The sequence below is a fragment of the Phyllostomus hastatus genome, unplaced genomic scaffold, assembly GCF_019186645.2.
Source record: "Phyllostomus hastatus isolate PE091 unplaced genomic scaffold, TTU_PhHast_1.1 phas_contig_198, whole genome shotgun sequence".
NCBI lineage: Eukaryota > Metazoa > Chordata > Mammalia > Chiroptera > Phyllostomidae > Phyllostomus > Phyllostomus hastatus.
Window position 1 is genome coordinate 508,299 of NW_025333715.1, and position 129,394 is coordinate 637,692.

The 129,394-nt window shown below is 65.0% G+C and overlaps 5 protein-coding genes and 1 non-coding gene across 11 annotated transcripts; 4 read left to right on the top strand and 2 right to left on the bottom strand.

Annotated features, from left to right (window-relative positions):
• Positions 1-849: 849 nt before the first annotated feature.
• On the bottom strand, positions 850-38,353 carry MOV10L1 (Mov10 like RISC complex RNA helicase 1). Its single transcript, XM_045834752.1, has 27 exons — positions 38,257-38,353; positions 37,236-37,420; positions 32,232-32,394; positions 25,568-25,680; positions 24,985-25,172; positions 23,645-23,788; positions 23,276-23,508; positions 22,946-23,078; positions 21,898-22,098; positions 19,405-19,519; positions 17,135-17,312; positions 16,854-16,924; positions 16,015-16,106; positions 12,477-12,535; positions 11,134-11,241; positions 10,535-10,725; positions 8,878-8,986; positions 8,462-8,640; positions 7,802-7,948; positions 7,015-7,136; positions 5,841-5,940; positions 5,529-5,693; positions 4,809-4,982; positions 2,111-2,260; positions 1,691-1,798; positions 1,042-1,179; positions 850-945 (listed from the first exon to the last, which is right to left on the bottom strand). The coding sequence occupies exons 1-27, from the start codon at positions 38,351-38,353 to the stop codon at positions 850-852; spliced, it is 3,759 nt and encodes a 1,252-aa protein (XP_045690708.1).
• Positions 38,354-40,514: 2,161 nt separating this feature from the next.
• Positions 40,515-55,156, top strand: MLC1 (modulator of VRAC current 1). 4 transcript variants are annotated; one of them, XM_045834989.1, is made up of 12 exons: positions 40,515-40,686; positions 40,801-41,129; positions 42,190-42,279; positions 43,708-43,761; positions 44,211-44,312; positions 47,997-48,095; positions 48,376-48,447; positions 49,554-49,670; positions 50,594-50,650; positions 51,058-51,180; positions 52,824-52,949; positions 54,079-55,156. In XM_045834989.1, exons 2-12 carry the CDS (start codon positions 40,953-40,955, stop codon positions 54,151-54,153), a joined length of 1,092 nt encoding a protein of 363 aa, XP_045690945.1. In that variant the 5' UTR covers positions 40,515-40,686; positions 40,801-40,952; the 3' UTR covers positions 54,154-55,156. The 4 variants fall into 4 exon arrangements, with proteins under 4 accessions (XP_045690945.1, XP_045690947.1, XP_045690949.1 ...); XM_045834991.1 differs by having other exon boundaries at positions 51,058-51,150; XM_045834990.1 differs by having other exon boundaries at positions 40,547-40,646.
• On the top strand, positions 44,621-44,728 carry LOC123816283. The gene has a single exon (XR_006785249.1). It is a non-coding gene; the product is annotated as a U6 spliceosomal RNA (small nuclear RNA).
• Positions 55,157-56,935: 1,779 nt separating the features above from the next.
• On the top strand, positions 56,936-82,412 carry TTLL8 (tubulin tyrosine ligase like 8). The gene is made up of 14 exons (XM_045834753.1): positions 56,936-57,293; positions 57,625-57,735; positions 62,056-62,147; positions 65,068-65,176; positions 65,659-65,756; positions 68,672-68,800; positions 69,842-69,956; positions 71,321-71,467; positions 72,295-72,481; positions 72,967-73,115; positions 73,441-73,684; positions 74,652-75,087; positions 75,509-75,733; positions 82,362-82,412. Exons 1-14 carry the CDS (start codon positions 56,936-56,938, stop codon positions 82,392-82,394), a joined length of 2,433 nt encoding a protein of 810 aa, XP_045690709.1. The 3' UTR covers positions 82,395-82,412.
• Positions 82,413-84,386: 1,974 nt separating this feature from the next.
• On the top strand, positions 84,387-105,357 carry IL17REL (interleukin 17 receptor E like). 3 transcript variants are annotated; one of them, XM_045835172.1, is made up of 17 exons: positions 84,387-84,634; positions 87,568-87,595; positions 97,726-97,875; positions 98,026-98,135; positions 98,312-98,501; positions 98,754-98,798; positions 99,043-99,182; positions 99,427-99,498; positions 99,578-99,632; positions 100,144-100,307; positions 100,376-100,420; positions 100,671-100,728; positions 100,877-101,040; positions 101,267-101,341; positions 101,531-101,588; positions 101,741-101,799; positions 102,377-105,357. In XM_045835172.1, the coding sequence occupies exons 1-17, from the start codon at positions 84,533-84,535 to the stop codon at positions 102,491-102,493; spliced, it is 1,632 nt and encodes a 543-aa protein (XP_045691128.1). In that variant the 5' UTR covers positions 84,387-84,532; the 3' UTR covers positions 102,494-105,357. The 3 variants fall into 3 exon arrangements, with proteins under 3 accessions (XP_045691128.1, XP_045691129.1, XP_045691130.1); XM_045835173.1 differs by having other exon boundaries at positions 98,387-98,501; XM_045835174.1 differs by lacking the exon at positions 97,726-97,875.
• Positions 105,358-116,979: 11,622 nt separating this feature from the next.
• PIM3 (Pim-3 proto-oncogene, serine/threonine kinase) lies at positions 116,980-120,198 on the bottom strand. Its single transcript, XM_045834866.1, has 6 exons — positions 119,833-120,198; positions 119,610-119,719; positions 119,470-119,520; positions 119,014-119,383; positions 118,163-118,339; positions 116,980-118,075 (listed from the first exon to the last, which is right to left on the bottom strand). Exons 1-6 carry the CDS (start codon positions 119,915-119,917, stop codon positions 117,888-117,890), a joined length of 981 nt encoding a protein of 326 aa, XP_045690822.1. The 5' UTR covers positions 119,918-120,198; the 3' UTR covers positions 116,980-117,887.
• Between the last annotated feature and the right edge of the window lie 9,196 nt (positions 120,199-129,394).

The window sequence follows — 129,394 nt, forward strand, 5'->3', positions numbered from 1 at the left end:
TCCTGCCCCATGGCCCAGCCTGGGGTAAATGGCCAGGTGCCCCACTGGGGCTCTCAGGCGCCCCCACCCGTGGCCTTGGACAGCGTCGTCAGGGCCAGACAGGTCCTCCTCGTGCCCTCAGGGCCCAGAGTACTGAGAGGGGCCCAGCCCCAGGAGGGAAGCGATGGGGGGCCTGTCCCCCCGGGGACAGTGGGCAGCGCCCAGGCCAGGCCCCCAGGACACTGCAGCTGCGACGGGTTGAGGGTCCCCAGCCTCACTGTCCCTGGTCGGTGTCCCCTCGTGTGCCTGTAGACGGTGGAGTCTGGGGCCCCCCAGGCCAGGCTCAGCCTGCCTCCCACAGACTGCCCAGCGGCCACTCGCTGCCTCGGGGGCAGGACCAGATGTGCGTTTAAGACAAACTGACTGAGCAGGGGGGGGGGGGTGCACGCCCCCCCAGCCAGGTGCTGTTCACAGGGGACACACCCCGCGTGCACGCACTTCCAGGCTTCCCCAGGAACGGCCCCTGAGGGTCTGCACAAGGGGCCAGGTCTTGGCCAGAGGGGACTGGCAGGGGCTGCGACTCAGGCCAACCCCACCGCTGCCCCGAAAGCCTGGCCCCGGGGCAGGACCGAGGCCCAGGCGGGAGGGGAGGCGGGAGGTTCACTGTATTTGTTTATTTATGCATCATCGTCATCCGAGGACAATTTTTCCATGCTTTTAGAGAGAGAGGAGGAGACAGGGAGAGAGAAGCATTGATGTGAGAGAGAAACACGGACTGGTGGCCTCGTGTGCCCGGACTGGGGACCAAACCGCCACCTCCTGGTGTACAGGACGGCGCTCCACCTGAGCCACGCCGGCCGGGCGGGGGGCTCACTTCTGCAGGGACCGCAGCTCGGGCGGCAGGTCGCAGCCCGTGTACACGCCGTTCGTGATGCTGTACTCCAGCAGCGCGCCGAAGCAGGGGTCCTGCGGGGACGCAGGGGGCGGGGCCTCAGGGCGGGTGAAGCGGCCCAGGTCCCGCCCCTCCCCACCCAGGCCCCGCCCCCCCCCGCGCACGCTCACTCTGACTAGAACGTAAGGGTTTCCCAGCACGATCAGCAGGGCTTTGGGTCGGGTGACGGCAACATTGAATCTCTTGGAGTTGGACAGGAAACCCAGAAAATATCTGTCGTCTTCAAATTCATCTTCATTCGATCGTACCTGAAAAACACAAAGGAGAAGAAAAACGACGTTTCAAGATTTTTTGTCGTGGACAGAAACTCTCGACATAGAAAAGCATTTAGAAACATTAAACATTGGTGAGCCCCATTTCCAGTTTAAAAACAAAAACTGGGGGGAGGTGGAGCCTGAGCAGCGGGCCCGGCTGCTCCACCTCGCCTGCGGGTGGCACTGCTGGGCAGGGCCCTTTACGGGGGCAGGACAGAGGTCGGGGAGGGGACTCGGCTTCCCTGGGGGCCGCTGGCCCCTGACCTCGCCCACGTGGCACCTCCGCCCGCCCGCTGTCCGCCCCCCACCGCATCCCTGCCCGCCCGCCCAGGGGGTCTCCACCCAGTCCTGCCCCCTCCCTGCGGTGGGCTGACCCCCTGGTGGCTGTGAGGGCGCCTCCCTGCAGGCCCCGAGCCCGCGCCCTTTCTACCAGCGTGGGCCGCGGGCCCGCCAACGTGCAGGCGACCCCACACGCCGCTGCCCCACGAGGGGCGGGGCCACCTACGGTGGAGATGATGATGACCAAGTGCTCCTGTCCCTGGAACTCCTCCACCGACCCGACCTTGATGTCCGTCAGGTCCACGTTTCTCAGAAGGATCTTGATCTTCTCCACCTTCGAAGCAGATAACAACGTGGACGACGACGCAGCTTTACAGCCCGACTCTCCAGGACGTGCGGGAGGGCGACCCAGTGAGCGGTGCCGCCTCTCAATTCCACCAACATGGGCAGAACCGAACCGGACCTCGGGCGGAGTGTGCGGGCGGGGGGCCTCCCAGCCCCAGGACGCGGGGGTGCGGCCGGCCCAGGGACAGGCTGGGGATGGGGGTGAGGGACCTGGCGCCACGGGGCCCAGTCTGTGCTTCCCTGCCCTGCCGGCCCCTGGGGACAAGGACGCACCGAGGACCGCCCGGGAGCAGGGCCCCACCTGCTTGCGGTAGGGCGTGATCACGCCGATGTCCTGTGCGGACACCCGGCCGGAGAGGCTCCTGGCGAGGAGGCAGCAGTAGCGCAGCACCTGGACGGCCTCGGCCGGGTTGAACCAGGACGGGCTCCGCCCCTCTCGCGCCTCGCTGCCCTGCGGCCGTCGGGGACAGGAGAGAGGCAGGTCGGCACAGGTCTCTCTGGTCACAAAACGCCCGTCCGGGGCCGTGAACGGGCGCAGAGCAGGGACTGGGAACGGTCACTGCTGCACCAGTGCTACGAGGACGAGGACGGGGGCTTGTCCTACGGGGCCGGGACAGGGACACAGCAGGGGGCGTGCACGCTGGGAAGGAACAGAGGCCTGGGAGCCACGAGGGGGGGGCCCGAGAGCACGGCCGAGGAGGCAGAGGCCAGCGGGGGGCCAGTGCGGCAGGTGGGGGCCCGGGCCGCCCCCAGGCGTGTGAGCGTGTGGCCCCCCTGCGTCCGAACTGCGGGCCCGCCGCCATCCTGGGCCCCACCGCTCGACCGCGCGACGGGGAGGCGCAAGCCCAGCCCTGGGGGCTCGGCTGACACCACCAGGACGGCTCCAGTCACCGGTGCCGAAGCCCCCAGCTGGTGAGGATGTGGGGGGGGGGGGGGAGCCACGCCCTGTGCAGGGCTGACGGGAGGGTGAGACGGCGCAGGAGCCGCGGAGAACGGACCGCGTGCGGCTCCCTCGCGGCTCCCTCGGGACGCTGGAGCAGGAAGACCGTGGGACCCGGCGCTTCCTGCCGGGTGTTTGCCCAAAGGACCTGCGTGCGGGGCCCACACAGACCGGGACCGTCACCACAGCGACCGCGTCCGTCGCCACAGCGACCGCGTAGTGGCAGGAGCCTGTCCATGCAGCGGGCACTGCTCACCCCGAAGAGGAAGGCAGCCGGACCCGCAGACCGGGTGTGCTCAGTGGTGCGGGCGCCGAGCGCAGGCACTGTGGGGCCTAACCCTAACCCTAACCCGCGGGAGTCAGAGCCGAGCAGACAGAGGCGGCCGGTGGTGCCGGGGGCTGGGCTGGGGGAGGGTGTGCTGGGACAGTTGGTTTGGGGGGGCGGGGTTCTGAAACCCACGGCAGACCGCTGAGCTCTGCACCGGAAAGGGCCCATGCAGCCCGCCTCACGCTGTGGGCGTCTCACCGCAGCCGCGAGCGTGTCCCGGGCAGAGCGGTGGGAGCGCGCTGGCCCCGGGGAGGTGGGCTCTCGAGGTGCCTCAGCCCCGGGCTCTGAGGGACGGGACGGGGCCAGACAGCCGTGGGGGCGGGCGTGCCGGAAGCCCGGAGCGGCAGCGGCTCCCCGAGGAGGGAGCGGCGCACACCCTCCAGCGGAACCACGCAGACAACAGACGTGGGGCAGGAGGAGACAGCCAACGAAGCGGAAGATGAAGGTGGAGGCGGAACCTGGAGGTCCGAGGGGCTGAGCTCATTACAGACAGACTCTTAAATGGGAACAAACAGAAAAACTAGCTGCTTTGCCCCGGCTGGTGTGGCTCAGTGGCCTGAGCACCGGCCTGTGAACCGAGGGGTCCCTGGTTCCATTCCCAGTCAGGGCACGTGCCTGGGTTGTGGGCCAGGTCCCCAGGTGGGGGCATGAGAGAGAGACCCACACACTGATGTTCGTCTTCCTCTTTTTCTCCCTCCCTTTCCCTCTCTCTAAAAATAAATAAATGTTAAAAAACCCTAGCTGCTTAAAATAACTGCATCCAAAGTAAAACGATACAGAATAAAAGAGAGAGGACAGAGAGATACCAGACAGTGAGAAAGAGGAAGGGGAGCATTAGTATCTCACCAGGTGGGACTTGCTATTCTAACGAACTTGATCCTCACCTGGGATCAGTTTACTGGCTTCGGAGGGAGGGGAAGGGAAGGTGAGAGGGAGAGAAACATCGGTCGGCTGCGCCCCAACGAGCACCGAACCCACAACCCGGGCACGTGCCCTGACCGGGGAGGGAACCTGCGACCTTCCGTGGGGCAGGAGGACACCCCACCGCCGAGCCCCGCGGCCAGGGCGTGTCGGCGTGGAGTCTAAACCGACTCCTGACGCAGCGCAGGGCGCCCAGCACCGAGGGAGGTGAGCAGCCGCCAGCGGCACGCGCCCCACGGCACAGCGGCCGCATGGGGGGGGGGGGGCAAGGCCGTCGGACCCTCGAGGAGGGAGTGCTGGTGAGGGAAACGCTGACCGGACACCGCGCCCAGGCCCCCACGGCGGGCGGGGGCACCGTGTGGACGCAGCTGCGGTCAGGGGCGGAGGAGCTGAACAGCAGACCCCCCCACGGGCCCGTTCCAAAGACACTCGGGGGTCCCGCGTCCTCTGGTTTGTCCTCGCACGTTTACCCAGACGGACCCGTCTGGCTGCGGGGTTTTACTGCTCCAAAGGTTTATCTTCCCTTCCCTCCAGAGACGAGGGAAGGGCGAGAATCGCGGATTGGCAGCCTCCTGCTCCCTGACGGGGGCCGAACCAGGGACCTCTGGGCTTCTGGGACGACTGAGCCACAGCAGCCTAGCCTGGCCATGGGTTTCTGACAGCACCCGCAAGTGCTCCCACGGGGGGACGAGCCGCAGCCGCTCTGCCCCGCTGCGCCCCTCCAGCGCCGAGGCCACTGGCCCAGGCGGTGCACCCCCCACCCCCCCGGCTTGCAGCCGGCGTCCCGGCCGCGGTGGGGCCCCGGCTCACCCTGACGCCGTGGAAGACCAGGGGGAAGCCCTTCCTGGGCAGCTTCTCCCAGCCCCGCAGGGAGGCCGCCACCTCGGGGTCCGCGCAGACCTCCAGCTCCTTGTGGTAGAACAGCCGGGAGGGCAGGGCCAGCAGGGCGGCGTGTGACCGGTAGTTCTTCACCAGCTTCGTCACCTGCGGGGCGGGGGCGGGGTGGGGCAGCGGGCCGGGCCCTGGTCAGCAGTCTGCACCCCGGGCCCTGCGAGGGGACAGAGGACGAGACCCCGCCACCCAGGCACCCCCCCCCAGGCCTCTCGTCTCCCACCCAAGGAGAAAGCGACCTCGGCACCTTAGGCCACTTTCCGAACAGGCCGCGTTGTAACAGAAAGAGGGACTGTCAGGGAAACAGGGAGCCAGGCCTGGCCGTGTGGCCGGCAGGCACCGGGGGCCCATGCTGCCCCCCCCCGAGCCCGGCCTGAGGCTCAGGGGCACACGGGGCAGGCACGCCTCTCCCAAGTCAGGAGGCGGCAGTGCACAGCCGGCCCCGAGCCCCGCCTCCCACGCCCTCCCTCCTGTCCAGGGGGGTGACCTGCCCCTGACGTCGTCTCCTGCTCGGTGGCCAAGCTCAGCCGTGCTGCACGGCAGGGGCCCTGGGCCGGCTGGGAACACAGGACACACTGGGCCCGCCTCAGCCGTCCCCTCAGGGACCCGCACCCCGTGGGAGCTGGGGGCCGAGCTCACCAGCAAGGGGTTGTAGGCGCCGCAGGCACCGAAGGCGTCTTCGTCCCTCAGGTACACCGGCCGGGACATCAGTCTCTCCAGCAGGGACACGTTCAGCCCGTAGGCCATGGCCAGCCGGGACTTGATGACGGGCCCGAGCTGCATGGGGTCCCCAGCGAGGACGATCTGTGACACAGGACGGGCACTCGCCGGTCAGCCACACTCAGCACCGGCCGCGGTGCGGGAGGGGTGCGGGTGGCCGGGACGTGGCCCCCCCGAAAGGCTGCATCCCTGCGGGGGTGGGGGTGGGGGACGGGCAGGCCGGCGCCTCACCTGGCCACCGACGTCCGACACCAGCCCCAGGGGGATGAGGCACTCGGGCTCGCTGGCCTGTCCGGCCTCGTCCACGAACACGTGCGTGAAGTGTCCGACTCTGGAGCCAAAGACCTCAGAGGTCGCCGCTGTCTGAGTCCCTGGGGGCCGGCTGGGCCAGCCCGGGAGGCCCCACCGGACCCTGTGCCCGACTCGGAGGGAAAGAGGTGAGTGGACCACACGGTGCGGTGCGGCTGGGACTGCCTGCCCGCCCGTCTGCCCGCCACGGACACAGGCCTGGGCTGCAGTCCCGGCCTCGCTGCCCAGCAGCTGGGTGGCGTGGGCATCCTATCCCCTCTCTGGGCCGTGGTTTCCACCGCGGCAGGCAGAATGCGACAGAGCTGGCCACGGCGGGGCTCTGAACGACCCCCCCACACTGGTGATGCCACCTCCACCCGCTGCCGCCTCGGACTCACGCTCTCCACCCCGGGGGCAGCCACGGAGACTGGCCGCTGGGCACGACACCCAGAGCCACAGCTGCCAGGACAACCTTGGTCCGAGCTGGGGCTCCAGGCCCCCCAGCCCATGAGTCGGGGGCCCCAGTGTGGGGTCCCGGCTCCTGGGAGCCCGGGGGGCAGCGCTGGCCGTCAGTCCGCTCAGACGCGGAGCCTGAATTGGGGCGTCTCGGGCTGCCCCTGCACAGAGGCCCCCACAGGCCCCGCCTGTCCCACGCGGACGAGGGCAGCATGCTTTCGTTTTCCGCCGTGTCCGGCGCCTGCTGCAGGGGCCGGCCTCACGTGCCTTCCTCTGAGCACGACACGGGGGCTTCAGAACGGGGGTCCCACGTCCTGCGGCCCAGGACGAAGTCGTAAATTTACTTAAAACACAGGGAGGTTTTCTGTGATTCCATGTCGCAATGCATCTCACGTGTGGCACGAAACAGCGCTTCTTCCAGCGCGGGGCAGGGACGCCGGAAGGCCGGCCACCCCGCCTCGGCCCAGAGGCCTTCTGTGGGGCAGCACCGTCCTCACCCACGGCCGCTGGGCTTCCTGCGGCTGCGGCCCCGCCCCCGTGCGGCCTCCTCGGCCCCTCCTGCGCCCCCCCCCTCAACCGGGTCGGTCCTGCCTCTTGTCTGGGCCTCCTCTGCCACCGCCCTCCCACCCCGGGGTGCCGCCCTGCCCGCCCGGGTGCTCACCGAACCCCGATCTGGTAGAAGAGCCCGGCGCTGCTGCAGGTGCTGATGATGACCCGGAAGCGGGAGGCCTTCCAGATGTCCTCCCCGTCCTTGCAGTACGCCTTGATGGCCTCGATCACCGTCTGGGGGGCAGTCTGCTGTCAGGCTACTGCGTGTCTTTCAACTGGACACAGTCACAAAGCTGGAAGGAGTTCTAAGATAATTCTGTTCTACGTCTTAGTTATGGCTCAGCAATGATTTGAGATTGTTTTCCTAAATCAAAATCTCTTTCCAGCCCAACTGGTGGGGCTCAGTGGATTGAGCACCGGCCTGCGGACCAAAGGGTCGCCAGTTCCATTCCCAGTCAGGGCACAGGCCTGGGTTGTGGGCCAGGTCCCCAGTAGGGGGCGCTCAAGAGGCAACCACACACTGATGTTTTTCTCCCTCTCTTTCTTTCTCTAAAAACAAACAAACAAAGTCTTCAAAGAATATTTATCTCTTCACACCAGCGTAGCCCCCATCTGTGGGTTCCAGAGCTCTGAACGTAACAAGTGACCTTGCAGCGCCCTCTGACCCCCACAGAGCAATGCCCCTCACTCCTTGGCCCGGTCACTTTGGCTGAAAGGACTCCAACCTGCAAGCAAGGCACCCGAGCCAGCAGAACGGGGCCGGAGAGGGCGACTCTGGCAGGGAGTGGGCAAGGAGGCGGCCGCGGGGAGCGGAGCCGCGACGCCCCGGCCAGGACAGCTGCTCAGGAGCAGGTCGGGCACGGGGGCTGGGACGGCCGGGCGGCTGCGGCGGCGCTCACCTCCTCCAGCCGGCAGGTGGCGTTCACACGGACCATGGTGCCCGGCTGCAGCAGCTGGCTCTCGTGCAGCCGCAGACACACGAGGTCGGCGGCGCTGTTGGAGGGCGCACACACCAGGATCCGGCTGTCCGGCAGGGCGTGGTACACCTTGGTCAGGGCAGGCGAGACAGTCAGCCGTGGGCTGGGCTCGGGGCGGGGACGCCCACAGGCCTGAGGGCGGGGCGAGAGCTCCGCACCCCAGGGCCCGAACCACCCCCCGCCCGCGGGAGGGCTGCTGGGGCGCCGCAGACGCGAGGCCCGAGCGGCGCAGACGCACGAGGCGCACCGCGTGTCCGCGCACTCAGCCGTGACGCAGGCGGGGACGGCGGACGTCGTCTGCGGACCACACGGCAGCCACTGTGCCGGGACCCCCTTCTGCAGGGCCCCGCGGTGGGCCAGCCGGCCCGCTCCCCCCAGGACAAACGCCCCCCCCTCCCCTTGGGACAGGCTTCCGCACCCGCACAGGCCCAGCGGCAACACACGGCCGACCGGCTGCACCCGAGGGACCCGGGGTTCCCAGCTCTTCCTGCTGCGGCGGCGTAAGCCACACGGGTCCCCGACACGCGCACTGTGGAGTGCGTGTGCATGCCGCCCGCCAGCCGCGTGGCCTCCTGCCGTCACCTGCAGCACGGCCTCGATGATGGTCACCGTCTTCCCGGTGCCCGGAGGCCCGAAGAGGATGTAGGGCAGGGGGCGGCAGTCCCCGCTCAGGATCCTCCGCACGGCCAGCCTCTGGTTCTCGTTGAGCAGCGGGTTGAAGAACTCCTCCTCCCTGGCCTCCGGGGCCCGCGCCTCGCCGCCTGGTCGGAGCAGAGGAGCGAGGGCGGTGGGCGTCCCGTGTTCGCTCCTGTGGTGGCGGTGACGGCGCTTCTGTCCACGCCTGCGCCACCCCGGACGGAGCGGACATGGGACGCCCACCGCCCTCCCCCTTCCTGCCTGCCCAACCGCGGCCCTGAGTGCCCCCAGCCGAGCCGGCACGTGCAGCCCGCCCGCCCCCGTCACCCGCTGCCCAGCCCCTCCGGCAGGACCACACGCACCCAGGCGGCTCATCCCCGCGGCGAAGGCCGCCGGCCCCAGCGTGGCCTGGGCACCCGCTGGCCCTGGCTTGGCGGTGGGCTTTGGCTGGTCCGTCATGGCTTTCCTGTTCTAGAAACAACCACCCAAAAAAGAGTGTGAGAGCGAGCTGTGTTCACACAGGCCCGGTTCACAGAGAGAACGTGGGCGCTGTCCCCGGCGGCTGGGTGGCCCCCGGCGGGTCACGGGGCGCACGCCTCGCCCGACACGAGGAAACTACAGGTGTCTGATGAGAAGCTACCGAAAAGTATTTTTCCTTTTTTAAGAACTTTTTACTGATTATGCTATTACAGTTTTCTCCATTTTCCCCCCTTTACACCCCCCACCATACTCCCCTAACCCTCTAGCATTCCCCCCACTTGGTTCATGTCCATGGATTGTACATGTAAGTTCTTTGAATCCTGTTTCCTGTACCATTTGTTACCTCTCCCCGTCTATTTTATGTCTACTAATTATGCTGCTGCTTCTCTGTACCTTTCCCCCCAGTCCTCCCTCCCCACTGATAACCCTCCATGTGATCTCCATTTCTGTGATTCTGTTCCTGTTCTAGTTGTTCGCTTAGTTTTTGTTTTCATTGTTTTTCTCTTGTTTTTTAGGTTCATTTGTTAATAGTTGCGAGCTTATTGTCACTTTATCGTTCATATTTTTTATCTTCTTTTTCTTAGGTAAGTCCCTTTAATGTTTCATATAATAAGGGCTTGGTAACGATGAAATCCTTGAAGTTGACCTTATCTGAGAAGCACTTTATCCGCCCTTCCATTCTAAATGAGAGCTTTGCTGGATAGAGTAATCTTGGATGTAGGTCCTTGCCTTTCATGACTTGGAATACTTCTTTCCAGCCCCTTCTTGCCTGCAAGGTCTCTCTTGAGAAATCAGCTGACAGTCTGATGGAAACTCCTTTGTAGGTAACTGTCTCCTTATCTCTTGCTGCCTCTAAGTTTCTCTCCTTGTCTTTAATCTTGGCTAATGTAATGATGATGTGCCTTGGTATGTGTTTCCTTGGGTCCAGCTTCTTTGGGACTCTCTGAGCTTCCTGGACTTCCTGGAAGTCTGTTTCCTTTGCCAGATTGGGGAAGATCTCCTCCATTATTCAAATATGTTTTCAACTTCTTGCTATTGCTCTTCTCCTTCTGGCACCCCCGTGATTCAGATGTTGGGATGTTCCAGGTTGCCCCAGAGAGTCCTCAGCCTCTCTGCATTTTTTCTGGATTCCTGTTTCTTTGTTCTGATCCAGTTGGATGTTTATTTCTTCCTTTTGTTCCCAATTGTTGCTTTGAATCCCGCTTTCCTTCTTGTCACTGTTGGTTCCCTGAATAATTTGCTTTATTTCATTTTGGGTATCTTCCATTTGTTCTTTCATTTTTCAACCAAGCTCTATCAGTTCTGTGAGCATTTTCATTACTAGGGCTTTACATTCTCCATCAGATGGGTTGGCTGTCTCCTCATTGCTCAGTTCCGAGGTTCTGCCGTGTCCTTTCATTTGGACCATACTGCATTTCTCTGTCTTAGCGCATCCGCTAAGCTGTAAGGGGCGGGCCTTGGGCATGCACCGGGGCGGGGCAACCCTCTCTGCTGCGCCGCCGGTGGGGGAGCGGCCGCAGAGGGACAGGTGCAGCCCACCTGCTGGGCTCTCTCCAGCAGACTCTCGCTCAGACTGGAAGTGTCTGTCGCTGTGGCAGCCCCAGCCGAGCCCACAGGCAGCGCCGAGTCTCGGTTTCCCCCGAAGTCAGTCCCCGTCGAGCAGCTCTGCCCCGCCGGGCGGTCAGCCCTGCCCCCAGCCGCCTGGCTGAGGTTTTTCTGAGTCCGCCGCCCTGTGGGGTCCACCGTACCGGTCTGGTTGTTCTGGTTGACTTTTTCTTTAATTCCTTGGTTGTTGGAGTTCCATGCAGTTTGATTTTCTGGTGTTTTTGGTTGTTTGTCGACTTTAGACGGGTTGTGTGAGGAAGTGAAGGGTTCCCATACTACGCTCCCATATTGGCCGGAACTCCTCCCGAAAAGCCTGTTTGTGTTTGAACTATCTTTTACAAATAAACATAAGCGTGACAAGGACTCCAAAACAACAGCTTTCTCTCTGACTTGGTGTGTGTGTGCCTCCTGCTGAACCCCCCCAACCCCCACGAGGGAGAGCCGCAGAGGGGAGGGCACCTCCAGCCCCCGAGAGGGCCGGGGGCCCAGCAGGAGCCCCCTCGGCAGAGGCACCGGAGCTGCAGGTGACCCACAGCTCCTGCATGGCGGCCCTGCCAGGCCGGGCGGCGGCTGCTCCCGCGGCCCTGTGTGCGGGAGGCTGAGGACCCGCCAGCTGGGTGAGGAGCCGGCACTGCTGAGTCCTTAGCGGAAAACAAGGAGGGGGGTGCTCTGTGGACCCCAGAAGTGCTTGCTGCCCTGTGACCTCAGCCCACCTCTCCTGGGGCCCCTCTGAGGGCTGTGACTGGGCCCAGCACAGGCACTCTCGTTTGCTCCCTCCCTCGGGCGGCGCTGCCCCACGGTCCCAGGGGTTTGGTGTCTGAGGCTCCGGGTCCCCCCGTAGCCCGGCCAGTCCGCGGACACCCACTGCTCTGCACTTCAGAGTGTGAAGACTCGGCCCATGGGGACGCATCCCCCAGAACAGCCATGGGGTAGGGGTAGGGCCAGGGCAACGCCCTGCGGCGTCCAGCCAACACGCCGAGCGCGGCAGGTACTGTGGGTGGAGGCCCCCGGGCGGCGTCTGCATCTGTGAACAGGGGCTAGGGAACGGCAGAAGGGTTCCCAAGTGCTAGACACAACTTCAACACCTGTGTTGAAGGTGAAACAAGACCACTCCTGTTCTGCGTGTGGGACTACATGCAGAGCCTCCGACCGTGCCTGGCACAGAGCAGGCGCCACGTGACTGCTCATGGCGACCGGGCTGCACGCGTGAAAACCGGAACACCCTCAGACGCTCGCGGGGACGACGCATGCGGGCCCTGTGACGGGCGTGTGCCCCCCCCCGCACCCATCCTCAGCACAGCGGCCGGGCAGGTGGCCCGTCGGGACGCACAGGCACCACGCCGGACTCCCTCTGGCAGGCACCCCCGTCTCGCTCTCACTGTGACTCGGGGTGTCCGGGACCCCCGCCCCCGCCCCAGCCCCGTGCCCGTTGCTCGGAGTCCCAGACGTGCGTCGCGCAGCCGTACCTGGTGGGCGGGTGGCCCGGCATCTCCGGGGTCCTGGGCGTGGTTCCAACCGCCTGTCACTTGGGGAGACTGCAAGATGACCTCTTCTGGAAACAACACTTTAAAACAGGGGAAGAGGGAACCAGGCAGATGTTACTGAAAACCTTTAAAAGGATGGACAGAAGCAGCCTGAACGCTCACGTCGCCCCGAACCACTCACAGCCCCCCCCACAACCCCCCAGCCCAGCGGGCACGGCCCTGCACGGGCTGTGCAGGGGGTGCCGCGCTGGTCTCCGCGTCAGCACCGTCAGCACCGAGGGGCCCGCGGGGAGGGGACGAGCCGCGTGCGGCGGCTCCACCTTCAGCACGTGGGACGCGCACACGGAGCGTCTGAGAACCCGGGCGCGGCCCTCCCCGCCCGCGCGGCGTACCTTTCACCCCCAGGTGGACGACCTGCTCGAGCGCGAAGTGGCACCGGCGGCTCGTGGTCCTGCGGAGGCAGACAGCAGGGCGACTGGCTTCAGGTCCAGACGTGCCGGGCCACCTCGGGCCACGGACATCCGGGTCCACGTCCCGGCCAGCACGGCCGCTGCACGGTACTTGCAGAGGCCCCGCGAGAGCCAGCGCTCCCCGGCTCTCCCCGGCTCTCCCAGGAGCGGGGCCTGGCGGGCAGAAGGGGGGCACCATGGCCTTTTCATGCAGCACATGTCGCCATCGGGCGTCCGGGAGAGAAGGCCCGGCGTCACGCGTCGGGACAGCAGGGACCCCTCCTCTCCCGGAACATTCCTGTTTTAGCAGAGGGAGGGGACGGGCGGGGACCGGCACGCACGAAGGGTCAGGGCCGCGCACGGACCGCTGCGGGGCGTGAAAGGTCTCAGGAGCCCACCTGAGCAAGAGGGGACGCGCACCGGGCAGTGTCCAGTGCGGTGGGCGGGCAGGGGGTCGGGTCTGCGCAGAAAGGCACTGCCACAGGCAGAGGGAGGGAGCGGGAGGTCGTCCCGGGGGAAGCTGGCACGGTGAGGCCCCTCCTCTGGGGGCATGGCACTGCCGGGGTCCCTGACGGACCGGGGGCTCCCTCCCCAGAGGGGCTGACGCTACAAGTAGGTCAGGTCTCGGTCTGGTGACGAGGGCTCGGCACAGGGCGCCAGTGGGGGCCTGCCGGTGCACTTTCTAACACAAGGGAAAGGGTGGGAATGAAGAGATAAAGCCCCCTCCGAGGAGACTGGGTGACCGACACCCCAGAGCACGAGGGAGGGAGGACGGCCAGAGAGGGCGGAGCCACAGCGTCGCTGAGCCCGGGCCACACCCACACTTCCGCCAAGTTCAGGCCCGGGCACCTGAGGACCACCCAGCCCCTCTCCCCTGGGAGACAACGGGGTGCAGGGCGAGGCTCCCAGGGAGGAGGGGCCTGTGGGGACCCCTCACAGCACACAGTCCTGAGAGGGGCGTGTGCAGGGCTGGAGGAGTGGGTGTGTGGCCCACACCCTGAGGCCCGGGCAGCCCTGCCCTGTCCCTCCGACGAGGTCGTCCACACGCTGCCTGGGACGCACCCGACTCCAAGATGAGACCCGCCGGAGAGGGGCGGCGCTCCGAGGACCCACTCTGAGACAGACAGACAGACACCTGACGCAGACGGAGCGATGCGGAAGGAGCAGGGAGCGGGCTCAGCCCGGCCCTCCTGGGGAGGACTGCTCGCGTCTGTGCGAGGGGGAGACGCCAGAGGCCGCGCCGAGAGAGCCGGGCAACCCACCGGCTGCAGCCAGCCCCTCCCCTCCAGCGGCCAGAGACACACTAGAGGAAGGGTTCCCTAAAATAGAAATACAATCGAGCTTTTCATTCTGGGAACACGAGGAGGATTGGATACGATGTTTGTTAGCCAGCTGAAGTGCTTCCACTCGTCAACAGGCTGAAAAGACATAGCTCAGCCCCGGCCGGTGCGGCTCACTGGTTCGATTCCCAGTCACGGCATACGCCTGGGCTGCAGGCCAGGTCCCCAGTGGGGGGCGCATGAGAGGCACCCCCGCACTGACGTTTCTCTCCCTCTCTCTCCTTCCCTTCCCCTCTCTCTGAAGATAAATAAATGAGATCTCTAGAAGAAGAAAAAAGAGCAGAAGTCGGCGCGGCAGGGACGCGCCGGAGAAGACCGGCCTCCAGCCAGACTAACGGGGGGAGGAGGAGGACCAAACGCCAGTGTCAGACCCGAGGGGGACCCAGCTCAGACCCCCCCCACACGGAAAGGAATAAAGAAATAGCAGGAAGGACCTCGTGCCAGCGGATTAGACGGGGCGGGGGGTGGGTAGGGGGAGGGGGAGGAACACGGCTCCTTTGACCAGCACCCCAGAGCGCCCCCTGCAGGACACTGCTGGCCGAGCGGCTGGCACCCACGGGAGAGACTGCAGGGAGAGGCGGGGAGCTTCCCCGAGGAAACCCCAGACCCTGCGCCTCCCGGGCCAGCCGGCCCGTCCCCACAGACTGCCCCGGAGACGGACAGGAGGTGGCGCTGTCCGACTCACGGCGAGGCCAGAGTTGTTGCCTGGGTACCCAGATCAGAAAAGGGCAGTCCAGGAAGCTGCAACCAACACCCCTCAACAGCACAGATGCGAACGTCAGTAGAATTCTGGCAAACCAGGCACAGCACCATGGGACAGGCAGGCGCGCCATGGGAAGGGGGCTTGTTCCAGTCGTGCGACTGACCGTCTCGCTAGACTAAGGAGCAAGATCCCCACGGCGTCTTGAAGGGCACGGAGGGCACAACCCCCCACGCCCACCGGTGCCTAACGCTGTCCGCAGACCGGGGCTCCAGCTCCTCCCCCGACGGGGCCTCGGCTGCCCCTGCTGCCCCACCGCGAACAGACACCTCGGCTCCCGCGGCTCCCCAGGCCCGGGCCTCGCAGGAGGCAGAGCAGAGCAGACGCACGCGGGGAAGAGAGGGGAAGGTGGCATCCCCGCGAGCACCGGCGGGCGCGCGCGGGGTCCTCTGCGGTCCGCAGAGCGCTTCCCGAAACACCTCACTCGGCAAGTGCGGAGAACACATGATCGCCACACACGAGTCAGCTGCTGGAGCAGCCAGCATTTCAGTTAGAGTCACTGTTCGCAGGAGCAGCAAGGACTCCTTGGAGAGTCAGGACAAGCCGAATGGGACACACACCAGGAGGCGTGGGGAGCGGCCGCGGCAGATGGACGGGGCTCTTGGGCCTCGAGATGGCAGTTCCCCGGCGTCTCCGGGACCGGGAGACTCCACGCGGCCCGGCCACGCCCCTGCAGACAGGCCGCCCGCCCTCGGGAGGCACAGGCTGCTCCCGAGCCGGCCCACCCAGGACGGCGATCTGGAGCAGCCGCACAGCGCCGCAAACCGGCCTGGGGGGCCCTCAGCTACCTGATCCCAGACGGACGAGGAGCCGGGGGCAGGCAGACCCGCGGCTGCAGGGCTTCCAGAGAGCCGCGAGGATCTGCGCTCAGAGGGAGGGAGACGCCAACCACTGGTGCCCGGACGGGGCAGCCACGCACCCCCCCCCCCCCGTTAGTAGCCCTCCGCCGTCGCAGCATTTGCGAAAGTTAACTCAAAATAGGTCGCAACCCTAAACGTAAAACTTAAACCTGCAGAATTTTAGGAGAAAATACGGAAGAAAGCCTTGGTGATATTGCACGAGGCGGATTTCTTAAGCACGTCACCAAAAGTGTGACTCGTGAAAGGAAAAGCTGTTCAACTGAAGAACTGCTCCTCAAAAGGCAGCATCACAAACGATAAGACCACGCGCCCCACCCTGAGGAAACATCTGCGAGAAGCACAGCGATGAAGGACTAGTCTGAGGACGCCGCGCTCTGCAAGCTCCACAAGCACGCGACTGAAACACGGACCCCCCCCCCACGGGCACTTCCCCGACAAGCGCGCCACCTCCTGGCACGGACCCCCACGGTGTCCTCCCCCGCACCGCCGGCGTCCGGGCCCCGCCGCGGGGGAGGCCCCACCTGTTGTACGTGAACTCCACGTCCATGGGCTCGAAGTTGTACGCTTGCTCGAACTCCGGGTTCAGCTTGAGGGTCACGTCCTCTTCGTGAATCTGAAGGAGAAGCAGACGGTCTGATTTCCGCCGCTCGCACACGGTTCCTTGGGACGGTCTTGTGTGTCTGTGGTACGTCCTGACACGCTCGTCCCACAGATCTGAGCGGCATGTGGTGTAAGGACAAAGGATGAGGCCGCCCACCCCAGGCCCACAGGCCCCGTGCCCGGGTGTCCCAGGCCGCCCCTCCCAGACGCCAGGGGCCAGCTCCGTTCCGGGGCTAGGGGGACCCTCCGGCCACAGGGAGGTCCCGCAGGCAGCGGTTCAGACCATCAGGGAGGACGGCACTCGTGCGGCAGCGTGCAGTGGGGGGGGGCCCTCCTGGGGGGGCCCTCCCACGGCCGGGCTCCAGGCTGGGGGCACCGGGCGCTGCGTGGCAGGGTCCAGGGGCTGGGACCACCCCGCGGCAGGAGCCCCGGTCTCCCCAGACTGAGAAGGGACCAAGACGGCCGAGACGTGGGAGCGCGTCCCCGGGTGGGGAGAACCCAGCTGGCCTCGGACTCTGGCCCTGAGGACGCCACACACGGGCACTGACACTCACAGAAACGCCCAGAACCGGGGTGGAGTCCCAAGTACTGGAAGGCGCAAGTGAGCGAGCCTCAAGTCACACGGCGACGACGAGGCGGCCTCCTTGGCGCAGACGACCCTCAGGAGCGGCCCCCCTGCCCTCCCCCGACTCCCAGAGACGCACCCTCACCCCAGCCCTGAGGCCTGGCCCGTCTCCAGCGCCCGCCCAGCAGCCCTCACCTTCACCACGTAGCCCACATACTCCACGACGTGGCCGTGGTACTCCTGCGTTTTCAAGACCAGCTTGTCGCCTGGGGGAAGCACAGGGCGGGGCGTGAGCCACGGCAGTGCAGCAGGGGGCCGGCCCCATAACAGACAGGGAGGTCCGCGTGGCGGGGGCAGACGCTGGGGACAGACGCTGGGGGCAGCCTGAGTGCTGAGCGACCTTCTGGCCCAGACCAGGAGAACGAGGGACTGGGACCAGCGCCGCCCACCGAGACCTGCCCCCCAGCCCCGCCCACCTGCGTACAGAGAGGGCCGGCTCTCGGCCAGGCCCGGCACCTCCAGCACCAGCAGGTCCCCGCTCCTCTTCAGGGTGACCCCGCTCATGTTGTACTCTCTCAGCTCCATCTCCGCGTGAATCTCCTCGAGCCACAGCAGAGCCGAGAACTTCTCCTTGTAGTTCGTCATGTTCAAGCGCTGCCAGGCAAGCCGGCAGCAGCTCAGGGTGGGGCTGGTCCCCGCCGCCGACTCGCAGCCCCAGGGAGGTGAGGGCTGTGGCCAGACAACCGTCCTCGGGTCGGGGCCCACGGCCACCTGGGGTGGGCAGACCCTGCGACAGGGAAAGGACCCCGGAGCTGGGTGGCCCGGGTGGGGAGGCGGTGGCCCTGTGGGGCCCAGGAGGCCGAGGGGCAGAGAGCGCGGCACAGGGGGGCTGCCCGCCAGCGCTCGGGGTGTGAGAGCGCCCTCACCAGGCCGCGAGGGCTCTGCCGCCTGGGTCAGCACCACCGGGCTGCCCCGCTCTGGGCGGGGGTGGCGGGCGGGGGCGGGGGCGTCCTGCGAGTCACAGGGTATTTAGCACATCCCTGGCCTCCACCCACCAGATGCCACTAGCACCCTAGTCGTGGCACCCCAGAAGTGTCCCCCGGGGCACACTGTCCTCTGTGGAGAACCACTGGATTCCAGGGGACAGTTCCCAGAGGTCGCGCAAGGTGCAGCCCGAGCTCCGAGCGTGTCGTCAAGGGCCTGGGCAGAGCCGGGAGGGCGGCCGCCCTGACGCGGGCCCCTCTGCCCCCGCCCGACAGAGCTGCAGAGCGCAGGGGGTCCCACTGCCCCCAAGGAGCCCAACCGTGTCCCAGGAGTGAGCGCGGCGAGGCGAGCTCCAGGACGCCTGGCAGCCACACGAGGCCTCCTGGCACGGACGGTGGCGGAACTGGAGCCCGTGACGCGGAGGAAACCCAGCACCAGAAACTGCCCGTGACCCACTTGGGAGACAGGGCCTCGAAGCTGTTGCTGTAACCGTGTTGGTCACGTTCAAGCAGCGGAGGGAAGACGGAACATGTTAAAGACCCGAACCGAACGTGCAGAGAGAAACCACCACCTGACATAGAACATGCAGTGGGTGGGGCAGCATGTGCAGAAGGGAAAACGAGCAAACGTGGCCCAGGCTGGTGCGGCTCAGTGGACTGAGCGCTGGCCTGAGAACCAAAGGGTCACCGGTTCAATTCCCAGTCAGGGCACAGGCCTGGGCTGTGGGCCAGGTTCCCAGTAGGGGGCGCTCAAGAGGCAACCACACACTGACGTTTCTGTCCCTCCCTTCTCCTCTAAAAATAAAAAAAATAAAATTATGACAACTCTTAAAAAAAAAAGGAAAAGGGAAAATGAGCGAACTTGAAGGTGCAGGAGCAGAAACGTCCAAACGCAAGCGAGACGGGGAGGAGCGGAGGACGAGCCCCGGGGGTGGGGGCGGGGGTGGGGGCGTGTTTGGGGACGGACTCGCCAAAGAGCCTCCAGGTCGGAGGGGAGCAGCCAGCCCGCGGAGCCGAAGCAGCTCAGAGAAGACGGGAGGAAGGCCCACCGAGGCGCACTGCGGGCCGAGAGCCCTCGCACTGGCCGAGGAGGGGCCGCCCTCCAAGCAGCAGGAAGAGGCTCCTCGGGGCGGAGGAGCAGGACGGGCGTGTCCTCGGAGCCGCGGGGCTGCGGGCGCCCAGTGTCCTCGCACCCTTCCAGGCACCACAGCAGCGAGCACCCAGAGAGGAGGCCGGTGACTCTGCGGCCAGCGGGGACCCCGCCCTCTGAGACGCCCCTGAAGGCGGCTGACTGCGCGCGGTCCAGAGCACTCGCACAAGTCACGCCTGCGCCACCGTCAGCAAAAAGGCCGGGAAAGGGAAGCGGAAGGCGCCACGAGCCTGGGGCGTGTGCCCCAGACCTGGGCTGTTCGCGGTTGCACTCGGTCCTCTGTGAACCGGCCACGCCGCACGCTCTGCGGCAGAGGGCGTAGGGTGACCGCGCACTCTACGGAAGGTGGCCTGTCAGCCGAGTCGGGGGTCGCTGCCACCATAGGGGAAAAAAGAGGCGAGACGAGGACAAGACAACAAATGAAAAACCAGCAGCAGGACGGTGCACCCCAACCAAACCCCAGCAGCGGTGCACGGAGCGCGGGCGTCTGGCCCAGACCCTGGGAGGCAGGGCTTGCCGGGCGGGGCCGGGAGCCAGGCTGAGGGCTGAGCCCGAGAGGCCCCCCCAGCGCTGTCAGAGACGCACGCGCTCCACACCGGGGGCCCATCCCTACCTCCGCGAGCAGCGGCTGGAAAGTCAGGATGTCGATTTTCTGCTCCACGCACTTCTTCAGCCGGTCGGGGATGGGGTACTGGGGGAGGAAACTCGGAAGCTGGCGTCTCAGGTTCCTTGAGAGAGAGATTCACAGTTGGAAGCGATTCCTAACCACCTGGGCATCTGGGACAAGACAGGTCACTACCTCCCACCCTTTCCTACCGAGCGAGGCCCCAGTCCATCAGTCCCCACGAGGCGTCAGCGGGGCGCCCACGGTTACTCCTCCCGCCTCCCGCCGGGCCTCCCCAGGCCCTCTCCCGCCCACTGGGCAGGGGCAGGGGGCCTGGTGCACGAGACCCCCTGGGGGCCGGGGCCGTGGGTCTCCCGCAGCTGTCCGAGCGCTCCCCGGGGCCTGAGCCTGCCCGCGGTGCCTCCCGAGGTCGTGGCAGCTCCGCCCTGGCGGCCCTCCCACTCCCAGCCGTCCCTTCTCTGGGGAGGCCGTGTCCCCGAGCTCCGCCCGGCCTGGGAGGGGCGCCAGCGGGAAGTGCATCGCCACTGCTGTGGCCAGTCGGAGAGGGCACCACGAGGCCAGGGGAGGGAAACCGGGAGGGGAGGAGTCCCAGCACTGGGGGCGCAGGGGCGGGGCTGGCGCCATGTGGGAGCGCCCAGCGCCGAGTGAGGACGGGCGCCGCACGCCCACTGTGACCTGCTCCCTCGAGGCTGAGCGGACGCGGCCTGTGCCTCCTTCCCTGTCCCCCAGGGGCCGCCGCACGCGTGGGCTCCTTCCGCTCAGCATCTCGGCAGGGGCGCGCCAGGAGACCCAGAGCCAGCAGCCCCTGGGGGGCTGTCACCTCCTGAGAAACGGGGCCCCCTTCCCCCAGGCTGCAGTGAGGCTGTGGTGGTCCACGGGGGAAGTGCACGTGGGAAGTGGGGGTCAGTCAGCACGCGACAGAAGAGCAGTGATTGCAGACGTGAACGAGGGAAGGGGAGAGAGCACCCCCACACACACACGTGCAGGTCCGGGGCCCAAACGCTCCCTCTGCCCCCCGGCCTCGAAGAGCTGAGCGAACAGACCGGGCTGCTTACAGCCCAGGGCAGCCGCAAACCCCGTCCTCAGTGGGAACACGGGACCACACGGCTGGACGTGTGGGGCTGCCGACCACAAGGGGGCTGGGCCGCAGGTGTAGGTGCTGGGGTGCCAGCCAGGACAGGCGCTGGGTCACTGACCCGGTGACAGGAGTGTCCTGTTTCAGGGACACTCTGAACTGCATGGTGACGGCTGTCAACACTCCAACGGAAATGACGGACCAGGGATAAGACCCCTGTGCTGGTCATCTCCACGCTCCAGCCAGGCCAGGCGCTGCTGGGGGCTGCCTGGTGGACCACCGACCGCAGCCGGGGGCTCCTGAGATGGAGATGCGGTCCTGGGGACCCCCCGCAGGCCACGTGGACCCCTCACCCTGCGTTCTGGGTCCCCTCCAGGGCACAGCCCTTCCGTGGCCAGTGCCCCTCACTGCTGGTCGCGCTGTGCCGGCAGCTGCACAGACCTCGTGGGCACGTGGGGGCGGCCCGTCCCTCTCCGAACGTGACCCAGGCTCAGGGAGGTCAGGAGACCGGCCCGGGTCACGCAGCTCCCTGGTGCAGGGCTCCAACGGCGGTCCCGCCCCAAAGGCCAGCAGACTGCTCACTCTCTGCCTGCAGACTACCCTCCAGCCAGCCCGTCCGTAAGGCCGGGACGGCTCGTCAAGACCTGCTAGGGGGCACCCGGAGGCTCAGGACCCTCCAGTCCTGCACAAGGAGGTGGTCGCGTCCCCGTGGGTTTGGGGTGGCCCCGAGCTAGCCTGTCAGTGACCGCAGTTGAGAGCGCATATCCACACTGCACAGGACAAGCCACGAAATACCGTCGGGTCCCCCCACACCAGATTTTTGGCCCAAAACTTTTCAGAGGTTTTTGCCCTGCAGCACCCTCGAGACAACGCCCAGTTACGCCGGGTGGTCCCCCGTCCCCCAGCCGCGCGGCACTGGAAAAGGGCGAGGTCATTCTCAGCCCCCCTCCCCCCGCCCCCACCCAGAGACGCCGTATCCCAGCAGGCCCCAGGGAGCCGACCGGCCCCGCGGCCTCAAACACAGGTGGCACTCGGGGGCTGCCACAGCCCGCACAGGCCACGCCAGCCACGTTTGCTGACCCTCACCGACTGGTGCCTTGGGGGGCGGTGTGGGGCCCAGGCTGTTTTGGGGGCCGGGCCGGGCCGTCGGACACATCAGAGGTGGCAGGAGTGAGGGAAAGGGTCAGCGTCCGGGAGGGCCACCGGAGGCCCCCTGGGTGGAGGGGCAGGCGTCCTCACACGCACGGGGGGCTGCGCCCCAGGGCCCTTGGACATGGCCTCGTGCGAACACGCCGACCCCAGTGCGGGGGTGGGAAGGCCCCCCAGGCACACACCCCGCCTCCCCGACTGCCTCCCACACTGCGAGCGCAGGCCGGGCTGCGCGGCCGTCTGCCCCGCCGCGGTACCTTTTCTGTGTGGTCACGACCACGGTGGACTTCATGGGCGTGGGCACCGGCGCCTGGGGACCTTTGGACTTCTTCCACAGGAACGGCTCGCGTGTGGCGATCAGGGCCTCCTCTGCACTCACCACGCTCACCTCCAGGACGCGCCCGATCAGGAAGCCGGAGAAGCAGAGCAGGAGCAGCTCCCTGCAGCGGCCGGCGGTCCTGGGGACCAAGCGGGCTCCGTCTGCGCCATCGGCAGGGCGGCTTGGCAAGGCCCCCCACTGCGCGCACGAGGGGGGCCGGACCTCTCCGTCCGCAGGGCCCGTCGCTTCAGTCACGCCTTTTACAGGGCAGAGGGCGACGGGCGTTTTTCCAAGACGAAGTCACACACCCGAACACTTGTGTCGGGGACGCGCAAGCCCACGGCAGATGGACACACACGTCCGTCCGGCACTCCTGCTGCCGTCAGAGCGGCCGCCGCAGCCAGAGTCGCCGGCGGCCACTCTGCTTCCCGCCGGACCTCCTGCTACGGGCTTCGTGGACACCCTGCGTCCCCAGTCACACACCCATTGTCCCGGTGTCTCAGGGGTCACAGAGTGGCCGCCTCACACGGCACTGGCTGAAGGAGCCGTAAGTGTCACCGCAGTCGGACTCTGCCGGGCCCGGTCAGGGCCGGGACACACCAGCCCGCGTTTTAAAGAGACTCACAATTAAACTACCAGGTGCCGGTGGAGGCCTGCTGCCCAAGTGTCCTGCTGACAGGTGACCAGCAGGCCACGGTGGAAGCATGGACACAGGCGAGGAGGCCGAGGAGGGGAGGGGCTGAGGGTGGCCTGCTGGTCACCCGTGACTCACAGGTCAGGTGAGGGGTGGGGGCCCCTGTCAAGCTTGGGGGCGGGGGTGGGGCCTCGTGTGGTAGAACTCCCGCCCGCCACGGTCTCCACCAGTGCTCTGGCTACGAGCTGGGTCCCACCGAGAGAGCTACACGTCCAGCCCGTACCATCAGACCTGGAGGGGCCACCCTGGGGACCCAGCAGGTCAGACCCCCGCAGGCCCTGCTGCCACGTACTTGGCCTCGCAGACGACCACAACCAGGGCCCTCCCCCCGGGGGGGATGAGCCCGCTGGGCGCTGGCTCGGCCGCCGGCTCCGGGGGGACGCTCTGCTCTCTCTCCCCGCTCTCGGCTTCGCAGGCACAGCCCCCTGGAGGCGAGACCAGACCCGGGGAGTCATGTCTGACGGGGGCGGCACCGGGGACGCACGTGCCCGGCCCAGCCCAGGGCCAGCTCCAGGCAGAAGCCCACGGCCAGCCGACAGCGGGCAGCCGTCCCCGGTCTGCAGCCGCCTGCAGGTCCGGAACCCGAGAGCCCGCGGCGTCGAAGGAGCCCAGCCCCCTCTACCTGGGGGCACGGCGCCGCCGTGGCTCACGCCGCTCTCTGGCGCCCGGTGGGCCTGGGTGTCCTGGCCGCCGTCTGCCGGGTGGACGCCGCCCTCCGCCTTCCCGGGGTCGGCTCCCGCAGGCGCGGGCGGGCGGCGCTGGGTCCTGCACAGCGTGTGGAGCCGGAACTGCCGGGCCCTGTCCCAGCCGGCCAGCCTGCAGCTGACCAGGTGCTGGGGAGCGTCCCCCTTGTTCCTGCACACGGAGGGCGGGGCTCGAGCAGCAGGCCTCGGGCGCCCACACACTCAGCCGTCCTTGTGACGCACGGCTCCCCAGGGACTGGGGCACGCGGGCCCCGGCCGGGAGCCACGACGCAGCCCCGCGGACTCACTCTATGCAGAGCACCATGCTCTTGCTGCCACCTTCCTTCACCGTGCCGAAGTCGGTCGCTCTCGTCACTTCGATGTTGCCTTTGTCTTTCAGTAACTGGGCCTCGCAGACCTCTTCTGGGGCCTCGGCCTCAGCGGCGGTGGCACTGTCCCTGCAGAGAGGCCCGGATGGCGTCACGGCCACCAAGCAGGCTGCCCCCTGCAGCACCACCACCCTCCCGCCGGCCTCCCCTCCCAGACCCGAGACGCCAGTTGTCCTGAAGGAGGAGACGGCAATCCTGTCGGCTCCAGAGGGGCAGCGACACCCTGGTGACTCCGCAGAGAGCGCGAGGCCCTCTCGGTGCCAGGCCCACTTCTGTGTCCAGGACGGGGGCACACAGGTGGCCCTCAGCCCCAAGCCCTCACTGGCGGGATGGGGGGGACACCTGAGTGAGGGGTTCAGGGCTAGCTCACAGCCTGGCTCAGACTGCAGGGGCCTCCCCGTGCCCTGTGAGGTCATCTGTTTGAGGCCGACGAGGGAGCAGCCCCCTGGGCCAGGCCTGGGGTTAGCCCCTGGCCCAGCGATGACCAGCACCCCCCTCTGGCTGGCTGCCCTGACTCACTCCGCTGCCTGGAGTCACGGAGGAGGCTGCCCTGGCAGGGACTGGCCACAGCCAGGAGCCAGCGGGCAGCGCCCGCCCGGTGTGCGCAGCAGGTGCGTGCGCACCTGGCGGGCCCTGCGCCTCTGAGAGCTAGGTCAGCCGGTCACCGAGGGGCAGGAGGTCAGGGCTGGGGAGGACCGGGACGGTCTGAACGAGAGCGAGCCTGAGGCTGCTGCTGGACAGGGTGGGCCAGGAGAGTCAGGCTGAGGGGCAGCCGGTCTGCATCCCCGGGCTCTGGGGCTCAATTACGCGGCAGGAAATGAGCCTGAGCTCCCGTGAGGGGGGACTGCACGCGCGTGTAACTGGGCGCCAGGCAGCGAGCCGCCCACCGAGGGGAGGCAGGTGGAGGAGGGCGGTCTGCGGCAGGGAGCCCGCCACCGTGCTAGCCTGCCGGCAGAGGTGCGGCCCGTGGGGCACCGTGGGAAAGATGTAGGCACGAGGAGTCAAATGCCAATGAATGCTGGTGTGGGGAAGGACAAGACACAAACCCGCCAGACAGGGAAACCGCCCGGGGCAGACCAGGGACAGCACGGGGCCTCGACACGATCACCACGGACACCGGTGGGAGACGCCTGCTTCCCACCGCCGCCGCCGCCCCCGCCCCGGCGGCACGAGGGCGTGGACGGCAGCCGCTCACCCAGCCGCGTGGGCCGCTGTCGCCCTTCCCGCCCGGCCCGCCCGGCCCGCACAGGCCCCCTTACCGCCTGGCCACCGGGGTCACGCACAGGGCCCGCCACAGGTAGCAGGACTGGCTGCTCTCCACCACCACGGCGCTGACCAGGTCGTGCCTGCGCGGCACGTACCCCTCCGGGAGCCGCACGGAGTCCAGGGTGAAGAAGATGCTGTCGTCGATCACCCCGTTCCTCCCCCAGAGGCTGGAAATGCAGACCTGCGGGCAGGGGATCAGACAGCCTCGCCGGCCGGCCAGAACAAATGCCCAGTGACAGCGGCCTTCCCTCGCCCGGGCCCCCTGCAGACGACGGCGACGGGGAACCTCGGGGGAGGGGGACCCTGCTCCTGGAGGGGAAGCGATGCCCCGAAGATGATGCCAGCCGTGGGGACCTTGGAGCCAGGGCCCCCATACGCCGCCACCCTCCCTGGGGCCCCAGCCGCACGCCCACCCCCCACGGCCCGCGCTGCCAACAGTCAGGACTTTGGCACGAAGTGCCCCACTTAGGACGTAGCCAGGACACCACGCCGGGGTCTTCGGTGGCCCCGACTGAGCCTGCCCACGGTGACCCCAGGGCGCCCGGGAGAGCAGGTTGAGGGCGGGCCAGCGCCTACCCTGTCCACACGCTTGTACCGCAGCGGCTTCACCAGCACGGCCTCGCTGCTCCACGTGCCCGGCCGGATCCAGTAGGTGGCCTCCACCCAGTCTCCCTTGCACGGCTCGAAACCTGCGAGGGGAGGCAGGGCCGCAGCGTGGCTGGGTCTGTCCCGACCGCGGCGTCTGGCCCGACCTCGCCTGGCCCCTCGGAAGGGGCGACGATGCCTGGGCCCCCCCCGCTCTGGTGGGGACGCGCAGGCTCTGCCGGCAGGGACGCGCCTGTCACCGGCATCTCCTCTGGACCCACCCGGCTGCACGGCCTCCTCCCCTCGGCCCCACCCCACCCGCCTCACAGGTCCTCGGCCAGGCGGCAGGTGGGCACGGTCACAGAGCCCGTCGGGCGCAGACACTCCCTGTGTGTTTATCACGGATCCCCAAGTGTCGTCAGCAGAGCAACATGTGTGCTCGGTGGCGGACCTGTCACCACCGTCCACTTGGAGGGGTGGGGGCCCAAAGGTGGGCAGTTTCCTGAGCCCAGGCACCCTGGGTTTGCAGCTCTGCCCAGACAGTGTGAGTGCCCCTCCCACCTTGGGGACACGGGGTGCTGGGGACTCGGGGAGGTGAGGGCTGGCAGCCATGCACACGCAGCTCAGGCCGGGAGCCCGCCGTGCCTCGCAGCCCCGGAGCATGCCAGGAGGCTGTGCGGGGGCTCGCGCCCCGGCCTGCAGGGGGCCAGGCCCGCTGGGCCCCGCTGGCCGGCTGGGTGGGGGAGCTGGGAAGGCCAGTGACGTGCAAGGCCGTCCTGGGCGACGGCTCGGCTGTCCTGACGAAGACAGGGGAGGGCGGGGGGAGCGGGGCGGCTGCCGCCTCAGGTCACTTTGCAGTGAACACGTCTGCCAGCAACACACTCGACAACCAGAGGGTGTGACTGGGCGCTGAGTTTGTTTCTCCAGGAAGCTGGTGATGAGCACACACGAGCCAGACCCCTGGACAGGGACTGTCCCTCCTGGGGCCACGGGGGCAGGGCTGGTGGGCGCGGGGCACCAGAGACCAGCTGCCCCAGGCCAGCTGCGCAGCAGCAGGACTGTGCCCAGGGCACGGTGTGACACACGAGACGGGCTCCGCCCAGCACCCGTTTACCAGCCGTGGCAGCTGGCTTTCAGCTGCAGCCTCCTGGGCACACACCAGGGGTGGGGCAGCCGCAGCTTCCACAGAGTGCGCCGTGCGGCTCCGTGCCAGTGGCAGGCCCCCAGGAATGCTGGGAGATTAAAGTGTGTCAGCATGTGCCACAGATAGGGGCTGCATGATCAACAGTAGGCGGTTTTAACGTGCCCAGGTATTACTTTTCAATCCCCTAGAAAGAATTAGTTTTGGAAACAGTTTCTGATCAGTACTGTTTTTAAGGTCCGTTCGTGTGACATCGGTTTACAAGACGATGTACAGGTTTTGAAAACCAACGTCATCTCAGTGAAGCCCCACACCCGCCCTCCTCCCCTCGGAGCCGGGCCCCAGGGCAGCAGCAACCCCCGCTCAATCCCCTCCCGCCCACCAGCTGGTGCCTGCTGGGGGCTAACCCCAACCATGAGCCAGAGGTCAAGGCCAAGTGGCCCACACGGGGCAGGCCTGGAGTCGAGCGACTGCCCACACCCCAGGGAAGGAGCCCTGGACTACCTGTGGCTCTGGGCTCTCGGGCTCTGCAGAAGAGCGAAGGGTGAAGGGCCTCACGAAGGGTCCGTGGAACTCCCTCTTCCTCTCACAAGCAGGGGCATAAACCAGTTTAGTTTGAAAATGAGGAGGAGTGATTCTCGGTCAAGATGGCGGCACAGGTAAACCCCGATCCCGCTCTTGCACAACCACATTAAAATTACAACTAACATGCAGAACGACCATCACTCAGGACTGCCAGAAACCAAGCTGAGTGGAAGCCTGACAACCACAGAATCAAAGGAACCACACCCACGCAGACTGGTAGGAGGGGCGCAGACGCAGAACAAGCTGGTCCCACAGCCGTGTGCGGTGGGATGGACGTTCGGGAGGGACATCCTGGGAGCGAGGAGCCCCCGCCCCACACCAGGCCCCCAGCCCAGGGTTCCAGAGCCAGGGAGATCGGCCCCCACAACCTCTGGCCGCAGTGACCGGGGGGGACTGAGTCGGGGGAAGCCTGGGGAGCCCGGAGCAGGTCCTCTGAGAGCACGCACCCCAGACCCAGCCCTCAGGCTCCCTCCTCCGAGCCCCAGCACCGGGGCAGCAGCTCCAAGGGCACCCGGGGCACCCAGGGAGGACGTGAAGGGGCTGACATCATGGCTGGGGGTGGGGGACAGCTGTCTCCCAGACAGAGAAGTCGGCAGAGGCTGCTGTCCCTCTCCTGAGCCCTCCCCCCACAGAGCTGGCAGGCAGGCGCCACATCTGAGACTCCCCCAACCTGGCTGACACTGTTTGCCCCACCTTGAGATCCCCAGAGACTCTGTCCTACCCAACTAACAGGCCCACCCAAGCTGTTAATGGACGCTTTCCCATGTGAATGGCTGGTCTTGGCTCAGGCTTCACAGCTTCCTGAATCCTCTCAGACAAGCAGCAGCCGGCCTTGGTGAGCCCCGGGCCCAGCACTGGCAGCATCCGGCCTAGGTCCACAGCTCGGCCTCACCTGGGAATCTCCCAGCCCGGCACAAGCAGCAGCCATCTCAGATTGCTTTACAGCTCAGGCAGGGTGGCCCCTGGCAGAACACAGGTGGGGGCTGACCTTGGCCTGCACCGCCCAGGAACCCCCAAGGCCTTTGCACCCAGTGGTCAGCTACAGACCACGTCAGGCACCACCACCCTGCCCCCGCACAGCTGATCCTCCACGAAGGGTGGAGGGTGGTGGTCAGTGGTCACAGCCAGTCCTACTAGCTGACTGGCATGGGTAAGTCCCTCCCGTTGACCTGCCAAAGCAACCAAGGCTCAACCACAAGAGGAGGGTGCACTCAGCCCACACAAAGGGTGCACCTCGAGTGCCCAGGTTGGGGGACAGGGGGGCTGTGCCGCTGGATCCCACAGGACACCGACTGCATTGGGCCGCACTACCAAGACACGGAGTCACAGCAGCTCCACCTATTTAATAGAAACAAACACACAGGGAGGCCACCAAAATGAGGAGACAAAGAAACACGGCACAAATGACAGAACAGGTCAAAACTCCAGAAAGAGAAACAAAATGGAGATAAGCAATCTATCAGATGCAGAGCTCAAAACACTGGTTATAAGGACACTCAAGGAACTTAGTGAAGACCTCAACAGCATAAGAAAGACCCAGAAATGAAGGACACACCAATTGAAATAAAGAACAGTTTACGGGGAAACAACAGCACAGTGGATGAAGCCAAGATTCAAATCAACAATGTGGAACATAAGGAAGCAAAAAACAACCAAGTAGAACAAAAGGAAGAAAAAAACAAAAACAAAAAAAGACGAGGATAGTGTAAGCAGCCTCTGGGACAACTTCAAGTGTTCCAACATTCGCATCGTAGGGGTGCCAGAAGGAGAAGGGAAAGAGCAAGAGAGTGTAAATCTATTTGAAAAAATAATGGAAGAAAACTCCCCTCATTTGGTGAAGGAAACAGACATCAAGTCCAGGGAACACAGAGAGTGCCAAACAAGGTGGATACTGAGGCCCCCTCCAAGACATGTAACTAAATCACCCACAATTAAAGATGAAAAGAGGATCTCAAAAGCAGCCAGAGAAAAGCAGGTAGTTACCTACAGAGGAGTTCCCATAAGACTATCAGCTCATTTCTCAAAAGAAACCTGCAGGCTAGAAGGGACTGGCAAGAAGTGTTCAAGGTCATGAAAAGCAGGGACCCACAGCCCAGGTTGCTCTACCCAGCACAGCTGTCGTGCAGAATGGAAGGGCAGATAGAGTGCTTCCCAGACGAGAAAAAACTGAAGGAGTTCACCATCACCAAGCCATTATCACATGAAATGTTGAAGGGACTTGTTTAAGAAAAAGAAGATCGGAGCTACGAACAATAAAGCAGCAATAAACACACATCTAACAACAACTGAGTCTAAAAAGCGAACTAAGCGAAGAAGAAGGACAGACAGAATCACGGACACGGAGAGCGTTTCGGTGCCAGCCACAAGGAACGGGTGGGGAAGTGAGGGGTGAAGGAGTGCAAACGTGTGGTTTCAGAACAGCCGCGGGGACGTAAGGCACAGCATCGGAAACAGAGCGGCCCCAGACCTTGTACACGTCGCCGTGGATGTGGTCAGTGGCGGGGGCACTGCCTGAGAGAGTGGGGGTGCTAGGTGGGGAGGCAAAGAGGGAAGAATTGGGACAACCGTAACAGCATAATGAATATATTACAATTCAAAAAAAAGGAAAAGAAAAAGCAAATAAAGAAGTAATCAGACTTGTGTGCCAGGCTGGGAGCTCAGGACAGGCGGGCACCACAGGGCCACCCAGCGCGCACTCTGGGCACGGAGGGTGAGGAGCGAGGCCTCCTCCAGGCAGGCCTCGGGCTCTGACCTGGGCCAGTGGTTCCTGCCCGTCCAGGGCCACGCTGCTCCCCAGGGCCAGGTGTCAGCATCCGCGGGCGCCCTCCGCTGTCACAGTCAGAGGGTGGGGTGGGGGCTGCTGGCACCCAGAGGCCAGGGAGGCTGCCACACGTGCCGTGATTCACGGCGCAGCCGCACGGCAGAGCGCGAGCAGCCTCCAACGACCCGCGCTGGGCACAAGGACGCGGCTGCAGGCTGGGCCCCCGATTCCACGGAGGCCGCCTTGGCCACGATGGTGGGGGGTCCACTGGAGACTCACGTGTAACCACTGAGCCCCCTGCTGCTGCTGCTGCTGCTGCTGCTGCTGCTGCTGCTGCTAGGAACTCCCACAGGCATCGTTTGTGGGTCAAGATCCCAAACACCGGCCTCAGCGTCCGAGACCTTCGCACTGTTCAAGGTTGACAGGCTCCCGGGCGACACCCCATGTGCTCACCCTTGCCACCCGCCTGAGCTGGGCCTCACTGAGGTCACCCAAAGGCTCCTGGAGGACGGATCCGCATGCCACCTGGCTCCTCTCTGAAGGGCCTCAGTCTGCAAAGCCCCCGGCGGGAGCCAGGGCTCCGAGCAGCTCCCCCTGGAGCCAGACACCAGGAGGAAACTGCGCCCTCACTCCCCCGAAGGCAGCGAAAAGCCTGCCCCACTCTCCCTTTCCGCACTGTGGGGCTCCGGCCAGCAGGGGGCCCTGCCTGCCCCAACGAGCCTGAGCCTGGCAGGTGCCGTCCGTGCTGCGCTCGCGCTGCCGCCGCCCGGAGGTGAGGCCGTGCCGCCAGCTCTACCGCCCACTACCGGCTGCAGAGCCCATTATGACCCTGCTCACGGTTTTCTGGTCGGAGAACGTTCCAGGCGGTCGCCAGGCTCTGCGGCCACAGTGTCGGCAGCCGTGCCGCTGTCCCCGGGCGGGGGCATGTTTCCCGCGACAGGACCGCGTGTGCGGGGGCCGCCGCCTGCGCTCCCGCGGCCGTCCTCGGGGGACCTTTCTCCTCGGCACCTGCCAGCGGTGCCACGGTGTGAGCCACGCCCCCGCCTGGGCGTGGCTGCTGTTGGCACAGTCACTGGGCCTCGAGACTCCTCTGGAGCCGAGCCACCGCAGGCCTGGGGAGTCCCACGGGACAGCGATCCCAGAACCCTGGCCGGCCACCGCCAGTTCCACTTTCGGGACTCCCCAGGTCAGCCATCACGGTGGGCCCCAGCTTTCGTGTCCGTGAACAGCAGCAGAGCCGGCTGCCGGGCGGGCTGAGCGATGTCCTCCTGCCCCGGCAGCCCCATGGGGAGAGCTCCCGCTCCGCCAGCAGGCAGCCTGCAGGGCGCGTGGCCGGAAGCCGGCTGGGAAAGCGCCTCCCAAGGAGCTCTGTCAACCTCCACTCGGTTCCGAACGGGGCTGGTCTGGGTGTCCCTCGGAGGAGGAGCCGGCTCTCGCCACCCGTGGGCCCCCACAGCCGCGCCATGCGGCCCCCAGCACGCACAGCGGGCCCCCGGAGACGGCTGTGGGGTGAGCTCGATGAAGGGTGCCAACAGGCTTCTTCTTCAGGCGTGGAAGCAGAATCTTGGGTCAGCTAAGACAAATGCAACTAAACACGGATGTCTTTTTTGGGAAGTTACCAGGTTACCCCCAAGCCGCACCTGAGAACAGGTGTGGGACTGTAAAAACGACAGCACCTCTGTACAGACCCGTGGTGGCAGCGATGACGCGAGAGAAGCGTCACCCGGTAACGAGGGACTGCACCCCACGCACGAGCACGGGCGACAGAGCATCTGCCCGACAGGAGAGCCCCGCATGCAGCACCCCCCTCCCCCCGACCCTGAGACGCTGCTCCGGTCCCGGCCTCTCGGGGGCGCATGTGAGCACTGGGAGTCTAAACCATACAAACAACAAACCCACAAAACCCACTTTCATTAATTTTGTCATCCTCACCCAAGTACATTTTCTCCTTGCTTTTAGAGAGAGAGGGAGGGAGGGAGAGAAACATCCACTGGCTGCCTCCCGCACGCACCTGGGCTGAGGATCAAACCTGCAACCCTGGCACGTGCCCCGAGTGGGAATTGAACCTGCAACCCTATGGTTACAGGACGAGGCTCCAAACAACTGAGCCACTTGGCCAGGGCCGCAGAACCCACTTTCCACTGTGACGTGCAAACCCACCGGCCTACCTTCGCAAACACTCTGCAGAGAGAAGTGCGTGGTCTGGTTGATGTAGCCCGCGCCCTTGGTCAGCGAGGTCACGCAGCCGATCAGCACGCGGGGGCTGGAGTCTGACAGCCCCCCTCCCCGGGCTTTGCTGTCCTCTTCCCACTTATTGGAGACAGCTTCCACCTGAGACGCAAACAAGCCTCCACTCAGACCGAGACGAGGGAGCCACAGGGATGGCTAGCCCCCTACAAACTGAAGACTGGTCCCCCTTACAGAGGGAGACGCAGAAACCCTCCACAAAATACCAGCAAACCGAGTGCAGGAAAATATTAAAAGGATCATGCAGCACAACCAAGGGGGGCTTTGCCCAGAAGGTAGAGATGGTCCCGCGCACGGAAATCCATCCACGTGGTGCGCCCACCGGCAGCACCAGGGAAAACACACCGCCGTCCGGGGTCACGCAGAAAAGGCCTCTGACAACACTCGTGAAAGCGTACTTTCACGACGGAGCCCTCCACGAACTCGGTCAGAAGGGGGCGTCCTCACCACGACAAGGCCACGCGGGCCACTCCTGCCACAACCCAACCAGCCAGTGGCGATAGACCGGAAGCTTTTCCTCAAGATCAGTAAAAAGGCAAGGTGCCTCTTCTCGCCACTCCTGTTCAAAACACTACTGAAGTTCCAGCCAGAGCGATGAGGGAAAGGGGAAGGGAGAAAGAAAGAGAAAGGAAAGAAGGAGGGAGGAAGGAAGGAAGGGAGGGAGGGCGGGAGGGAAAGAAAGAAAAAGAAAAGAAAAAAAAAGAAAGGAATCTAACCTGATGGAAAGGAAGAAATAAAATAATCTGTTTGCAGATGGTTGGATTTTATATGTAGAAACCATTAAATATTCCATTAAAAACTGTTGTAGCTGATAAATGAGTTTAGCAAAACTGCAGGATGCAGATTCAACACACAAAAGTCTGCTGGATTTCTGTACGCTTGCAATGGATAATCCAAAAAAAGAAATAAAAAAAAAAAAGCAATTTGGTGCATGCACTGACATCAAAAAGACAAAGATACTCAGGAGTAACTTTAACTGGGGGGGGGGTGGCGGGGAGACGTGCACCCTGAGAACAGAGACCCGGGTGAGACCCGGGTGAGAGCCGGGGGAGCGGAAGACAGCGCGTCCGCGGACCGGAGCCTCGAGGTGAAGACGGCAACACAGTGCTGAGCAGCCTGCAAACTCAGGGCACCCCTGCAGAGTCCCCGGGCCCTTCTGCAGAAACAGAAGACACGCCCTAGAACTCAGAGGGACCCTTAGTGGCCCTGAGCAGCCAGAACAGGCTTGAAAAGCAGGACAAAGCTGGAGGTTCCCCACTGGATTTCAGAACTCGCTAGAAGCGCAGTCATCAAACACGGTGGCGCCGTGTGACCCGGGGACAGACGGGGACAGAGTCCAGAGTCAGACAAGCCGACACGCACGGCCCACTGATGTCAGCAAGGGTGCCCAGACCACGCCACGCGGAAGGGTCCTCCCCACCGTGAAGCCGTCCAAAGGAGGACGCCGGGCACACTGGAACCGACGTGCAGAACGGCGAAGGCGAACCCGCCCCAACACCACGCCCCAGGAGGAACTCCACACGGGTCCGAGTCACACTCCAGAGCTGAAACTGTGAGACTCTCAGGGAAAAAGCATGGGTGGAAGTCGCCATGGTCTTGGATTAGTGGATAATTTTTTGTGTGTAACATCAAAAGCACAGGTAATTAAAGACAAAGAGGAATTCGTTAGAACTGCAAACTTCCGTGTGTCCAAGGACACTGTCAGGAGCAAGGGGAAGGCAGTCCACAGCACGGCAGGAAACGTCTGCAAACCACACGTCTGACAAGGGGTCGACATCCAGAATACACGAAGAACCTCCGTAACTCGGTAAGAAAACAACCCAGCTAAACAACGACCAAGGACTTGAAGAGACGTTTCTCCAAAAAATATTAAATAACCCACAAGCTTGTGAAAAGATGGCTCAATGTCACTGTCAGAAACCCGTACGTGAGAACCAAAAAGACACTGCTCCATGTCCACTAGGACGGCTCCTGCCGACACGTGGAGACGGCTCAGGCCGGCTGAGATCAGACCCTGGGACCTCCGTGCGCGGCCGGCGGGCACGCAAGACCGGGCAGCCACCGGGGGAGAACCTGCCAGGTCCTCCGAGGTTCAACACAGGGGACTGCCTGGCACGTGGCCCTGTGTCCCGTTCCAAGTAGAGCCGCAAAAGCAAACGGGGACGCAGACAGACACTTGTCCACAACAGCAGAGGGGCAGGAGCAGCCCAGTGCCCACCCCGGCTGGGCGGAGAAACGCCGCGGCCCGCCCACACAGCGGGGCCTTCCTCGGCTGCACGGAGGAACGAAGTTCTGACGCGTCACACGGATGACGAGCCTTGAAAGCACCACGCCACGTCCCGTAGGCCAGCCACAAGAGGACCCAGGTCGTACGGTTCCACTGATACGCAGGACCTGAAGCAGCCAGACCCCGAGGCAGGAGCAGCAGTGAATTGTGTGGAGGAGCTGCAACCGGGAGAGACGACCGAGCCCCGAGCACGGACGGTGGGGGGTGGGGACGGCACTCGGTGCCGCTGAGGCGCGCCCGAAAACGCTGAGAACGGCCGCTTCCGTCGGTGCACTTCAGCACGGTGAAGCCCCTCAACAAAACACAGGCGAGGCGGCCCCGAGGGCCAGGTACTCGGGCCGCTGCACACCCGCCCCGGTGCGGGGGGCGCGCACTGCAGCCAGCGCCGGCAGACGAGCGCAGGTAGGCCCCGGGACCTGGCACCCAGCACCCAGGACTAAGGCTCAGCGCGCACAGTGCGACACCAAGGGGTGGGAGCCCGGGTGGGACAGGGGCGAGGAGGAGCCGGCCTCTGTTCCGCAGTGCTCTGGCAGAGCGACCCAGCAGAGCTGCGGTGACAGAAACATTCCAGGTTTGTGCTGCCCGGTTTGGCAGCCACCGGCTGCATTCAGCTCTTGAAATGTACTTAGTGCAACTGAAGAATTAACTTTAAATTTGTACTTACTTTTTTATAAAGAATGTATTTACTTATTTTTAGAGAGAGGGGAAAGGAAGGAGAAAGAGAGGGAGAGAAACATCAGTGGGTGGTTGCCTCTCACGTGGCCCCCACTGGGGACCCAGCCTGCAACCCAGGCGTGTGCCCTGACTGGGAATTGAACTGGCGACCCTCTGGTTTGCAGCCCATGCTCATTCCACTGAGCTACACCAGGCTGGGCTGTACTTACTTTTAATAAATTTAAATTTAAACAGCCACACAGCTGGAAGCTATTGTACTGAACATGATTCTAGAATGTGCGTATTATCTTTAAATTTTGAGAAAGATGATATTAAGCATTAAGATAGCATTTACTAACCAAAATAGTAACAAAGTACATCTCAACCGTTTTTAACCTGTAGCTGAGCTCAGTGAGTTTGCCAGCTGCCAAATCATGTAACAATAGCTCCCTTATACAGGAAGAAGAAATTAACTTGAAAACATGAAGTAAAATCATACCGATAATGAAACACAAACATTAAAATCCTTGGAAATAAACTCGGCGAGGAACTCTCGGAACCTGGGTGGGGAGAGGCGCTGACCCGTGAGAAGAGCGCAAAGGGAGGCGGCGGCTCCCTGAGAAAGACGCCAGAGGCTCCGCCTGCTGCGGAGCCCGAACGAGCCACTGACTCAGCGCTGTCCAGCCGAGCGGAGGCGCCGGACAGCAGACGGCTCTGACGTTGGTTGGAAGGAGGGAAGAACCGGGAGAGCTCCCCGCACTCAGCGGGGAGGGAGACCTGCCTGCCTGCCACCCGCAGGCACCACCCAGCTGGGGCGCCTGCAGGCATCAGCGCGGACAGGGCCCAGGCGGGGTCCCTGGCCATATATGGACTTCTGACACACGATAAAGGGGCCTTTCCCATCGGTGAGGAACGTGCACTGCCCTGCGGGACGACTGGTAGGCACTGGTTCCCTCTCTCGTCTGCACGCCCAGTAAGCCCCAGGCGGGTTAAATACGTAGACGCCAATAAACAGTCGTCCGAGGAAAACCTGAGTGTTTATTCGTGGTTAGAAGCAGAGTAAGCCCCTCTCAGGTTTCGTACAGAGCCCAGAAACTACAATGAGAGAACAGATACATTTAACTATAAAAACACACTTTATAAAACAAAAGCCAAAAGGCTATCTTGGGGGAAATATTTGCAATACTTTCATATAACATTTTTCCTTAAAAAGCTATAAATTCCCTAATACAGAATTTTAATTTAAAAAGTTGGACCCAAGAAAAAATATGGACAAAGGACGTGAAAATAATTCCTGCAAAAAAGTGAAACACTGATGTGTTGTAAAACTGAAGTGCACACTGAAATGGCGAGGTCACCGCTCACTGGTGGGACCGGCACGGGCCCAGCTCGTGGACACGCATGTCCTCGCCCACGGGAGGCACGGCAGCCCCTCGCCCTGCCCCCGGGAGTTCAGTGTGGCACACCGCCGTGGGAGGGGAAGCAGGTGGTCACCATCGAAAAGTTAAATGTGCCTGCCCTTAGACTCATCATTCTGTTGCCAACAGTTTGGAGCACAAAAATACCGTTTTTTGGTTCACAGTCCAGGGCTCAATCCACTGAGCCACACCAGCCGGGGCTTCAGCCTCAAAATACTATTTTTTAAGTGAAAAGAGTTGAGTAATAGAGCTCACTAATGGTCTTTGCTAATTGTATTAACAAAGGATGCAACAATTATTATTTTTAATAATACCTTTTAAAGACTAGAAGGCTATATAAATGGTAAGTGTTCTCCATGGTATGAAATGAGAGGCAAACTTGTGAATTATAAATTTCCACGATTCAAACTGACCACCACCGATTTTTTTAAAACGGAGACCGCCGTGAGAAGGAATGCAGGCCCCTCCCTCCCGCACCAGGCGGTCCCAGAGCCCCACCCCCTCCCCCCCAGCAGCAGTGCGGAGACCCCGCGGTGAAGCAACCTCCCAAGCCGCCCCGTCCTCACCCTGACTGCTTTCAGGCCATCGGACACTCGGTTTTCCTCCACAACGGCAATGACTTCCTGCCCCACGTTCAGCAGCGCCTTGCCGGCCACAGCCTCGTTGGAGAAGTATATCAGGTCGTCGATCATGCCGTAGTCGCTGCAGTACCTCGTCACCACGCCGCGCACGGTTTTCACCTTGGTGTCACCTAGGCGGGTCAACAGAAAGGTCACACTGACCACACGAGTGAGCCCGCCCTGAGTATGGGGCGCCCAGGGGGCGGGAGGACCCTGCTGGGGAGGGTTCCGAACGTCAGGCGTACGAGGCAGGCTGCCCGCCGCTCCCACTCCAGCTCTCCCCGCCGCAAGGCGCACACCCGGGCCGGGTCCCTGGCCACGCTGTGCCGGCTCCACCTGTGGAAGGGACCCAAGGAGCTGTCCAAGGGACAGGACCGGGAGCAGCGCAGAAACCGGACGGGCTGGTGCAGGTCTGGGTGCAGCGCAGCTGTCCATGGCGCTGTCGCATCCGGGGAGCTGTTACTACTGTTTTCTCTCGCCGTCATCAAGGCGGCCGTGGCGGCGGCGGGACGTTCTGTATCACTTCAGGAGGCAACGCAGGCGATTCCGGGCTCGGGGAGCAAGCCGGCCTGGGAGCAGGGCATGCCCGGGCGACCCAGTCACCCTCTCCACCCAGGGCCGAGCACGCGGCTGCAGCCGGCGTCCTGACTCCTCACTGCGCCCGCTCCGCTGCTTCCCGTCACAGGCGACCCCTGAGTGGGGCGCGCAGGTGACGTGCGGCCCCGCCGCCCCCCTGGAGTGGAACCCTAGCTCGGGCTGCGTCTTCAAGCCCGCACTGCACGGAGGGCCGGATGGAGAAAGAGCCGATGACGGGCCCAGGTGTGCTCCTCTTGGGGAGGTTAGAGAACAGGGCCTGGCTGCAGCTCTCACCGGGACAGGGATGCAGCGGAGAGCGCTCCTGGGCCGCGGCCCGCCCCCCACCTGGGCCTGGCCCAACCCCACTGCAAGCGGCACTGCCCCCGCGCACCTTCCCGGGGCTCGAGCCCCGGCGACCGGACCTCCTCCTCCGGCCCATCCGCCTTCCTCCAGAAGAAGGCCACTAGCTTGGCCGCGAGGCGCAGCATGGCCCAGCCACCGCCTGCTCCACGACGCGTCTCGCAGCCAGAGGCTCCGGCACGTGGCCACGTTGCTTCCGCAGCCAATAGGGTGATCGTGCCCGCGCCTGCGCCTTGCTTTGTGGAGCTCGGCCAATGGGGTTGCCGTGCTGACGCCTGCGCCAGCAGCCCTTCGACCTTGGCCAATGGGGTTGTCCCTTCTGTGCCTGCAACTGCGCCCAGTGGGGTTTGGCCAATGCGGATCACAGTGCCCGTGCCTGTGCCAAGTCCTGTCGATATTGGCCAATGAGGCCTGCGTGTCCCCTGTGACCGTTAGCAGCCTGTGGTTGGCCGTTGGCGACCGTTAGCGCGCTAGCCGGCGAAGCGCGGTGACTTCTGGGAGTGATGCCACGGCCTGGGCAAGGCTCGTACTGGTGGGCGGGGCTGTGTGCGAGTGGGCGGGGCCTCGCGCAGGTGGACACTCCTGGCCTCTACCCTCTAGAAGCCAATACAGAGAAGATAGTTGACATACACACATCAATAAACTTATTGGTGCAAATGAAAACTGCGTGTTTTATTTTATGGAGCAAAGTAAGCAGACTTTTCTTTTCTTTTTTTTTTGCCAATTCAGTATTTGCTGAATGGAGGCCTGAACGTGGAAGCCGGGGGAAGAGCTCGGGGCAGGAGCGGGAGGTGGGCCGCTGGGGGGAGTTGGTCTGGAGATTTGAAAGAACGGGACTTGTCCCAGAAACTGGTGCTGCCAGAACCGAGGAAGCGCTTCTCAAGTGACCACGACCCTAGCTAGAGGCTTGAGGCGTCCGCGCCGTGATCCCTCATGCAAGGCGACTTGTTTGTAAAAGCTCGGAAGTGGTGAAATCTGCTGAACCTTTTCCTCCCAGCAAAGAGAAATGCAGAGACGGGTCTAGAGGGTGTGTGCTGAGCGAAATAGGTCAGAGAAGGACAAACACTGTATGATCTCACTGATACGTGGGATCTAAAGACCAAAACCCATGAGCAAACGAAGCAGAAACAGACTCACAGACACAGAGAACAGACCGATGGGCGCCGGCGGGGGGTGGTTGGAGGCTGGGGGAGACAGGGGAAGGGGCTGAGAAGCACAGATCGGTGGTTACGGAAGAGTCATGGGGACGTAAGGCCCAGCACAGGGAAAAAATATCGCCGGTAATATTGTAAAAACTCTGTGGGGCGCCAGCTGGGCACTGGAAATAGCGGGGGGTCACTCTGCAAATCACAGGACTGCACACTCACAACTCGATTAAAGGAAGAAACGCAGAAGGACTCGCCCCAGTCGGACCGATGGCTGCCAGCGCTGCTTATGGCTTTGAAGGGCAGCTGGTGAAGACGTCTGGGAGGCTTTGCAGTCCCTTCCTTCCTTCACAGGCGACCGTGTGCGAACAGTGACCCTCCTCGCTGGGCTGCAACGCTACGACTGCCCGACGTCCCACTCGTGGAAGTAGAGGGCTCTGCCCAGACCGCACGGGGGTTCGTGCTGGAGCAGCCGGTGCTCCGGACGCCCGAGCTCGGGTCGTGTGCACAAAGACTCTCGCTGCGCCTGTCGGCGAGCCGGCGTGCCTGGGTGAAGTTTGCCCCCGGCCTTTTTCTCTGCCTAGTGAGCAGAGGTGAAGGGCGCCAGGGAGCTCTGGGGCTGCCAGTGGGACCTCGGACCAGAGTCCCGGGCAGGCCTGGGGCCGCCCGGCCGGGCTGAGCGCAGACGTGCGTGTGCGGTTGTGCGGGAGGGAGCGCTCCTCCCGTGATCACGGACGACGGGAAAAGGCTGCTCGGGAGGAGGTATAATGAGGCCTTTGAATACAAAGTTATGCCTCCAGACAGCACGGCCTCCTCCTGCGGGACTGTGCGGGCGGACGGGGGGGGGGTCCCACTCAGGCACGCTTCTTCTGAGAAGCCTGTCCCCACGCCCCGCGACCTGCCTGCCTGCCCCGAGTGGGACCTCGGGACCCTGCTGTTTCCTGGTGGAGTTGAGACAGGGCCGGCGAGGCTCCGTGCCAGCGGTCACACGGTTACACAACCATCGCGAACTTTCCAGGGTCGCCGCTGCTGCCTCTCATTGACATTCAGGACGAGGTCCTCCTGCTCCTGGCTTAAGTGCAGCTTTGCTGGGCTTTTGTTCCTTGGTGAATGGTCGTTGCTGGAGGCCCCGGGCAGCCGCGAGCCCATCACCCAGAGACCGGCACCGCCCCAGGAGCAGCCAGGCAGCGAGCACCAGCGGACGGACGGACGGACGGACGGGGCCTGACGCTGGTTCTGTTACCACCTTGAGCAGCCGGAGGCCTCGGAGGAGCCGGTGCCTCCGGGGGAGCGGGGGCCGAAAGGCCTGCGGGCCGGTCAGTGGGCACCCGAGGCCCAGCACCCCACCCTGCGTGTAAACGGGCAGGTAGGTTTTGCTGAGAAAGTGGTTTTAGTCCCTTCTCAAAAGAAGTGCTTGTTTTCTTCCTCAGATTTGCAGCCCTGCGGTTTGAACAAGACTTCTCTCACTGAGAACCACTCAGTGTAGCCCAAGCGTTGTTTGGAGTGATCTGAAGCAGCAGAGTGACGCAGGGTCCCAGGCACTGCCGCCGTGGGCACCGAGCTCAGCGTCCGCCCCGGCGCCATGGCGCGGGAGGAGTCGTGCCGGGAGGAGCCCAGCTACGACCAGATGGCCACCCTGGAGCGGGGTCGGCCCGGCGTGGGGAGCTACACGGACGCCAAGCCCGGCGACCTGCAGCTGGCCTCCAGGCTGCCCCCCTGCTTCAGTCACAAGACGTGGGTCTTCTCCGTGCTGATGGGGGTGAGTAGCTGGGCCAGGGCCACGGGGTCATGGCCCCCAGGAGGTGTCCGGGTCGGTTGGTGTTGCTCCCAGGCCCTGCGGGACAGGGCAGCTCCCCCGCTCTGCTCTGCAGGGCCCCGTGGGGCTGTGCTGCACGAAGCGAATCGCTGCCCTCATTCGCCAGCAGTCGCGGCTCCAGCCCTAGGCTTCTGTCCGGGCTCGGGCTGTGCTGTGTGGGGACAGCCCAGGGCCCACCTGCCCGTCCACAGGGTCATGCATGGTGTGTGGGCGACCTCCACTGCTCTCAGCCACTGGGGGGGGGTGCTCTGGAGTCACCCTGCGCAGGCGGGGAGGAACCTTCCGCAGTGTGACAGTGGGGCGGTGTCCCCAGTTGGGGGGCCAGGCCATGGAGTCAGAGCAGGCCCAGGGACTAGGGAACAGGACCAGCAGGGAGCTGGGGTCAGGCCTTGGGGGGCCAAACACTGGAGGAGACTTGCCAGGGGTCCTGGGACAGTCACCTCCAGACGTGTTTGGATGGGCACGAGGGGACTGAAGGAGCTAGTCTGGCCTGCATGGGCACGGTCACCTGGGGACCCCAGGGCTCCCTGCCACCCTGGCTAAGAACCCAGGACCCAGGCCGGGACCTTGCTACCCACCCCAGGCTCCTGGGATCCAGCACCACCATCACAGTGGGACACGCAAGGCCCCCTGCCCAGACCCCGGGTCTGACCCCCAACCACCCCGCGACCCCGCCCTCTGCAGTGAGCTTCCATCTCCCGGCCCTGAGCCGGATGGGGCTTCGTGCCTGGACCTGGGGATGTGGATCCTAAGGCCCAGAAATCGCACATATTGGGGTGAGGGTGTTTTCTGGGGAGAGGTGCTGTTTCTTGCCTTAAATTTTTTCTTTAAATAAATGGTGAAGCCCATAGCCTGACACTGAAGGGAGGGTAGGCCACGACCGTGTTTTGTGAGGGAGTCAGGTCTGGCGGGATCCAGGCGCGATGCTGGTGCACGCAGACGACTGTGCTCCGTGGGGTTCCGATGTGCGGTGCCGTCACCTGAACTTGCCCCTGCGTTGCAGGGCTGCCTGCTCGTGACCGCGGGCTTCTCGCTGTACCTGGGGAACGTGTTCCCCTCCGAGATGGATTACCTGCGCTGCGCTGCGGGGTCGGTAAGCAGCGCCTTTGGCTCCACCCCTGGTACGAAGTTTGCGGATGTGCATCTGGGTCTGTGCTCTGGGAGTGGCGTGTTGCTGTCCCTTGCCACTCGTTCGCAGCCTCCTCTCGGGGCTGCGGCTTCCGTGGGGTCGATGACCTCTGAAACCGCCGATGAAGCAAGTCTGAGCCACTCCACGGACGCGGGGCTGGAAACGGTGCCCTGGTCTCTGCCCTCAGAGGCCTGGGCGGGCTCCAGGACACAGGGCTGCACCCCGCCCTCCCATAGCCTGTGCTCTGCCTGGGGGGCCACTGGTCGTCCCAGGCCAGGTCCCGGGTCTCATGGGGGGGCTCTCGCCTGCCTGCTCCCCAGCTCTAGCCCCATCGCCATCCCCGAATGTCTGAGAACACAGACACGAGCTCCCCTCGCACCATGCCCCCACCCCATGGTGCCAGCCTCTGCTGCCTTAGAACAAAACTCCTCGCAACAACCCATCCCGCCCTCGCCGTTGTCTCCACAGAGGTGCCCAGCTGGCAGCCCTCGGGCCGCATGCAGCCCTGGACGGCGGTGAAGGCGGCCCAACACAGGCTCGTAAATGTAGTTAACACATGAGAGATTGTTCAGTGATTATGGTTCACAGTGCGTTTAATGTGTGGCCCAAGGCAACGCTTCTCCCAGCGTGGTACAGAAACGCCAAAGGTCTGGACAGTCCTGAGGCTTCTAGGTGACCCTTGGTCCTCACCACTGGAGCAGGCCTTCTTGGGGCCACAGTGACCTGAGCTCTGACCCTGGTGGCGCCAGGGCAATGCCCACCTAGGCTGAGGGTCCCAGCAAAATTCTTGGCATTGCCCTGCACCGTCAGGCGACAGGCTGGAGAGACAGGTCCCCATGGGGACCTTGGTGGCCCTGCCCCGCCCCCAATCCGACCACTGCTGTGTGTCCCCCTCAGCTCGTGCTGCCCAAACTTTGGGGTCTGCAGGGCCTGTCACCCACAAGAGCAGCACCTGGTGTGGCCCCCCTCTGTCTACTTCCCCACCTCCCGGCACCCCTGTGTGCTTTGCTCCTGTGGGGCCGACACGGGTCCCCGACAAGAACCTGCTGCGGCCCCGGACTCCAGGCCAGTCCCGCTTCCTCCCCGAGGTGTGACCTCTCAAAGGGAGACCGAGCCCGGTCCCAAGCCGCAGGGCGCCTCCGCCTGGCTTCCGAGTGTGTGCACCTAGAACACCGCTCACTGGACAGTGTCTCCGTCGTCTCATCAGAAACGCTGAGACTTTCTCCGGAACAAATCACTCTGACAGACCTGAGGGCCTTTCAATGTCCAGCAAAGCCCGTGTCTAGCGGGCCAGCGACCCTCGTCCTGCCGGCGTCCTGGGCTGTCGGGGGACCGAGCTTCCGGGGTGTGGGGAGGCTGACCTCCGCTCACCGAGCTCCGCTCTCTTCCCAGTGCGTGCCTGCAGCCATCGTGAGCTTCGCCGTCTCCAGGCGGAACGTCAGTGTGGTGAGTCCAGCCCCCGGCCCCATCTCTGCACCCTGGGGGTGGCCGCACTGCCCATGGGCTGTGGAAGAGACCCGGGCCCTGTGGGGTTGACAGGCACACGCGTGTGCATGAGAGCACCCGTGTGCACAAACATGTGCGTGCACTCGTGCTTACACCTCTGTGTGTGCTTATGTGCGTGTGCACCTGTGTAAGTGTGCATGCACACACTTGTGCGTGGGTGGAGTGCCCCTCCACCTCCGGCAGCGCCCAGTGTCCCTCTTCTGTCAGTTTCCTGTGCCCTCCCTCCCTCTGTCCCCAGGCGCTGGCGGGGCACCCGCCCTGGCCAATGCTAACGTGTCACCATCTCCAGGACTTCTAATTAGTGACCTGCATTTAGGTCAGTGCTGCCTCCACTGCTGTAGTTGTGCAGAGGAGAGGAAAACGCCCCCCCCCCACCATCTTCTCTGCAGATCCCCAGTTTCCAGATGCTGTTTGTGTCCACATTTGCCGTCACCACCACCTGCCTGATCTGGTTCGGCTGCAAACTGGTCCTGAACCCGTCGGCCATAGACGTGAGTCCCGGGGCCGCCTGGGTCCCACGCGTGTGCCCATGTCCCCCGGGGCGTGTCTTCCCGTTGAGCGTCTGCCGCGGGGGCGTGTGGTTGGCGTCACCGAGCACCGTCTGTGGGTTGGGCACGTGTCCGTGTGCATCATGGCTCTTGAGCCTGACAAGCTGGAGAATTTTATTTATGCTCCTGAAGAACAGAATTCTCTTAACTTCTTCATTGATTCCAGCGGACGGATTTGTCGATGAAATTGTAATGCCTCTCTCGCGACAGTTGTTGAAAACTAACAGGAACAACTGTTAACAGGAACAACAGTGCTCGCTTCGGCAGCACGTACACTAAAAACTGGGATGACGCAGAGAAGGTTAGCACGGCCCTTACGCAGGGATGGCACATGAATTCGTGGAGCGTTCCGTATTAAAAAAAAAACAAAACTGACAGGAACACAGCGGCATGTCTCGTCACGTCTGCGATGCTGCAGGTGGTGAGGCGCACCTCTGAGAAAAGGGAAGAGCCAGTCTTTGTCATCCCAGAGCCGAGAGAGCCGTCAGACCAGGGAGACGGCGGGTGGCCCTGAGGGAGGCTGAGCCAGGCCAGTGAGGCACAAAAAACGGACAGGCGCTCGCGGGTCCGAGAGGGACGCCCGCGCCATTGTCCGCAGAAGAGACGGCGTGCTACTGACGTGGCCCCGTGTTTGCTGAGGGCTGGCGCCCAGGTTGCCGGGCGTGAATGCCGGGACAAAAGAGCTGTCTGTGCCAGCAACAGGAAAGTGTGAAAATGTAGTTTAAACGCAGATACATGTTAGGGAAATGACCACAGAAAGTTTCTGCGGGTAAATGTAACGCAAGTGCGCGGGACTGTCCCAGAGAAAACACCCAGGACTGCCCAGGATCCTAATGCTGCTTCATGGAGGGAATCCTTGCCATGTGGACCTGGGCCCCGAGTAAAACCATCTGCTGCCCCTGGCCGCTGGGGCCAGGGCCAGGGAGGGGGTGCCCCCTGAAGGACGGGTTGGGGCACTGGACCCTGCGGCCCGGAGCTGTCACACTGCGGTCCAATGAGACAGCGCGCACAGCAGCCCTGCCCCTGCCCTCCCTCCGCCATGAAGACCCAGCCCCAAAGCAGACCCAGCGGGCTGGGGCCCAGCCGGGAGGGGCGCAGGCGCGCCCGCCATGAGGAAGGAACCCGAATTCTCCCGGGGGGAAGGCCCGTCCCAGACCCCTGCTCAGAGCCACGAGGGAGTCAAGGGGCCAGGAGAGGGCTGCAGCCCCTCCCCGAGGAGGGCGCTGTGCCGGCATCGGAGTGATGATCGGCCTGGTGAGTTATCGGAGGAGGTGAATTCAAACCACGGGGAGAGGCCATTCCCGACAGCAGACGGGCAGAAGCCCCAGGGCGCTAACCTCCAGTCCCGCGGCTCCGAGGCCTGGAAGTGTCCGGATTCTGCAGCGCGATCTGAAGAAGCGCATGCACGGTGACACCGTGTGCACGCCCCCACGGCGCAAACCACGGAGAAGGGCTTGCACGTGTGACCAGGAAGCGTGGGTCCTCGCAGAATGTCCTTGGGGGCAAACACCGCAGACCAAGGCAGTGTCCAATGTCCAGTGTCCAGTGTCTACAGCAGCGCATCACCCCCCCACCCCCGCCCCCCGCCCGGGGTCGCAGGGCAGGTAAATAACTTGAGAGGGGCGCCTGACACCTGCTGCACAGCCTTCTAGGGTGGCCAGTGGACCGGCCACGTCGGCCTCCCCTGGAGCTCGTCCCTGTGGACGCCCCCCACCCCCTCCCGCCTCCACCAGGCCACTGTGCACGGATCCGCAGTTAACATTCCTCAGGCGCCTGCTGCCGCCTGGGAGCCTGAGCCTCGTACTGAGGACACGTGGCTGGGGACCTGGAACCACGCACATGCCAGAATCTCAGGACCACAATGGCGGAACCAGTGACTCCTTGGGCGCAGACTTCAACAAGCACCGCCTCGCGGCCATCGCTGCCCAGGATCCTCTCACCAACCTGTGCTCAGAGAGCAGCGAGGATAAAGGAGTCCGGATCCTTTCTCAACCAATAGGAATGAGGCTTCTCCCGCCCAATCAGAGCTGTTGAGCTCCAGCCAATCAGAGCATCTCTAGTCTGACCAATCAGAAATCAGGGGCGGGGACTTGTGTGTGTATATAAAGGAGCTCCAAAAGGCACTCCTTTTAGACTCTGGGGGCGCACTGTCCGCCAGAGTTCGGAGCTGCTACTGCGCTGCAACCCTGTGGAGCTGTTTGCAGCAGTGACGTTTTCACAGCCCTGCTGGTTACAATTGCACAGTTTTGCACGCCTTCACGGCACTCCAAGTTGATGAAACTTCTTACGGTTGAACTGACCCCAGTGACCGTTGGTTGAAACGTTCATTCTTGCTCACGTGTAGTCGAGGTGGCTGCACCTGCTTTTAGAAAGAGGGTCAACCCGCCAGCGCAGATGGCGCTGCTGCCGTGGGTCAGTCTGTGACCGGCTGCCCCGCTCTTGCGATGGCTTTTTAGTCCCTTTTTTGTCTCTTGGGAGAGCGCCCCGCCACTTCCCTGGTCCTCAAAGTTGTCCTCTCTTATTCCAAATTATTTTAGAGCAAGCTTATTGAATTCCTTAAAAAGTTGCAGCCAGGACTCCATTATGATCATTTTCAGTGTGCAGAATAATTTTTTGGGAATTGACATCTTTGTTTTACCATCCTGTCTGAGCACAGCGGTTGCCTCTCCACTTCCTCAGACCACCTTGGGTGTCCTTCATGAGGGTTTTAACGTTTTCTGTGCTCCTTGTTAAGTAGTCCCAGATTGCTACCATGAAGGGCGTTATTTTTTTAGTTATATTTTCAGATTGATTATTGCTGGTACAGAGAGGTGCTATCAAATGAAAAACTTTTTGCAACATTTTAAGACTCAATAGAATTTGCACAAACAGTGCAGAGCTCAAACTTACTGATGAATCCCATTTGGTTTGAAACGTGGGTTTCACTGCTGTCCAGGTGCGGTGAGGCCGCAGAGCAGGGGACACCAGCCAAGGGGGGGCACACACAGGAGGCAGGTATGGGTGAGGAGGGGGTGGGCACAGAGGCCACAGGAGCCTTCGCTGGGGCTTCCCGGGGAGGAACGGACAGGGCAGCAGGCTGAGTCGGGGCTCGGGCACAGGGGCTGCCCCCCTGGTGGCTGGGTCCCTGGCCTGGGTGCTGAGGGCAGGTGCAGGGAGGCCCCCAGGAGGAACCCCACAGAGAAAGGGTGTAGGGCCGGCTCTGGACTGGCCAGTGTGTACACAGCGAAACACACATTTGTTAGTATGTAACTCTATGAATAGCAGTTGATGTTAAATCGACATCTTTAGTGCATTACTTGTGAATGGTCACACAGACGTAGATTCATGTGACTGCCAACAGGGTCAGGATAGGCAGTGGTGCCCCCACAGCCCCGGGGTCCTCGGCCTTGGGCGCCAGGGCCACAGTCAATGTGCACAGGTTTGGGGGTGAGCGTGGGTTTTCTTCCCTTCAGGGGGCCAAGCGCAGCCCTCTGGCTAGGAGTGGTGAAAAAACAGGCATGTGGGGGCACCTTGCGCAGGACCCCAAGTGGTGCCCCAGCGAGCGGGGGCCGAGGCCCGGCCGTGGGACCACCCGCAGTGACAGAGCGGGGAAAGCAGCTCCCACAGAGCCGTGCTGTCCTTCGGCAGATAAACTTCAACCTGATCCTGCTGCTGCTGCTGGAGCTGCTCATGGCGGCCACGGTGATCGTCTCCGCGAGGTCCGGCGAGGCGCCAGGCAGGCCCAAGGTAGGGCTGTCGGCTGAGGGCGGCGCCCGGGCTGCGGGGCCAGGCTCCCTCTGTGCAGGGCAGCCCCCCGGAAGGCTCACCGCCTGCGGGGGGCTGGGTTCCACCACTCCCAGCAGTGCCGCACGGAGAGACCCACCAGTCTGCGGGAGGGAGGGCGCGTGTTTGAGCTTCCGCACTGGAGCCTGGCAGCCACCCGCGACCTCTGGCTGCCCGTGTTCGGGGACGTCGCCGGGTGGAGGCCCCGCCCAGCCCGGGAGGTCACCGTGTCGCGTCCTTCCAGGGTTCCGTCTCTGACAGCAGCAACACGCTGTACGAAGTCGCCTTTCCTGTGCGGGTCCTGAAATCCTACTCAGTAAGGAAACCCCCCTTTCTTTCCCCTGGTTATTTTATTCCGCTCGGGGCCGGGACGGCCCCGGCCGGACTCAACCACCCGCTCGTTTTTGGAGACGGCTGGGCTGTGGCTGCCTGGACGGGGCATGTGCTTCTGTCTGTGAGGGACGCGGCCCCTGTCACGTTGCTGGGACGAGACCCCTCGTCCCAGGGGCTGCCGGCAGCCTTGTAGGGCAGCGTGTTCCCCAGGCAGAGACGGGTGCCGACCGGGACGCCGGCTGGGCGCAGGGGCGGGTCTGACTGAGGCTGCGCGGCCGGTCCCGGTGGACGCCCGCTGTCCCCGAGGGGCCCTGAAGCAGCATGTCTCCGTCCCGCTCAGAAGTGCCCTGGTGTCAGGGGTGAGCTACCTGGCCACCCTCTCGTTTTACTTTGTCCTTTTCTGTTTTAAGTCCGCCGGTCCTGGGACTGAAAGCGACTCGCCCCCCATCCCGAGCTGGCGGCACCGGTTTCCCCTCGTAGGTCTGCAGGTTCTCGCTGAGGGGTGGTGTTTCCATTTACACACACACCCGTGCAGTGCTGCGTCCCGGGGAATCCCTCTCTCTCTCTCTCTCTCTCTCTCTCTCTCTCGCAACATCACACAGCGGCTCTGTCGTTAGAAGGGCGTTGGCACGGAGCCTGTCCTGGCTGCCCTGAAGCACGGAGGTTGTGTCTCTGGTCACTGCCGGCCCGTGCGCCTCTCTGCCGCTCACTCTGCGCGGCGTTGCCCCTACGGACAGCGGCCGATGTCCTTCCCTCTCGTGTCCTCGGCTGTCCTCTCGGTGGCCTTCGAGCCCGTCCCCGCCGGGCTGGGGAACTGTTTGAGCCACCGGCGTGCGTTCACCGCCGCTGTCTGTCAGGGCCGCTTCCCGTTTGCCTTGAACTGGTGGGAGCGCCTCCTCTTCCCGCTGATTCCGGGCTGGAAGGGACGCGTCCTCGGGGCTTCTGGAGGTCATCCTCCAGCTTTCCACGCGGCGTGCTGACCCCCGGCCCGAGCTCTTCGCGCTGCCCCACCCTGCCTGCCGGTCAGCGACCCTCCAGCAGCTGGTCCCCTGTCCCCCGGTGACGCCGCCTCCACGCTCTGACCCACAGGTCATCGAGGTGATTGCCGGCGTCTCTGCAGTCCTGGGTGGGGTCATCGCCCTGAATGTGGACGACGCCGTCTCCAGCCCGCACCTCTCGGTGACATTCTTTTGGATCTTAGTGGCCGTGAGTATGGCCAGCAGGGCCCTCATCCGTCTGCGGGGTGGACGGCCGCGCTCACCTGGGCTGGCCTGGCTGGGTGCTGGGCTCCGCTGGGTGGTGCCGGCAGGAAGGCCATGGGGGCCCTGGCCCCCGTCGGAGGCACCGGGGCATCCACAGCCCCCAGGGTCAGCGTGGCAGCTGCTCTTTAGTGTAACAGCTTTTGTTATCTTAGTTTTTGTGTTATTTTTGCCTAAAAATACTCATTATTTTATGTAATTTCATAGTCTCTCACACAGTTTCATAGCCTGATACATATTTCAGCAAATACATTTACCACACGCCATTGTTTTCCGTTAACTACCACCCCAGTACATGCTCCGCGCAGCAGCCGGCACCCAGTGAGAGCTCAGCACGTGGCCAGCGTGGTCAGGCCGCTGGGCCACTGGGGCACGGTGCCTCCTGGGCTCCTGGGCCTGGCCACCGAGGAGCCGAGGCCGCACTCAGGTGGCGCGCGCCCAGTGACATTTGTCCAGGGCGGAGAGCGAGGCCGAGGTCTCCCCACAGAGCTGACCGAGCGCGGCCGCTGCCCGGATCCCGAACCTGGAGCCACGTGGCTGGGACCCGTCAGGGTGGCTGGAGGCCGAGCGCCGCCCGTGCGTGTCCTGGGACCCCCGCGGACCCTGCTGACCTCCGTGCGGCCTGCGCCGGCCGGTTCCGCAGACCCGCACCGCCCGCCATGCCTCCCGCCTGGGACCATGTCCCCACCGAGAGCGGATGCGGGAGCTGCCGGCAGTGGGGCGTGCCAGGAGGTTCACCCGGAAGTGGGGCTCAGTTGTCCCCCCGCCACCCCGGGCCACGGGGCAGCGCCTGTCACTCCACAGGGTGCCCCCGGGAGTCTGACTTCCCGGCCTGCCCCCTCTGAAGTCTTCTTTTGTCTTTCCTCCCAGTGCTTCCCCAGCGCCATTGCCAGTCACGTGACAGCAGAGTGTCCCAGCAGGTGTCTGGTAGGTGCCGCCCTAGCCGCAGGGTCCCGGGGCCTGCTGCCTGGTGTCTGCCCCGTGGGAGCCAGGTTGCCGGGCTGCGGGGTGCCTGCCCGAGGGCTGGGCTGTCAGGGCCAGTCGTGGGATGGGACCGCCACCCACTCCAGCCCGAGTGCCTGGTGCCGGTGTGGGACGCGGCCCCGACGCCTGGACACATGTGGTCTCTCTGTGCGCCGTGGGGACAGGGTGCCAGGCAGGCCGCGGGCGGTGGTTTCCCGGCACCACAGACCGTTGTGCTGATGTGGAGGGAACTTGGGGTTCCCAGTGCACGGGGGCCAGTGGGCCGACTGGGGCGGCCCCTGAGCAGCAGGCGGGCAGGGGCGCGGCAGGCTCAGGCGGGGACCGGGACACTGCAGCCCTCCGCTCCGCAGGTGGAGGTGCTGATGGCCATCTGCAGCCTCTCGGCGCCGCTGCTGTTCACGGCCGCCGGGTACCTGACCTTCAGCGCGAGGAGGGTCATGGAGGTGTTTGAAGATCACCCGCCCGCCCTCAAGGTGTGCGTCCGTCACCCAAAGCCGCCGACACCCGTGCCGCGTGCCTGGGGACTGTCTCCCCACCGTCTGACTGTGCAGGGCCTGGGCTGGCTCCGGCTGGCTCCCCGTGGGGGCTCACTGTGCCCCTCAGACCTGGGGCGGGGCAGCTCCGCCCAGGCCCCGCCCCCATGGCCGGTGGTCACACTGAGGTGCCCCAGCTGTCCCGTGGCCCCCTGCTGCCCAGTTCCCTCACTTCCCGAGAACCGTCCCAAGAACGCGCCTTGGGGCTGAGCCCTGCCCCGGGCGGAGTGTGCGTCTGGCTGTAGGTCACCCCACAGTCCCCCCGCCCTCCCCGCCGTGCACTGATGCTTTAGAGGCTGGGTCGGGTGTCTGGGAGACGGCCCCACCCGTGAATCTGTTTCCTGTGGAGTCAGCGGGGGCGGCTGTCCCGCACTGACTCCGGGGAGGCACGGTCCCCTGGTCCCCTCTCTCAGGAGGATCCCTCGCAGGAAGGGGGTGATGGGACGTCCTCTGGGCACCACAGGGACGCCGGTCTAGCACCTTTGCCTGCGGGCTGGCGCCGATGGCGCACCCTGGCCCGGGTCGTTCGCACACTGGGAGGGAAGCAGGTGGGGCACCCCCTGCACCCCAGCTCCCGTGTGAGCGGCAGCGGGTGAGGAGGTGTCCACTTGGCTGCGGTGTTGCAGCCGCCATCCTGATGCCGGGGCCCTGCCGGGGGCGGGAGCAGCCCCGCCAGCCTCTCCTTGTAGCCCAGGCTCCCCAGCCCTGCCCTGCGGGGGGTACTGTGCAGAGAGGCTGGGATCTGGGGGCTGGCGGGCTCCTTCCTCCTAGAGCAGCACAGGGTGGGGCAAGAGGGGCATCCAGCTGTGAGTACGCAGAGCATGAAGTAGTTCATCCCTGCATTACTATTGTTTTTTACAGATTTTATTTATTTACTTCCAGAGAGAGTGGAAGGGAGGGAGAAAGAGAGGGAGAGAGACATCCATGTGTGGTTGCTTCTCATGCGCCCCCTACTGGGGACCTGGCCCACAACCCAGGCATGTGCCCTGACTGGGAATCGAACCGGTGACCCTTTGGTTTGCTGGCTGGCACTCAATCCACCGAGCCACACCCATTGGGGCTTTTGTTACTGTTTATTAATTATCGCATTATTTTCCGTGCACACAACAGTCCATGTGACCCAGGTCACCAGCCAGTCCCCAGTGAGTGGACAGGCCATCCAGGCCGTGACGCCGTGCACACCCCTCTACAGGGTGCCCCGGGTGGCCACGGCGGCGTTCTTGGCTCCCCACTGACCCGTGTGGTTGCTGGGGGCACGGGAGCCTCGGATGTGAGCAGCCCATACCGTCCACAGGGCCGGCCGTCCTCGGGCCATTGGGATGGGGTGGGGGCCTGTCACACCCAGACGGCAGAGCTCAGGGCAGAACCGACTCTCTCGACGGCACTCGGGCAGAAGGGCCCCCTCGGGCTGCTGAGGTCACAAGGCAGGGGTCTGTCGCCTGAGTGTCCGGGCCTGGCGCTGCTCCCTGCAAACCTGCCGGCCGCTGGGTCACCGGGTGGGGGTCACGCACGGGGTGCGGGGGCCCGAGAGGCAGCCCCCGGCAGCCCGGCCGCTCACGGCCCGTCCCCCCCGCGCCCGGCAGTCCCACGACGTGCTGCTGCTGCTGCTGATGCTGGAGCTGCTGCTGCAGGCGGGCCTGCACACGGGCACCGTCATCCAGTGCGCCAGCTTCAAGGTGGCCGGCCCCCGGGAGCGCCCCGCCGCCCAGGTGAGTGGCCTCGGAGCCGGTGGCCTCCCTGTCCTCATGGGGGGGGCCCTCCCGGGGCCTGGGCCAGGCGACACCCTCCCCCGCTGAGCTCTTTCAAGATCCCCGGACACATCTTGGAGAAGTGAACTACCGAATTTTTTTAATACCAGCCAGGCAAACGCAAATCATCCTGAAAAAGTATCCAGGGCCGAACGCTTTCAGTTTTGCTCCTGCCCACGTGCCTGGGTTCTGGCGGCCGGAGAAGCCCCTCCCGGGCCTGTGCACCACACCACTCCTGGCAGGGGTGCTGCACGGGCTCTGGGAGGCCACGGCCACCCCTCCGCCAGGCTCAGGCTGCCCGGACCCCTGCCCAGGTCCCACCTCTCGCCCGCACACCACACCTGAGAGGCCGGGGGTTCGCCCTCGGGTGCACGATGCCCCAGGCGAGGTCCCGCAGGGCTGCCTGGGTGCGCCGGACACTCCCCCTGCCTGGCCGCCCTCGGGCCCTCATGGTCTCCCATCCCGCGCTCTGCACACCCCGGTGCTGTGTCCCCCCCAGCTGCTCCTGGTCCTCCCAGGGGCCCCGTCCTCAGTGGCCCTGACCTCCTCCACCAGTCCTGGCACTGTCCCCTCCACAGTCCTCATGCCCACCGTCTCCTTGTGGTTACTTGGCTGGGGTCAGGCTCCTGTGGGGACAGCTCTGTCCCCAACCCCCACTGGGCTGTCCGTGAGACGAACTGGGCTCTGGTCCAGACCGAGGGGAGGACTTGGGAGCTGGGCCTGGGAACTGCCCCCAGGAAGGGGCTGGGGGTGCCTGCACTGTGGTGTGTCACTACCCTGTCAGGGAGTATTTATCCAGCACCTACTGTATACAGATGCTGGCTCTGCCGGGTGCCAGCCTCTCGGAGAACCGGCTCAGCAGCAAGTGTGAGTCCTCCGGAGCCCCGGCTGCCGCGGCCACCAGGCCAGTGCCGGCCCCCACCCAGAGCTGGTGCGCAGCCCCACAGAGAGCTCCCCCAGCCCGGGCTCCGTTCCTGCAGGCCCTGGGGTCTCCTTCCGGCCCCCCCAGGCTGGGGGGCTGCCCCGCCAGCGCAGCCGCCTGTGCGCACTTGGTGGGCCGGCGGGACAGCCTCTGCCTGTCTTGGTCCAGGTGGCCCGGAGCCCCCTGAAGGAGTTCGACAAGGAGAAAGCCTGGAGAGCCGTGGTGGTGCAGATGGCCCAGTGACGGCGTGGCCCCGCACACGGCCGCGCCCAGATGCTAGTCCCCCCGAGCTGCTACCTTCTAACCCCTTCCTGCGGTGAGGCCGCTGGCTGCCAGGTGGACTTTCATTTCTAAACAGGCAAATGCTGACCGTGCTGTGCTTGCGGGTCGGTCAGCTCGGTGCCGGGTGAGGAGGGGCCCGAGCTGGGGCTGGACTCTCCGCGCCGGCCGCGGCAGCTTTCCTGTCCACTGTGGCCTGCCGCCGCTGTCTGCCCCACCTGCCCCTCACCCAGTGCCCGCCCGGGTTGCGTTGAGCACCTGCTGTGCGCAGACGGCTGCACGCCGGCCCAGCCCATTCGGCGTTTCCGCTCTGAGTTCCCTGACCGAGGCCCCGCCCAGCACCGTCTTCCGGACGAGGGCAGACCTGCGTGCTCTGTCCTGTGTCCAGGCCCCGAGACACTGCTGCTCCCCGGGGTGTGGACGCAGGACAGCCGCACCTACGCCCCTTCCCCACCACGACCCCCTGCCGCACTGCTGCCCTCTCTCTGCCGACCCAGTCATTGCGGACGCGGCCCCCCCGATCCGGGGTGCCGCTCCACGCACGGGCAGCTGGTCTGCACTTGTCACCAGCCAGTCGCAGCCCCTGAGCCCTTGGTCAGCAACCACACGGAGCTCAGCCATCCACTGCGCCAGCTCAGTGACCTCTGGAGCGGGGCCGCATCAACCGCTTTGAAAACTGCCCGGGTCGCATCTCTGTGTCTCGATGGCCGCAGTGACCCGGGCCAGGCGGAGCCCCTCCCCCTCCCTCCTGCCCCGTCGCCTCTGCTCCCCTGGCCAGACCACGGCCGCCACCTGCCAGACGCTGCGCCCCGGAGTCCTCACCACCTGCTAACCAGTAGTCCGTCTCGATCCTCACTCACCTGGGGGCTGGGCCGGGCTGGGGGTCTCCTCCATCCGCCCCCACCCGCCTGCCAGACTTCAGGACAGTGTGGGTGTGAGAATAACACTTGCTCTGATTAAACGTGTGACCGAGTCGTGGTTTGCGGGCCCTCTGTCCTCTGTGCGAGCACTCCCAGAGCCATCGCCGGAACCGTCAGCTTCTCCCAGTTGACACGGGGCACCGAGACAGCCCCCGGGCTGGGAGCCTGTCGCTGCTGGTTTGAGGAGGTGACTTCCGCCGGGCACCTGCCCCCCTAGGCCGCACGTCTGCGTGGCCTCGCTCCTCAGCACAGGGCGAGGCTGGGGGACCCGCTCTCTTAGTTCAGGGGCATTCCCTGGGTCCCGTGGCTGGCGGAGAGCCTGGGCCGTCAGGGTCACAGAACAGGAGCCCCAGGAGATGAGGGCTGGCTGGGGCGGGCCAGGTGTGGGGGACTCAGGGGTCCCCCCTGCTTCCTCCCTTCTGCGCACGAGCGACTAGCTGCCACATTGCCATCGGCCCAACAAGAGGAGTGCAGACAAGACACCCGCAAGGTGGGGGGTGCCAGCCAAGGAAGCACCCAAGCTGCCGCACTGACCACCCACTTCTCTGCCCTGGCTCCCCAAGGCCAGGGCAGGCAGGGGCCCCGGGGGACAAAGGCTGCAGCCTGTGGCTCTCACCTGCGGACCCGTAGGCCCCCCCGCCCCCCGCCGCAGCTCCCAGGGAGGAGGCCAGGTGGGGGTGCTCCTGAGCGGGGATGGAAGCCACCGGGACAGCCCAGACACTGCTGATGTCTTTTGGGGTTCTGGAAAGTCTTAGCGCCCTGGTTGGGCGCCTGTGGGCTCAATACTGGCTTGTGCTTTATTTCAGAGAGAGCTTAAAAACTCCAGGCATGCGGGGTTTTAAAGATTTATGATTCTTTGTCAAGTTACAGTGTCTTGGACAAAGTTGATGCTGCCTGAGCAGCAAGTTGGCATGTGGATGTGGCCCAGGGGTCCCCTCACTCAGCTTCTGAGAGCGTTGAGAGGTGAACCCTAGGAAGGTGGGCGGAGGGGAGCCTCCTTGGCTTTATTCCCGATTTATACAACCACCCCTGAGGCCAGTTTGGGGGTGGTGGGGGAGCCTGGTGAGAGCCCAAAGGGGCGGGAAAGGGCAGGAAGGGGGCCCCCCACCCAGGGGAACCACCCACCCCAACCGGAGTCCTCAGCAATCTCTTCAAAGTGGGAGAAGAACCTCACTTTGGGGTTATCTTGTGAAGTTAGGTACAGAATAAAGATGATTCAAAACCGAAAGAAGATGACATCTAGGTTTCAGAAATGGACCCGAGCTCCACCCAATGGGGTGGGCGTTGTGTTTCCAACTCGCCCCTCTTGCAAAGATGCAGGAGAGGAGAGATAAGGACCAAGAAGGATTCGAACTTCGGGAAGGACTGCGGGATGCCTTGGTGGCAGGGACCCTGGTGACACGGAACCCGTCGGCCCTCGGGTGACCTGGGGACGCTGAGGCTGCTCCGGGCTCCTCTGCGGGACTAGGGAGCTGCCCTGGCCACCCCAAGCCCCAAGCCAGCCAGGCAACAGCAGTGTGTTCTCCCCGGCCCTCAGGGCTACGGCCGGGGTGGGGCTGTGCAACCCCCAAGCCCGGCTCTGGGGGCCCAGGGACCTCCAGCTGGGGGACGCCGGGAGTGAGGGTCGCAGGGGGGAGTCCGCCCAGGCAACCGGGCTGGCCCCCTGGGGGGCGGGGGCCGGTTATGACCCCGGGGGCTTTATGACTTGGTGCAGCTCTGACTGCCGGGGCGGGCCTGTGTGACCCCAACAGCGGACTAGGGCGGGACCGCGTGACCCGGGGCGGGGGCGGCGCGACCACTCGCGGACCCTCTTCCGGGAGGATACCATGGCGCGCGCGTCCCGGCGCCCTAGCCCCCGCCCCCACGCCAGCCCCCGCCGCACTGCGGACCGAAGCCCGGACCGAAGCCTCGCGCCCCGCCGGGGCTCCCTGTCCTTCGGCCCCGCGCGCGCCCAGCGCCCCCGCCGCAGCCGGAGCCGCGCCCCGCGTCCGACACCCCCGGCGCGCCCGCGCAGCCCCACGCCCCGCGCCGGCCGCCGCTCCGCGCGCTCCAAGCTCCACCGCCGGCGACCCCCACCCGCACAAAGCCCGGAGCAGCAGCCCCCTGTCTCCCGGGGCAACCTCACGACGCTCGGCGGCGCGGCTGGGGGCGGGAGCCCAGTTCGATCCTTGGGGCCACTCCTGGGTGAGCGCGGCTCCCCTCCCCCACACGGCCGGTGCCCGCGGACCCCGGACAGGACTTCACGCCCAGCCCCACCGCCCTCGCAGCCTCTGGCCGGCGGTGCCCGGAGAGTTCCAGCCCCCTCCGGCCCCAGGGATTCCAGACCACACCCTGGGACCTGCGGACCCGCCTAGACCTGCCCCGGCCCTAGACCCGCCCCAGCCCCGCACCTGCCCTCGGACCCCCGACCTGCCCCCCAACCCCAGACCTGCCTTCCGGGCCCACGCTAGCCCCCCAACCCCGCGCAGGCCCCTGCCCCAGGCTTGGATCCACCGCCGATACGCTCTCCGTGCAGGGCCCGGAGCCCGGGGGAAGAAGGGCGAGCTGCCAGAGGCTGGAACGGAGCCGGGGGAAAGGAAGAGGCTGCTGTCCGCCTCCCCGGAGGGAGACTGGAGAGAGGACAACAGTCAGTACCGCCCGCGCCCGCCCTTAGCCGCCCGGGGAGCTCCCCCGCGCCCGCCGGGGTGGTTTGGGTGAAAGTCCGGCGCAGGCGCGTTTGCGTTCTGGTTGTGTTCAGGGACCTGCCGGCCTGTTGTAAGGCCCGGGCCTGGCGAGAAGTCCTAACGTCTCCTGCGCTCTTCAAGATCTTGGCTCTTCAAGACCTGTCTAGGTCTTCTCGGACTTCTATCGCCATGTAAATGTTAGTGTCACACTGTGAATGTACACACACGCACAGACACAGATCCCGCCGGGACTGACCGTGAAGAGTTCGGTCTGGGCAAGAAGGAACATCGTGACAATGTGGAGTCCTCCGGCCCTGGACATTCAGTTAATTCTTGTCCGCAGGGGCCTGCGGTTCAGCGTGCAGTAACGAAGCATCTTTCGTTAGATTTACTCCTAGGTATTTGACGTTTTTGATGGCATTCTAGAGTTTCCTTTTCTAATTGTTCCTGGTATACGGGAATCCAACTGATTTCTGTTTTCTGACTTGGTATTTGGTGACTTCCACGAACTCACTAATTATAATAGCGTGTAGATTCATTTAGACGTGTTACTTGCTCAACCATCTGCGCATCTCTTCCGTCTGTATACATTATATTTCTTTTTCCCGCGTTGTTGCACTGGCTAGCTCTTCCGGCGCAGTGCTAGATGCAGGTGGGATGGTGGACCCCTTTCGTTGTCGTTCCCACGCTCGGGGGCTGAGTGCTGGGCATTTCGCCGCGAGGTGTGACGTTGCTGGGAGCGTTCAAGGAGGTTCCCTTTTATTCCTGGTTTATTGGCAGTTTTTAATGAATAGCCGTCGCGGTTCATCACACACTTTCTTCTGCGTCTGTCGTGATAACACATTCTTCCCTCTAGTCCGTGAGTGTGGTGGGTTATGGTGATGGATTGGCCAGTATCAAACCAACTTTGTAGTCGGGGCCAAACCCCACGGGTCATGCTGTATTGTTTCATATGTCACTGGATTTGACTGACAGGTTTTTTGAGATGTTTGAGTCTGTTTTTACGGATGGGATTGGCCTGTGCCATTCCTTTCTTGTTAATATCCTTGTCAGATGTGGGTATTAAATTCACGGCTTCGTGAAAAGATTTGAAGAGAGTCCATTCTTCCTATTCAGTGAAAGGGTTTCTATAAGGCAGTTCTTTCCCCTTAAATATTTGGACGGATTGACCTGCGGTGCCATCTAGGCCTGGAGTTCTCATGGCGGGGAAACCTTTAGATTGTGGATTTCCTGACCACAAACGGGCCTGTCCAGGGTCCCTGTCTCCCCGAGGTCAGCTCATCGGCCGCGTCTTTCCAGGAAGACGCCGTCTCCCGCGTCCTGTCGGTTCCCCAGCGCGTGGACCTTCCTGTTACCATCCCGAGGGCCGAGGGCTGTGGCCTCCCGCTCTCACTCCTCGTGTTGGCGGTTCCTGCTTCCTCCTTCCTCCTGACCGGCCTGTGGGGCGGTTTACCCACTTAAAAGTGTTTCAGAGATCCAGCTTCCTCCCGGTTCCGTTTGTTTTCTCTGGAGCACCTTTGTTTTTCACCTCATTGAATTCTTTCTTCAGTATTTTCTGCCTTTTTGTTTGCTTGTTCTCTTTCTAGACCCTGGATATGGCAGCTAATTTTCAGTCTTTCTTTTCTGATATACTCATTTAAAGTCTATAAACTTCCCTCTAATCACAGTTTCAGCTGTACCATAATGCTTTGACATGTCGTATTTTCATTATCATTTAGCTCAAACCATTTAAAAATTGCTTTGGTTCATTTTTTTTTATTTTAAAAGTGAGCTGCTTAATGTTTGAACATTCAGGGAAATTTCTGTTTACCTTCTTAGCCCCGAATCCCCGCCGCGTCCTCTTGGGGCAGAGCAAGGGGGGGGGGTCCCGGGAGGGGTCAGAGTGTCCTGCTACCGGCTTTTTTTTTTTTTAAGATTTTTTAAATTTATTTTTTAGAGAGGGAAGGGAGGGAGAAAGAGAGAGAGAGAGAGAAACATCAATGTGCAGTTGCTGGGGACCGTGCCCTGCAACCCAGGCATGTGCCCTGATTGGGAATCGAACCTGCGATTCTTTGGTTCGCAGCCCATGCTCAATCCACTGAGCTATGCCAGCCAGGGCCGGCTTCTTCTTAAGTAACTTTAACTCACAAATAATCAACACGTCAAAGTGGCACATTTTGGGCGGCCTGCCCCAAACCCCGTTGTTAGTCTGAAAAAAGAAGCCGAGTGGAGTTTTGTTAGAATGGCTGATTGAACCGGTTTTGTCCGCTCAGGGCTGGTCTCTGGTTGTCCTTGGTTCTCAGCAACCGTCCCTTTTTTCTAAATTTCTAGTTTATTGCCATGAAGTCCGTAATATCCCCTTAGTTTGTAAACATCTAAGGAAGGGTTTCCTGTCCGATTATTCCTTTCTCCTGCTTTTTCTCTTTCTCACTCACCGCTTCGCCAACTGCCCATTGATTTCACGAGGCTAAACTGTTTGGCTTGGTTGATTCTCTTTATTGAATTTTTAGAAAATATTTCATTAATGTCTCCTCTTTATTAATTTTCTTGTACTTTGGAGGTTTGAATTTACTGTGTCCTTTCTCAAGTCTTGAGGGGGCTGCTCCCTGCTGTGTTTTTAGCCTTTATGGTCTTGTCATGAACTCGAACTCGACTCAAAACCGCTCTGTAATCGCAGCTTCCCGGCCATTTTCGCAGCCTTTTTCGTGGCTCTGCGTCTCGGCCACTTCCTCGGCCACGGCTGGGGAGGGGTGGTTTTCCGTCTGGTGCTCGGTCCTGTTACTGATCGCTAACCCAGTGGCATGGGATCGGGGGGCAGAATCTTCTCCGGGCTCAGTTTTGGTGAGTGCGCCCCAGGTCCTGGAGTCAGCGTGCCTGGGGCCGTGGCGCTGGTGACGTCTGGGGTCCATCGCGTTCAGATCTCCGTCCCCACCCGCCCCGACTTTGTTGGCTCGTCTCTCTCTCCCAGAAACACAGCCTGCACTGCCCTGCGGCCCCCCCCCCCCCAGGTCTGTGAGCACAGTAGGTCAGTGTTTACAACTCAGACGTCGTGCAAGCGGAATGGCCACATGCCCCTCTGGGTCAGGCTGTCAGATGTGGGGTGGTCAGTGTTTTCCCCAGTCTGTGACCTTTTTGTTTCCTTCACAGAGCAGAACATTACCCCTTTAGTCAAACCCGGTGTGCCAGTTTTCACTCCACGGTCGGGGCTTTCTGGGCACCGGCCCCAGCTGGGGGCAGTGCGTTTTCCCGAGCCGTGTGCCCGGCTCTCCCACGCAGGCCCGAGCCCCACTGCAGGTTCACGGCCGTGCGTGGTGCCGGGCAGGGTCATGGGTCACTTGCCTCACAGGGCAGTGCTTTGGGGGTTGAGCCTGAGCCTGTTGGCCGTGTGGATGCGGGGCTCGGGGGCCCCAGGAGGAGCAGGTAGGTGGCGGGTCTGCTGGCCTGCCCCACCTGAGATTGACCATGGACAGCCAGGGACTGTGGGTCTAGGAGGCGGCAGGAGGTCGGGGCTCTGGGTGGGATGCACCCTCCCGCGGCATCCGAGGGGGGATTTAAAGCCACCGAGTGGGAAGAGATGCTCCAGGCCGTTGGACCAAGCAAGCAGGAGATCGGGGGTCTGGCCTGGGCACCCCAATGGTTAGGGTGGGGAGGGAGGGAGGGAAGAGGGGCTGCCGTGAGGAGGGGCTGACCCTGGGTGTCCAGTGCTGCCGGGGGCCAGGCCCCGGGAGTGGCGTGGGACCAGCCTGTGTGTGCGTGGCATTCACATGAGTGTGCCTGGCAGGGCCCCGAGGATGGTGTGGAGAGGTCGGTGGCAGGAGTGTGCAGTGTGCAGGGAGGAGGGTCTCCATTTTAATTTTCAAGTTGGTTACCGTGAAACTCAGTCTGGGTTGATGGGAGTCTCGTGGCTGGGGTCCCAGGAAGGAATTGAGGGGGCTGGTCTTGAGGGCTGGCCCAGGCTGGGGCTGAGGGGAGCTCACGGTGAGGCCGCACAGCAGTGGGGGACCCTGTGAGGAGAGAGTGTGCCCCGAGGCTGGGCTGTGGGGGAGCGGGGGGAGGGGATCGCGGGAGTGGGAGCTGGAGGCTGGAGGGGTGGGAGGGGGTGTAGGGGGCAGAGGTGGGGCTGCACTTACTGCTCTGGGCTGGGGTCCCTGGATCAGTCCCTGAATGGAGGACAGCCCGGACACAGGTGTGGGTGGGCTGGGCACGGGAGGTGGGAGGGGCCGGACCTCTGTGATTCCACCTGGTGTCTGGATGACCTGTTTGCCTCCATGTCTGTTCTCTGATGTCCCTTTTCTCTTTAGCAGAATTAAAACGAGGAATTTTCCAAGACTGGTCTCCTTCCCTCAAATTAGACAAATACAAAATAGCGAAGCAACTGACAGAAAAGGCAATCAAGGTAAATGCTCGTTGGGGCTTGGTGGGGAGGAGCACTTTCCGCAAATGGAAACTGACTTTGGAATTAGGAGAGTGAGTCTCCGGCTCTGACACCCCCACCCCCCGCCCCACCCCGCGGGCCCCCACGTGCAGGCTGGCACCAGAGTTACTTTTTATTTCAGCCAGACGTTGGAAATGGGGGCACTCTCAATGTTGGGAACGTGCCGGCCCCTAAGGCGTGGAAATCTGTCCCGTGTCCCGCCGTTTGCTCACTTTCAGCCACAGGCTCTGCGTCAGAGACAGGCTTGGTGACTCATGGGCCCCCCTGTGTGGCCCCCACACCCCAGGCCGAACGTCCATGGCCTTGCTCCGGAGGCCGGGGCCACAGGAACCCGCCAAGTGCAAAGCGCACTAGTGCGCAGACCTGTGCTCGGTCCTTTCCCTTGAAGCGCAGCCCGCCAGCCACCCGAGCCACACAGCTCGCCCTGCACCTGTCCTCGGGTGGCACGTGTCATCAGGCCGCAGCCACCGCAGTCCTGGTGGAGGAGCGTCCGTCACGCTGGAGGGCTGCCCCTGGGCGGCCCCCCAATCCCGGTGCCAGCTGTGCCGCCCCGCCCCCAGCAGCTCAGCGACAAACCCGAGCACCCGAAGTTTCCGATGCAGAGGTCCCTCCGCCGTCGGCGGCGCTGCAAGCGCCTGCGCGGGCAGGGTCTCTGCGGGGCGTCAGCTGACAGTGTTTCATATCCGCGCGATTGCCGATGGTCATGGGCTGCTAAGTACGGCTGGGAACGTGCACACTTCTGGTTATTTGTTACTGATCTCTGGGCTGGTTGCAGGCGGCCGAGGGCGCGGTCTGTCCAACGTTCTCCCGCAGGGTTCGGACGCGCCCGCGCTTCGCCAGTTCTCGCGAGAGGCGGTGCGGATCGCGGTCTCCTCGGCCGTGGCTGAGTCCGCTGTTTGCGATGTTCCAGTCTGTGCTCCTGTGCTCACGTGGAATTTTGTGTCTGCATGCTCTGTTTAGAGAGACACGTTCAATACCCTGTTTTAATGTGGATTTGAGATTTTATGTATTTATTTAGAGAGAGAGGAAGGGAGGGAGACAAACTTCGATGCGTGGTGCCCTCTCGCGCGCCCCCTGCCCCCTACTGGGGACCCGGGTGCAACCCAGCATGTGCCGGGACTGGGAATCGAACCGGTAGTCCTTTGGTAAGCAGGCCTGGGCTCAATCCGCTGGGCCACACCAGCCAGGGCAGAGTTGTCTGTTCTTTAGTTCTGTTCATTTTCGCTGTAGACGACTCTGACTGCCTTTCGCTGACTGCCCTGTTAATAATGGGTGCATACCCATGTATCTTTCTGCTGAATTGACTCTTTAAACTATGAAATAATTGTCTTTAGTGATGTTAATTTGTCCCAAAGTCTGTCTTGTCTCAGATTTGGCCTCTTTCCTTTTCTACCTATCTGTGGGCCTGTGTTTTTGCTGCTTCTTGTAATAACAAGGAGGTGGCTTTTACAAAGTCTAGTCTGGCGCTCTTCACTGTGTAGCTGCAGCTCGAAGTGGGTTTATCTAGTTACACTGCCGTTGGCGGGGCGGGGGTGGGGGAGTCTGCCTTGGCTCACTGGGTCTGTCCTGTCCATCGGCCTCATTTCCCTCCGGACCGATCACTTTCAACGATTGCACTTCCTTCCCCTCCCCGGAACGCGAGAGCTGTGTCCCCTGTCGTCCTTCTTTCTGTGACTCCCTGAGGTCTGCTCCCTGAGGTCTGCGGCTGACTTGGTAGAACCAGCCAATCTTTCTGAAGCGACTGCTCTGGCTGCGTCCAGGCAGGGCTGGGGTTGCAGGGCGCCCAGCCTCCACCCCCCCCCCCCCACGGGCAGCGGCCCTGCTGAGAGTCAGCTCCGACGGGCTTTGGGTAGATTTTCAGAGCAGAAGGGGCTTCCGCTGACCAGCCAGCTTTTTCCCGGGTGCCAGAATGTGAACCCACAGCTTCTGGCCACAGGCCCCCGGGGTCTGAGGGGGCAGGCGTGTGGGGGGTGGGTGTGCAGATCCCCCACAGCGGCCGTGCTGAGTAATGAGCCCCCCATGAGCTCTGCTGCTTAAACCCCATTTGTTCCCTGAGAGTTTCTGTGGTCAGTGATCCAGGCCGGGCCCTCAGCGCAGGGCCTTTTAGGACTGAAGTCCAGCATCAGCCAGGTGGGGGGCTCATCTGAAGGCTTGACTGGGGGAGGACCCCCGCCTCAGCCCCTTGCTAGTGGGCAGAACACATTCCTCGCGGCCTCAGAATTCGTGGCGCCCTCTTTGAAGCCAGCCACGGGGAGAGGGGCCCCGCTGCTGTGAGTCTCCAGCTGCAGGGCCCCCCGACCCTCGTCTGAGGGGTTCACCTGATTAAGTGCAGCGCCGCCCCCAGGATGGTCTGTCTGTTTGACTAATTCAAGGCCAAATACTCAGGGTCCCCTGTGAGTCTGAGCTACATCCCCCTCCTTCCCAACCCCCTTGCCTGCTCCCACAAATCCGTGAGGTCCCAAGCTCACTGCTGAGCTCGCAGTGAGTCCTGACTGTGCCCCACAGTTGTCACCCCTGGGGGCCCGGCCCAGGTGTGTCTAGCCTGCGTCCTCAGCCACATGGGCCCCAGGGCTGCACACGACCGTCACTCTCCTGTCCTCAGACCCCGGAACCAGAACCAGTCCGGCCTGGGTTTCAGGAGCACTGTGGTTCTGGGTGTTGGTGCCCCCCATGTGTGTGGGAGGGGGTGGTGAGAGCGTGCAGGGCCCCCTGAGGATGCAGATGCCCCCCCTCAGCTGGGTCCCCGCGTCCTGGGAGGTCCCTGGGCGTGCCCCGTGCCGCACACCTCCCCCCACCCCCCCGGGGCTCTGAGAGCCGCCCTCGCAGCAAGGGCTCACACGCTCTCCGGTCCTCTCACTGCAAATGCGCTGTCTCACTCGAGGAGAAGAAGATCTTCTGCATCTACGGGCACTACCCCGTGATCCGCGCCGCCCTGCGCAGGAAGGGCTGGGTGGAGAAGAAGTTGCACCTGCTGCCCCGGCTCACGGCCAGTGGCGAAGCGGAGGCGGCCGCTGGTAGGTGTCGAAGGCTCTGTCCCTCCGTGTCCCGTGTCCATGTGTCCATTCTGAGGGCCCGGCTGTGTGCCGACCCCGCAGTCCCTGTGACTCGGGCCTCCCTCGGGGGGCCGAGGCCCCCACTGCCCACACCTGAGCTCACCCCCCACGCTCTCCTCCAGGCATCTGGGTGCTGGGCGAGTGCCCTCCAGCCCTGGCGCTGGCCACTGCTCAGTGTCCCCACTGTGCCTGCCTGACCATCTCCCTCTGCTCTGGCCGGTCCTCGAGGCCCACACCACTCCCCCCATCCCCCACTGGGACCCACGGGCCGGAGCCCGACTGACCCTGCTCCACCTCGGGACCCGCCAGGGCCCCTGCAGACGGGGCTGCCGGGAAGCCTGGTGCTGTGTGGCCACGGTGGGGGCGGCGGCGGCGCGGAAGTGGGTGCTCGTGGGCAGACGTCCAGGCTGTGACTCGAGCACGTCTCCCGCGTGTGTCTGCAGAAGGCAAACGCACTGAAGGCAAAGAGAACCAGGACGTGGCCGTGGGGGAGACAGACGACATCCACGACATGATGGTAGGTCCCTGCACGTCCCGGGGGCCGGGGCCGAGCTGTGAGCTCGCGCTGCCCACTGTGCCCGGCAGGGCGGAGGCCAGGGCCAGGGTCGCGCCAGGCCTCTGGAGTGGCCACCGCAGAGCCGGGCCGGGGATCAGACAGCCTGGGCGGCAGGCTGCGGGACACACACGCGTGTGTGCGAGTGCGTGTGCATGTGTGCACATATGTGTGCCAGTGTGAGGAGCAGGCAGGAGAGCGTGCCTCCCTCTCGTGGGGCCGCGGCGGCGAAGACGGTGCGCTGTGGGCTGCGCCCTGACCCCCAGACAGAGCCGAGCCCAAAGGGGCCCAGCCTCGTGACCGGAGGGTCGGGGGGTGCAGCCTGCAGTGACGGCCGAGAGCGGACGTGCAGACCCGCGGCGCCCTCCCACAGGAACCGCGCAGACCACCGCGAAGGGTGCAGCGTCCCTCCGTGACTCCGGGGGGCACGGTCCCCGGGGAGGAAACGCAGCACACTCGGCTCCATTACTTTGAGGAGGGCCTGTCCCTCAAAGACACCGAGAAAGGGTGAAAAAGACGAGCCAGGGGCTGGGGCACTTTCTCGTGTGGTTTAAAAGCTGTGACGCCCGGTGTCACCACCCAGGGACTGGGTTGCCCCGCCCTGGTGAGCACCTAAGGCTCCGCCCCTCACCACATAACAGGCGCAGGAGACAAAAAAAATATATATGGCCCAAATGAAAGAAAGATCAAAGCTCCAGAAAGAAATACAACTAAGTGATGAAGAGATAGCCAACCCATCAGATGCAGAGTTCAAAACACTGGTGATCAGGATGGTCACAGAATTGGTTGAATTTGGTCACAAATTAGATGGAAAACTGAAGGCCATGAAAAGTGAAACAAAGGAAAATGCACAGGGAACCAACAGTGACGGGAAGGACACCGGGACTCAAATCGATGGTGTGGACCAGAAGGAAGAAAGAAACATTCAATCAGAACAGAATGAAGAAACAAGAATTCAAAAAAATGAGGAGAGACTTAGGAACCTCCAGGACAACTTTAAATGTTCCAACATCTGAATCATAGTGGGGCCAGAAGGAGAAAAGGAAGAGCAAGAAATTGAAAACTTGTTTGAACAAATAATAAAGGAGAACTTCCCCAATCTGGCAAAGGAAACAGACTCCCAGGAAGTCCAGGAAGCTCAGAGAGCCCCAAAGAAGCTGGACCCCAGGAGGAACACACCAAGGCACATACCTCATCATTACATTACCCAAGATTAAAGATAAGGAGAGGATCTTAAAAGCAGCAAGAGATAAGGAGACAGTCACCTGCAATGGAGTTCCCATCAGACTGTCAGCTGAGTTCTCAAAAGAGACCTTGCAGGCAAGAAGGGGCTGGAAAGAAGTACTCCAAGTCATGAAAGGCAAGGACCTACATCCAAGATTGCTCTATCCAGCAAAGCTTTCATTTAGCATGGAAGGGCAGATAAAGTGCTTCTCAGATAAGGTCAAGTTCAAGGAGTTCATCATCACCAAGCCCTTATTTTCTGAAATGTTAAAGGGACTTATCTAAGAAAAATAAGATAAAAATATGAACAGTAAAAAGACAGCCAACTCACAACTATCAACAACCAAACCTAAAAAAAAAAGAATTAAGCCAATAACTAGAACAGGAACAGAACCACAGAAATGGAGATCACCTGGAGGGTTATCAGTGGGGAGTGGGAGGGGGAAAGGCACAGAGAATAAGTAGCATAGATGCTAGGTAGAAGATAAATAGGGGGAGGTTAGGGGAGGGGGACGGTGTAGGAAACGGAGAAGCCGAAGAACTTACACATACGACCCACGGACGTGAACTAAAGGGGGGGGTGCAGGTGGGAGGGAGTGCAGGGCGGAGGGGAATAAAGGGGGGGAAATGGGACAAGTGTAATAGCATAATCAATAAAATATATTTTAAAAATAAAGTGGGTAAAATAAAAATAAATACATAAATGAAAACAAAAGCTGGGGTGCCCAGAAGGGGCGAGGAGCCCGCAGGTCCCCCAAGACGAGAAGCCGGGGAACGGGCGAGGGCCGGAGCGGGCCGACGCACACTGTTGATTTGTGCCTGTGACGGTGACCCTGGGTGACGCCGAGTGGCATCCGCGTGCAGTTCAGGCTGGGGCTCGGGGCCCCGGGTCCAGGCAGCTCTGTCCTGGACGCGGCTTCCCGCCCCGGCGCCCAGCACCTCGGCCCGCGGGTCCCCCCCCCCACAAAGCGTCACACCCCTGCACTGAGCCTGCCCTCGGGGAGGCCTCGGGATGAGTCCAGGATGCTGCGCTGGCTCCCCGGGGCCCCAGTGTGGGCGCGGGGCCTGCAGAGAAGGACCCCAGGGGTCTTTGCCAAGGTCGGGGGGCATCTCTGACGGTGGGGTTTTGGAGAAGGTTTTCGTTTTCCTCGTGCTTCTCGGTGAGACTGTTTGACCGAACACGTGCCATCGTTTGTAGACTCCAAGCGCGGGAACCCCGGCTGGGCCCCTCCGCAGCCCCTCAGCCTCGCGGGTCCAGGGAGGAGGGGCACCCAGGTCAGGAGGCGTCCGAGTTTCCCGCCTGCATGCACGCACCCCCTCTGAGCCCCCACAGGCTCCCGCAGGCCGGCCACTTGGACAGCACACTGTGTCCCCACCCCCCTTGGGGCCCCGGCAGCCGGGGCCGGACCCCCGCCCCCGCAGAGCTCAGTCTTTGAGAGCGGGAGCCCGTGGTCATGCTGCCCCCGGCCACGCACGGGCGTGGGCCTCCGGCGGTCGGGCGGCAGGGCGACGGGAGACACACGGTGGGCAGCCAGGTGCTGTCGCTCACACTCTCGTCGCCTCTGCTCCCGGGGCCGTCCCTGACGTCCACCGTGGTGGTGGGTAGGCGAGGCCGCGGCCCGGGGTGCTGGTCCTGATGAGGGTTCTCCTGCCAGTCCAGGTTGGTGAGAAACGAGACGCCCTACTTCCTCTGGACGATCAAGAAGGATGCCGTCGACTACCACAGCCTGAGCGGCGACCAGGCGCTGAACCACTACGGGAAGACGGCGTCCTTCACCACCAAGGTGGGGGCAGGGGCGGCGCCGTGGGGGCTGCCGTGCGGGGGGGGGACCCCATCCCGGGGCTCCTCCCGCTGCCCCTCAGAGGCCGCACCCAGGGCCCCGAGTGTCCCTCACTACGTGCCTGGGAGACCCCTCGGCCACAGTGATGCGTGCCTGCGAAGTGTCCAGGCCAAGTGTGACACAGGGCTGGACCCTGGCTCTGGGTCCTGGGGGCTCTGGTCCCGAGGAGGGGTGGGCCACCCTCACCTGCCCCCACGGTGACTTCCAGCCACAGGGACAGTGACGGGGGCTTCCCGACTCCCCCACCTCCCAGCCCCACAGCACCTCCTGGAGGGGGCTGCCCCTCATTTATCCGAGGGCTCAGGTTCGGGGCCTGCGCGGACCCACTGGGGAGGTTTAACAGAGGGTTTCCTGGCAACCAGGGGACTGTCCCTTCAGCAGACAGGAGGGGGTCAGGGACGAGGCCCAACACTGCCCCCCCCCCCACGGCTCCCAGCGGGGGGTCTAGGCACCCCCCCCCTTGTGTCCTCACAAGGCCTTGGGCCACGGTGCGCTCTGCAGTGGGGACGATGCCTGCGGGTGCCGCAGTCGGGCCGGGCTCTCTGCAAGGACCCCTGTGCCTGGAGGGGTCAGCAGTGAGCTCAAACGGGGGCGGGGAGACGGACCCTGGATGCGGGGCTGCCCCCCAAGCCTCTGTAACCATAGGTCACGCCCACAGGGCCAGAGTGGTGGGTGGGCAGCTGCGTGGCAGCCCCTCCAGCTTGCTCCCCACCCCTCCTGGGTCCAAGCCGGGGCACGGTTCAGGCCCCTGGGAAGGGGCGCAGCACCCACCACCCTGGGTGCCCTCGGATAGCCACCAGCCCCTGCCACGCCTGCCGTGGACCCGAGGAAGAGCCCAAGGCCCCCCGGCCAGCACATGGGGGCGTCGCTGGGCCACTGGGGCAGCTGGCCAGGGGCCGGGTGGGGCTGGCGGGGGAGGAGAGGCCAGTCCCCGGGGCCCCGGGCAGCAGGCAGGCCTGACTCTGCTCTCCGCTGTGTCTGGAGATCGGGCTGTGTCTGAACATGAGGAACCTGCCGTGGTACGTCCAGGACAACCCCGAAACCTTCTTCCCGCGCTGCTACGGCCTCTGCTCGGACAGCGAGAAGCAAGAGTTCCTGGGTGCGTAGCTGGCCTGTGCCCAGGAGACCCACGGGGCCGCCGGGCCGCCTGCCCGCCGACACGCGGCACGGGCCTTGGGAGGGAGGTGGGGCAGGCCTTGGCTGGGGGCTGGGGCTGGGGCTGGGGCCGGGGTGAAGGTAAACGGGCCGGTCCCCTCCCAAGACCTGGGGGCTCAGGTCCATACGTGTGGTGAGGGCTGTCCAGAAACTTCTGCGGGCAGCGAGGGCAGGGGAAGGGGGAGACCGGCGGAGGCTGGGTGGCTGCGGTCTGGAGAGGCGGGCCTGGCGGGGCACAGGGCTGGGGCTGGGGCTCGGTCTGGGCATCCTGGGCAGGCTGGGGACCACAGGCTCTGGTCTGGGGCAGAGGGAGGGTTGCCAGTCGACCCACTGACCGGCCACAGGAGAGAGAAGGCGGTCAGGGCAGGCGGGGCCGGTCTGCGGAAGGGCGACCCGTGTTCCTCAGCACCCGACCCGGAGGCTCTGGGGATGGGGCATCTGCCCGGCACCCCTGCCCCGTGCCTTCACCCCACCCGGGCCCCAGAGAGCAAAGGACCAGCGGGGCGGGGGGGGGTCGCTGGAGGTGACAAGGGCGGTGGTGGCCTGCGGCCAGGGGCCTGGACAGGCTGGGAGGGGAGGGGGCCAGGAGCTGGCTGGGTTCGGGCTGTGTGTCTGGGGCCCCGGGACAGAGGGGCAGGCAGTGTTGTGTGAGCTCAGGGGCATCTGTTCTGAATGAGGGAGGGGGCTGGGGGTGAGGGGCCCTGGGGTTGCGGGGGGCAGCGAGGGGAACTCAGGCTCTAGATGCTTCCAGAGTGACAGCAGCCGCTGGGGGGCGGATGTCGGGATGTCGGGGGGTGGCCTGCGCTGAGGCGCGAAGGGAGCCGGTGAGGGGGCAGGTGCCGGAGTCTGAGGTGGGCACAGGGTAGAGTCTGAGGGGGCAGGGGGGGACAGGCTTGAGGCACGGGCTCACTCTGGGCGCGCTCACAGGTGTGCGGCCCCCAGAGCTGCCTTCTGTGCCGGGTGGGCGCTGAGAGCCCCGGCAGCTGGCACTGGCAGCACTGGGTCCCGTGGAGGCCGCAAGCACAGGGAGGTCCGGGAGGGCCTGGGAGGGCCGGGTCCCGGTGGTGCCGCGGGGCTGCGGTCCAGGAGGAACCCTCCGGTCCAGGGGGCAGGAGCTGTGCATGGGTTCCGTCCGTGGGCTGGTCGCTGGGTGGGTTTGAACCCTCCCCCACAGAGGCGTGGGAGTGGGCGGTGGGGGCGAGGGCTGTGAGGTGGGCGATGGGACATCTGGGCCGGGAGGGCGGGTGCTGGCTGAGGCCCCTGGTCCCCAGCATGGGCAGAGGGGGCGAGGCCTCGGTGCCTTTCCAGATGACTTCCGGCGCACGGCGGCCTCCAGCATCCTCAAGTGGGTGGTCAGCCAGCAGCACTGCTTCAGGGGCAAGGCCCAGAGCAGGAGGGCGGCGGGGGCGGCGGCGGCGGCGGCAGCCGGCGACAGTGACCCCAGCAGCCAGAAAGGTGAGCGCGGCCGAGGCCGGACTGGCACACTGGGGGGACAGTGGCCAAGGGGCTGCAGCTGTGCCCCGGCGGTCCCACGGAAGGGGCTGGTTCTCCGTGGTTTCGGGCCTGAAAACCCAGAGAAGGTTCTGGGGGTTGTTGTCTGTGTCGCAGAAGCAGTTTTAGGTTCGCAGCGAGCGACAGTGAGGTCAGGGTGCCGACCCTCACCCCCCACCGTGAGCTCACATGCCTGGTCCCCCCCATCAGCGTCCCCCGCAGAGGGGACGTGGGCGATGACTGCTGCACTTGTGTGGGCACGTCACCGTCACCGGGAGTCCACAGTGTGCGTCAGGCTCCCTCGGGGCTGTGCGTCCCGTGGGCTGGGACACCTGTGCAATGCCACGAGTCCCTCGATGCAGAGTCCCCCGGAGGAGTCTCACCGCCCCGAAACCCTGTGCTCTGCCAGGGCGTCCTTCTCCCTTCCCCCCCAGCCCCCGGCGACCACAGCTCTGTCACCGTCCCCGCGGGTCGGCCCTTTGCAGAGTGTCGCGGGGCTGGACTCCCACAGTGGGGGCTGCTCTCCCTCGGAAACGGGCGCTTTAGCTTCCCCCACATCTCCCCACGGCCCGAGCTCGCTTCCCTTTACCGCCCAGTGACGTCCCGCTGTGCGCCCGGACCCCAGCCTGTCCACCGCCCGCTCACAAGGCCGCCACCGTGGGCTCTGAGGGAGGGGGGCACCTGCCCAGATGGGTGTGGCATCCGGGGCGCCACCCACAGAAGGTCGCCCGGGAGGCCAGGCGGCCCAAGGGCCAGTGGGGCCACAGCCGGCGCCTGCGCTTGGGTTCCAGGTGCCGCAGCGGACGACCCGGGGCCCACGGGCCTGTCGGGGCAGCTGGTGGACACGGCGTGCCGCGTGTGCCAGGCGTACCTGGGGCAGCTGGAGCACGAAGACATCGACGTCTCTGAGGACGCGGCCCAGGGCCTGACGGAGGAGGAGTGGCAGGAGCTGACCCGGCAGTACTACTCCCTCATCCAGTGAGGGCACGGGGGGCGGGGCGGGGAGGGGGAGGGTCTGTCCCTCATGGGGGGGTGGGGCTGCACAGGGAGGGCGTCCGTCTGGGTGCAGGATGCCGTGCGGCCAGCATGGGCGGGTCGGCTGTCCCATCAGGACGCCCCACAGGGGAGACGCTGTCCTAGGTGCCACCCGCCACCGGGCACAGGGGCCTGCGAGGGCCACGCCAACCCGGGGCCCCACACAGGGACCCCACCTTTGTCTCCCTGCGGCCTTTACTTGGCCAAGCACGGCGCTGCTGGGATGCACGTGCGGCCCAGGCCCGCACGTGGGTGCCCGGGGTCCCCAGCACCCAGCCCGGAGGGGCCCTGCAAGGTCAAGGTCAAGGTCAGGTTCCCGGCGCCCCTGGTGGCCTGAGGCTCCAGGGGACCGGCCGGCCGGCCCTGCCGCCCGGGGAGCCCGAGAGCCGCCCCGGAAGCTCACGCGCGTCCTGCACTCTGGGTTCCAGCGGCGACGCTGTCATCTCGGACCCCAGAAGCCACCTGTCGCGGTGCCAGGCCCTGCTGAACAGGATCTCGGCCGTGAGCCCGCAGACCGAGATCGACGGGCTCCGCAACATCTGGATCGTCAAGCCCGCGGCCAAGTCCCGGGGCCGAGGTGGGTCCCGAGGTGCCCGCCGCGTCCCGGGCTGGGGCCTGCGGGGACAGCCCACCGGGACGGCCTGCCGTGGGCGCGGAGGGGGCTGGACGCCGGGGTCCGTGGCGGCTCAGGACGTGCCGGCGCCCCACAGCCCTGGGTCTGGGCGTCTCAGCTGGGCTGACCTTCCGGCCCTTGTTCTGGGCGTTGCTGGTTAACCCTGCCCGGAGCGCTGGGGCTGCGCTGACTGCGGCCTGGCCCCGGGTCCCAGCCTTCCCCGCCCTCGCGCACCCCTCCCCCCCAGGGTGCCCGCGGGGCCCCGGGGCTGAGCGCCGGCCTCCCGCAGACATCGTGTGCATGGACCGCGTGGAGGACGTCCTGGAGCTGGTGGCGGCGGACCACCTGCCCGCCAAGGACAACAGGTGGGTGGTGCAGAAGTACATCGAGACCCCGCTGCTCATCTACGACACCAAGTTCGACATCCGGCAGTGGTTCCTGGTCACCGACTGGAACCCCCTGACCATCTGGTTCTACAAGGAGAGCTACCTGCGGTTCTCCACGCGGCGCTTCTCCCTGGACAACCTGGACGGGTCGGTGCGCCTCCGGCGGGGGCTGCGGGCGGGGGCTGCAGGCGGGGGCTGCGGGCGGGGGCGGGGCGCCCCGGCCGTGTCTGCCACTGCCGCCACCAGGGGGTGCACGGGGCGCCGAGGTCCGGCGCCCGTGGGACCTCCCTCCCAGGGGAGGGGCGCAGGCCTGCTGCCCCTCGACGCCCGCGCTCTGCACTCCCACGAACCGTCTGTCTTCAGAGCGTTCCGGGAGCGCCCCCTCCCATCCCTAAGCCCCACTGCTCCACCTGGGAGCCCGGCCCCCACCCCAGGCTGGCTGGAGCGGGGGGAGTCCCTGGACTCGTGAACAAGCGCGACCCCGCGGGGCAGCAAGAGCCCCGCCCGCCCGCGGCCGCAGCACAATGTGCTCGGGTGCGATGTAACTCTCCGACGTTCGGTGGTTTCCTTTCCCTGTTGTGTCCGAGGGAAGTGAAACTTAATCTCGGGGCGGTATCCACACCCAGACTCGATGGACACCCCCAGACGCGCGGCTGGGGCCGCCCCGGAGCACCTGGGGTGCTTCGGCGTGTCCCCGGGGCGGTGGTTCTGTGTGTGTCGCTCGGGACCGGGCCAGAGCCCGGACGAGGTCCCTGGGAGCCTCAGCGACTCTTTTCCTCTCGGCCAGCTCTTCAAGGGCCCGGCTCTGCCGCTCCGCACAGCGGGGAGACTGAGGCTGCGGACCTTGTCACTCGCTGGGGACCCCTAGGTGGTGGCCCTGTGCTGGTGGGCTTCGGACCTGGCCCTGGCGCGGTCTCTCGGGCACCCCCGGGGCAGGACGGGGAGCTGACGGAGGTCTCCTGCCCGGGGGGCCGGGGGCGGGGCCGGGGGCGGGGCCAGGGGCGGGGCCCGAGGCAAAGCTGGGCTGTGGGCTGGGCTGGGGGCGGGGCCTAAGGTGGGGCCCGGCGGGGGGCGGGGCCCGAGGCGCGCTCATGACCGCGGCCTCGCCCCGCAGCGCCGTGCACCTCTGCAACAACTCCGTCCAGAGGCACCTGCCGAACGACAAGGGCCGCAGCCCCCTGCTGCCGCACCACAACATGTGGACCAGCACCACGTTCCGCGAGTACCTGCAGAAGAAGGGCCGCGGGTCCGTGTGGGGCAGCGTCATCTACCCGTCCATGAAGCGGGCCGTCACCCACACCATGAAGGTGGCGCAGGACCACGTGGAGCCGCGCAAGGGCAGCTTCGAGCTCTACGGCGCCGACTTCGTCCTGGGGCGCGACTTCCGGCCCTGGCTGATCGAGATCAACTCCAGCCCCACGATGCACGCCTCCACGCCGGTCACCGCCCGGCTGTGCGCGCAGGTGCAGGAGGACACCATCAAGGTGGTCGTGGACCGGAAGGGCGACCGCAACTGCGACATCGGCAACTTCGAGCTGCTGTGGAGACAGGTGCGGCCAGCCCGGGCGGGCAGCGGGGCAGCCGAGACTCCTGCCTCCAGGGGGCGCTCCATGGGCTGGGGGCTGCTCCTGGGGCCGTCTCACACACAAGCCCAGCGGTGGGCGGGGGGAGGGCGTCGGGCTGGAGAGATGCCCGTGGGCTCCGGTCCTTCCAGGCCGTTCCTGTCGGGAACTACCGTGACCTCCTCTGTGTCCTTGGGGAAAGACATGTCCCCCTTCAAAGGTCCCCCTGCATGCCCTGGTCTCTGGCCTCCGGCTCTGTGGCTGGGCAGCCCAGCCATGGAGAATGTGGTCGATGCTTCTCTGAGGCCTTATACCTGACCAACCGGCAGATCCAGGAAGGGGGGCCCTGGGCCCTGGTGAGGGGCAGCTCAGCACCCCTGACCTCGCCCCCCGCCCTCCCCCCCGGCAGCCTGCGGTGGACCTGCCGCAGGTCCACGGGTCCGACCTCTGCGTGGAGGGCATCGGCGTTCGGAAAGCCAAGAAGCCGATGCCGCCCATTCCCAACCCTCACTTCTTGTCGCCGCTCTTGGACATTCAGCCGGTGAAAGTGAGGTGCCCTTCGGCCCTGTCGGAGCGGGTGCCCGGACCCCCGCGCACGGCCCTCCCGCAGCCCTGCAGCCTCAGAGACAGAAAGGTACCTGCCGGCTCCCCGCCCGGGCCCCTGCCCCTGGCTGCCAGTCGGCCCGCTCCCCAAGCCGGCCGGGTGGGAGGACACAGCTCCCGGGTGTCATGTTGGCACTCAGACAGCGTGGCCCCAGAGCCGGTCTTCCGGTCCGAGCAACCCTCAGGCGCGAACGTGGCGCCCGTGCACCCACTGCCCGCTGTGCTTCCAAGCGTGGCCGCCGTCGGGGGCTCTGTGTCCGTGCCGCGGGTGCCTGCGCCTGCCTGCTCGGGCCTCCTGCCCCACGCTGCCTGCTCCGCGTGCCCGGGCTCCGGGGCCGGTCTCGATGGGGCGCCGGCCTGAGCTCCGAGCAGGGCCTGCGTCTCCCCGGGCCCGGCCAGGCTGGTGGGAGAGTGGGGTTCTGTCACGTCGGTTTCAGGAGCTGGCCGGGCACCCGGCTCCCCTCCACAGGACCCGTGGGTGACAGCCTTTGTCTCGCTGTCTCGTGGGGTGCGGTGCAGATGGAGGGGACTGAGGTCGAGGTTTGAACATCTCTGGGCTCCTGCGTTCGGTTCCCTGGAGGAGCCGACCACGTGGGGCCTGGGACCCGCACTGGGCCTGGGCTCGGAGTGCGTGCCGGCGGGGTGGCTGGGCTGGGTGGGCGCCCTGCCGAGTCCCATGGGGCCCGGCCCACAGCGGTGGCCCAGGGGGCGTGTGCCACGGAAATACCCAGGCAGTGCCCACGCCCCGCCCGCCCCGCCCACGGCACTCACCGCCCCAGATGCACGGCAGCTCCCCTGCTGGGGGGCCGGCCTCTCCCCTCCCTCTGGCCCCGACCCCAGCAGCTCTCTAACCGCCTGGGTGTCTGTGGCGGCCTGTCTGCCGCCAGGTGGTCACGAGCCCCCGGGCTGTGCTGGCTCCAGCAGCGAGTGTGTGCCGTGCCTCCCCCCATCCCCCCCACCCCCCAGAGCTTCCCCCTGAGCCCCAGGGCTGCGGGGACAGCTCTGGTCTGGTCTGCTCTCTGTCACCAAGGCCTGGCAGCCCGCTGCGCATCAGCTCACCTCTGGAAATCTGGGTATTTTTCGCTGTTTTGAAAAAGTGCCTCCTCGTCCGTGTACACTGTGCAGCTTTGTACAGACGTCTGCCCAGGAGCAAATTGCAGAGTGGTTGGCCGCCCACAGCGTCGACGTAACTGGACGCCTTAGCCGCCGTGTGGAGCACCGCAGACAAGGCGGCTTCAAGGACAGAGGCGGACTCTCTACGGGGCCGCAGGCCGGGCTGCGCGCCCTGGGGAGCAGTCCTGCTGGTCCCCTCCAGCTTCCGGTGGCCGCTGGCGATGGCCGGCGTCCCTGGGCTCGCGGACGGGTCGCTCCGCTCTCCGGGTTCATGCATGGCTCCCCCCGAGTCCAGGTCGCCCCCTCACAAGGCCCCCATGTCGGGGTCAGGCCACCCCCACCCCCAGGGCCGTCCTGCTGTCCCCGTGTGCAGGGACAGGCTGCCGCCAGTGCCTCTGTTGCGCCCTGCAGTTCTGGCCAGAGCGCCTGGGCGAGGCTGGGCCCGTGGGGGCTTCCGGGCTCTGGAGCAAACGCTCCCTCCTCGCGGGGACAGGGCTGCGGGCCGTCGCCACAGGTGTGCAGGCGGACACCCCAGCGCGCGGGAGCCTGGTCTTTCGTCCTCGCCGCGAGCTCACGTGGTGCTCGCGGGGTGAACTTTCTCAAGAACGTCATTCACCTCTGAGGTTATCGTCAGCTTTATCCTGTTAAATCGTCCGCCCCGCGTCCCATTACAGTGTGGATAATGTCGACCACGGTTTCGGGGTGAGCCCACCCTTGCGCCCCGGAAGGACCCCGACTCGGCTTGACCGCTGGTCTGGCTCGGGGCCCCGTTCGCTGCCTCGCGTGTGGTTATCACTCATCCTCCACCACATCTATGTTTCGTCCTGCCGTGGATAGAGTCAGACTGTTTCTCGGTCAGACGGGCACAGTCAGTGCTGTGGTGAGTGTTCCGGAATGTGGCGAACACGTCACTCCGTTCTCCAACCGCAGGGCTGCCCGCCGGGCCACTCACTCGGCCCTGGGAGACACTCCCCACCCTTTCCCTCAGCGACTTCCCGCCGCAGGGCCCGGGCGCGCCCGCTGCCAACCCCAGGCCGTCCACCCCTTCCCGCAGGGGAGCGGGGCATTTGCATGGCGGCTTCCTGGTGCGTTTCCCTGATGACTCACGGACTTCGGTGAGTCTCCGTGTTCCCGGTCCGCTCGCGCACGCGAGGTCTGTCCAGGAGAAGTGCAGCCACTGTTAATGCAAGGAGAACAGTTTGCACGACATCGGTGCCGCCGGGCAGCCGAGGAGCGAGGGCTGGAATGCGCCCGTGTGACCAGTGATGACCTCACTGGGCTGGTCAGCAGGGCAGCGGAGGCTGCTCAGTGAGCACGTGTGCACTGTGGGGCCGTCACACTCAAAAGGACTGAGCGAGCAGAGCAACGGACCTGCGTCAGATTTTGTGTTAAGCTTGAACATTCCTCCACAGAAATTATTTGGATGATCCAGAAGGCCGCGGCTGTGGGCAGCCGGTGGCTGGCAGCCTTGTCTCAACAACGCGTCCGCTCATGCACCACGTCTCGTGCAGAGCTTTTGGGGAAACATCAAACCTCCCAGGTGACTCAGCCCCGCTACAGCCCAGGTTTGGCACCATGCGACTTCTGGCTTCTCCCCAAACTTGAGTCACCTTTGCAGGGGAAGAGATTCAGACCATCGGTGAGATTCAGGAAAACACGACGGGGCAGCGGAGGGTGGCTGGGAGAACCGTGTGAGGTCCCGAGACGCCTGCCTCGCGGGGGACTGAGGCGTCACCATCCTGCGTGCGATGTGTCCTGTGTCTCGTATCCTCGGCAAACGTCTCTCTCTCTCACAGCGCACAGCGGGACACTCTGTGGCCCGTGCCCCTGCAAAGCACCGTTTTTGTATTTGGGCAAGCGTTTCCGCTGGCCCGTCCCGTGGACTCGCGGCATCTCTGGGCCCCACCCTGGGGTGGGATGCACCCGTGGGGCGTGTCTCACCCTGCGGTGATTTCCCTTTCACTCTCCGACCAGCGCCTTTCGCTGCCCGCGGACGCCTCATTCCACGCGCCTCTGCACCGGTTTCCCCTTTTAGGATTCGCACTTTGTGTCCTGTCTGAGGAGTCGTCGCCTCGGCCCTAAGAAACGGTCCCTTCAGTTGTTTCTCCTCAGCGCGCCTGCACGCTCTGGGTGCCGGGCGACAGTTCACGTGCACGCCCGAACCCGGCCGGGAATCACCACGGCGCGTGGGGTGGGAGTCGGGCTCGTCGGTGGGCGCTCCACGGACCCCGCGTGACGCTCAGGGGGTGCCGAGTCCCCCTCCCTCGGCGGCACCGTCACCACAGCGCTGTGCTGTCCGGTTTCTGGGCTGTGCTTGCCTGTCTGGCTGTCTGTCTGTCTGCCTGGCTGTCTGGCTGCGTCGTGTTGGGCAGCTCTGCCCTCCCCCGCCCTGTGCACCCCCCCCCCCAGTGGGACCACGGGCCTCCTGCCGAAGATGTGCTCCGGAGGACGCCCCCTGGGGAGGGCCCGGGGGTGCCACACCCGGAGGAGCTTTGGATGGACAAAGGTCCTTTTCACGCTTGCTTCTGGAAGGGACAGATTCTCCGGGGAGGAGTGGGGCCGAGGCCCCTCGTCTTGGACCCCGGGCTCACCGGCCCCTGTCTGGCCTCTCGGCTGCTGCTCCTGGCCGTCCGTCCGTCCGCCTGGGAGCCGCCGGCTTTCCGGCCTGCGGGCCTGGGGTGTGGCGTGCCGCTTCTCCCGGCGGCGGTCTGCAGAGCCCTGCCCTCTGCACACGGAGCCGTTAGCCGGCGATGAGAAACTCCCAGTCCTTCCTGCTCTGCCGGCAGCTTCCCCCTCACCACCACCCCGCCGGCTTCGGGGCTCAGCGGGGCGAGCGCCTGTCCCCGGGTCTCCGGCCGCTGGTCCCGGGCCGCCTCCGGGCCGTCCTCGCTGCGCCAGACGCCGGGACACCGATCCGTGTGCCGAAACGTCAATCTCAGTTACGGTCGTTCCGCTGTGTTGGAAGCTCTCCTCGGCAGAGCCGTTTGGGCCCCCCCACCCTCTCCTTCGCCCCCCTGGCCCGTGATCTCTGACAGACGGAAGCCGCGCCGCGTGCAGGCCCAGCCGCGCCTGGCGGTCGATGGCGGGGACCGGCCTCAGCCCTGACCGGGCGCCGGGTCTGCCGGCGCGTCCTCTCGCGTTCTCAGGAGCCGCTCGTCTCCCCGTCAGTGGCGGGTCGTGGGGATGCTTTGCGTGCCCCCCGGAAGGCAGGTCCCGGCCCCCCCGGCCTGGAGGAAGGTGCCCGGTGTCATTTACGTCCAGAGCAGACACATGGCCCCCCACCCCGCAGCCCCGGGATAAGACTCTGTTGGGGGAACCTGGGTGCCGGCTGGGGCTGTGTCCTCTGGGGTTTCCCCGGCACCGCTCCCCACCGGGGTCCCTCCCGCGGCCCCCCACGCAGGGGCAGGTGTGGCCCTTCAGGGTTACTGCTTCGCAGAGCGGTGGGCGTCTCTGCCCTCCCTGCGGTGGTGGTGGTCTGCCCCCACAGGCCGCCGGGGCCCGGGAGTGCCCGAGCCCCGGACCCCCTGGCTGGCGGACTCAGAAGGAAGCACCTGGGGCGTCCCCACTGTGGAGGCAGGTCACTCCTTGCTCCTTTGCGGGCGCTGTGTTGCTTCGAAGAAGACTCTTTTCATATTTATGCCCGTGTTTGGCGGTTCCCCCAGAAGGGGAGGGATCGGTCTGCACGGAAGGGCACCAGCTCCTGGGCACACTGTGCCCCCTGGTGCTGCCCCCTGGGGGCCCCTACCCCCCCCCCGGGGCTCTGGGCTCTGCCCATGCCCCTCGGGCACCCGCGGGTGCTGGGCGCTCGCCGCTGGCAGGCACTGCTCCCCTCACACGCGGAAGCATGTCCAGCCCAGTCCCGTTCTTTACACGGAGCTGACCTGGCCTTGACCCTTCCAACCCCGTGGGGGATCCTGTGTCACCCTGGGGTGCATTGGTGGGCAAAGAACTGCCCGGCCGAGCTGCCCCCCCGGCTGCTGGGCCTGCTGCCCCCAAACTCGGCCTCCCACCCTGTGCGGGGCCCCAGCCCCAGCCCCCTCCGCGGTGCGCCTGAAGGCCCAGGGTGCCCTGGGGGCCCGGCGGGGAGGGGAGGGCCGTTTCCCGGTTGGGGCGCAGCGTCTGCTCCGGGCTCCAGGAAGCTGCGGGCTGCTTTGCATAGGCTCCCGGAGGCACCACAGGGAGGGGTGACTCAGCCCTGCGTGGGGAAAGAGTGGCCCGAGGGGCGTGGTGTCCCGGCCCACCTGCTGCGCTCCTGAGGCACGGCCACCTGGGGTCCCGTTCCTCCCGCCCCCCACGGGGGCCTTGAGCGGCCTGAAGGGAGGGGCGTCAGGGCCAGCGCTCAGGGGGGCCAGAGACCCCGGGGGACAGCCCACAGCAAGGGCAGGGGCCAGGCTCCAGGGAGGGGCACGGAGGCCTGTGGGGGTGGGGCCAAGGCCCCGGCCCCTCAGAGAGGCGCAGGTCCCAGCTGTCTGCTGGCCTCCCCGCCCTGGGCGTCTGGGGCTGTGAGAGGCAGCAGCTTCTGTCCGCCCTCGAGGGGTGGGGGCGGGGGCCGCACAGGGGCCGGCCTGCCCACCCGGGCCTGTCACAGCCTCTGCCGGGCTGCCCGTCCACACTGCCGCCGTCCACAGCCCCCTTGCCCAGCAAGGTCCTGGACGGGCTGGCACGGAGCTCAGCCCGCCGCAGGGTGGACGGTGGCCCCCGCTGCCGGCGCACCCCAGCTGCCGGCGGGAGAAGCTCCGTCGGCCCGTGCTGAGCCCCTGGCCCTGATGCTCCGGGCTCGGCCAGGCCAGGTGGAAAGACCAGGGTCTTTCTGGGCATGTCCAGTCTGGAGGAGGGCCAGGGTGGGTCCAGGCCCAGAGGAAGAGCTAGAGAAGGGGGCCCCTTTGGGGGCACCAGTGGGAGAGTCCTCTGCCCTGGCCTCCTGAACACAGGCCGGGGGACAGCCCAGGGGCCTGGGTGGGTGGACGCTGCGGGACCTGCTCCTGGGTGGGGGGCGGGGGGTGGCACCCAGGCTGGCTGTGGCGGGCGGCTCACGGTGGCGACGGGCTGTGGGCTTCCTGTGGGGGGCCAGCCCCCGTCTGCCTCGCTGCTGCCCCGGCCCCACCTGGTTGGGACCACCCACTGCCTCTGATGGGGGCGGGCAGGGGCAGGAGGACAGAGGAGCAGGGCAAGGAGGACGTCCCCAAACCCACCGCCTTCACCCCGGAGACACGAGGCTCCTGGGAACTACACCTGACTTGAGCGGAGGCCAGGTTTCCCGAGGGCTGGAGTCTGTGCGGGGCCAGGTGGGCCTGGGAGCCAGCTGGGAGTGGACTTGCACCCAGGTCCTTGCAGGGGACGAGAGTGGCCCTGGGGATGGGGGGCGGGAGGCAGGTGTCCCAGTGGGCCCCTGGGCCTGGCCTGGGGTTGCGGGCGTGACTTCAAGGATGAGAAGCAGAGTCTGGGGGCTGGTGCTCGGCCTCCGGGCCTGGGGCCTGGGGCCTGGGGCCTGGGGCCTGGGGCCTGGGCAGGTGGGCAAGGGCTCAGGGCCTCTCTCTCCCCCCCAGGGCTGCGAAGGGGCCCGCCCGCGCCGCGTCTAGTGCCCCCGGCTGCTGCCGTCCGTCCAGCCCTGCCAGCACGGCTGCTCCTGCACCACCGCCAGGCACGGCCTCCTCGCCACCCGCGGACCTCGGGACCTGGACCCGCAGCCCCAGCCCTGGCGCGTCTCCTTGGACACCTGCACGTAGATGAGGAACCCTGTATACAGAGCTATTTTAGCGAAACCATGCAACTCTGACTGTGCTGCTTCTTACGGAGCCCCTGCCCCGGCCCAGTGCCTGCACCCCCCCAACCCACGCCCCACACTTTGTTTACCTTAGAGACACGGGGGAGGGACGGAGAGAAACCCCACCCTGGGGACCTGGCCCACAACCCAGGCATGTGCCCTGACTGAGAATCGAACTGGTGACCCTTCGGTTCTCAGGCCGGCACTCGGTCCACTGAGCCACACCAGCCATCCAGGTCTGCTCACTCTTTTATCCAACAAAAGTCCTGCTCTGCTGGCCCAGGCTCTTGCTGCCCCTGCGTCTCCTTCCAACCTGGTGCTGAGCAAGGGACCGACCCTCAGATGCCACTGCAGCGGGGTGTCTGCGGCCTCAGCCATCGGCGGGCCGTGCAGACTAGGGAGGCCTGGGATGAGGGAGCCCCTGCGGACTCCTTGGGCTCCGGCTGGGGTGTTCAATCCTCAAACCTACACAGGACGGGGGTCTCCGAGGAGTGGGTGGGGACAGTTCTCTGTGGACACTGGGAAGGCCTGGGGCCCCCAGGGATCAGACACAAGTCAGGGTCCCGGGAGGGGAGGGGCCCATGCCCGCCATGCTTTGCCCCCTGAAAGTCACACGGTTGGCCCCCTGCCCCCTGCCGATCACCCCCGGTTCTGCAATGCCACATTCCAGGAGCAGGCGGGTCGCCTGGCAGGGTGGCCGTGGAGCGGGCCCGCCAGGGTCCCTCTCAGGCCCCAGGGGCCTCCTCGCTCCCAGGAGGTGGTGCCCAGGGAGTCACCTGGTGTGGCAGTGACCGCACTGCCCGCATGGAGCCCGCCATCACCCCCACCCCTGCACTGTGGCCACGGGTGAACACCACACGGGCCCACAGGCCAGGCAGCGGCGGGGGGTCGAGGGCACCAGTCTGGGGGGAGGGAGGCAGGGTGCGGACCGTGGCCCTGGGTGTCCGCAGGCCCCGTCTCCTGTGGGGGACACTCCATGACGGGGGGAGGCTCCACGTGCACTGAGGGCCGCTCCGGGGACCCGCCTGCTGGGTGCCTGGCCCGGGGATGGTGCCACTCTGGGTCTGCTCCCGCCCCCCGTGGACGGCCCCACCGGGGCTCCAGGCCGGTCCCCAGCTCCCCGGGGGCTCCCCAGCCCCACCCCCCTTCACGTGTCCCCCCGCTCTCGGGACACTGCCTGCCTGGGGAGGGAGGAGACCGAGGGCTCCAGAGCGCGCCCGGGGTCTCTGCGTCCCAGAGCCGCTGCGAGCCTCCGTCTGGACACTTCTCTGGGGCCCAGCAGGGTTCCCGAGCAGAGGCCAGGCCTGGGCGTCCCAGGCCGTGGGGCGCAGTTCTCTGGGGCAAGGGACAGCAGCCAGAGGGCTTGGCAGAGAGGGGATGGATGGGGGCACCCGGGGTTCGGGGTGCAGTCTCAGGTTCTACTCCAGGGGAGCACCACCCCACGGGACGGGGCGCCAGAGGGGGCACGCTGGGGAGCAGGCGCCCAGCACGGCTCACGCCCAGAGCTGCCCACCAGGGTCGGGGCCACCCCCAGCCCCTGCCACCGGGAGGGGTGCCTGAGAGAGGGAGCGGTGTGGGGCCGGCTCCCTGGCCCCTCAGCCCCACAGGCAGCCTTGCTCCCGCCTCCAGCCCTGTGGAGACCCCAGTCACCTGGGGCCCCGGTGACTCAGGGTTCAGGAGTGTCTGGCAGCCGAGAAAGCCCACGGGCGTCTGGCCAGAGTCCGCAGGCCATCAGCGCGAGCTGGGACAGGCGGGGAGTTGTGGGGCTGTGGCTCGGCCGGCCCACTTGGGCTCCATTCCACCGGGAGCCACCGAGCAGGAGTGAGTGTCGGCTCCTGCCTGCTGCTGCTGCTGGGGCTGCGGCTGCGGCCGGGGAGGCGACGGCAGCTGCCCAGGAGCGCCCTGCAGGCTCCCCCGACCCTGGTGCACGGGGTCCCCGCCGCCGCCGGGGCCATGCTGGCCGGGGGGGCTGTGGCTCTCCTGTCCCTGACCTGGAGCGCCTACCAGAGCCTGGCCGTGCCCCGGGTCTCGGAATGCGGCCTCTCCTGCTCCCAGGTGAGCCCCCGCCCCTCCCTAGCTCTCACCTAGATGGGGCCCCGGCGCCTCCCCAGGTGGGCGCGGGCCGGCACCCGTGAGCACACACACAACGGTGACAGGTGGGGGTGCAGGAGCCCCGGTGGGGGGGGGCGGGGGGGGATCCCTGCGAGGTGCCCGGCCTGACCCCGCGGCTCTGCTCTGGGGGACGGTTGCTGCCGCACCTGGGACCCACCTCCCCGAGCAGGCACCGGGCTGGGCCCGGAGCCACGCTGCCCCGCCCAGCAGGGCCCTGGCTCCAGCGGGGTCGGGCCCGCATGGACACCGAGGAGGAAAGGCTCCTGGTAACGGGTTCATCGTGGTGCGGGAAGGGCCGCCGGGCCGGGGCACGGCTCAGGAGGGGTGGCGTGCGGGGCTCTTCAGGGCAGAGCGGGGTGCCTCGGCCTCACCCAAGGGAGGGTCTCGGCGGCACCTGGCGTGAGGAGCGTGCCCGCATCCCAGCGAGTGCCCGCAGCGCCGGGGCTGGCTGTGGCGCGGCGGCCGCGGCCGGGAGGGGTCACGGGGCGGGGGCCCTGGCTGAGCACCTGCTGTGTGTGCCCGCCGCTCAGGTGTGGACCTCGGGGAGCAGACGCTGCCCTGCCCTCAGGGACGGGTGTTCTTGTTGGGAAAACGCACAGCAAACCTAGACCCGGGGGTGGCGATGGCTGAGGAGGCAGGGAGCCAGGGCAGGCGGGCTGGGGGAGGGCTCCCACGGGCCTCCCAGCGGCGGCCGGGCCCCCGGGAAACGGGGTCTCCCTTCAGGAGGAAGGCAGGTCCGAGGAGCCTGGGAGTGTGTCCAGCAGAGGGCCCGGGACAGGGGCTCGGGGGGGACGGGGGCTCACGGCAGCTGAAGCTCAGGGGCACAGGGCAAGGGCCAGGCAGGGCGGCAGAGGCTGGGGGCCGGGCACAGAGCTGCGGTGCAGGGACCCTGGGGCCGGGGCGGTTCCCTCCGAGAAGCAGCGCAGCAGGGGCCCCTTGGGGGGCGGTGGCGGGGAGACAGCAGGAGGGCCCAGGTGCCCGAGGGCGGGGGAAACGCCAGGTGGCCTTGAGCCTCAGGGCTGATGGGGGGCCATCTGGAGGCGGGGCGGGGCAAGTGCTCAGGAAGGGGGGAACCTGGGTTTGGAAACGTGGGGTCCGAGAACCCACCCGCCAAGGACTCGGGCCTCGGGGTGGAGCTCAGGGCGAGGCCATCCCGCGCAGGGAAGGGGCTGCCGGTCGGTCGGGCTGGGGTCGGAGCCGCCCCGCCCAGGGCTAGGGGGAGGACGAGGAACCCTGGAAGGAAGGGGGGTTGGAGGGGGCGGGGGGCCATCAGGGGGAAGCGAGGGGCTCCCCGCCCACAGGTGGCGGTGGCCTGGCCACTGGGCCGAGCCGGTGGGATGAGGGGGAGCAGGTTGCCGGACGCCGGGCAGGCGGCTTGCCACTGAGGGAGGGGGCAGAAGCTGGAGGGGGGATGGCGGAGGCCTCGGTCCAGCCCAGTCACAGCCCGCCCCTCCCCGTCAGTGAACACGGGTCCTCCTGGAGCCCAGGCAGTCAGGGCCAGGGCAGGGACAGACGGCAGGGCCAGGGCCGTGGGCTGCCAGGGGCCGCCAGGGACCTGCCGCCCCCCAGCTCCACTGGTGCCACCCTGCAGCCAAGACCAGGGTGCCGGGTCCCTCCCCGCTCCAGCTGGATGGACCCCGGGCCCCACCTCGGAGACTGTGCCTCAGGAGTCCCCGCAACAGACTCGGCCCCCTCCCCTGCACGGGCCGGGAAGCCCCGGAAAGCCCGACGGAAACCCCCAGCGACTTCTGCATTTCCGCCCTACCCTCGCCTCACAGGGCCCGGGGCGCGGGGCCCGCCCTCTCCCCTGTCCCCAGGCGCCAGGGCTTCTGGGCAGCACAGCCCCCAGGTGCCCTCTGGCCTCGGTTCTGCCCCTGCTGGTCCCTCCTCCTGTGCCCCTCAGACCACGTCCACCTGCCCCCCCCCCGCCCCCCGCTCAGTCACATTCTGGAGGAGGCGGCAGGTGGGTGGGCAGCCGGGGGAAGGGGGCTCCCGCCCCGGGACCGGCTCTGCCCGTGGCCCGTGGGCGTGGCCGCAGGACCGAGGTGGCAGGTCCAGCCTGTGGTCCTCCGACCTCAGCAGGAGACGCGGGAGGGGCCCGCGGCCTGTCCCCGGGGAGATGTCTTGTGGGTCAGAGAACAGGACCATAGCCGTGGGGCGGGAGTCAGAAGCCAGGGAGACTCTGAGATGCGGAGGAGAGAACAGATGTCCGGGGTGGGGGGGGGGGAGCGCCACGTCGGCCCGGAGTGTGGCCACCAGCGAGGCACCTCGTCCGTCGGGGGCGATCAGGGACGTGGGGCCAGCGCCCCGGAGACCCAGCACTCCTCCCAAGGGGGAGCCGTTTAGAGAGGGGGCGGGCGAGGGGGAAGACGGGACCCGCGGGGCGCCTGCCCCCCAGGCCCAAGGGGCCGGAGCAGACCTCACGCTCGTCCCTCCTGGGCCACCAGCGGCGAGCCCGGGGACTCCCCCTTGAGCTGCCCCCCCCCCCCGTCCACTGCCTCAGATTCCTGGGGTCCCCCGAGTGTCAGCTCCCCAAGGAAGGGACAGAGGCCCCCACTGCTGTGGCTTCTTGCTGCCACTGCTGTCACCGCACCTTCCGACGCCCAGGGCAGCACCTGCCCTGGTGCTGGGGAGCGTGGCCTGGGACGGTGGGGCTGGGAGGTCACAGGTCCCATCACACCGTTCACTGAGCGGCCCCGGCTGTGGGCAGGCCCCTGGGCTGGGCTTTCTCAGGGCCAGTGTCCCCAGATATAGAGGAGAAGGGACCGAGGGCTGTGACACCCCACGCCCCCAGCGGAGCTCGGGCCGAGGGACACAGCCAGGCCGGCTCCGGAGGCAGGACTGACCCTCTGGCCCTCTCTCTGTTCTGTCTCCAGGGCTTCATCTGCAAGAGCCGTAGGAGCCGTGAGTACATTTTGGGTGGAGGGGACAAGCTGTCCTCCCCTGGCCCCGCGTCCTCCCGGGGAGGGGCAGGTCCGCCCACAGCCGGGGCCTCCGCCCTGTCCCCAGCCTGCATCCCCAGGGCGCGCTGGGCGGGCGGTCACGCCATCCACGCCGCTTTACGCCCCGCCAGCGTCTGCTGGCGTCGCCCTGCGGAACTGACACTTCCTCTTCTCAGTCCTCCCGACCTCCTCCTCCGTGGGGAGGCGACGGCCCGCCGGAGACAGCGTTACGGTCTTGGCGAACTCAGCACAGATTTGCTCAAAGGGTCGTGCGTGACATGGACCATACGAGGGGAAAGTTAAAGTAAACCCCACTCCAAAGCCCCTGCGTGGAAGCATAATACGATTCACGTTAGGGAAACAGTGTTTAGACATTTTTTGTGGGCAAATATCACAGGAAAAGCAGATTAAGAATATTTCATAAACATAAAACTACCTGATGCCATTTAAAATAAGCATTTTCTTTAATTTTCCTGGAGTTTAGTAGGGAACAATGCACTAAAGAAATGGGCAGTGCGATCTTCGGGGTTCTCTGTGCACAGGGCCACGTCATCTGCCGATGACGACGGTTTTACTTCCTCCTTTCCGTCCCCGTGACTTCTGTTTCTTCTCGTCTGAGCGCCGCGACCACGACTCCCAGGGCTGGGTCGAGTGAGAGTGATTCCACCGGAAAACCACTAGAACGGGTGAATGGGTTCCGTAATGTGGCGGGGTGCAAAACAAATACTCAGAGATCGGTCGCATGTTTATATGCCAGTAATGAACCATCCGAAAGGGAAACTAAGAAAACAGTCCCATTCACAACTGCATCGAGAAGGTGAACTATCTAGGACTAAGTTTAACCGAAGATGTAAGAGGCTTGTTCTCACAAAACTGTAAGACACTGAAGAAAGAAACTGAAGAAGACCCAAATGAGTGGAAGCACATACCATGTTCACGGATAGGAGGAATTAACATCATTAAAATGTCCATACCGCCCTAAGCAATCTATAGATTCAACGCAATTCCAATTAGATTCCAATGTCGTATTTCACAGAACTAGAACACATAGTTCAAAAATGTACATGGAAGCCCAGAAGGCCACGGCAGTCCCGGGAAGAACAAGGTTGGAGGAGTCACACTCCCTCATATCAAACCATACTACCAGGCCGCAGTAACAGACACAGAGATCAGTGGAACAGAAGGGAGAGCCCAGAAAAAAATCCACGCCTTTATAGACAATTAATATTTGACAAAGGAGGCAAAAACAGTCTATGCAATGAACGCTGACGGGGCCCCCAGCGCGTCCCCGCTCGGTCGGCGTGTCCCCTTCTGTTGGGTCGTCTGCCCTTGGCCCCTCGTTTTACCGAGTCTGGTCCTCTTCCCGTGCCCTGGCCTTGGGGCTGCCCGGCAACATCTTTCGGTCCAGTTTTCCTCTCTCCTGTTCCTTGTCCATCCTTCCGATTCAGCGTTCTTTTCTCCCTCCCCCTCCTTCCCTTCGTTCTCATGTTAGTGGTTCCGCCTGTGTCTGTGGCACACTGCCTGCCCCGGTCACACTCGGAAGCACACACAGACCCCGAGCACTCACGCGCCTCAGCCCATCAGACTCGCCGGACGTGGGACCAAGCGGCGGGCCCAGCCAGGCCACACGGCCTCCGTCGGGCGGGGCCGCGTCCTGCCTCTCTGCTCCTGGCCACCTTGTCCAGGACAGGCCGGCGGCAGTGTGGCCTGGCGTCCCCGAGTCCTCAGATGCCAACAGCGCACGGGACTGTGAGGCAAGGGGCTCACTCCCAGAGTCCCGGCGTGGGGCATGTGCTGCTGGGAGCCGAGTGCGGGGGGGGGCCCGGACCGACGAGCTGGGGGAGACCCCACCCTGTGGCCGGAGGGAGCGCCCCCTTCCCAGGCCAGGAGCCCCTCCTGAGACTCCAGCAGAGGAGCCTGGAGCGGCGGCAAGGCTGAGCGGCAGGACAGCAGAGGCGGCAGAAACGGAGGGTCAGACAGACACAGACCTGGGAAGGAGCTGGAAACCCAGAACGGAGTCCACCCTGTTTGCAAACACTGAACAGAAGGGGGCGCTCTGTGAAGGCAGCAGAGCAGCGGGAACTCAGCCTCCGCCAGGGCTCAGGGAAACGGTGTTCACTTTCACACATGCGCGCACACACACACACACACACGTGCAGCTGGCCACACAGCTCATCCGGTTTTCTCCGGGCACTGGCTGCAGGAGCGCTTAGTTGTCTTTAGCTTCATCCAAAACAATTTTGTTAGATTGCATTGTGACAGCTGCCCTATCAGCGTGCATTTAAAAAAAATCAACATCGGTGGATTTTTGTGTAGCCACTTTAATATTGAAGATGCAAGAAAACATGCAATATTCCGTTCTGGCATGTTACACTTCATTGTTTTAAGAAAGGCAAAAAAGCAACTGAAACTCACAAGAGGATTTTTGTGGAGAAGGTGCCGTGACTGATTAAATGTGTCAAAAGTGGTCTGTGACGTTTCGTGCTGGAGACTCCTCGCTGTGGAAGTCGACAGCGATCAGATCGAGACAGTACTTGAGAACAATCAACGCTCTACCACACGGGAGAGAGCTGACACACTCAAAATGTCCAGATCAGTGAAACTATTGGTGAAAAATGAAAACACGCCTTTTATTTTACAGAGAAAAAAACCCATACTTTTTGGCCAACCCAATACACGCCACGGAACAGAGGCAGGGACCAGTCCCCCATGAGCCGCGGCAGCGACGTGGGGGGCCACAGAGCAGGGTGACAAGGAGCAGACGCACCGCCAGGCGCTGAAAAAAAAAAACGTGCAAGGCGTGCAAAAAAACCAGCAAGGCGTGCAAAAAACAAACAAACAAAAAGCCCCCAAACTGTAACATGTTACCTCCCATTGGGTTGGCCTCCTCAAGGAAACGATGCCAGACGCTGAAGAATACGTGAACAAAGATCAGAAACACTCGAAAACGAGGTGACGACATGCAGAATCAGAAACGAAGAGAAAACGCCATTTTAGAAAACGGAGACGCCGTCAGAACAGAGGGGCAGACAGACCCACTATCGAATGCCTTCAGAAAAAAAGGGAGGTGACACAGTGGGCGTTACTGAAAAATCCAAAAGAAAAAGAAAAACGATTAAAAGGACACGTGGAAAAGGGCAAGGTTTGCAGACCCGGGAGGACGGGAGAGCACAGGTGACGTCCGAGGAGGAGACCGAAGGCGCAGGACCAACACCAGGGGGCGCTGTCCGCGGCGCGAAAAAGTTTCCTCTTTGACCCGGTGGTTGAGAGGGCGAACCGGGCGTCCTGGAAAATCCATCCTGAACACCCAGCACCAAAACGTGGTCTAGTGAAATCGCTGGGTTTTACAGGGGAAAGGGTCTTCGGGGCATCTAGGCAGAAAAGCACACGGTTGAAAGTGGGAAGAAAATTATACTGTATCGGACTTCTCAACAGCAGCATTTCACGCTTGGAAAAAAGGCACAGGGCCGGGGATGCGGACGGTGACTCGCTGGGAGAGGAGACGGGGCGGAGGTTCCTCCAGCCTCGCGATTGGCTGTAGCTCCTGCCTGTCTCCGTGGTGCTGGAGGGCTCCGGGGGGCTGCGTGGGGCCTGATCATCTCTGCTGGGGTCCCCTCTGGTCGTCTGTCCACTCAACGCCCTTGAGGACCCTTTCTCGGCGTCCCCGAGGCTGGGGGGCAGGAGCCCCCCGCCCCCAGACAAGGTGCACCTTTGCTCCTGAGTGGTTCCCAGGAGTCGCGTGCGGGGGTCAGGCCCGTTTCTCATTCCGCCCCAGACGGACGTCTCTCGGGTCTTCGTGGGGGTGCAGCCAGGCCGGCCGGCCACGGGCGCTGCACCCAGAGGGCCCCGCTCTCCAGGAGGCCCTCCGCCCAGCGCTGCCTCCCACGCGGCCCCGGGGGAGGGGCCCCACGCGCCCCCAGGGCGGCCCTGGGCCTCGCTGGGCGGGAGACACGCGCTTCCTGGGTCCGCCCCTCTGGCCTCTCTCCGCTGTTGGCCCGAGGTCCCCGAGTGTCTTTTCAGCTCCCCCAGGGGTATTCAAGTCTTCTCGGGGGCGTGCGTGTGTCTCCAGCGCTGTCCGCTGTTTTCGGCCGCAGAGTTGCTCCAGGAGGCCTGGCCTGCCCTCCGGTGGGACATGAAGCCCCAGCCCGGGTTTTCCAAACGCTCAGCGGGCGGTCCTCCTCCCCCCTCCTCCCTCCCTCCTCCCTCCCTCCTCCTCCCCCTCCCCCTCCCTCCCTCCCTCCCTCCCTCCCTCCCTCCCTCCCTCCCTCCTCCCCGTCCGTCCCCAGCTGCCTCCTCCTAGCCCCAGCTGCCTCCCCCCAGCCGGGCTCCTCCCGGCCCACCTCTCCTGCGAGCCCCGTCTCTCCGTGGAACACGCGGGGGTCAGACGTCCCTTTCTCGACCTCTGACTGGGACCGGGCGCGTGGGCTCCCCCTCGGTCTCCACCACGGATTCTGGGCTCGCAGTGATTCCACGGCGGAGCGCCTCTCGCCTCCGCGCGTGCTCGCCCCACTTTGTGGGCTTACTCGGGGGCGGAGCCTGTTCCGTCCGGTAACGGCGACTTCGCAGCCGTTGTACTCAGCTCCGCAGATGCCCTCGCTTCCAGCCTCACCTCGGCCTTTCTCTTCCATGGTCCTACTTTTATAAAAAAAATACATTTTGGTTTGGAACCTCGGCCTTTCTCTTCCACTGTCCTGCTTTTAAAAAAAATACATGTTGGCTTGGATTGTTTTCTTGGTTGGCTGGAACAGGTCTTCGGTTTGTTTTTCCCCAGAAAAGGTCAGAAGACACACACTTCTCCTTTCCGGCAGTCGAGGGAGTTCCCGCCACCGCGGCAGACAACCCGCACGGGGAGGGGACTTGGCAGGACACTCCCCACGCGGGCCACTGCCCACCTGGCTTTACTACAGAGCCTGTGGCTGCCTCCTCCAGGTGGCCTCCCTCCGATTCTGGCCACTGTCCTCGGCGTCCTTCTAGAAGACTCCGAAGAGTCCACCAGATGCCAGACAGTAGTTATGTTAGGTGCCAGCCAGCGGCGGGCCACGCCCGAGCCCTCTGTGGCCACGCCTGGTGCAGGTGACTGTTGGATGGAGAGCTCCCGCTAGCTGGAGCAGGGCGTGTCGCCGACACCGTGCGCACTGCCGGCCCGTGGGGGCAACGACAGACTCCCTCGTTGGTGTTCTTGTCCATAAGTCGCCAAAGGTCTGGTGGGAGAGGCGGAGGGAGCCTGGGTCCCCCGAGCCCCTCCCCGTCTCTCCCTCGGCCACTGAGGAGCCCAGGGCCCACCCATGGCGAGACCCTCAGGGATCAAAGACAGTTGCGCCCTGGGTGTCAGAGGCTTTTGTTGTTTTATTGTCCTCTTTTCCCCCGTTTCTGATGGCGGTAAACTGAGCTGGGAGAAACCCCCGCCACGGGGCAGCCACGGGGCAGCCACGGCGGGGGGGATTTGGACGCTTGCCGCCTCCTTCCCCACGCACGTCAGGGAGCGGGAAGTGGCCGCTGTGCCTTGTTGACACAGGGCCGGCACGGGCCGTCCACCACCCGCCTGCGCAGGCTGACGTGTGTGCACACCTGCGGAGCTCCGCCCGGGGCCGGAGCGCGGGTTTTTCCATGGCCCCAGGGCTCCCCACGGTGCCCCCCTCCCCTCCCCTCCCCTCCCTCCCCCCTCCCTCCCCTCCCTCCCCCCCTCCCCCTTCCTCCCCTCCTCCCCCTTCCTCCCCCCTCCTCCCCACCAACCACCAACCTCTAGTCTGCAATATAATTGACTTTTAACGACACAGTATTGGTTTAAGGTGTGTGTTTACCTTTCTTTCTCTGACGCCTTACGGCGACAGCTGAGGTCACTAATGTGAATCTTTCTTGTAAAACTTTTTTATTTATTGATTTTAGAGAGAGAAACATCAGTTTGTTGTTCCATTTATTGATGCATTCATTGGTTGATTCTCGTGTGTGCCCCGACCAGGGATCGGCCCGCCCCCTGGGTATTTTGGAACGGGGCTCCAGCCAGCTGAGCTGCCCGGCCAGGCCAGTCTTTTTCTTCCAGTGCAGGGGTTAGGGGTTCAGTGCTGCACCCCCCCCCGCCCCAGGACCGCTGTGGCAGCATCCAGTCTTTCATGTGCTGTCTTTTCCTTTTCACTCAGTTCCAGGGAGTCCGTGATTTTTGGTTTTGTGTTTTTCTTTGGCCTATGGGTGTTTAGAAGTGTGTTGATTAGTTTGTAAATATTTGGGGATTTCCCAGAAATATTTTACTAATGTCTAATTTGATTACAGCTTTGTCAGGGAAGATGGTTTGCATGATCTGAATTCTTTTAAATTTATTGAGGCTGTTGAATGGGCCAGAATGTGGTTCATCTTGAAAAGTGTTCCATGTGCCTTGAAAAGCAGAATCCACCCCACTGGTGGTGTGGCCCAGTGGGATGAGCACCAGCCTGTGAACCAAAGTGTCACAGGTTCGATTCTCTGTCAGCGCACAAACCTGGGTTGTGGGCCAGGTCCCCAGTAGGGGGCGTGCGAGAGGCAACCAAACGTTGCTGTTTCTCTCTCTCCTCTCTCCCTTCCCCTCTCTCTAAAATAAAATAAATAAAATCTTGTTAAAAATAGCTTTAAAAAAATAAAAAGAAGAACAGAGTCTGTGGCCATCAGGATGCGCGTTCCGTAAGGCCAGCCAGGTCAGGTGGCTGAGTGCCTTGCACAGGCGGCTAGAGTTTTCCCTGAGTCTCCGTCTGCGGGTCCTGTCGGCTGCAGAGAGGAGTCTCCAGACCTCCAGCTGCGGCTGCGCGCTGGTCCACGCGCCGTGGAGCCCCGCCGCTGCGGGCACGGGCGTGCAGGTGTTGACGGGAGAGACCTGGTTCTTCTTGCTGACGCATGGACAGAATCACATATCAGCAAATCTAGTAGTATGGAATCAGTGTATTAGTGGTCCGCTTCCATGGAAGAGAACAGGACTGGGTAGATCAGGGGGTGAAAGGGAAAGTTTCAGGGCAAAGCAGGGTGAGAAAAGCAAGAGCGGCTGGAGACCAGGGCGGCAAGCCCCTGGGCAGCCTGAGGCCGGGTGGCCAGAGGCCCTGTGGCCCGACAGCCAAGAGCCCCCTGAGCCCCTGAGAGAGAGAGAGAGAGAGAGAGAGAGAGAGAGTCCTTTGTTCTCAGCAGGTATATAGTAGGTGGCATAGGAGAGAAAAAGTTACATATTGATTAATCGGTAAATGTGGTGCCAGCTTTCCTGGGGGGACGTGACTACCCAAATTTAGGGATGCATGGGGGTCTGTCTGCCTGAATTCTTATCTTAGTCCAGACCCCATTTGGTCATCCTGTTGTAAAACAAATACGTAACAGGAAGCAGTTAATTAAATTTTGGGACAATTTCCAAAGTTATTTATGGGCTCTTTCTGTAAGCATCAGGGACTCCCTTATAAAACAGATAGTGACCAGAGGTAGGCAATTAACCAAACTCGATTTATGGGCTCTTTCCTGCTAATATAGTGTTTCTTGTGATATTGAAACACCTGGCGATATTATCAGACCAGACTTAGGACTGCCGAGTTCATATGTGAGACTTGTCTCCTCCCTCCTCCCTGCCTCGGTTTACTATTTATTCCTCCTAATTGGTAAAGGGCGTTTCCTGGCAACCAGGGTGCTGAATGCTGGCCAGTGACAGTACTGCAGTCTCAGAGTTCTTTCTATGCTGCCTCCTGCCTCACAGGGGTGTCCCGTCCTCCCGGGGACGGGCTCCCCGAGTGACGGGGACACGGCCGTCTCTGTCTTTGGTCACGTTCTTTGCCATGAAACCTGTGTCTCCTGGTGTTAACCCCTTCGGCTCTTTAAAAATTAGTCTTAGCATCCATGTCTTTTTTCATTCTCATCCTATTTCGTTTAACCAACCCGTGCCTTTATATTTAAAGGGCACTTCTCGTAGGCAGCGCGTGGTCGGGTCTCCGAAAATGCTTGTGCTTTAACGGTGGCGTTTGAACGTCTGCTTGTCGTGTGGTCACGGACACGGGCAGGATTAACTTTATTGTCTCCTTGTTTGCTTGTTGCCCCATCTCTCCCTCCTCCGCTGCTGTTTCTGCCTCCTTCTGGCTAACGGGCTGCTTGAACGTGTGCGCGACTCCATCCCGCCTCCTCCGCCGACTCACTGGTCAGACCCCTCGTTCTGTGGCCTCAGCGGCTCCTTCGGGGTGCGCACACACATCCTTAGCTCGCCGCGCTCTGCCTTCCCGGGGTCACGGGGGACGTCAGCGCAGCGGGCGCCGCCCGTCGCGGGCACCTGTGCTGCTGGCCCCACACCTGCCCCTGTCACACGTGCGCTGACCTCCACGGGGCAGTACTGTTACCTCGCCTGAACCGCTGACTCTCGGACAGATTTAAGCGATGAGAACGTGACTCGTACGTTTGCCCGCGGGGTGACCCTCGCTGGTGTTCTTTATTCCTTTGGCGTATTTTCCATCTGGTGTCGTTTTCCTTCCTGCCCCACGGACTTGTCGTTCGGGTCTGCCGATGAGGGAACCCTCCGCCTTCTGTACGCGAATGGGGCCTCTCCTTGCCCTTCCTTTCGAAAGAGAGGCTGCTGGGGGAGAGCTCCAGGCTGGCGGGGTTGTCTCTCTCTCCCTGAGAGGGTTTCTCCAGGCCCCTCCCTGGCACCACGTCCGACAGGAAACCGCCCCATTCTCGCCTCTGTCCCTCCCTCCGTGCGGGCAGGACGGGTCCCCTGCCCCCTGGTGCCTTCCGCATTGTCTCGTCCTCGGCGGCTGTGAGCAAACGGCTCACGCCGTGCCTGCTTGTGACGTTCCTTGCACTTCTCGTGCTGACCCCCCGGCGAGCTGCTCGGGTCTGTGGGTTCAGAGTTTTCACGTTGGAGCCATTGGAGTCATCTCTCCAGGTTCTCTTTCCAGCTCCCCCATTTTTTTCCCGGAACTCGGATTCCACAGACGGCTCACGGATGCGTCTTCTATTGTTACGGCGGTGTGCTCGTCACACTGTCATCATCGCTGTCTGTTTACTTGGGATAATTCCTATTGCTATGGCAACTCCCCCGGTCTTCGCTTTTTTGGTCAGTGTCCAATGTGCCCTTCATTCTGTCTGATGTGGTTTTCCTCTTAGACGTAGTTTCCATCTCTAGACGTTGGAGTTGCATTTTCTAAAACACGTCTCCCGTGCCTCTGATTAACACTTTGAACATGGGAGCACAGTTACAATCAGTGTTTTCATGTTCTTGTCTGCTGATTCTGACATCTCTGTTGGTTTCTGCTAATTCTGACATCTGTGTTGGTTTCTGCTAATTCTGATATCTCTGTTGGTTTCTGCTGATTCTGACATCTCTGTTGGTTTCTGCTAATTCTGACATCTGCGTCAGTTTTGATTCATTGATTTTTCTCCTCGTTTTGGGTTGTGTTTTCCATGATGCCTCGCAAGGACTGTACTTTCCTGATTGAATGTTAACCTGTTGTGTGCAGGACGTATTTTCACTCCCACGAATACTCCTGAGGCTTCTCTGGCGTGCAGCTGACTCACTCGGAGACAGCTTGATGTTCGGGGGGCTAGCTTCTAAGATTTGTCGGGCGGGGCCAGAGCAGCGCTGTCCGAGGCCAGCTGCGCCCCCCCACTGAGGTGGGGCTCCGGTCGCGGTCCCCAGGGCCCGTGGTGCAGGGCCCGTCCCCTCGGGTCCCTGAGGCTATCCCCCCCCCCCCCCCCCCCGCTCAGGGAGGGCCCGCACAGGCCCCACCCCTCCACGCTCCGCTGAGGATTCAGCAGCCGGAACGTTCTCCAGAGTTCCTCCGCGCCCTTCTCTCGTCTCTCCTGCTCTGTCCTGCCGGCTCCGGCCACTTCCGCCCGCCCAGACCGCTGGCCCCCTGTCCTCAGCTCAGTGCAGCCTGCTCCGCTGACCTGGGCCCCACTCCTGGCGCCGACGGACAGTCCGAGCGCGGCCCGGGGGTGGGCCGCCCCTCCCTGGGGCACTGGTTCCCCGACCACACTGGGAGGCGCGTGAGGACCCCCCCCCCACAGCAGGGCAGCCCCACGCTCTCCCCACCGGCTCACCCCCCACAGAGCTCCCCCCAGGTGTCAGGACCCTGTGGCATTTGCCCCCCCTTCCCTCCCCAGGGAACATACTGAACAGCTTCTGCCGGCCGCTCCCCGAGTCCGTGGCCCCGCCAGTCCTGGGGGCCCTGACACTCTCCACCGTCATGAAGTGCGCCCCCCGGGGCGGCTGCTCCCTGCTGCTGGACGTGCGCGCCTCCCTCACGCTGCACAGTGAGAGGGTGGCGCCCGGGGGCGGGCGGTGGGTTCGGGGCTCCCCTAACCCCCACGTCGGAGCCCGCTGCGTGCCCTTCCCAGAGGGGAGGGGAGGAAGGGGTCTCCCTTCCTCTGGCCTGACGAGCCGCCCGGCCCTCCCCCCCCCAGAGAGCCTGCGGGGCCTGGAGGCCTGCTCCATGAGCCTGGACACCCAGGAGACTCAGTGTCACAGCGTGCGGGTCTCCAGGGCCTCGCGCCGGCAGCAGGAGGGGCGGCAGGTGAGGCGGGTCTGACCCGGATCTGAGAGTCCAGCCCTAAGCCTTTGCGGAGCAGCAGCAGCTGTCCCCTGACCTGCTCTGTCTGCCGTCCTCTCCCGGCCACCTGGCCACAGCCTGTCCTGGGGCTCTGCCGCCCAGGGCCCAGGGAGTGGCCGTCACTCCCCCTCTGCTTCCAGATCCTGGGTTCCAGCTGGGCAGGGTGGAGCCGTGGAGTCCTCGGGTCCACCTGGCTCACACCTGTCCCTGCCCAGCTCCAGGTGCACTTCGACTGCTTTGAGGTGGGCGTGGCCCAGAGCCTCTACGTCACCCTGAGGACTGTCCCCCACTTCTGTGGGGTCCAGCTGGAGCAGCAGTACCATGTGAAAGGTGAGAGCCCAGGGGGCCGGCCCGGGCACGGCTGCCCTCTGGCTTCGAGGGGCTGGCGTGGGGTGGGAGTCACCCAGGGTAGGGGCAGGGCCCCAGCTGGGCAGCTCCGGACAAGACCATCTGGCTTAATTTGGGGTCACTGCCTCCCCGGAGAGGAGGGACTTCTGGAAACCACACGGACAGAGGCCCAGCTAGGGGGATGGCCCCTGGGGCAGGGCCGGCTGGGTCCACCATCGTGTCTGTCATTCGCAGACTGCGGGGACGAGGACGTGAGGAGCAACGTGCCAGACTGCTTTGGTGAGCTTTCTTCTCAGGTGGGGCCACAGCCTGCCTGAGCAGACCCTCAGGTTGTTGCGGGGACCACAGCCCTGCCACCGGGGTCTTCTTCCTGCCCCACTTAGGAACTCGAGATGGGTCCTCAGGTGAAAGACCCCCAAATGCCAGGGTCTAGCACAGGTCACCACCTCGGGGCTCTCAGGACAGGTGGGACCCTGTGTCTGGTACCTCTGGTCCCAGTGTAGCCCCCCTTGCCACCCTGCAGCCCGGAAGCTACCCTACCGGGTGGACCGCAGCCGCAAGGTCATTGTGGTACAAGTGCCCGAGGCCCCCGGGGGCCCCGACTACTTCATGCGACTTTGTCTTAAGTGGATCGCCTGCGAGGACGCAGGCGCACTAGTGCGGGTGAGCCCCAGCCCATCCCACGCCTCCACCACGCTACCTCGGGCTCAGGCCACGCCCTCAGGCTCGAGGCCCAGCCCTACCCAGGCCCCGCCCACACCCTCCAGGCCCACCACAAACCCCACCCTCCGAGGGCACGCCCACCACCAGAAACCACGCCCCTCTGCTCTTGGGCCCACCCACTCCAGGCCGGGTCCCGCCCCGCCCTGGACCCCAGTTCCTTAACGCTGGCTTGGATCCGCTGCAGGTGACCGCGAACAGCGTCTCCCGGATGGTCTCTCTGCCCTACAGCCAGGAGCTGCCCTGCCTGTGCCTAGAGGTGAGTGAGAGGGTGACCTCGGCTGCAGGAGGGGACCAAGGGACGAACAGGTCCGGCCTGACCCTAGCCCCTCCCACAGAGCTGGTCTGCGACCCTAGATGCAGTGCGGACCCAGACCTGCCCCTTTGAGAACGGCAAGTGCCCTGTGGTGCCAAGGGGCGGGGCGGGGCGGGGCGGAGGGAGGACAGAAGGGTGGGGGGCGGGCGAGTCGGCAGTGTCCAGCTGAGTGGTGGCCGGCCTGGTCCGCGGGAAGAGCCTCTGCCCCGGGCTGGCTCTGGATGACACGTGGTCAGAGGCGCCTGCTGGGCGAGCGCTCTCAAGGTAGCGGACACCGCGAGCGTGCGTGCGCATGCGCGTGCCTGTGTGCACGCGGCACGTGCCGCAGCCTGTCTTCCCTGGAAGATTACCACGTCTTGCCGAGAGGGGCTCCTGGGCGTGCAAGAGGGATCCTGGCCCTCTGCTCCTGGCGCCGCACACGCAAGTGCACGGACTCCGGCCAGGCCAGAGACCCACGGAGAGCCGCCGCCGCCGAGTCCCTGGCCCTGGTGCACGCGTCTCGCGGGTGCCGGGTCCTGGGGCTCACTGGCCCCCGAGGTAGCGCCCAGCTGACTCGAGCCCCCGGGGGTGGGGGGCGGGTCCCCGCAGACACAGAGGCACTGTGGGAGGCCATCCGCTACCACCCAGAGAGCCAGGCGCTGAGCTGGGAGCCGGCCTGTCCGGTGAGCGGCCACGTGAGCCTGTGCTGGCGCCCGGACCCAGGGGCCCAGTGCCAGGAGCTGAAGCACTCAGTCCGGCCTGCACACCGCAGGGTGAGTGGCCGCCAGGCGGGGGTAGGGGTGAGCCCGGCCAGCCCTGCCCTGACCTGCGCCCCCCTCAGGTGCAGTACTCGCCGGTGGACACCCAGCCTCAGCTCTGCCTCAAGGTGAGTGGGCCAGGCTGGCGGACCGTGGACGCACTATAAAAGCTCGTGGAGGGGGCTAGGAGGCAGGTGGAAGGGCCCACACCCCGCAGGCCTGGCTCAGGCTGCTGTCCGGCCTCCCAGCAGCCTCTCTGACCCCCTCCTGGTCTGACAGTGGGTGGGGCTAAGGGCTGGGGTGGGGGTGTACCCAGGGGGCCCGCAGCAGCCCCGCAGCTGCACACCCCACTGCACCCTGTCCCTCACCTCTCTGCAGTTCTCCACCGGCCGGGGCTTCTGGGTGAGCTGCCCTTTCCAACGGCCAGGCTTCCCAGGTGAGCGGCCCCGGGGCCCCGCGAGGCCGGCTGTGGCCTTTGCAGTGTGGACCCAGCAAGTAACAGGGCAGGACCACAGGGGGCTGGGTCCGGGGCGGGCAGGATGGCCGTGGGCTGGGAGCTGGGCCTCACCCCTCTACCCCCGCAGCCTGGAAGATGACCGTCCAGCCGGCACCCTCGAGGACCCACCTCCGGGTCGCCTTCTCCTCGCCCAGCCCCGCCCGTTTCCAGGTGCGCCTGTGTCACCGAAGGGAGATGTGGCCCTTCGCCTGCCACGGAATGTCCCAGGCCACCGCCCTCTCTCCAGCCTCCGTGAGCCGGGGGGCGGGCACCACCTGGGGCGGGAGGGCGGCTGACCCCTGCTGGCCCGCTCTCTGTCCCCCACCAGGCCAGGATCTGCCCCCATGGCCCCCTGCCGCCGAGTGTGCTCAGAAGGCTGGGGCCCGAGCGCCACGCACACACGTGTGCATGAGGGACAGGGGCGTGGGGTAGCCTGGTCTGCCCCCCCCTCGCCTGTGACCTGCTCCTCCGCCCACAGGCGAACCTCACTGCGGACCCCGTCTTCGTGGACATTCCCAGGGACGAGGCCTGTGGGCCCGACACCTGCATCCAGGTGCCAGACCCTTGCTCTTCCCCCAAACCCCCGCTCCCCCCTGTTGTCAGTGGCCGGGGAGCTCCCGCCTCCCCAAAGCTGCTCTGGGGCCCCGTCCACCCAGCAGCCTCCCACACCGACCCCCTGGGGACTCGGCGGGGTGGAGAGAGGGGCCGTGGGGCACGCTGACGGAGCCGCCCGTGTCCGCAGGGCCAGAGGACGGACGTGCTCTTCTCGGGCCCCCAGCGGCTGTGTGCCCTGCAGTGCGGTGAGTGCGGGAGCCGGGCCTCGGCCGGGGGCACGTGGGGGGAGCCCGGGGGCGGGGCGCGGGAGGCCAAGCCTGGCCCTGTGCGCGGGTGTCACTGCCTCCTCTTCGGAGTGTCCCCCACCCTGACCAGGGCTCTGTTTCCTCCCGTCCAGGAGCTTGGGACGTCCTTGGGCCCAGACTCCGGGGACCTCAGGCTGGGCGGAAGACAGAGGTAACCTTGCCGGTCTCAGGGGTGGCTGCTGGCGACCCCTCCTGGGGGCCCAGGAGACTCTGGGGTCTGAGTGGGGTGCAGGCGCCCCCACCTGCACGCCCTCCTGGCCGCTGAGTGGAGACCAGAGCAGGGACTGTGGAGGCAGGGGGGCCAGCATGTGGCCAGCCTGGGGGATCGGTGGGGGGGGCAATTCAGAACGTCCTTGAGCCCAGCTGAGTCACAGCAATCCCAGGGCAGCCTGAGTCTGCTCCCCTGCACCCCAAGAAGGGCCCCAGGGCCCACAGAAGGTCCCCCAGACCTTCCTCCTTCATTCCCCTGAGCCCCCAGCAGAGCTTTTTGGCCAAGTCCAGGTCTCCTTCCCCAACAAAGTCACCTCTGGCCAATGACAGGTACCCCAGGCCTGGTGTCTGGATGGGGGCTCCTGGCCCAGGGACTACCCCCCGCCCCGCCCCCCGGTGACAGGACACGGGCCTGCGGCCTCCTTTCCTTCCCCCCATCGCAGTGGGGGGCGGGCTGGGGAGTGTGCCCCAGAGTTCGTCCTTGTCTGACTGAGCCAGCCCCCCACTTCTGTCCCCAGCTGCCACCCAGGGGACAGCTGGCTGAGATCGGTGTCTCATCAAGAACAAGCAAGTGCCGGGGCTGGACTGCTGGGTGCAGTGGCGACCAGCTGGCTCCTGGGCACCCCGAACCTTGACGGAGAAGGCCAGGCTCAGAGTGCGGGGTGACCCCCGGCCGCGGGGCCCAGGCCCCTGCCAGCTCCGGGAGGACTGCAGCTCCGCGGGGCCCCTGCAGCTGGGCTGGCTGCTTGGACTCCGGCAAAGGACCTCGGCCCCTTCCTGACCCCCCTGGGTGGGCAACAGGATGGCTGGGGGACGCCCCTTCCTCAGATGACCTGGCCCCTGGCCTGCCCTGTCTCAGCTCGGTCCAGGCTCCCTCTGGGCGCCCCGTGGTCACAGCCGCCCTCCCTGCCGGACGGCTTTCCCCAGGTGCTGGCGTGCGGGGTGTGGCCCTGTCCTCTGTATAGCTGACCAGCCCGGTGGCACAGGCCTATCTCCAGCTCCTGCCCAGAGCACCCCCATGCTGGCGGGGGTGCCCCCCTATTGCCCACGCTGGGCCTTCACTCGGCCCCCACCTCACGCGCAAGCACCCAGCTCCCTCCACTGCCCCTCCAAGGACCCTGCCACACGCCTCCCGGGCACCTCCAGCCTGCCCCAGCGCCCCCAGAGGTCAGGCCGCTCAGAGGTCACTCCCCAAGCCCCGCCCAGCCAGGGCAGCAAGGGCTCCAAGGCCACCTGCCAGATGGGCCACTCACTCAAAGGCACGTCAGACTCTTCGAGGGCCACCGTGTGCCATCGGTGCCGGGCGACCAGCGAGGGACCCTGGGCCTGGCAGCGAGATTTCTGTGCCCTGAGCCCTCCGGGTCTGCCCTCACAAGGACCCCGGCTGCTCCACTCCTGAGTTGCCACCAGGAGTCTGGGCATCGCCTCTACCTGATAGAGGTGCGCAGAGGGACCGGCGTCCACACCTGGCCCTGGACGGTCAACAGTGCTGCCCTCTGCCCATGCGCTGCCAACGGCGGTCCGGGTAACACTGTCCCTCCTTCCATGGGCCACCGCAGCTCCCAAGGACTGGGGGCGGGCAGAGCCAGCGTGGCCCCCCCGCCCCTGTCCCCCTGGCTCACCTCGTCCCTTAAGGACAGAGGTGGGGTCTGCAGGGCCAGGCAGCCCCTTGGGGCAAGTGGGGGCAGGGTGACGGGGGCACCTGTCAGAACGGGCCCAGGCCGTGACTGCCGTGGAGTGAGGGTGGGGCCACGCATGTGATGGCGCCTGCCAGCCCCCACCCCGTGTGAGACCCCAGACCGCACCCAGGACACTGCATCCAGGGGTGCCACCAGCCTACGCCCGCCCGGGAGATCGGGGCCGATGGCCTCGGGCCCCACCGCGGGGGGTGATGAGGGAGGCAGAGGGCCACAGGTGAACCGGGGTGAGCCTTCGGACGCTCGTGTGCCCCACTCGTCCGGTCCACGAGCAGGCGCTCTGCACCGCCCGGCGCTGTGGCCACGCTGAGGCCCATCCTGCCCTAAAACTCGAGCTGCCCAGACCTCGGTCACCCCACCTGGAGCTGACCTGTGCGTGGCGGGGACAGGCCACACACAGGCTAAACGAGTCCATTCCACGGGGTGCCCAGTGGCCGGGTGGGGGGCTGGGGAAGCAAACAGGAAGGGGGGGCCCGGGTTAGAAAAGGGCCCCCAGCAACCTGCAAGCTGACGCTGCCGTGGTGAGGGGCATGGGCTGCCAGGCTCTGCCAGGACCTGGCAGGTGGGAGGTGGGGAGAGGCGCGCAGGTGGGGCCAAGCGCCGCCTCGCCTCGTGCGGGGCGGGCAGCCACGGGGCAGGAAGACGGAACGTCGGGAGGGCGGAGCTTGTGGGCCGGGCTGGGCTGCTGCAGGGGCGCTGGCGGTTGGCGGGGCGAGGGGCGCCTGCCTATCAGACTCTCACTCGGTCATTCACTCGTTCATTCATTCATCCACCAACGCTTTCCCAGTGCCTGCTGTATACCCGCTCCCTCCGCGAGCAAAGCAGACCCGGGTCCCTGCCTGGGGCCGGAGAGGGAGGTGTAGACGAGGAAAGGCCGTAAAGAGAGCTGTTCGCAACGGAAAGGCAGAGCAGGCAGAGGAGGGGATGGCGGCGGGGCCGAGCGCAAAACCCCGAGGAGGTGAGGCGGTGAGCGGACCTGGTGGGCGGACCGGCCGGAAACGAAGCCCGCCGCCCCCGCAGCGGGTCCCCTCCGCGGAGGTGCGGGAGAAACAACGGCCAGACGAGCACGTGGCGGCCGAACGAGCACGTGGCCAGTGCGGAGGCAGACGGCGCGCCCCGCCCCCGAGCCAGCCTGGCCCAACCCCCCCCACGTGACCTCAGGAGGAAGAGCCTGTCCCCAAGGGCACCTGGCGCAGAGCTACTCCGTGTGACAGCCCTGCACCACCCCCGCTCTCTGTGGCGACGGCGTGGAATGACTCCCGCCATTCCGTTACTGGCTGGGCCCACATGTTTGTGTGGGTTTTGTGTGTGTGACGGCCCTCGTAGCGCTTGGTTCTCTTTCACTGCGTTTGAAACACTTTGGTTACATTGCAACGTGACAGCTGTCCTGTCAGCGCGCACTTAAAAGAACTTATCAAAATTGGTTAACTTTTGTGTAGCCACTGTAATATGGAAGATGGAAGAAAATAAGCAACATTTTCAGCATGTTATGCTTTATTGTTTCAAGAAAGGTGAAAATGCAGCTGAGATGCAGTAAAATGGTTTGTGCAGTGTGTGGAGAAGGTGCCGGGGCTGGGCGAGCATGTCAGAGGTGGTTTGCGAAGTTTCGTGCTGGAGATTTCTAGCCGGACGATGCCCCACGGTCGGGGGGACCAGCTGAAGCCATGAAATCAAAGCACCGACTGAGCCCTGGCTGCCGTGGCTCCGTGGACTGAGCGCTGGCCTGCGAACCAAAGGGTTGTCGGCTTGATTTCCGCTCAGGGCACAGGCCTAGGGGTGCGGGCCAGGTCCTCGGTAGGAGGCCCGTGAGAGGCAACCACACACTGATGTTTCTCTCCCTCGCTTTCTCCCTCCCTTCCCCTCTCGCTAAAATTAAATAAATAAACCTTTTTTTAAAAAATATACTAATTGAGAACAACCAGCGTTATACCATGTGGGAGACAGCCAACATACTCAAAATGTCCACATCACAGTTATTAGTGAAAATGAAAAATGTCTTTTATCACATGAAAAAACCCGTATGGACCCAGCACTGAAACCCCCGTCCCCTTGTGTCTGCAGTGCGTCTCTCCCCCCCGGCGTGCGGAGAGACCGGGTTTCCCAGGGGCTCTGCGCACCGCAGCCTCCTGACCGCAGAGTTCGCGTCCGCTCACAGCGCCGTGGCTACCGGGAGGACGGACTCCCTTCTGCCGCTCGTCCCGTGTTTCCGCGTGTCCTACACGGGCTCTGTCCCTCGGCCCCGCATTCCTGCCTCTCTTGGTACTGAGTTGATTTTTTTTTTTAGTGTATCATTTTGCTTTCCTTTTTTCCTTTCTGATATATTTTCCCAGTATTTTCTTACTGGTTTTCTTGAGAATCACAATTAAAATCTTTTAACCTTCTAACAGCCTAGCTCTAGTTGTCCCAGCCCAGTTTCAGGGGGCACAGTCTGCTCCTACCCGTGTCTCTCCCTCCCCACCCCCACCCCCACCCCCTCACTGTCACGGACGAATCTTTGTCCGCCGTGTGCCCGTTAACAGACTCACAGCGATCCTTTCATGGATTTGCCAGTTAAACCCCCCAGAAAAAAGAGTATTTACAAAGGAAAACTACGGTAATACCAGCTTCACGTTTTCGGGAGCGAGTGGGTGGGTGGGGTCCCGGCAGGAGGGCGGGCACGGAGGCCAAGGGAAGAGAGCTGAGAGTGGGGGAAGTGACCGTCCCCTGCTCGGGCAGCGGGTTTCCGGCCAGGTGAAAAGACCGTGTCCGTGAAGAAAGGGCAGTCCTCCACAGAGGGGCTGGATGCCTATGAGCACGTGCAGGAGGAGGAGCTGGACCCTCCCCCGAGCGCCCACCCGCGGAGGGTGGGCACACAGACTGCTCTGCGGCCCCAGGACGGACCCCCCAGCACCCGCAGACGGGGATGAAACGCTGGCGGGCGCCACACCCCGGGCCGACCCTGGAAACAGGGCGTTCGGGGATGCCAGCCGGAGGGGCGGCCGCACGGGGTCCGATCCCAGCTGGGAGCCTTCTAGAGCAGGCGGACCAGGGTTGGCGGGGGGTGGGGGGGTGCATGCACGAAGTGCCCTGGAGCCTGGTGGGGGTGCAGGGAAGGTGGGGGACGCTGTTTCGCGGGTGCAGAGCTGCTGTTTGGGGTGGCAGGTTCGGACGATAGCAGTGACCACTGCCCAACCTTGCGGACGAACGCACTCAACACCACTGCACTGACATGGTCAGAACAGGCGTTTTCATCTTACGTGTATTTAACCACAATAACAGTTCTTCGAAGAGGACCTGACAGCACCCCGAGGTGCCCGCAGTCCGTGCCGCCCGCTCTCCTCCCCTGTGCTCAAAGGAACCGCCCACCATTCTCGTCCCTGTGACTGGCAGGAGCGCCGCCCCGGAGCCCCGCGTCTATACGGGAAAGCACCACCCAGACGGGGAGAGGGTCGCTGCCGCCCTTGTCCACACTTCAGGCAGGCAGGCCGCTCCCTTCTGTTTAATAAAAACGCGCCCGGGTTGCTACACTGTCGAGGAGGAGGCTTCCTGAGCTTCTCACAAGGTTGGCATCATTTCCGAGGGACAGAAGGAGCCGGCAAGTTTCTGCAGAGAAGGTTCTAAGGAAAGGGAGGGGGTCTCTTCCCACGTGCACCCCTGTGACACCGACAGGCCTGGGGCCCTCCGCCGACCGGCGGCGGAGAGGCAGGGGCGCCTGTAGCCACCGAAAAGAAGTTCTGCCCCCAGGGAAGCGAGGCGCTTGGAGGAGTCGTGGGACCCTGGGGGCGGTGGGAGCAGGGGTGCGGGTGGCGCGTAAGAGCAGGGAGAGCTGAGCAGGTGAGACCGCGGCGCCGCCGCGGGCCGGGCGGCGGCTGTGGAGGCGGCGAGGGCGGTGAGCCCGGGCTGCGTCTGATGCTGGGGCCAACCGGATGTCCTGGTGCAGGGGTGCGGGGATGGGGAGCAGAGCCCGGGATGGCGTGCGCGTTCGACCGAGCGCCCGGGGGCCTGCAGAGGGCGAAGGCAGGAGGGAGCGCGCGGGGTGGGGCGCCCTGTCTTCAGCCTGTTCGTTTGCGTTTGACACCCGAGTGGAGAGGCCGCCGAGCTGTGGCGCAGAGCCAGCGTGGGCACCGTGGGCGCGAGCCGAGGGCGGAGGAGGGTGGAGCTGAGGGAGTGGGGGAGGCGGCGGCGAGTACCCCAGGGGGAGGGAGGGTCCTGACGGGCTGCGTGCCGGGAGTCCCGGGACGCGACGCGCGGCTGGAGGTGCCACCGGGCGTTGACCCGATGAGCCCTGCGGAGCGACCCGAGTGGAAAGGGCTTGCGGAGGGAGGGGACAGGAGGGCGCGCGGACACCTGCTTTTAGCTGAGCAGGAACGAAAGAGTGGGCGGTAGCTCGGGGTTGTGCCGGCCCGAGGGGTCTGGGCGCGGGGTCTGCAGAATGTGCGCGGCGCGTGCCCCGCGCGTGGCTGCGGCTGCGGGCCGCTCTTTGCGGGGAGGGGCGGCGCTGGGGGCGGGGTCCCGGGGCAGCAGCGAGGGTGGGGCCCAGCACCCCGCGCCCCCCCCCGCCCTCCCCCAGCCCCGTCGCCTGCCCCCGCCCCCGGCCCCCAGCCCGCCCCCTCCCGCACTCAGCGCCTTGCGTCTGAACCGGTCTCCGACCAGCGCAGCCTCCAGTTAGATCTCGCTCGGACGCTCGTTTTCAATCGCGGCGTATTGCTCGGGCCGCTGGGTGTTTCCCAGACTCCGCCGTGTGTACATTCACACGGACGTTTGCTGCGCTTCGCCCACGTGGGGGGCCGCGGGCTGCGGGGCCGCGGCGCGGTCTGCGAGCTCGTGGACGTGGCACGGCGGCTGCGGGCTGTGAGAAACGGTCACGGGAGCGTGGGTCGGGGCCCGTGGGCTGTGGCAGATGACCGCCGGGAGGACCCGGGCATCTGGGGGACAGCTGCTCAGCCTTGGAAATCCGCGTCACTTGGTGCCTTGGGTGGGTGTCCACCTGGGTGCCCCCCACCCATCACCAGATGCGCCCCCCGCGCCTGCGCCCCCGGGGCGCGTTGGGCCTGGGGTGGGTGGCTCTGCTCAGAGCTGGAAAGGCTGCGCGGAGAGCGGGGCCGCCGCGTGGGGACCCCCACACTCCCAGTCCCATTTGGAGGCCTGGTTTCTGCCAGGATGCTGGGAAGGGGGGCTGGGGTCGCGGTTTCCCCTGGGGGTGGACAGCCGGGACACGGGTGGGTGGGGAGAGGGAGCAGCTGCGGGGTCAGGCCCTGCGACCCCCGACCCGTCCAAGGAGGGAGGTTGTCCCAGGGCGGCAGCTGGCGGGGCGGCAGCTGGCTGGCCGGCCTTGGAGGCCCTGGGGGCGCGGGCAAGAGGCAGCCCTGGGAGGCACCCGGGAGCTCTGGTGGGGCGAGGGTCAGGCAGGGGCTGGGGAGCAGCAGTGCCCGCGCCACCCGTGGGACCCGGGACAACCTGTCAACACCCCGCCCTCTGCTTTTATTGAGCATAAATTTCTGAGGGCGCCTCCCTGGTGTCGGGCCCCAGGTTCCCAGGACAAGTGTCCTTCTCACCCCTGACTCCCGCCCCGAGACTTGGCCCTTGTGCAGACCACCCCCTCTCACCCAGGGGGGACCCAGCGGGTCGGGGGGCACCTCCACGTGAACCCGTAGCGGGCGTGAGGCTGTGCGTGGAAGCAGGGGAGCCCGACAGTGGGCCCCGGCAATCGCCCCTGTCTCGCAGCAGGAGCATGTGGAAGGTGCCTGAAATATGTATTTTAAAGCATTTTATCTAATTTTAAAAAAGATTTTATTTATCTATTTATTTATTTTTAGAGAGAGGGGAAGGGATGGAAAGAGAGAGGGAGAGAAACATCAATGTGTGGTTGCCTCTCTCACACCCCCTACTGGGAACTTGACCAGGAACCCAGGCATGTGCCCCGACTGGGAATCGAACCAGCGACCCTTTGGTTCGCAGGCCGGCGCTCAATCCACTGAGCCGCACCAGCTGGGGCGGGACTTATATTTAGAATATATAAAAATATTTGAAACTCAAAAGTAAGAAAAACATTTAAAATTGTTATGTGTATTTTAGCACAATCAAAATAGGAATTTTAAAGTAATAATAAGATGAACAACCTAATTTTTAAAAAACAGGCAAAAATTTTTGTCAGACATTGAACCAGTGGGGGAGGGAAGCTGGGTGTCTTCCCGGGGAAAACGTCCAGTTGCGTTCGGAAAGGTGCGGGCACCTTCGGGCACCAGGAGAACTCACGCTGGCAGCACGCGCGGCCCGGTTCCCACGCCCAGGACGCCTGCGGACAAAAGGACGTGGGAAGGGGGTGGACAAGGATGCGGGACGCCGGGCACCCTCATGCCTTCCTGGTGGGACAGGGAACAGCCGCTTTCTTCAAAAGGTAAACATCAGTGTACCAGGGACCCAGCGACTCCAGTCCTAGCCTCCACCCAAGAGAGCTGGTGACGCGTGCACACAGACATGTACACGCGTGTCCCTACTCGGCAGCCTCACCGGTAAGAGCGGGCTGTGGGGAAAGGCTAATCCAGTATGTCCTCGCGGTGGACACCTGTGGGGGCCGCTGCTGGCCGGTGCTGCCACGCGGACGAGCCCCAAGTGAGTGCCCAGGGGGAGCTGCCAGACGCCCAACGCTGTGCTGCGAGCTGTGCGGTCCCGTCGGTGTGATGCGTCCGAAGCCGGCGAGCGCGCAGACGCAAGCGGCAGGCGGTGGGCGGTGGGCGGGGCCCCGGCTGGGGGGCGGGGCAGACAGCCCACGGGAACGCGGGGTCTCGGACGCCGGGAAACCTTCCGGCACGCGCTTTTCAGCGCGGGTGGTTGCGCGACTTGGAAAACTGACGAGCTCAGCGAGTTGTGGGTGGCTCGTGGAAATCGCTGAAAGTGGGTGAGTTTTATGGTCCGTAAGCTGTGCTTTAATAAGGCTGTTTAAAAATACTTTTCACGAGTTTCATTAGAGTTCCATCTGGCTTTCTGAAAAATGCTTCACGTGGCTTGCAGTATTGGCGCGAGGGGATTTCTGCTTGTCGATACGAAGGCAGCAGCTGCCAGCAAGGGCTGCACTGGGGCTGCGCCTCTTCACTGCGGCTCCACGCGGGTGCAGGCAGCGTGGCCCCTCAGGAGGTGGACGTGTCAGGAGCACCCTCGGGGACCAGACAGGACCAGGGAGGCTGGGGCCCCCAGGTGGGGGCAGCTGGCGGGCAGGGTCTTGCTCAGGGGCAGGAGTGCAGATGGGGGCATTGGGCCGGGTCACACTGGTGGCCACTCGGAGAAAGCCCTGGCATCTGCGCCAGGCCACCTGGACAGCGGGCGCACACCTGGACGGGGTGTTGTGGGGCGAGGAGCTGAAGGCCTGAGGGGAGGGGTGAGCAAGACCAGGGCCAGGGTGCCCCGTGCTCGCAGAGACTGCTGGGAGGACTCCAGCCAGGTGCCGGGGGTGTGGCCCCACAAGGGCCGGCAGGCAGGCAACCAGGCAGAGAGGGACCAAGGCCCTGAGGGGCTGTGCAGCTGCGGGCTGGACAGCCCCCAAGGTCCCCCCCGCCTGTCCCTGGCTCTGCTCCTCCATGGGCGCTGCAGTGTCCCCAGAGAAGAGACCACTCAGGCCTGACAGGGTGAAACACGGCACCCACCCAGCAATGAGCGCCCACCGGGTACCAGGCCCAGCTCAGTCCTTGCCTTCCCGAATGCCAGCAGATGGGCGACGCCAGCCCTGGGGACCCACCATCCTCAGCTCCTTTTTGCCCAGCAGGGAGTCAGGTGAGGGACCCGGTGGCCAGGGCCTACAGAGTGGGCCTGCATTGGGGTCACCCAGAGGCCCACCCGGGATCCGGCTCTCTGTGGATCCCTGCAGGGCTGGGGAAGGCCCCCCATGGGACCTGGGGTCTGTGGGCCTGGAGTGAGAGAACCATCAGGTGCCTCCTCTGTGGGCCTGGCTCCCTCTCCAAGACTGGTGCCGCAGCCCCGGCCGGCGGCTGGCTCAGGGCGCCCACAACTAATCCGGCCATCGGGGAGCAGTGGCCACCGGAGGCAGCCATGCGTGGGGTCAGGTGCCCAGCTGAGGGAGTGGCTGGCTCACTCGTAGGTGCTGAGGACAGGGACAGCATGTCCCAGAAGCTGGGCCAAGGTGCAGGGCCAGGGAGGCCAGTGGACCACAGCGCTGAGTCCTCAGGTGACCCCAGGCCCCAGGCTCTGCCCTGGCCACAGGGCAAGAGGCCTGCTCAGGCCCGGGACGGCCAGCTGGTGGGGCCTGCTCTCACCGACCAGGCTGGGGGCGGGGGAGGAAGGGGCCTCACTGTGCCCCGCCCCGGGGAGGCACCACATGCATGGTGTCCTTGGGGCTCCATCCCTCCTTGGATCCAAATGACCTTCTACCTCCCAAACTTTGCAGACTGCTGCCCCTGGCCTTGGAGGACCCCTCTGGGCCTGGGCATGGAACCCCTCACCAGGCTCTGGCCCCAGGTTGGCCTTCGCCGGAACGCCACATCACGCTACCCCTCCTTTCAGACACGTCCTCTGGCCTGTCCACCACCCTCAGGACCCCTCCTCAATCCAGAGATGCCCACCTTCTCTCTGTGCCTGCCCTTGGTCCCAAAAAACCCCTTGGGCCCAACGCCTATGGTCCTCCGGGAGCCCCGTCTCCTGTGCGTGTCCTGACACCCTCCTGGTGGCTCCCCCCCCAACTGGGCTCAGGGAGAGCCCAGGGAAGCTCTCGGACCCCCTCTGGGGCTGCACTCCCGCAGGGCGAGCCCCCGGGGGTCTCTCTGGCCCTTTGAGCTGGAGTGGGGGAGGCTTGCCGAGCAGACCAGATGGGGACCAGGACTGCAGCCTGCAGTGGGCCCCGCCCTGGGGTGCTCCACCGGGTTGGGGTGTGGCCCTTCTGCATGTGCTTCCTCGAATAACATAGGGGTGCCTCTGTGGGGACCTGGGGGCAGGCAAGCTGTGGGACAAACCCCAGCCCAGGTACATGTCTCCAAGACCCGGGGCCTCTCTGCCCTGCCCCACACCATGAGGTCAGGACGGCCGGATGTTCCAAGGACTGCACAATGCCCGCAGCCCAGGATTCCTGACCTGTCTCCGGTCATCCTGGTCACTGCTCCCCGGGACCCAGGGCACCTGCACCAGAGAGGCCTCACTGCCCAGCTCCGTCCCCACAGCCCAGGCCCTGGGGGGCCTCCCTCCAGGCACAAGGAGTGGGGCAGACGGCCCCCGGTAGGGGGTGTGCTGGATACTCTGGTGCCAGCACCTCTCGTCCCCAACAACACCCCCCCCCACACACACACACACAGCCAGAGGGGCTGGCGACTCACTCAGTCGCCCTGCGTTCCTGGGTGAGGAGCCCAAGGCACCCAGCTCAGCGGCAGCACCTGCTGGGGCGGGGGGTGGAGGGCAGGGAAGCCTGGGGACCTCAGGCCAGGTGCCGGCCTCCCCTGTGGGTCAGTGGGGCCAGTGGCATTGAGGTCCGATGCCCACTGATGGCCTGTACTTTGGATCCAAGCAGGCCACTTCCTGGCAGGAAGGGGGAAGGGAGGGGCCTGAGGCCAGGTCAGTCAGCACCCCCCTGAGCCCCATGCCAGAAAGATGGGATCCCACCCCAGCACCTTCCTCCTCCCCGGGGCAGGGGTAGACCCCTTCGGTTACTGATGACCATGACCTTGACCTCCGTGGGCCGCCCACAGGGGCCTCCACGGAGCGGGGAAGGGCCCGGGGAGACGCCCCACTGCCTCAGCCATAGCCAGGGGCCAGGGTGCACGGGGCCTCTGTGGGCAGGTGCCAGGCCAGCTGACACCTTCCCAGCCCTGGTGCCGGTGCCGGTGACGGTGACGGCAGCTCACACGGGCAGGCGACGGCCCCTCAGCCCTGCTGTCCAGGCCTCCGCGCTGCCCAACCTGTCCCCTCTTTATTTCCTTTTGGTGCTGCTTTTGCTACAGCACATGGGGCTCTGGGCCAGCTGGGGCCTGGCTGCCTGGAAGGGTGGGTGGGGCTGCCAGGGAGCTCCAGGGGTCACTTCCCTTTTCCGAGAAGCTTTGGCACCCAAAGCATGCCAGGGTTTCGTTTTAGGGGGCCGCATCGGAGAAAAGAAAGTTAGCGAGGCTCCGACAATGGCAGGCCGCTTTCCGATCTGTCCCAGCCTCTCTTCCTGGGAAGCCGGGCCGGCCTAGGGCTGAGGAGGCCAGGAAGGGCAGCCCAGCTGGGAGCAAAGCAATCAGAGGTCAGAGGTCAGGCCATGGCCTGCGCCTCCTGGCAGGGCAGGGGCCAGAGCAGAGAAGATGCGGCCTGGCAGGCAGTGGGGGGCCCACGAGGAGGGGCTGCGGGCCACCCTGGGCCGGGCCGCAGCGTACTCAGGATTCCGGTTCTTTCCGCCGGGACTTTGGGGTTCTGTGCAACCCCAAGGAAAGTCCCTCCGCTCTGGAAGCTGCTCAGACCCAAGCCAGGGGCTCTGAACGAGCCTTGACAGGAAGCTGGCCCAGACGCGGGAAGGCGCAGGGAGCCTGGGGCCAGCCCCAGGGAGCAGGGCCAGGGCCCCGGGCAGAGGGGGCCCCGGCAGCCTCCCGCACCAGGGCGGGTGGGAAGGGAAGGCGCCCGCCCGCCCAGGGACAGCCCGGCGGGGAGCCGGGCAGGCTCCTGGGGCTCAGGCAGCCTCTGCCCTGTGCTGCAGCCTCCGCGCCGCTGGGCTGCTTGAGGGAAGAGCCCCACGCAGCCAGAGGAGCCCCTCTGCACAGCCCCGGGCCCCAGGCTTTGCAGGCAGGGCTGGCTCCAACGAGGATGGATCCTGTGGCCGCACAGGGGTACCTGCAGGCACGGGGCCCCCAGCACACCCCACAAGTGGTGCTGTCCTTGGTGCCCCCACGGCTCTGGGGCCAGGGTGGGGAGAGGGGCCCATGGCAGCTCGGGGGGGGGGGGCCCACCTCTGCAGAGCCTCCTGGGCTGAGAACTGAGGAGTGGGACGGTGGGGGACGGGAGGCTGGCTCACACCCTGCCCCACAGGTGCCAAGTCCAGCAGGGCACCCGCTTGATACACACAGGCCCCGACCCAGAGTGCTGAGGAAGAGGAGGGCACTCTGGGAGCTGCCCAGACCGGGGGGGAGGGCAGCACTGGAGGGAGGGGCCTGAGTACCCCCAGTCGGATCCCACCCAGAAGTCGGGAGGGCTCCCGGGTGGACCAGGGCCTCAAGGAACTGAAGTGGACAGTGGACCGGCTTCCTGTCCTGGGGACAGGGGGACCTTCGGGGTCTGGGAGGGGGTGGTCCTCGAGGCTGGGCCGACCCCTCGGAAGGCCCCAGTAGTTCCGGGTCTGTGTCTGGAGGCGGAGGGCCGGAGGCACCCGGACGTAGGGAAGAGGAGGCTCTGTCTCCTGCGTCTCCACCCACAACCCAGCCTTGAGTCGCCCAGTGGGGCCCGGCCCCCGGCCCTCGTCTCTGGAACCTCAGCAGAGGGGCCAGGGAGGCACCCCCTTCCTGCAGGCCACGCCGCCTCCTGGGCCCGTGGCTGGCACCCCACGCCCACAGCCAGGCCCTGGACACAGCCCGCCCTCCGGGTGGGCCTGGGCCACGAAGAGCCTTCAGCCGGGCCCCTCCAGCTCCCTGGTGTGTGGGCACAGCAATGGGGACCAGAGTCACTCTCTGCCTCTCTGGGCCTCAGTTTCCCCAAGGGCATCCTGGGCAAGAGCCCTTGCCGGGTGGAGCTGGGGCTGGGGTCAGGGCAGACGGCAGTGCCCAAAGGCCCTGGGTGGGGGGAAGGCTGCTCGGGGGGCTGGAGAGCACTGTCCCCCGCTCCCCCCACCCCCCACTGGCCATCTTCCCTCTCTCTCGCCTGCCGGGGGTACTCCGTGGAGGTGGCCCTGGCCTCACACCTGGGCTTGCCTGTGCCCGGCACAGTCCCACGTGGGGTGCTGAGCACTGGCCCCCAGAGCCCCTGCTGGACCCTGCGCCTGCCCTCTGGCCTCAGCTCGTGTCCACCCGGCCACCGGCCCTAACGCACAGGCCTGAGCTTCCTCCCACCCTCAGCGAAACCCCTCCCTGCTCACCTGCCACCCCCCTCACAGCAGGTGCATCCACCTCCAGGCAGGACAGGAGCAGTCCCTTGAGGCCTCGGCTTCTGCATCCCTCGAACCCATCAGTGGTGACCCCCCAGGCCTGTCCATCCCCAGCCAGAGTGGGCAGCACCCACCTCACCTGCACAGGCGTCGCTGGGTGGGGCTCCAGGGCTCAGGCGCCTTGGGCGGGCCTGGCAGGGGGCCGGGGGGCGGCACTTCCCAAACTCCCTGGGCAGAGCCCTGTGCTGCAGGACAGACCTGGGGACACACTGTCCTCCTGAGCCCCCTCAAGCCTGTGGTTAGGTGGCTGCCGGCCTGGGACTGGCTGCCTGGCCACCTCGCCGCCCCGCCTCTGCCGCCCACCTGTGGGGCTGGCTCAGCGTGAAGAAGCGTGTGAGAACTTAGACCGGAGCTAGCTCACCTGACCGCTCCTCCAGCAGGGGCCCCGACCTCTGTGCCCTCGGGGCCGAGGCCGGCCTGCCCACCAGGCTCCTCGCACTTGGGACCAAGTGCGGGTGTCTCAGCAGCCCCCAGGGCCCGACTCAGGGCACCCCCGGAGACCAGCCGAGTGAGCGCCCCAGTGGGTGGACAGGTGGACCAGTGGGCTGATGGAGGACCACTAGGTGGGTGAACGGAGGGCGCCCCACCCCAGCCCTGCCCGTCCAGGTCATTTCCTCCCACTTCCTGCCCCCGCCCTCGGTGTGACTCCGTTCCTCAGCCCGACTGCAGCAGCAGACTGTAGACTCGGGCTCTGCAGACCAGGGGTGTGGCCGGCACCTGGGCCGTGGGACACGGGGACCAGGCCTCGGGGCCCTGCTGGACCCAGACGGCCTCCTGGCAGCCCCAGTGTGAGAGCAGGGCCTTCACGCTCCCACCTGGCCCAGCTGCGCCCTCACACCTGGCCGCAGTTCCCACCGCCGCCTGGGCCCAGCCTCCCTCACTACTGCTCCTGGCCACACCCCCGCTTTCTGCACCTGGAAGGCCTGGCCACGCCCTCCGCCCAGACTCTCCCAGTGGTCAGCAGGGCAGCATGGGCCCTCTGCATGGGCACCCCTGCTCCGCCAGAGCCTGGGCCCTCTCCTCCCTCCACCTGACTGGGCCTCTTCAAGAAGAGGCCGGCGGTTCTCCTGGGCCCAGCCTGACATGGTCCCCAGTCGTGAGATGGCAATGCCAGCCCCGGTGGCCTCGCTCCCTGTCCTTCTCCCGGACAGACACTCCTGCCCACTCTGCCCAGTGTGATGGGGACAGGACGGGGTGGCTGGGAGCCTCACACTGGACCTTCCGGTCTGGAAGGGGGAGCCCAGCCCAGCCCCCTCCTCACAGGAACGGGGCCGGGACTGCCCAGGGACCAGTGGCCCCTTCTCCCACTCGACCCCCCAGCCCCATAAACACACCACATCCGTTACCTACAAAACAATTTAATCGAAATCCCCGTATAAAAAATAGGATTTGCAGACATCTCACTTTTGAACGGAAAGAACCCCGCCCCTGACGCCTGCACACCAGGGCCACAAACACGGCTGCTAAAATAAATTAATGACTTGAGACTCTGCCCCCCACCCCCCAACTTCCAGAGCCAACAAGCGGACTGTACAAGGTCAATAATTTAAAGCCCACCCCTGGGGGGTCACCACCCTTCCACGAGCCACCGGTGGCGCAAGCCCGCCCCTCCGCGGGCGCGGGTTGGGTCGGGCCGAGGCCCTCGCTTGGCCACCGCCCCCCCGCCCCGGGGCCTGGAGGAACGGGACTGTCCAGGAGGGCCCCCCACAAATAAATTAAACAATAAATAGACCTCTGCGGGGGTCACACCATAAATAGACGTTCTCGGGCTCACAGGCGCGCACACAGGCGGCGCGCCGGTGTGGGCGGGGCCTGAACGTTGCATTGCTTGTGCAGACGTGCCCAGACGCACACGGAGGGGTGAGGGCGGGCGCGGGGGTGGACACGGGGACTCTGTGCCCCGGCGAAAGGAGGCCACAGGACACAAGTGCTCTTGGTCCAACTTGGTCAGATGAGGAGGTGCTGGGTGCCCACAGGGCCGCCCTGCGGAAGCACAGGACAGGGACGGTCTCGGCGTCAGGCCCCGCCCCCGACAGGCGGGGCCTGGCCTCGGCCGAGGTCTTTGGACAGACAGAGCTCGAGAGAACCAAGTCCTGTGAGAGCAGCGTTCGAAAAGGCACTCAAAGCAAAGGGAAGGGCCCGGTGCCAGAAGTGAAGGTCACCCGGGGTCAGAGGTCACTGCCTTCTCAAGGAGCAGGCAGCCCTGGTGGGAGAGGTCCCTCGAAGGCTGGGGCAGGCGCAGGTCGCTCCTCACAAGCTCTCACTGCTGGAGGTGGTGCTGGCCCCATCGTCCGCGTCCAGGGAGCAGAGACGAAGGTCACAGTTCTCTGAGGGGCCCCCGTCTGCCCCCAGCATCCAGGGGTGGGTGGAGATTTGGTCCAGCGAGGGCCGCTCCGAGGGCCGCAGGGACAGGCACCACTGAATGAGCTGCTGGCACTCTGGGAGGGAGGGAGGACGGAGGGTCAGGAAGGGGCCAGCTCCTGGGGTCTGTCACCCCCGCAGCCCTCCCAGGCCCCTCTGCACACCTGGGGAGACCCTCCTCCGGAAGAAGAGGCGGCCCCGCAGAATCTCCTCGTCCTGCTCGAAGGGGATGTCCCCGCACACCATGTCATAAAGCAGCACGCCCAGAGACCAGACGGTGGCGGAGCGCCCGTGGTAGCGGTGGTAGCGGATCCACTCCGGGGGGCTGTACACCCGGGTGCCTGGGGAACACGCAGAGTTAGGGCTCCAGCACCAGGCGGAGTGGTCAGCCCCGGACGCGCACACTGAGACCCTGCCCACCCAGTCGATGGCCCCAGAGGCCTGAGCCGGAAGAGGGAGCCAGCCTCCAATCCTGCTAGTCATCAGCCTGGAAAAACCCCGCAGGCGTGGCCTTCCCCTGTGGGGGGAGGAGCCGGTCACATGGGCGCAGGCTCGGGTTTCACAACAAACAGATGTGAGGTGAGGACGGGAGGGGGGACTGCGGGGAGAGGCGGCGGGAGGAGGAGGGAGGACAACGAATGGGCAGGCGGGCGGGGAGCCCCGGCTTCCCCGCGCTCCGCAATGCGGGGATTTCTGCCCGCGCCCCGGCGCTCCCGCGGCACGCACACGGCCCCCGCCCGCGCGCAGGGAAGGCCGGCGCCGCGCCGGCTCCGCCCGCACCAGTGCCCCTGCGCAGACGCACAAGCAGCCACCCCCCGACCCCACAGCCCCCCGGCTCGCCGCAGCGTCAGCCTCGAGCCAGCCCGTCGCCCCCACTGCCACGAACGGGCTCGTGTCCCGGCTCAGCGCCTACGCGAACGTGCCCGAGGCGGCGCGGGCTCAACAGCCACCAGGCCCCCACCGAGGACGTTAGCCACCGGCCGTTGGCAGACCCCGCGGCCCTGCCCGGGCTCACCGTCGAAATCCGTGTACACGGTGTCCTTGAGCAGCGCGCCGGAGCCGAAGTCGATGAGCTTAAGTTCCCCCGAGCGCAGGTCCACCAGAAGGTTCTCGTCCTTGATGTCGCGGTGCACCACCCCGCAGGCGTGGCAGTGGCGCACCGCGGCCAACACCTGCGCGAAGAAGCGGCGCGCCAGGGGCTCGTCCAGGGCGCCGCGCTCCGTGATGAAGTCGAAGAGGTCCTGGGCCGGCTCGGGCCGCTCGAGCACCAGCAAGAAGCCGTCGGGCCGCTCGAACCAGTCCAGCAGGCGGATAACGCCGCGCGCGCCACCCGCCGCGCCCACCTTCCGCAGCAGCACCACTTCGAGGGGCACGGCCGCACCGCCCTGCGGGACACGGCGATCAGCACTCGCGGCCCGCGGCCGCGGCCCCGGCCCCGCCGACAGCCCGCCCTCCCCGGCCCCACACTTACGATGCTGCCCCATTCGGTCACCCGCTCCTTAACCACGTGCTTCACGGCCACCTGAGGGAAAGCAACGGGTCAGGCTTGGGTGGCTGGGACGAAGCGCGCGGTAGGCGAGAAACCCGTATCCTCCCGGCGGCCCAACTCACCGGGAGCCCGTCGGCGATGCGGCTGCCCGCGTAGACCGTGCCGAAGCCGCCGCTGCCCAGAACGGCGCCCACCTGGTACACCTTCTCAAAACTCTCCTTGTCCGCCTTGGCTGTAGGGACCGCGAAGGCACGGTCAGTGCGGCCCGAAGCGCCCCTGGTCCCCCCAGTCCCCGGTGCCTCCGGCCCTCCGACCCGACCCCCGGATCCCCAGCCCCTCGCCTACCCGGCTGCAGGATCTTCACCGGGAGGTGGTCCACGCCGCCCGGCCCGCAGAGGTGCGCCAGCGAGCCAAACTTAGAGAGTAGCATCGCGGGCGGCGGCGGGGCGCGGGCTCTGCACCGCCTGTCGCCGGGCTCGGCTACCCGCGCGGCTGCGGACGCGGGAGGGCGGCCACCCCGGGCCGCGCGGAGCCCCGAGCCCCCGACGGCGGCGGGAGCGGGTGGGCGGGCTCGCGGGAGCACTGGCCCTTGGAGTGATGAGACTCGCGCGGACGAGACCGTCGCGCGGCAAAGCGGCCCCGGTCAAGCCCTTCTGAACCTCGTGGACGCGCAGGAGGCCAAGTGGCTCACACGCCCCGGCCGTCTCGCCCCGGACTTTTGGGCCGCGGCCGCCCGTATCCCTCCGCGGGGGCGGGGCGAGCGAAAAACCCCGCCTCCCTCTGCCGTGTTCCAAGCGGCAGAGATGCCTCCGGGAACCCCCGAAAGGAGCCGCGGCGACTGCGGGGCTAGGCTGGGCGCCATATCCCGGGGTCGATGAGGTCCGATGGCTGGGGGCGCGGCCAGCCTCCCGGGACTAACTCGCCGTAGTAGAGCCGCGGAGGCACACGGAGTGGTGCGTCTCTTAGCGCTCGTACACACGCTTTGCGCACGCGCAGCTCCCGCGCGGGCGGTGGCCGAGGCTTTTGGGCAGGGGCCGCAGGAGCCAATGGGAGCCGGGGGTTCCAAAGGGCAGCCGGGCCTCAGCCAATAGTGGCGCGCGGGCGGGGCGGGAACTCGTGGGGGCCCGTCCCAGCCGCTCCGGGAAGGTCACCCACGACACACACGCCTTCTCGGATCCCGGAGCGGGAGGCTGACTCGCCGGTTGCGCGAGCGTGGGGGTCCAGAGACAGGGTAGGATTTGGAGGCGCCCCGCGCCACTGCAGTCAGGGCCCGAGTCAGCCTGGGTCCGAAGGGCCCTGGTCTGAGCCGCACCCTCCCCTCTGTCTCCAATACCAAGCAGACTCACCCGTGTGGCGTGATCCAACAGCACAGTTGCCTGCCTTGGCCCAAGGTCACTGGCCTGAGCAGCTCAGGACTCAGGCGTGTGAGCAGTCCTGTGCTAGCCCCGGTGGCTGAGCCCCCGACTCCCACTGCCTCTCACACCGGTCCCAGAAGGGGCTGGGGGAGCCAAGACGCCAAGGTATTGGTCCTCACTGCATTGCAGGTGCTCCCGGCAGGCCCTGGAGTGACCCCCAAGCATGCACGGGGCTGGCCTACAGAGCACACCTGACCTTCCCGAAGTCGCACCCCTTCACTGCCATCGTCGCTATTCCAGCACAGAAAGTGACCCCTCTGCTGGTATAGCTCCCAGGTCCTTGTCTTACTGATGTCCTGCCCAGCACTCTCCTGCAGGGTGGGCCCACGTGGGTAGGGCTGGGGCTGGACAATTAACCGTGGGCCCCGGGCCAGTGTGGGCTTCCCCACTGGGTCAGATCCAAGGTAGGACACCCCGGCCCAGCCCTTCAGCACAATCCTGTGAGGGAGGACCCTGCCCTCCGCCAACCCTGACAGCAGGTACCCTCAGGTCAAGCTATTGTGGGTTCCCAGACCTACAGAGGTGCTGGAGAGTGTTGTGGGTCCAGCCGGGGACCCCGTCAGGAGAGGCAGTCTGACTCAGCTGAGAGGGGCTAAGCTCCCCAGTGCCTCCCCAGTGGGCCCCCAGCCCAGCTGGTCCCAGGACTTGGCAGCCAGCACCCCCATGAACCCCACCAGCTTGGCCTGAAGGCCTGGGTTTCCCCCAGCTCAGAAAAGTGGGCATTCACACTGCTGCTGGGAGGGGCGGTGTGTGTGCCCTGCCTCTGAGCACCCCAGCTCTGAAGGGGGTCCCTGGGACCGGGAATGCCCTGGCCTGGCCTCGGAGTGCAGGAGAGAGCAGGGGGTGGGCGGCCTCCTTCCTGGGCAAGGGTCTCCACCAAACCTCCACCCCCTCACCCCCCACCCCCTGGTGCTGCTGTGTGTGTCTCAATTGTGCTGCCGCAGAAGTCTCGTGTGTGTGTGTGTGTGTGTGTGTGTCCCACTCCAACGACGAGCTCTCAGTGAGTTCAGAACGGACCTGCCTTCCACACTCCCCACCCCCAGCTGTTGTCCCTTCAGGCTCCGTCTGGCCCAAGGAGTGGGCTGGACAGGGGTCCTGGTATCTTTCTGCTTGTTCAGCCACCAGGGCCCCCATGTCTGCTCTGGTATTGGGGGGCCTGCTACCCCAGATGACCCTGCCCAGTGGGCAGGACTCAGGCAGGGTGCTCCTGCCTCACCCTACCCCTACCCTGCGAGTGGGTACCCTGTTTCTCAGCTTGGCGAACCAAGACTCTGAGGGGCTTGCCCAGCTGTGGAGCCCCTACCTTCCTGGTATGGGGTAGGGGGGGCGGGCAAAGCCAAATCTGAGAACTAAGAGCCCTTTGCTCTTCCGCCCTGGGCATGGCCCTCTGTTAAGTGACCCCAGGCCACCCCTTCCCCGCAGGCCTGAGCCACACACACCCCCAGCCGAAGCCCTGGCTGCACAGGATGCCCATCCCCTGTCTCTTTCTGGTTCCTGGAAGGCCCATCCGGCGGGCCTTAAAATAGCTCAGCCCCACCGGCAGGCTTGGCCCGGTCACCAGCTCCGCAAGCGGCAGGCGGCAGGGAGAGGCCATCAGGAGGAGAATGGTTGGGGCAGAGGCATCAGGTCCTCTGCCCCACTGACCCAAGAGGGCCAGCTCTCTACCCTGGTCTTCCGCTACCCCTAGGGTGCCCGGGGCCCAGGCCAGCGGGGCGCAGCCGCCTCTTCAAGTTCCTGTTCCTCCTGGCAGGTGATTCCCAAGGAGAGGATTGGCCAGATCCCGCCTCAGGGCTGCACGTCCACCCCCCAAATGCCCCGCACAGCCAGCCCCACCAGGTCACCCTGTCCTGCTGGCGGGAGGAGCTGCACTGTTGCCATGGTGACTGGAGCTTGGCTGGCCTCCCCGGATTAGGGAGGAAGAGGAGACTGGACAAAAGGTGGCCTGGGCCACTCACACTGTCTCCCATAGGTGCACACGCACACGCACAGAGACCAGGCAGGAGGGTGGTCTGCTGTCTGGGGGAGCGAGGGGAGGGCTAGGAAGAGCTGGGGACAGGGGTGCCAGGGGACAGATGGGCCAGCTGCAGAGGTCTGAGGGAACCTCTCAGCCACAGGCTTTGGCCATGGATGTGGGCAGGTCCGGGTCCCCCAGGCACGGCCCAAGTTGAGGGGCACTGGGAGCCAGGGCAGGGCGAGCAATGTCACAACCACAGACCGGCAGTGACCGCGGAACGCTGCAGATGGCTCCTCAAAACACGAGAAAAACATACACAGAGACAACCAGGTCCTGTGGAGAAATAGGGACGGAACGGCCACTTTCTCTAGTGGGGAGCGCCTCTTTCTCTCCCCCCTAGTAGGCCTTTATTGGGTTCGTGTACACAGGAATTCAGGTAAAGCTCATTAAGCATTGCCAGGAAGTAGGGATCAAACAATAGATAACAAGGAAGTCTGAGGGCCTATGTTGATTCAGGGTCAGAGAGCTAAAGAGCTGTAAAAAACTTTGAGGAACAAACTTACTTCTTGCTTGGACCATGATCATTTCATTGAGAGCATTCTAAACAAAGCAGATTTCACAGGATTTTACATATTCTTTCTTAGCCCTGATCACGGGGCGGGGGGGGGGGGGGGACCCGCCCTTCCCAGCCCAGGGCTGCACCACCCTCTGTCATTGTCATTGTTTCAGGCTTAGGTGGAGCAAGGGAAGTAAGGCAGCCAGGAGATTAGGAGATTTTCTCGCAGACAATGAGGACTCAGGCTGTGTCAAAGCCGAGGGGCGAGGGTCCATCACCCTCTTTTGCTGTAGCCCCCAAAGTCCTTCCCTGGGGCCTCCCACGTGATGGTGCCTGTCTTAGGTCGTTCCCCCCTTGGGGAATCTTACCCGTCATTGTCTAACCTACCAAGCATTGGGGGCCAGCTATGGATGAAGTAAAAGGAGCAGAAGCAGCACTCCTGCCAGGGAGATAAGCTTTTGTGTCCTTGGTGGCTCATGGTCCAAGGTCATTCCCTCAGCCTCAGCCCTGGTGTGGGTTACAGCTTCTGACACCAGGCAGGGCGGCTCCCAACAGAGCAAGTCTGTGGGACGTGGGAGCACAGCTGGGAAGGGGCCAGCGGAGGGGCCTGGGCGGTTGGCGTGGGGACGGCTGCACAGGGAAGGCCTAGGGGGCTGCAGGGGGCAGGCAGGACGGACACCAGGAAACTAACAGACCTCAGGATCGGGGAGCAGGACCCCGAGTCTGCGTGCCCCTGTTACCATGCCCTAGTTCCACGTGCACGTTTGTAAGTGTGTGATGGTCTGTGCGTGGATGGGTGTGGTGTGCGTGTGCACCTCTGAGTGTGTGTGCGTGTGTCATGCTGAGCCCCCTCTGGCCTCCACCCCCATTGCTGGATGGGCTGGATGCCCCTGACAGTGTTCTGCTTCTTCGCGTAGGTGCCCACCCCATCAGGACCCCCCGAGGGGCCCTGGCGCTATGGCCTGGCTAGCCTGCAGGCAGCAGATGGGCCGCCCAGCCCTCCCCCCTCCCTGCCGGGCGCCTGCCGCCTCGCCGGGCGGGGGCTGGGGCTTTCCCTCTGGCCTCCACTCGTCTCCGCTGCGCAGCATCACAGCCTCTTACCCAGCGGGAGGGGAGCCAGCAGGGCCAGGCTCGGGTTTTGCAACGTCCCCCAAAGGCGTCCCAGGGAGGGCCTGGGCTGCCGTGGGGGCAAATCAGTGGGAGCCAGTGGGTGGTGCCCGCGTGACCTCTGCCCTGGGATGAGGCCAGGCCGCCCCAGGCGGTGGGCACAGCGTGGGCACTGGGCCAGCTCCCCGGCCGCTCCTCTGAGGACTCGGACCTCTGCCTCCTCTTCCCCGTTCCTTCCCCCGCAGTGCCTTCTCCCTCCTTCCCTTGGGACCCTCCCCTGGCCCAGCCTCAGTACCCCCAGACCAGCCTCCACTCTGCCGCGGACCCACGCCAGAGCCATGGCACACCCTGGCCTCGCCCGGCCTGTGTCCCCATCTGTGGGGACTCCGTGGCCACCGCTGTGCGGGCCAGTGGAGGGCCCAGTGAGCTCTCTGTGGGGTGCTTCTGCCGGCACAATCGGATAAAGCCATGGTGGCTCCGGCTGCTGCGGACCCTGGCCCCAATGTCACTGCAGGGTCCGGGGGGTGGCGGGGCTGATGCTGAGGCCCTCAAGGTGTAGGAGCCCAGACTGGGGGGGCCAGGGGGTGGGCGGGTGGGCCCCTCTCTGGGCGGCTGGGGACAGAGCTGGCCTCTGAGGCTCCCCCTGAACCCCAGAGGCTGGACAGACTCTCAGACCCCAGCAGGGAAGTGAGGCGGCCTCTGTGGACGGTCCCTCCGCCCGGCCCTCAGCACGCAGGTGGGGACAGGGCCCAGAGGGGCTGTGGAGGGGGTCCCTGGGCGCTGGAAGCCACGCTGTGCCTGTGTTTGCCTGACTTGCAGAGCCGGGCTCTGGGAGCCCTGTGGGCAGTGGGTCCCGCTTGCGGGCTTCCTGGAGGAGGAGGCCCAGTCAGGGCCTCAGGAGGCTCAGCTTGCAGCTGAGCCTGCAAGGCTAAAGCAAACAGGAGGGGGACGCGTGGACCCACTCGGCACCTGCGACTGCCAGGGGCTGGGCTGGGCTGGGGCCACCATGGGACCGAGGTCTGGAGGGCAGAGCTGTGCAGTCTGGAGCCAGCCAGGAGGTCTCTCTCTAGAGGGGGAGGGGCTGGGGGATCTGAGTCCCAGGGGGCTCTGAGGGGATTCATTCGGCCCCAGGGCTGACCCAGGCCGCCCGTGCGCATGGACCCCGAGACAACGCGGCGAGGGCCTTGGAGCAGGGGTGCTGCGTGCCTGCGTGCCTGCGTGGGCCTGGCGCTTGGGCCCAGTCCCCCCCTCGGGGCGGCGTTGCCCTCGCAGGGAGAGCATTGGCCTGCCTGCGGGGTGTCGGGGCGCAGCCTGGGGAAAGGACGAGCCGGGGGTGCCTCCGTGGCCCAGCCGGGCAGGCCGGAGAATGACTGCCAGGCACGTGCCCCGTCCACGGGTTGTTGGGAGCCGCCCTGCCTGGTGTCAGAAGCTGTAACCCCCGCCTAGGCTAAGGGTAGGGGAACGACCTTGGACTGTAAGCCACCAAGGAGACAAAGCTTATCTCCCTGGCAGGAGTGCTGCTTCTGCTCCTTTTACTTCACCCCACCTGGCCCCCAAGGCTTGGTCGGTTAGCCAATGACGGGTAAGATTCCCCAAGGGGGGAACAACCTAAGACAGGCACCATCACGTGGGAGGCCCCCAAGGAAGGACTTTGGGGGCTACAGCAAAAGGGGGTGATGGACCCTCGCCCCTCGGCTTTGACACAGCCTGAGTCCTCATTTTGTCTGCAAGAAGTCTCCTAATCTCCTGGCTGCCTTACTTCCCTTGCTCCACCTAAGCCTGAAACAATGACAGAGGGTGGTGCAGCCCTGTGCTGGGAAGGGCGGGTTCCCCGGGTGATTAGGCCTAAGAAAGAATATGTAAAATCCTGTGAAATCTGCTTTGTTTAGAATGCTCTCAATGAAATGATAAGGGTCCAAGGAAGAAGTAAGTTTGTTCCTCAAAGTTTTTTACAGCTCTTTAGCTGTCTGACCCTGAATCAACATAGGCCCTCAGACTTCCTTGTTATCTATTGTTTGATCCCTACTTCCTGGCAATGAGTAATGAGCTTTACCTGAATTCCTGTGCAAACGAACCCAATAAAAGCCTGCTCGGGCGGGAGAACGGGGCACTCTCCCCTAGGGAGGGTGGCTGAGGTGCTCCCCACTAGAGAGAGTGGCCGTTCTGTTCCTACTTCCCCACCGGACTCGGTTGTCTCTGTGTATGTTTTTCTGGTGTTTGGACGAGCCATCCGCAGCGTTCCGCGGTCACTGCCGGTCGGTGATCGGGACAACGGGTGGGTCCGTCTGGGAGAGAAGCAGGGGCAGGATGGACTGGCTTCAGGTCAGGCTCGATCTGGGTCCCCTGCACCCCTGCCAGCCACAGGCAGGACCCACAGGCTCAGAGCCCACAGGCCCCGTGGGTCCCCTCCTTCAAAGTTTCGGAAATGGAGAGCCAGGGAGACAGGAGACGTCCTGCTCCCGGACGTGGGGCGGGACCGTCCGGCGCGGCCCAAAGCCCTGCTTGCGGAGAGAGGGAGAGAGCCGTGCGTGCGGTGCCGGCCCTCCGCTCCCCTCCTCTGCGGGGAGGGAGCTGGGCCGTGGGCGAGGACGGGTGCTGGCCTCCGGGGGTGGAGCAGAGCCAGGGTTGGGGGCCCCACGAGGCCCGCCTGGCTCCCCTCCAGCGGCGGTGGCGCCTTCCGGACTCCTCGCTGTGGCTTTTGCCAGAAGGACTTCTGGGAGTGCCCCCAGGGCCAACCTGGGCACTGAGGTCTCAGGGTACAGTGGGGCAAGGTGGGGCGGGGGGGCCGCCAGGGACCCCAGCCCAGAAGTGGCAGCCACAGGGGACTCAGTATTTGGCGGTGGTTGCGGGCCCAGACGGCCGGGGTGGAGACGGGTGGCCTTGACCGCACGCTGGGCTGCAGGTGTCTCCCGCCTCACCCTGCTGCTGGGGGCGGGGCCCGGAGGGGGCGGCGGGAAGCGTGTGTGGGGCGCCCCTGTGGGAGGAGGGGCTGGGGGTGCTGGTGCTCTGCGCCCAGGCTCCCACAGAGACTGGGGGGCCCACAGAGGTGTGGAGGGGCGGTCCCGCCCTCTCCTCGTCTCTGCACAGGGCTCGCCCAGGGGCTGTGACCTCAGGGTGTGAGACGCCTGGACAGAGCCTCTGTCCAGCGCTGGCCGGGCTAGTTTCCAGCCTCAGGGTATTTCCTGTTCCTGGAGGTGGCAGTGGGAGCGGGGCATCCCCTCGGGCTAGAAGCCCAGGGGTCTCTGCGGAGGAGAAGCCCCCAGCTCTTGCTCAGCTCATCCCGGAGCGCACCCCACTCGCCCCGGTGGCCCCCATCAGGACTGCGACGCCGCGCGGCACCCTGAAGGAGGCGGCAGTGACGTGGGTGCTCCGAGTGCCAGGAGCGGGGCGGACATCCTGGAGCTCCCCGGGTGGCTGGCCGGCCCAGGTCCGGGCCCAGGCAGGGACACACCTGCGTGCTCACCTGTCGGAAGGTGCACAGGCAGCCAGCTGGCCCGAGAGGACTGGGCAGGTGGTGCCGACAGGCACAGCCGCAGCCTCGGCTCGGGCACTGCTCCCGGCCCCCTCCCTCCCTCCCTCCCAGCAGCTCAGGCCTCCTGGCTGGCAGCCCCGCCCCCGCCCCCACCAAGGGCAGAGGGGACGGTTTCCCCGGCCCCTCTGGAGGGAGGGGGCCAGTGGGCCACCTGGGGTATGGCCACGGGCTGCAGACGCAGGGTCTGCCCAACCTGCCCACCATCCAGAGGGGGACCTGCGGCACTGCTCCGCCCGCACCCACAGTGGGGGTGACCGGGTCCCAGTGGGGCTGGGAGCAGGCCCAGGCGCCCATGCCTGGACCCGGGGCCAGGTCCTCTCAGGGCAGCGGGGGCGGAACTCCCCTGGAGGGGCTGGGAGAAGAGGCTGGACCAGGTGAGGGGCTGGGCAGGGCCACACCTGAGGGAAGGAAGGTGGGGGCAGGGCACGCCCTCCCGCCCCGGGCTAGAGGGTTGGGAGCGTGCCTGGCCCCAGGCCGGGCTGGCCTGTGGGTGGTGGCGCTGTGGGCAGAGCCCTGAGTCACCGCCCAGGAATGGGAGCAATGGCAAGAACTCCGATTGGCGCTCTGGGCGGGCTCCCCCAGCATCTTCCCTGCCCAGGCCCCACCTGTCACCTGCCCCCTGCCCCACCTAGCACCGTGAGGGCCCAGCCTGGGGCCTGGAGGGTCAGGGTCCTGCAGGCCGGGCCTGGCACGGGAGGGTGCAGAGCACAGGTGGCCCTCCTACCCACTGGGCCCCAGCTCCCAGGGGGCACCCCCCTACGGCCCAGAGAGGGCCCAACCGCCTGGGTGGGGGCACGCCGTTGCTGGGGCAACCTGGTCCAGAGTGGCCAACCCCTCAGCCTCTTTGCAGGGCTAGGCGGGCTGGGCACAGGGGTCCCAGGGGAGCTGTGCTGGGAGGTCTGGGCTCAGACACCCCGGGTCTCCTGGACCCACCGTGCAGCTGGGTCCCTCGGGTCCCATGCTGAGCTTTCCTCTGGTCTGCACCGGCCCTTCCGCCTCTCTCCGCGCTGGGTGCTGCTGGTGGGTGGGGGGGATGTGGTGGGGCTGGGGCCCGCCCCTGGGTGCCCGAGCCTCTGCCCGTCTCCCAGCCCCGGTCCCACCCTGGGTACCCAGTCTTTCTCCATGGAGCCCAGGCGATGCCCCGCCCGGCCCGCTGCCCCTCTCCCGCCACCCGTCAGTCTTGGCCAAACCCGGTCTGGCCGCCCCCACCCAGGCTCCCCGCCGGGCTGGCAGCCTGCACAGGAGGGGAGCTGCTGACTGGCGGTTTCTGGGGCGCGCCAGGCCGGGGTTTCGACCGGCCCCGGAGCCCCTCCCTCCCTCCCTCCCAGGCGGGCGAGTCAGCG

What these genes read in the sequence shown, in the direction of transcription:
- MOV10L1 (XM_045834752.1), bottom strand. Translation starts at nt 38,353, where the DNA reads ATGCTGCGCCTCGCGGCCAAGCTAGTGGCCTTCTTCTGGAGGAAGGCG. An exon ending in TCCAGCCGCTGCTCGCGGAG is followed by an intron (nt 17,313 to 19,404) that starts GTAGGGATGGGC and finishes CTTGCCTGGCAG; the next exon opens with CGCTTGAACATGACGAACTA. An exon ending in GTGGAGTTCACGTACAACAG is followed by an intron (nt 12,536 to 16,014) that starts GTGGGGCCTCCC and finishes CTGCCTCCGCAG; the next exon opens with GACCACGAGCCGCCGGTGCC.
- MLC1 (XM_045834989.1), top strand. Translation starts at nt 40,953, where the DNA reads ATGGCGCGGGAGGAGTCGTGCCGGGAGGAGCCCAGCTACGACCAGATG. An exon ending in TCTTCTCCGTGCTGATGGGG is followed by an intron (nt 41,130 to 42,189) that starts GTGAGTAGCTGG and finishes CCTGCGTTGCAG; the next exon opens with GGCTGCCTGCTCGTGACCGC. An exon ending in TGAACCCGTCGGCCATAGAC is followed by an intron (nt 44,313 to 47,996) that starts GTGAGTCCCGGG and finishes GTCCTTCGGCAG; the next exon opens with ATAAACTTCAACCTGATCCT.
- TTLL8 (XM_045834753.1), top strand. Translation starts at nt 56,936, where the DNA reads ATGGCGCGCGCGTCCCGGCGCCCTAGCCCCCGCCCCCACGCCAGCCCC. An exon ending in AGACTGGAGAGAGGACAACA is followed by an intron (nt 57,736 to 62,055) that starts GTCAGTACCGCC and finishes TCTCTTTAGCAG; the next exon opens with AATTAAAACGAGGAATTTTC. An exon ending in TCCCTGGACAACCTGGACGG is followed by an intron (nt 73,685 to 74,651) that starts GTCGGTGCGCCT and finishes CTCGCCCCGCAG; the next exon opens with CGCCGTGCACCTCTGCAACA.
- IL17REL (XM_045835172.1), top strand. Translation starts at nt 84,533, where the DNA reads ATGCTGGCCGGGGGGGCTGTGGCTCTCCTGTCCCTGACCTGGAGCGCC. An exon ending in CGCCTCCCTCACGCTGCACA is followed by an intron (nt 97,876 to 98,025) that starts GTGAGAGGGTGG and finishes TCCCCCCCCCAG; the next exon opens with AGAGCCTGCGGGGCCTGGAG. An exon ending in AGGCTGGGCGGAAGACAGAG is followed by an intron (nt 101,800 to 102,376) that starts GTAACCTTGCCG and finishes TTCTGTCCCCAG; the next exon opens with CTGCCACCCAGGGGACAGCT.
- PIM3 (XM_045834866.1), bottom strand. Translation starts at nt 119,917, where the DNA reads ATGCTACTCTCTAAGTTTGGCTCGCTGGCGCACCTCTGCGGGCCGGGC. An exon ending in TGACCGAATGGGGCAGCATC is followed by an intron (nt 119,384 to 119,469) that starts GTAAGTGTGGGG and finishes CGTGTCCCGCAG; the next exon opens with GGCGGTGCGGCCGTGCCCCT. An exon ending in CGTGTACACGGATTTCGACG is followed by an intron (nt 118,340 to 119,013) that starts GTGAGCCCGGGC and finishes CGTGTTCCCCAG; the next exon opens with GCACCCGGGTGTACAGCCCC.